This window comes from Pongo pygmaeus, chromosome 4 (assembly GCF_028885625.2).
Source record: "Pongo pygmaeus isolate AG05252 chromosome 4, NHGRI_mPonPyg2-v2.0_pri, whole genome shotgun sequence".
NCBI lineage: Eukaryota > Metazoa > Chordata > Mammalia > Primates > Hominidae > Pongo > Pongo pygmaeus.
Window position 1 is genome coordinate 67,625,031 of NC_072377.2, and position 122,471 is coordinate 67,747,501.

Genomic DNA, 122,471 nt, shown 5'->3' on the forward strand with positions numbered 1-122,471 from the left:
GAAGGCTGTCAGGGACATCCCACAGCTTTCTTTCCCTTTAGCTGCAGAGAGCCACCTTGCTCAAGGTCATACTCATTCCCAGGTGGCTTATAGCTAATGCCAAATCAATGCTGGGATATAAAGTCCTGGCCATTTTGGCCTAACTCAAGACAACTCTGAGAGGCCTTTACAGCTCCTGCGTCCCATGGAGTTGGCCATGGCGATCATAGGCCTGCATCATAGCTTGACTCTCTTCTGCCTGCCCCAGCTATTCCTCAAACCAGCCAGACAGCCTTAGTGTGCCTGCAGTTTCAGGTTGCAGTGCTCATTGTCCAGATAGTCAGGCAGACTGACTTCCTCACAACACTCTTGACGTCTTCATCCTCTTCTGTTGTTTTTTTTCCCCATAAACCTGCCATCCTCTAACATGCTGTATAATATAGTTAGTTGTTTATTGTGTTTTGATTTACTTTCTTTCTCCCCCATGTAAGGCCCATGAGGAGAGGAATCTTTGTTTTGTGCCCTGATATACCCCACACACCTATAGTGATGCCTGGCATAGAGCAGGCATTCAATAAGTATTTGTTTATATGGTTTTTTTGTTTGTTTTTTTGTGTGGTTTCGTTTTGTTTTGTTTTTCACGAAGCCTTGCTCTGTTCCCCAGACTGGAGTGCAGTAGCATGATCTTGGCTCACTGCAACTTCTACCTCGTGGGTTCAACCGATTCTTCTGCCTCAGCCTCCCAAGTAGCTGAGATTACAGGTGCGTGCCACCACACCCGGCTAATTTTTGTATTTTTTAGTAGAGACAGGGTTTCACCATGTTGGCCAGACTATTCTCGAACTGCTGACATCAGGTGATCCACCCGCCTAGGCCTCCCAAAGTGCTGGGATCACAGGCGTGAGCCACGACATCGGCCTCAATAAGTATTCATTGAATGAATGAATAAGTGAATAATTCTCTGATGATAATTTTGCAAATATCCACTTATTAGGGCCCTCGATTCCAAAAAGTTGGAAAGAAATTTTTGGCAGCAGATTCACTGAGTATATACATGCTATATCATCCAATAACAAAAGATTGATCATGTACTTTTATGGAGTGCTGTAAATCTTTCCTTTTATAACCTAGGCTTATTAACATTTTCATATATATACCTCTAGATATTAGAGGTACCTTATTTCACATGAGATGTCTACTGAAAAGATTGACTTTCCCTAAAATATTAACAGGAAATTTAGAAAAAGCAACCCTGAAATTCTCAAGTGTGGTGATCCAGGACAGCTTGCTGGCTTACATTATGGGGTACAGTTTACTTCTAACAGGAACTGTCTGTTCTCAAGTACAATTCATTGCAATTGAGTTGTTGGAAACTTTGTTTTGCTTCATATTACCTGCTTCTGAAAGAAGTCAGTATTTGTGAGGTTTCAGGAAGATTCATTTGAAGTCAGCATTCCAATAAAAACATGAACTAGATCAACTGAGCACCCATTGAATTGGACTGATGATTTATTTTTGTGGCTCTGAATTCTCAGGGGGCTTTCCTCTCCCGGGCAAGTTCTTTTTTCACAATTTGTCTTAAGAGTTAGTAAAGGTTACATAAATGTCATTATGTCCTTCCAATTCAAGTGAATTAGAAAGGCAGTCATGATATGATTGAGTGTGATTAAAACCAAACTTTTTATATAAAACAAAGAAAATAGGCTGGGCACGGTGGCTCACGCCTGTAATCCCAGCACTTTGGGAGGCTGAGGCAGGCGGACCATGAGGTCAGGAGACCGAGACCATCCTGGCTAACACAGTAAAACCCCGTCTCTACTAAAAATACAAAAAAATTAGCTGGACGTGGTGGCGGGCGCCTGTAGTCCCAGCTACTTGGGAGGCTGAGGCAGGAGAATGGCGTGAACCCAGGAGGCAGAGCTTGCAGTGAGCCAAGATTGCGCCACTGCATCTCCAGCCTGGGCAACAGAATGAGACTCTGTCTCAAAAAAACAACAACAACAAAAAAAGAAAATGATTCCAAAATATTTATGAGTAAAATAGATCATTGGAAATTTATAGCACTAAATGCCCACAAGAGAAAGCAGGAAAGATCCAAAATTGACACCCTAACATCACAATTAAAAGAACTAGAGAAGCAAGAGCAAACACATTCAAAAGCTAGCAGAAGGCAAGAAATAACTCAGATCAGAGGAGAACTGAAGGAGATAGAGACACAAAAAACCCTTCAAAAAATCAATGAATCTAGGAGCGGGTTTTTTGAAAAGATCAACAAAATTAATAGACCACTAGCAAGACTAACAAAGAAGAAAAGGGAGAAGAATCAAATAGATGCAATAAAAAATTATAAAGGGGGATATCACCACCAATCCCATAGAAATACAATCTACCATCAGAGAATATTATAAACACCTCTACGCAAATAAACTAGAAAATCTAGAAGAAATGGATAAATTCCTTGACACATACACCCTCCCAAGACTAAACCAGGAAGAAGTTGAATCTCTGAATAGACCAATAACAGGCTCTGAAATTGAGGCAATAATTAATAGCTTACCAACCAAAAAAAAGTCCAGGACCAGATGGATTCACAGCCGAATTCTACCAGAGGTACAAGGAGGAGCTGGTACCATTCCGTCTGAAACTATTCCAATCAACAGAAAAAGAGGGAATCCTCCCTAACTCATTTTATGAGGCCAGCATCATCCTGATACCAAAGCCTGGCAGAGACACAACAAAAAAGGAGAATTTTAGACCAATATCCCTGATGAACATCAATGCAAAAATCCTCAATAAAATACTGGCAAACTGAATCCAGCAGCACATCAAAAAGCTTATCCACCATGATCAAGTGGGCTTCATCCCTGGGATGCAAGGCTGGTTCAACATACACAAATCAATAAACGTAATCCAGCATCTAAACAGAATCAATGACAAAAACCACATGATTATCTCATTAGATGCAGAAAAGGCCTTTGACAAAATTCAACAGCCTTCATGCTAAAAACTCTCAATAAATTAGGTATTGATTGGACGTATCTCAAAATAATAAGAGCTATCTATGACAAACCCACAGACAATATCATACTGAATGGGCAAAAACTGGAAGCATTCCCTTTGAAAACTGGCACAAGACAGGGATGCCCTTTCTCACCACTCCTATTCAAAATAGTGTTGTTGGAACTTCTGGCCAGGGCAACCAGGCAGGAGAAGGAAATAAAGAGCATTCAATTAGGAAAAGAGGAAGTCAAATTGTCCCTGTTTACAGATGACATGATTGTATATCTAGAAAACCCCATTGTCTCAGCTCAAAATCTCCTTAAGATCATAAGCAACTTCAGCAAAGTCTCAGGATACAAAATCAACGTGCAAAAATCACAAGCATTCTTATACACCAATAACAGACAAACAGAGAGCCAAATCAGGAGTGAACTCCCATTCACAATTCCTTCAAAGAGAATAAAATACCTAGGAATCCAACTTACAAGGGATGTGAAGGACATCTTCAAGGAGAACTACAAACCACTGCTCAATGAAATAAAAGAGGATACAAACAAATGGAAGAACATTCCATGCTCATGGGTAGGAAGAGTCAATATCGTGAAAATGGCCATACTGCCCAAGGTAATTTATAGATTCAATGCCATCCCCATCAAGCTACCAATGACTTTCTTCACAGAATTGGAAAAAACTACTTTAAAGTTCATATGGAACCAAAAAAGGGCCTGCATTGCCAAGTCAATCCTAAGCCAAAAGAACAAAGCTGGAGGCATCACGCTACCTGACTTCAAACTATACTACAAGGCTACAGTAACCAAAACAGCATAGTGCTGGTACCAAAACAGAGATATAGACCAATGGAACAGAACAGAGCCCTCAGAAATAATGCCACATATCTACAGCTATCTGATCTTTGACAAACCTGACAAAAACAAGAAGTGGGGAAAGGATTCCCTATTTAATAAATGGTGCTGGGAAAACTGGCTAGCCATATGTAGAAAGCTGAAACTGGATTCCTTCCTTACACCTTATACAAAAATTAATTCAAGATGGATTAAAGACTTAAATGTTAGACCTAAAACCATAAAAACCCTAGAAGAAAACCTAGGCAATACCATTCAGGACATAGGCATGGGCAAGGACTTCATGTCTAAAACACCAAAAGCAATGGCAACAAAAGCCAAAATTGACAAATGGGATCTAATTAAACTAAAGAGCTTCTGCACAGCAAAAGAAACTACCATCCGAGTGAACAGGCAACCTACAGAATGGGAAAAAATTTTTGCAATCTACTCATCTGACAAACGGCTAATATCCAGAATCTACAATGAACTCAAACAAATTTACAAGAAAAAAACAACCCCATCAACAAGTGGGCGAAGGATATAAACAGACACTTCTCAGAAGAAGACATTTATGCAGCCAAAAGACACACGAAAAAATGCTCCTCATCACTGGCCATCAGAGAAATGCAAATTGAAACCACAATGAGATACCATCTCACACCAGTTAGAATAACAATCATTAAAAAGTCAGGAAACAACAGGTGCTGAAGAGGATGTGGAGAAATAGGAACACTTTTACACTGTTGGTGGGACTGTAAACTAGTTCAACCACTGTGGAAGTCAGTGTGGCGATTCCTCAGGGATCTAGAACTAGAAATACCATTTGACCCAGCCATCCCATTACTGGGTATGTACCCAAAGGATTATAAATCATGCTGCTACAAAGTCACATGGACACGTATGTTTATTGCGGCACTATTCACAATAGCAAAGACTTGGAATCAAGCCAAATGTCCAACAATGATAGACTGGATTAAGAAAATGTGGCACATATACACCATGGAATACTATGCAGCCATAAAAAGGGATGAGTTCATGTCCTTTGTAGGCACATGGATGAAGCTGGAAACCATCATTCTCAGCAAACTATCGCAAGGACAAAAAAACAAAACACCGCATGTTCTCACTCATAGGTGGGAATTGAACAATGAGAACACATGGACACAGGAAGGGGAACATCACACACTGGGGCCTGTTGTGGGGTGGGAGGAGTGGGGAGGGGTAGCATTAGGAGATATACCTAATGTTAAATGACAGTTAATGGGTGCAGCACACCAACATGCACACGTATACATATGTAACAAACCTGCATGTTGTGCACATGCACCCTAAAACTTAAAGTATAAAATAAAATAAAATAAAATGTATTAATAAGAATCAGGTTTTAAAAACCTTAGGGAACCCATTTTTATCATGGAGCTTTTTATTGACATCCAACTGATTTTCAACAAAACTTGATTATTATCATTAGATGGATAATCAGAATGTCACTGAAAGGTAACACTTGGAAATCGTATTTTATTTCATGCAATTATCTTTAGCCAGATCTCTCCCACAGTTAAAACCTCAGGAAAGATTCTCTTGCTTCTTCCATCTACCATATGCTGGTGTCTTGATAGTAACTATTTTCTCAGACTCCTTGGCATGCTATACAGACTTCGCTTATTCCTTGGCCTCAGTAGTCAATCTTCTTTCCTGAACAATAAATAGCTCTTTGGCCTATTCACCAAAAGCATATCACCGCTCACAAATCAGCTTTTAGAATATTCCTGAAGTGGATGTGTGTTGCACCGCCCAGATCTACTTTTAAGACCAAGGCACTCATTTCCCTAATTGTAGGAGTGTTGGTTACTGGGGACTCACAGCTGCGCTCCCCTTCAGGAATTTCCCACCTCATGCAAGATCCACTTCCCTCTCCCAGGGCTAGTCATATCCAAAAAGTCACTCATGTGCAGGTGTACAATTTCACACTCATACTAACTTAAAACAACTTGGAAAGAACATCTTAGCTTTAAAGCTATGCATGGAATAGACAGAGGCCTTTGCTATCACTGAGTCACAGTACAACTTCTTCTGTGCAGTCCTGCTGCTTTCACTGTTCCACAGTCGTTGATTCCAAAGCGACTTCCCAGTAATTTTCCTACATGCTGATCTCCACTTTAGAGTCTGCTTCCTGGGAAACCTGACCTGCGAGAATTCTTTTGGTCATAATCAAACCATCACCTTCAGTTATCATTGAAAAACCTAACATTTTGATGGTGACTTGTGAACCAGCCATGACAGACTAGCTTCTGTACTAAATATTCCCAAGATGTTAGTGGCTTAACCCAATACAAATTTGCTTTCTTGTAATCCCAGCAGTTTGCGAGGCTGAGGCAGGCAGATCACTTGAGGCCAGGCGTTTGAGACCCGCCTGGCCAACATGGCGAAACCCCGTCTCAACTAAAAATACAAAAATTAGCCAAGGATGGAGGTCCACGTCTGTAATCTCCACTACTTGGAAGGCTGAGGCACGAGAATTGCTTGAACCAGGGAGGCAGAGTTTGCAGTGAGCCGAGATCACAGCATTGCACTCCAGCCTGGGCGACAGAGTGTGACTCTGCTTCAAAAAAAAAATTAGTTTTTTTTTGAGAGGGAGTCTTGCTCTGTTGCCCAGGCGGTAGTGCAGTGGTGTGATCTTGGCTCACTGCAAGCTCCCCCTACCGGGTTCACACCATTCTCCTCCCTCAGCCTCCCAAGTAGCTGGGACTACAGGTGCCCGCCACCACACCCGGCTAATTTTTTTTGTATTTTTCGTAGAGACGGGGTTTCACCGTGTTAGCCAGGATGGTCTCGATCTCCTGACCTCGTGATCTGCCTGCCTCGGCCTCCCAAAGTGCTGGAATTACAGGAAAAATTTATTATTTTTTTTGCTTCTTACTCATCCCATAGTTTACTGCAATTCAATGGGGAGAGGAGCAGTATGGTGGAGGCCTTGGCTCCACACAGTCATTCAGGAATCCAGATTCTTTCCAGCTTTTGGCTCTACCCTTTTCTAGGAGTCTTGTCCTTCAGCTGATAGATGAAGAAAGAAAAGGAGAAAAGTGCACAGGAGGTTAGATAGCTTAAAAGGCCAGACATCAATCCTTCATTGGCCAGAACTCAGTCATCTGGCCACAGTAAATCAAGCTGATAAGCACTAGCAGTCTCTGCAACACATTTATAAAGCATTTGTGATTTTCAAATTTTCCATTATCCATGACCTGTGACACTCTAGTACCATTCTTCAATTTGTAACAACTAAAAAATCATCTTTATTAAAGATTCAAAAAGAGTCGTGGTCGCTCCACTTCAATAATAGTTTCTGTAGGGTTTGGGGTTTTTGTTTTGTTTTACTTGTTGTTATTGTTGTTTTGTTTTGATTCAGTTTTATGTCTTTAAAAAATAAGGGCTTTAGGCTTGGCGTGGTGCTCACACCTGTAATCCCAGCACATTTGGAGGCTGAGGCCAGTGAGTCACCTGAGGTCAGGAGTTTGAGACCAGCCTGACCAACATGGCGAAACCCCGTCTCTACTAAAAATACAAAAAATTAGCCGGGTGTGGTGGTGCATGCCTGTAATTCCAGCTACTTAGGAGACTGAGGCATGAGAATCACTTGAGCCCGGGAGGCAGAAGTTGCAGTGAGCTGAAATTGTGCCATTGTACTCCAGCCTAGGCAACAAGAGCAAAACTCCATCTCGAAAACAAAAGAGGGTGGGGGGGCTTTAACAAAAAACAGAATGCCAGGTGCAGTGGCACATGCCTGTAATCCCAGCCACTAGGGAGGCTGAGGTGGGAAGATCATTTGAACCCAGGAGTTCAAGACCAGTCTGGGCAACATAGTGAGACCCCATCTCAAAAACAAGAAAAAAAATTAATCAGTTAAAAAAGAAAACAGAACCACAATATCAGTATCATACATAATAAAACTAATTCCTTAATATATCTAATACTCCGTATGTGTACAAATTTCCCTGATTGTTCTTCAAAAGTATTTTCATTTAGTAGTTCTTTTATTTTCCAGACATTTTATTGATAGCTATGTCATACATAGTTCCAGCAACTGGCCATGCCACTGCTCCATCTTCCCAAAACCTCTGCAGGATCCATTTACTTCTTTTTGAACTGATCTGACTGAATTTGTCATAACTACAGCCCTACAACTTCAAAACCATAAACTAAACCTTCATGGGTTTGCTGAGATCAGCTTGTGGTTTTTCTGTGTTTTCTTTTCTTTTCTACACATAGTCTTCATCCATTGTCTAAGCTACTACTCTTAACCATAGCACTGGCTAGCACTTCAAAGGCAACTCCCACAAATGCCTCAAGGCTTGGGGCTACTCCTGCAACATTCTCTTCAGGTAATATGATTTAAAGGTAAATGCTTCTACACCCTCAGAAAAATGACTCCTTCAAGAATTCTGAATCCTTATGTTCAATAATAAGGACATATATTTATTCAATGACGTATGTTTCAAACAGCATCTCATCTTCAGATTGTTGTTGGGATGTTAGAGAAAACAATGTGTTTATTGCAAAGTAAAAATTTAAATACCAAAATTTTTATGTCTTTAAATGTAGCAGAAATACTTCTCATTAAGAGGTTAGAAAATAAACTGAAATCATTTCCCTAAGCTGCTTTATATCTTTAGCACCATCTCTCTTAGTACTCGCTTAAACAGTAAAATGAAGCTTCATAGGAGATTTCAGAAAATAGTCCTAGAAGCTGACTTGTAATATATCTGCTAACAAGACAATCTTAAATTCTTCTAAGGATTCTACTGCCCTACAGAAATTTGCACCTCAGTGATTTCAGCTTCTGCCATAAACTTTGCCAAAGCACAGACAAATTAAAATCCCAACCTAGGATCCATTTATTGTCCATAACACATGACATTGGCAATATCCTGCAGAGCTCAAGGCAGTACTGACACCCATAAATGACTTGGCACTTGTATGAGTTGAGATTTTTAGTGGCAGGCAGCAGAAAATCTAGCTTAAACTAGCTGAAACATTGAAGGGAATGTATGGATTACGCTGCAGAAAAACTAAAAGATGTATCTGATTCCAAATAAGCTTTCATTCAGCCCAGGAGCTCAAGAATTAGGACAGGTATGCAGTTTCTTTTGGCTCCACTCCTCCAGGGTCGACTCCCTTTCACCAGGCCCTCTTCTTGTGGTCACACGATGGCTGCCAACAACTTTGGAGCTACTTTCTTCCAGAGAAGTGGGAGTTTGCTTCCCCAACTCAAATCAACCTGAGAATTGAGACTCTTTGCACCTTATTGGTCTGGAGTGGGGAATGTTTTCGTCCATGAACCAATCATTGGCGGGAAGGATGGGGGAGAATGACCTGCACTGATTGCCTAATCAGACTACACATGGAGGAAGAATCAGTCCTATCCAAACCATATGGTTAAGAAATTCATAGCACTGCTAGGAAGAGGGAAGGGGTTATGGAGAAGGTAACGACAAATGTTCACTGTAATACTAAATCCAAAGTGGGCTGACTTGGGCTTTCTATCAGGAAAAAATACAAAGCAAAATACAGCTTCAAATAATTTGGTTTTTGCTTTGTATTCTATGAATTTGAACCCTGAAAGAGGCTTTAGGTAAACATAGTTTATTTAACTTTTGTTACTGGTAGGTAATTTCTTCTTACAAGTATTCAATGTGATTGTAAAATTTTCATGTTACCACCAGTTGGTATTAATAAACCAGAATAATAATTTCTAACAAAATCTTGTCACCTGAAGTTGTATCTTTAATATATTTCCCTAAATTATCAGTTACCTATATACTCTTTGACTCCCATCTTGCTTGATTCTTGCTTCTCAAACTACATTTCATAGTGATGCCAATATACACTACTTCCTATAAAATAAAATAACAATGTTCTCAATTTTTGAGTATCAGAGGACTACATATGTTATTCTCCTTTATCCTCTATGTTTCATATGTAATCAATTTCCATTTTTGACATCTCATGTGTGTTGGCCCTTACTCTTGTTCCCTGCCATCCCACTAATTTAAACTTGAATAATTTCATGCCTGGATTTCTCATGAGTCTTCTCGCTGACCATCCTGATGCAAAACTCTCCTTCCTCCAATCTATTTGGCAAAATACTTCTATACTAATATTCCTTAAATAATTATAGCAACTGGTTATCAAGGGCTTACGTTGTGCCAAGTGTTTTATAGCTCTTACCTCATTTTATTTAATTGTTACAAAAATTCTATGACATAAGGTATTATCCCCATTTTATAGATGAGGAAATTAGAAAAGTCAGGAATTTGCCCAAGGCTACACACATCATAAGCAGCAAAACTGGTACTGGAAACCAGGTCAGTCACACGTCAAGGCCTGTGCTGCTTCCATCACATCACACTGCTGCTCTATGACTTCAAGTCATGTCTGTTCTCAAAGAGGTTCCCTACTGCTGCCCCTCCCAAGGGTAAACATCTCAGCATGGCTTTCAAGGCCTGCTGTAATTGTATCCCACCTAAAGATTTTTCTAGTTACTTTCAATGTGTACATCTTTCGGCAGATATGTCTCTTCCATCTCCCTCCTGTAAACTGGCCCACATTCTTTATCCTACACTTAGAAGAAAAAATCTCAATAATAATAATACATACTAACTTAAAGGTTAAGCAATAAAAGTAACTAAAGTAGAAAATGAAGTCCACTATATTTGGAGTGAACATGGAATGGGATGGAATAGAGATCATAAATGTCTGGTTGCATACGTTACTCCAGTTTAAAAAGACATGGTAATGTTTACGTTTTAACTAGCTAGCATCAAAATGGCCACATCAAAGTGGCCACATAAAAATATTCTGTTTCTGGTTTTTCTTGCCGTGTTTGCTTTCTTTTCTGCTGTCTGCCTGTTTAAGTCTCAGTCATCTTTCAGGACCTACCTGAAGTCACACCTCTTGAACCCTACTCCCTGGTCCCCTTTGTTTTCCCCCAAAACCTTAGCACCCACCAGAGGATACTCCCTTTTTAAACTGAACTTCTTCACTGCTCATAAATAAAACACAAAAACAAGGGAAGCATAAAAATTTAGCATCAGGAAATCTTTCCTGACTGCTCTAGTTCTCATTGACTTTCTACTGTCTACTTAGAGCCTGTACCACAAAACTAGCATTTAATTACATATTATTTGTATGGTTTGTTCCATATGTGTTAGAGTAGGTAACAAGCTTGTGGGTGGAATTAGATTATGGGGAACCAGGCTAGGGAATGGATTTACAGGGTTGATGAGTACTCTACAAGGCAGGCATGGAAACAGCTAGCCCTGCAAAATTACACAAAGTTGAGTTGTGAATTTATAGCAGGGGTCTGGAGCAAGTCCTGAGCCAGGGCTTGTACACAAGTTTGAAGTCAGAACATGTCAGTATGTCCAAGATGAGAATTTGGCTTAAAATCTAGAAATCTACAGAAATGAGTAAGGGTATGGCAGGCCACGGATTCATAATAAAAAATGATGATATAGTATCCTTAGTTCAAATACTGTGTAAAATATAATTGATATGTAACATCAAAAACATTAAAATAACATCAGAACCACATTTTTAAAAATCCCTCAATTTCACCAAAATTATACACATTTATCTTTTGGCTCAGCAATTCCACTTCTAGGAAATTATCCTAAAGAAATATTCATGCAACTGTACATGTTTACATTTAACATTGTTGATAAAAGCAAAAGATAAAATGGAAACAACCCAAATATCCATCTAAGTGTTTGTTTGCTTACATATTCCCCTATTATCCACACATACAGTGGAATAATAGGAAGATATTAAAACACAGATAGATTTATAAACACTGGCATGAAAAGAGGTCCTAAATATATTTTAGGCTGGGTGCAGTGGCTCCCACCTGTAATCCCAACACTTTAGGAGGCTGAAGCAGGAGGTCACTTGAGACCAGGAGTTTGAAACTAGCCTGGGCAATATGGCGAAACCACATCTCTACAAAAAAATACAAAAATTAGCCAGGTGTGGTGGCACATACCTATAGTCCTAGCTACTTGGGAGGCTGAGAGGAAGGAGGATTGCTTGAGCCCCAGAGGTGGAGGCTGCAGTGACACATGATTGAGCCACTGCATTCCAGTCCAGGTGACAGAGTGAGATCCTGTCTCAAAAAAATATGTGTGTATGTATATATATATGTATATATATATATATACTTCTTCAAAAAAGAATATATATGTATTCTTTTTAAAGAATACATATATACATATACATATATGAAACAGTATATGTATATACTGTTTCAGAACAGTATATACAGCATGATTTCTTTAAAATATCAATCACACAGGTAAAATCATATATGTAATAAAATTTATTTCATTTTATTTTATTTTATTTTTAGAGATAGGGTCTCGCTCTGTCAGGCTGGAGTGCAGTGGTGCAATCATAGCTAACTGTAGCCGTGAATTCCTGGGTTCGAGCCATCTTCCTGCCTCAGCCTCCAGAGCAGCTGGAACTAGAGGCACGCACCACCTCGCCCAGCTAATTTTTTATTTTTTTGTAGAAACAAGGTTTTTACTATGTTGCCTAGGCTTAAAATTTTTTGTAAAATATATTTTTCAAAGCATCATCACCTGATCTGCAGTGAAAATCACCTTGAGTGAATGTTAAAAAAGTGCATATTCCTACACTTCAAACTAGATCTACTGAATCACAATCTCTGATGATAGGACCCAAGAGTCTGCATAACAATCATCTCATATGACTTTTATGCCCAATAAAGATTGAGAATTATTGGATTAATATGATACTTAACAGTGGCCACTTCCAGAAAATGGGACTTGGAGGGCAACAAGGGCTTTCCCTTTCATTTTACTTTATACACTTTTTGTTTTAAAACTTTTTTATTTTTTATCTTTTGAGACAGGACTTCACTCTATCACCCAGGATGTAGTGTAATGGTGGGATCACAGCTCACTGCAGCCTCAAACTCCTGGGTTCAAAAAACTCTCCCGCCTCAGCCTCCAAAGGACTACGATTACAGGCACGAGCCACCGTGCCAGCCTAAAATTTTTATAAACATTTATTACATATACACTAATCTATATCTACTAGAGATTTTTGAGGTTCAAAAGACTGAAACATTAAATATTGATTGTCTGGGTCATATTAATGAGAAAATCTATTACCAATTGAGCTTATTCAGAAAGAAAAAAGATGAGCCAGGCGCAGTGGTTCACGCCTCTAATCACAGCACTTTGGGAGGCTGAAGTGGGCGGATCACTTGAGGTCAGGATTTCAAGACCAGCTTGGCCAACATGGTAAAACCCCGTCCTCTACTAAAAATACAAAACTTAGCCGGGTGTGGTGGCACATGCCTGTAATCCCAGCTACTCGGGTGGCTGAGGCGTGAGAATCTCTTGATTCTTGTGAATTGCTTAAACCTAGAAGGCAGAGGTTGCAGTGAGCCGAGATCATGCCACCGCACTCCAGCCTGAGCGACAGTGAGGCTCCATCTCAAAAAAAGAAAAAAAAAAAAAAAGAGAGAAAAGACTACCTAAGGCTATAAATTTGGCAACATATAACAAATTATCAAAATTTCCTTCATTCATTCAACAAATATTTACTGAGCAGCTGTGTTCCAGGTACCCTTCTATGTGCCAAAGATAGAGTGAAGAATTTTAGGCAAGATTTCTACCCTTGAGGAGGTTACTTTAGAGTTGGGAAGGAGAGACAGATTGAGAAAAGTGGGGGTAAGGTGAGGGACAAGGCTTTTTCCAGGAGTGATTTTTGACTGAGACCTGGAAGATGAATCATTCACATGAAAAGTTGAGCAAGAACAGCCATCCTGATCAGAGATCTTGACTGATTTAAGGGACAGAAAGGAGTTCTGTGAAAATGGAGCAGAGTGAGAGGAGAGCAGCACCAGATGAAGCTGGCGAGGAAGCCAGAGCTAGATCACGTAGAGTTTTGTAAAGAATTTAGATTTTATTCTGGGAAGCCAGCGATAGGTTTTAAGAAAAAAATGATATATCTCTTTCTCATTATCTAAGTGATCAATAGCCTTACACCTGGTATTTTCACTTAGCAGAATGTGACTACAAATGTTTGGTTTGAAACTCCTGAGCTCAACGGATCTTCCTGTCTAGGCCTCCCAAAGTGCTGGGATTACAGGCATGAGCCACTGCACCTGGCCTGGGTTATATTTTATAGGATGGTTTACTTTTATAAAACAAATTATAGGCCAGGTGCGGTGGCTCATGCCTGTAATCCCAGCGCTCTGGGGGGCTGAGGCGGGTGGATCATCTGGGGTCGGGAGTTCGAGACCAGCTTGACCAACATGGTGAAACCCCATCTCTACTAAAAATACAGAAATTAGCCGGGTGTAGTAGTGGGTGCCTGTAATCCCAGCTACTCAGGAGGCTGAGGCAGGAGAATTGCTTGAACCCGGGAGGCAGAGGTTGCAGTGAGCCAAGATTGCGCCATTGCACTCCAGCCTGGGCGACAGAGTGAGATTCCATCTCAAAAAACAAAAAAATTATAAATATCAAGGCACTATCACATTTTATTTCATTTGTCCTCACAAAAACTTTCTGTGATTGAGAGAATGTAAGTTATTATTCCAGGTTGATCAAAGAAGTAACTGAGATACTGAGCAGTTAACTCATTGAACAAATGTCTGAGCGCAGACTATATAATTCCAATAAAAACAGTAGTTCTTAGTAGGGTATATATCTTAGTGATTAATTAGTAGTTACTAGTTCAGGATCTTAGTAGTAGTAGTTCTAGTTAGGATTATATATCTTGTTAAATTAGTCTCAGCCAGAGTTAGAATCTTTGATCCAGGATGTTGATGGAAACATAGCCACACTGCATGTATTTATGGCTGCTCTTTAGGAAGCCACTAGCATACAAAGCCCATAATGAAAGTCTTGGTAAATACATATGTTGATGTGTACCAAAAAAAGTAAGCCTTTTGGGTATGTCTTATAAAGGAAAGGTTTTGTGTTTGTTAAGTGTTATGTCATACATTTTTATGGAGCAAAACAATGTACATATTTAAAAAATACCTTTTATATGGATTAAAGGTTAAGACTAACCATATAAACCACAGAGTGTAAGGTATGTGTCAGCAACCACGATACAAAATAATATTTTATGAGCTGGGCGTGGTGGCTCACGTAATGTCAACACTTTGGGAGGCCAAGGCGGGCAGATCATGAGGTCAGGAGATCGAGACCATCCTGGCTAACACGGTGAAATCTCGTCTCTATTTTAAAAATACAAAAAATTAGCTGGGCGTAGTGGCACGTGCCTGTAGTCCCAACTACTTGGGAGGCTGAGGCAGGAGAATAACTTGAACCTGGGAGGTGGAGGTGGCAGTGAGCTGAGATCATGCCACTGCACTCCAGCCTGGGCACGACAGAGTGAGACTTTGTCTCTAATAATAATAATAATATTTTATGAAACAATGTTAACTTTGAGCTGTATAGCTTGATTTCTTTGCATTCTTTATAAAGTATAAATAAAATATAAATAGATGTTTTATACTTCAGTTGCAGAGACATCAGAAAATGAATTCTAGACAGGAGCTCAAAGAGTTCAGATAAAACTCCCAAAATTATAGAAAAAATAAAAACTAAACCCTGATTTGGTCAAATTTCACTTGAAATAGGAGTCCTCAAGTGTGGTGTCATTTCTGGAATGTAAAAGAAGTTATTTTCCACATTGTCTATCCAGTGTGGGTTTTTTTTCATAGAAATTATACGCACTTTAGAATGGATTCAATCGAATTGTTCTTTTGACAGGTATACCTTCAATATGTTCAAGCTACAGATGAAGCCAGTCTTTTAACAGTTTGTTAAGGACCTACATGATTACTCACATTACATAGAAAACTCTAGGCACACACATATACCCACATAAGCATTGATGTATATATCCAGTTTCCAATTTTAAAATTTTAAATTGTATATTTATAGTTATTGTTACAGGGAGATTATCAATGACTAGGGAAGGCCGGGCGCGGTGGCTCATGCCTGTAATCCCAGCACTCTGGGTGGTGGAGGCGGGTGGATCACTTGAGGTCAGGAGTTTGAGACCAGCCTGGCCAACATGGTGAAACCCTGTCTCTACTAAAAATACAAAAATTAGCCAGGCGTGGTGGCGCGGGCCTGTAACCCCACTTACTCGGAAGGCTGAGGCATGAGAATCGCTTGAACACAGGAGGCAGAGATTGCAGTGAGCGGAGATCGCGCCACTGCACTGTAGCCTGAGCGACAGAGCAAGACTCCCTCTCAAAAACAAACAAAACAAAACAACAACAACAAAAAACAATGACTAGGGAAAGTAGGCCATGAAAAGTGTTGTTTCCAACATATCAATTGCCAGTACTACAAGCAGGAGTTAGACGTTTGGAGGTTTTTACACTGTACTATAAACACAGTTTCCAGGGCCCCGGTCCACGTGGCCTTCCTGCTCTGCCAGGATGGAGAGTCTTGCTTTCCACATTGCTGATGTGGTCAGACTAATTAAATGATTGCAAAAAGACACATTCCCTAGTCAACCTTATGTGTCTGCCTTCTTCCCTTGAGTCACAGTTGTTGGCTTTACAGGCCAAGGCAAGTAAGTCTTGAACCCTCAGCAGAAACAGGGCACCAGCATCTGATGCCTCATAACCTGAACAGTTAAGGACGCTCCACCACAGAGCTTCTTTTTGAGTGTGATGAACTATAAGGCAAGACTGTAAAGGGGTGGATCTTCATTTCGATTTAGTGTAGGTGACACCTCAAGGGTGTTTCTTCCCTTCCAGCGTAACGGGATGGGAAACCTACACCAAGTGTGCTTGGGAGGGCTGCTTGGCTCAGCTACCTGTAGGTGGAAATAGGGGGTGCCACCTTCCGATGAAAACACCGAGCCCGTACTGTCAACGGAGGGCCCTTGAATTCACATCCCTCAGCCCGCTGGAAAGCCCTGAAACCACGTGGCCTTTAACCCATTCCCGCAACAGCGCCAATTCCCGGAAGCGAGAGGGTAAGAAAGCTCGGCGCGACGCTTCCCGCGTCTTCTAGGCCGCGCGCTGAAATCAAACGCGACGCCGGCTAGCTGGGGGACGGGCCGAGTGCGCAACGCTCCAGCGGCCGGGTAAGCCGTGGCCACCGCCCACCCCGCTGCAGAGCTGGGCGGGGCCGCCTGGAGGCAGCGGGGAGAGGCAAGCCGAAGAGGAAGAAGAGACGCCGGAGGCGCGCTCTGCGCAGGCGCGCGGCGCCCCGCCTCCCCAGCGTCGGCTCCCGGGCGGGCGGTGCGGGCCCTCCCACTCTACCCCGCGCCGTCTCACGGCCCCGGCCCTAGCTTCACACCGACTACCCGGCGTGCGCGTCCTCCTGCCGGCCTGCAGGCCCGGGGCCTCCGCCTGCTTCCCCACAGCTGCTCCTTGCGGCGCCGCTCGCGTTCACGCTGTCGCCCGGGCCGGCGCGGCCGCGGGCAACCGCTCCCCCTCCCACACCTACCCCGCCCCCTCCCCGCCTTTTCCGCCCTCCGGTCCCCCTCCCTCGGCCCGCTGCTGCTGCTCCAGATGAGGTGATGGCAACGGCCAACTTCGGCAAGATCCAGATCGGGATTTACGTGGAGATCAAGCGCAGCGATGGTGAGCCGCGCTGCCAGCCCCGCTGGCCCGCTTGGCCCCGTGTTCGGGTGTGCACGGAGGGGACGCGGGCGCCGGCCGCCTCATTGATTGCTTCGCCGGGCTGTGGGGGCGGGAAGGCGGCGGCCGCGGCGCTTTTGTGTGTGGCGTGTGTGCCAGTGAGGCCGGCGTGGGGTCCGCCCGGGCGCTGCTGCAGTTCTCTGGGCCGGGCCGCGGGGGAGGGAAGCCGAGTGGGGAAAGGGCCCGGGTGTCGAGGGTCGCGTCTCCGGGGGTCTCTGGACGAGGGCCGCTCGCTCCTCACCCCGCAATCTCCAGCCCCATCGGGGACACCAGCCCGGGAGGGAGCGGGCTTCGTTAGGGATGACCCTGCCTCGCGCTTCCCCTCGGTCTTTGCATTTTACCGGCCTGGCCTCTGATGGGGATGGGGGTGGGGGAGCGGGAAGACCAGCGATTTCACGTTTAGAGAACCGACTGCTGGTCGGAGGCCGAGATGGGGGGAAAGAGCCAGTCCCGTCGCCTTAAACTGCCGTCTGGTTGTCAGGCCTCCCCGGTTTCGTCGTCGACCATGCTGCTTTCTGTTTTGCCACTTCCTTGGGAGAAAGATGTGGAGAAAATCGCGCTGAGCCATGAATAAGGGTGGGGGAGCAATGGGAAGAAATATTCGATGGGCTTCTCCAAGGTGATGAGACTGTAAAGGGAAGGATAGGGGATGGGCAGAGTCAATGCGAGGCACTGCTGAGAGAGTGGGGGTGGGCGACCGGATGTTGATATTTTCACACCCTCGGGAGAGGTAACTGAGAAAAGTGTGAGGCGAGGTGAAGACACATGCTTCATTTTTTCTTTAAGAGCCTTAGGCTTATGTATCTTTCTGTAGGTTTCTCTTGGGGAAAATGTTTTATGTCACTAGCTTGGGGTGTGGAGTGACATACGCCAGCCAGACTGGAAATAATTCATATTGTAAAGGAATAAATGCACGGAGGGAGATAAGTAAAATTATTTTCTTTCGGTACCAATATTGAAAGAACGAGAGATATGTGATAATCTCGAGTTGAGCAGTGTTCCTGACTCCATCTCTCATACCGGTTCCTTTTTTTTTTTTTTTTTTTTTTTTGAGACGGATTCTTCACCCAGGCTGGAGTGCAGTGGTGCGATCTCGGCCCACTGCAACCTCCGCCTCCCATGTTTAAGCTATTCTTGTGCCTCAGCCTCCCGAGTAGCTGGGATTACAGGCGCCGTCACCACGCCCAGCTAATTTTTTGTATTTTTAGTAGAGACGGGGTTTCACCATGTTGACAAGGCTGGTCTCGAACTCCTGACCTCAGGTGATCCACCCACCTCGGCCTCCCAACGTGCTGGGATTACAGGCGTGAGCCACCGCGCCTGGCCTCGATTCCTTTTATGAGTGGCTTATTAACCTTTAGCCTAGCCTGGTCAGTAGTAACTTGGCTCTTACGTCCACGCCCCCCTAGGATTCTGCCAGGTTTGACCAAGTTATGTGAAGCTAGATTGATTTTCATGTTGTGTGTATGATATATTGGAAGACCCTATATAACTAATGATTTTTTTCCTCCATTATATTTGAGGTAATTTGTGGTAACAACTGAAACCATCATTATCCTGTATATGAAAAGATAAATTATACTGCTTAGAGCTTTAGAAGTTACCAATAACACTAATGGGAAAGAGATACCTTCTTTACTTGGGTTGAGGTTTCTTTTATATTTTCTCTTCAGATTACTTTCTTGAAAGAGTGCTGTTAATGTCATTTTTTTAGGTAAATACTTCACAGTATACCAGCAAAAGTAGGATTTACATATTATTTTGAAGATTCTGGGTGCACAGCAACTCCTGTCCTGGGTATATACCCAAGGGAGAGGAAATCACCACCTTGTGAAGATATCTGCACTCTCGCGTTCATTGCAGCATTATTCACAGTAGCCAAGATAGGGAAACAACCTAAATGTCCATCTATGGGTGACGAATGGCTAAAGAAATTGTTATGTGTGTGTGTATATGTTTATGTGTGTGTATAGACAATGTACAATGGAACATTATTCAGCCTTAAAAAAGGAGATCCTACTGTTTACCACAACGTAGATGGACCTGAAGGACGTTATGTTAAATGAGATAAGCCAGACACTAAGGAAAATATTGCATAATCTCACTCATATGTAGAATATTTTTTTAAGGAGCTAAAATACACAGAATGAAACAGTGGTTACTACTGCTGGTGGGGGGGAAGGAGAGGAAATGGGGAGATGTAGGTCAAGGATACAAAATAGCAGATATGTAGGATGAACAAGTTTACAGATACAGGGGGACCAATGTTAGTAAAATTGTATTAGAGATTTTTGTTAAATAAGTAGATTTTAGCAGCGTTTGTTAAAGTAATTATGTGAAATGATAGCTATATTAATCTGCTTCACCATTTTGCTGTCTATATTCCATAGCATCATGTTGTAAACCTCAGTTATGCACAATGAAATTTATTTTTAAAAAAATTAGGGTGCAATAAAATGTGTAAATTCTTTACACTCATAAGTATGAGTATAGGTGTTAACTTTGAAATCTTATCAGAAAAAGTATACGATATTTGATTTATACATTTTAATTTTTACAGAGCATATTTTATTTAAATTTATTGAACTTGAAGCAATTTTGGTTCTTTTCAGCCTTCACCTTCAGCCTATACCAGAAGTTCCCAGACATACAAGAGCTTTGTGTTCTTACATAAGTGCTACTAACCTAAAACCACGTTTCAAAAGCAGTTTGCCTATAAGAAATTAGGGAAGTCATCACAGTGTGTTATTATCCTAACCTATGGTCATGTATCTTTTTATGTGCCTCAGATGCATGATGGAGTTGGTGGAAGGCAGAAGATTAGTAGAGAACTTCGAAAGAACAGAAGGATCATTTGCATTGGACAGTAGTGTTTCACAATAGAAATTGATGTCTGGGAGAATGCCCCTCAAGCTTTCCCTTTTTTACTTTAAAGAAGCTTGTTTGCTTCCTCTCACTTCCATAACAGATTTATATTGGATAAAACACTAGTGGTTATTATAACAAAAATAAACTGCAGTTGGAGGAACACTAATATCTGAGACAGTAGAAATGACATGAATAAAGAAGGACTGCTTCAGACCATTATTAACTGGTGACTTGATGTTTTTCTTTTGGCTTGCTGATGGTGATCCATGTCCCTATTTCAGACCATGCTTTTCCCATCAGTGATGCTCTTACACTAATAAACATATCCCAAGGGCAAACAGGTACACTAAAATGAGCTTATTCCTATCTTTCAAGACCATGATGAAAACTATCCTATTGAGTCTTCACTGATTACTAAAACCAGATGGCCAGTCAGCATCTGAATTCCTAAATCATTCTGTATTGTTCATGAGACAGCATATTTCCTTAAGTATTAATGTTGGGGTCTGTAACTTTTTTTTTTCCACTCCTCTCAGCTCATACCTATGGGTACATATTCTTAATATTATGTTTTTAAACAGCATGGGGTAATGGGACTTACTAATAACTAATAATTCTTTTTTTTTTTTTTTTTTTTTTTTTGAGAAGGAGTCTCGCTCTGTCAGTGGTGTGATCTCTGCTCACTGCAACCTCTGCCTCCCGGGTTCAAGTGATTCTCATGCCTCAGCCTCCCAAGTAGCTGGGACTACAGGTGTGTGCCACCATGCCTGGCTAATTTTTGTATTTTTAGTAGTGACAGGTTTTTGCCACGTTGGCCAGGCTGGTCTCGAACTCCTGGCCTCAAGTGATCCACCCACCTCAGCCTCCCAAAGTACTGGGATTATAGGTGTGAGCCACTGTGCTCAGCCTCTAATGACTCTTAAATTCCCTGAATGCATCTATGTCACTACCCCCATTCCCACCCCCACCACTGGGATGCCTAGCAAAATTCCTTGCACATCGTTTTTGAATAAATCATACATTATTGGATTTTTTGTTTTCAAACATTTTAATTAATCATTAGAATGACATCTTAGCTGGAAGTGAAACCTTCCATCTATGCTCCTCTGTACTGCTACCTCCCTACTCTGGCCCTCTACTTCCCACTGTAGTCAGGATCTACAGCGTTAATTGAAATTGAGTGATCTGCTAAGGTTAATCTGACTTTTCTGGTTTTCTAAGGTTATCAGTGACAGGGGTTAGGCTTGGACTCCTAAGATTGTTCTCTGCCACAGGAGATAACCTGGTATGAAATTGGACTGGTGTATTTTCTTACATCTGTCTTCCTATTTTTCTAATTCAATTCCTTTCCCTTTTTAAAACCCACTGACTCTTAAAAAAACCTACAATCTTTCTGTCATGTAGCTAGGTTTTTTTTTTTTTTTTTTTTTTTTTAGCTGCACTGTTAACAGTTCTATAGTAGCTGTGACTACCCTTAAGGGACTGGGGAAGAAATGAGAAATGTTGAACATTTGGAAGCTGCAGCTAATATGGGATAGTTCTTTGTGGGGGTCTCTTAGTCACAGTACTGTGACTGTATTGATACATGTGATCTGAAGAGAATCTTAGAATATTTCCACCAGAAAGGTTTTTGGAGATAAACTAGTTCTCATTTTTATAAATGTGGAAACTTGAGTCCCAGATCACCATAAGTGACTTATCTAGATTCATACAACTTGTCAGTGGCAGCCAGGAACCTGACATGCTTAGCATAGAAATCAGACTATCAAGAACTATGACAGTAAAGGAGGAATTCTCTGTTATTTTGGAACCGTATACCGCTTTTTACAGCCCAGTCAAGATGCAGGAAATTGCTTCTTACTTCGGAGAAAGGCATCAGCGAGCAGTGTTACAGAGCTTGATTAGAATGATCCCTGGTAAGAAGTGCTATGTTACTACAAGTTCACAAAACCTAAAATTGTGGGAGGAAAATATTCTTGTTTCTTAGTTAAGTGTTGGTGTAAAGAGTTCCTTTTAACATCTGAAATCAAGAGGCAATTGATTTCAAAGGACCCATCAGGAATTTTGGAGTTCAGGGCAGGCAAAGAAAATCTTTAGAAAAGATTTTAAATGGCCTAATTCTTTATATGCTTTGCCACATTTTTCTTCTGCTAGTTCATCTTTACATGTCATTATATAGGCTTCTGGAGAATAGCATGTGTAAATTTAAGTAATAAAGATGAACTATGTGGCAATACAGTTGTTCTTTAGGTACAATTATGTGATTGATTATGGGGGTGGGATGGAATAGGGGAATTTGTGACCTAATAGTTCCCTTTTCCCTGAGGACTAGGACGATAATGTTTCTGTATATGGATTTGTTAGGGCTTAATAGTTTTCCAAGTGCTTCAAGACATGTTAGCTAATTGGATCTTCACAGGAAATCTATGAGGTAAGCAGGGTAGGAAGGTGGCAGATTATTGGTTTATAGGTGAAGAATCTGAGGTTGGATTATTTGCCAAGATCACATGGTTAATAAGGAGCATAGCCTGGGCCAAAGCCTAAATCCCTTCACTCCCAGCTCTCTAAGTGCTGCTGACAGATGTTTGCTGATTATGGTGTGAATTTGTATACTTTAGTATTTCTTTTTGAGACGTACAAACCCCTGTAGTAAAATTCTTTCCACTACTACCAAAGAAGCTCAAAAAACTTAAAATAGTCACTTATTGCTTCCAAAAGTACCACAGAAAGCCAGGAATCTGTATTCATTGCCTAGCCACTTGATTCTTATGACAAAGATTTTGAAACTCTGGGGAAAGGCTATGTGTCAACTTGTTTTATGTGTCATGATTGTTAAAATGCTAGAGAAAATAGCAAAGAGCCAGTTAAATCTGTGTCTGCTCAAATAAGACAAGGGGCAAGAGTGTGGAAAATCCAGAACAAGATTCCTTAAGAGATCATCTAGACCCCGTTCTTTCTAGTCACAAGTATAGTTGTGATTAATATGACATTAATCTTTTGCAAAGTTTAATTCTTGGATTCAGCCATCTGCTTTAATTTTAACACCTCTGTTTTGTAACCTAAAATAATTTTAAGGTGTTTGTTTGTTTGTTTTAAGATTATGATTCTTAGCTTAAGAATAGATACAAGTTTTAAACCTTGGATAAAACTAATTTTTATTCTTCTGGTTCAGTTGTAGAACAAATACAGGTTAAGTTGTCTTCCAGCTCTTTTAGGTAAAGTAATATTCATGGTTTTATAGTGCTAAGTGAAAATAGACATTAGAATTTCACCATATTAAACTATCTCCCAAGAGTAATATGAGTGAGGGAAGTGTTCCTTTTAAAAGTCATGCTTCTAGGCTGAGCATGGTAGTTCATGCCTGTAATCCCAGCACTTTGGAGGCCAAAGCAGGAGAATTGCTTGAGCCCATGAGTTTGAGGTTATAGTGCACTATGATCTCATTACCCACTACAATAAAACATAAAGTTCAGATGGTCATTCACTAGGGTGTGTGATATTTTGGAGTATAGACCTTAAGTGATTATGGCATATCAAAATAATGTGGTCTTAAATTTCTTTTTTTTTTAAATTGCAGATTTCATTGAATATACTTCAATTAACAGCCTGCTATATATCAGGCATTCTGATAGGTGTTGGAGATACAAAAAATGAATAAAGCAAAAATAGTTCCTGCCCTCACAGACAAGTAAATAAGTGATTCATCTATAGTGTGATTAGTACTGATAGACGTATGCCATTTTGTGTGTACATTATTACTACCTTCCTTTTGAAGATTAGGCTTTTTAGTTAGACTCTTGAAGTTATGGACCTTTTAGGTGGAAAATCCATGTCATATATGCCATGTCTTCTCCTCTGTGACCAATATCCATGATCCCTCATAGCATTCCTGATGAATTTAGCCTCAGAGTTTTTTTTGAGAGGAAGTCTCGCTCTTGTTGCCCAGGCTGGAGTGCAGTGGCGTGATCTCGGCTCACTGCAACCTCTGCCTCCTGCGTTCAAGCGATTCTCCTGCCTCAGCCTCCTAAGTAGCTGGGGTTATAGGCATGCGTCAACATGCCCGGCTAATTTTTTTGTATTTTTAATAGAGATGGGGTTTCACCATGTTGGCCAGGCTGGTCTTGAACTCCTGACCTCATGGTCCACCCACCTCAGCCTCCCAAAGTGCTGGGATTACAGGCTTGAGCCACTGTGCCCGGCCAGCCTCAGAGTTCTTAATACCGCATTATCAGCCCTGATAGCCCTAGTCAGCCAATTGAAATTGGCATTGTCATTATTAGCCTATTTCCTATACTCTAGTACCTATTTGAGTTATAAATTTATAACTTTTAAATTGTTTTGGTATCAAAAGGAATTTTTTTTTAGGGTTTGCTCTGTCACCCAGGCTGGAGTGCAGTGGCATGATCATAGCTCACTGCAGCCTCCAAGTTCTGGACTCAAAGCAGTCCTCTCACCTTAACTTCCCAAGTAGCTAGGACTACAGGTATGCACAACCATGCCCAGCTAATTTTTGTATTGTTTGTAGAGATGGGGTCTTGCTATGTTGACTAGGCTGGTCTTGAACTCCTGGCCTCAAGCAATTCTCCCTCCTTGGCCTCCCGAAGTACTGGGATTACAGGTGCGAGCCACCATACCTGGTCAGATTTATTCAATTTAAAGTTTTTGGCAGACCAGCACCTGACAGTAGGTTTCTCTCTAGATATCCTGGGTTTGGGTACTTGTAAATAGAGACTGGCTCAGCGTGGTGTCTCGTGCCTGTAATCCCAGCACTTTGGGAGGCCTAGGCAGGAGGATTGCTTGAAGCCAGGAGTTGAATACCAGCCTGGGCAACATGATGAGGCTCTATTTCTACAAAAAATAAAATTAGCCAGGCCTGGTAGCATGTGACTGTAGCCCCAGCTACTCAGGAGGATGAAGTGGGAGGATTGGTTGAGCCCAGGAGTTGGAGGCCGCAGTGAGCTATGATCATGCCACTGCACTCCAGCCTGGGTGACAGAACAAATCACCGTCTCAAAACAAACAAACAAACAGAGACCAAGGAAGCAGAGCATGGGAAACAGCAGTAGATGCAGCTACCGGTGGTTATGTGTAATTTGGATATAAACTCCTTATACATTATGCCCAGGGAACTGTAAGAGTCAGATTCCTCCCTGGGCTATGTTTTATTTACTTTTGAAGACTTTTTCTCCAGGTTTTTGTAGGTTTTGGCATTAATTTTGACCACATTTTACCTAAAGGAAAGACAAGATCAGTAGGGCACAAACTTGTGGTAAAATTTGCTGAGTGTCTATACTGTGCCAAGAATGAACTTTTTTTTTTTTTTTTTTTTTAAGATGGAGTCTCACTCTGTCATCCAGGCTGTAGTGCAGTGGCACGATCTCGGCTCACTGCAACCTCCGCCTCCTGGGTTCAAGTGATTCTCCTGCCTCAGCCTCCCGAGTAGCTGAGATTATAGGCACGTGCCACCATCCCCAGCTAATTTTTGTATTTTTAGTAGAGACAGGGTTTCACCATGTTGGCCAGGCTGGTCTCAAACTCCTGACCTCAAGTGATCTGCCTGCCTCGGCCTCCCAAAGTGTTGGGATTATAGGTGTGAGCCACTACACCCGGCCTTATTCCTGCATTTTGACCGCAACCCATCACAAGGTCGTGTGTGGAATTTTCCACTGTGGTGTCATGTTGGTGCTCAAAAAGTTTCAGATTTTGGAGCATTTTGGATTAAAGAATGCTCAGCCTGTGGTGGTTCATAACTCTGGCTGCTCAATAGATCACCTGTGGGGCTGTGGAAAAAACAGACCAAAAAAAAAAAAAGCAACCCGCCACAGCCAATATCTGGTTCCTTTGCCTAGAGAGTCTGTCTGGTATGTAGTCTAGGTATCAGTATTTTACTTTAAGGCACTTCACATACTGGTGAAGCTTAACTTGTCACACATTAGTGATTCCAGGGTATAGCCAGGGTTGTGATCCATTATTTTAGTAAAAGTAGTATCTCCTAACAGAGTATCTGACAAGACTTCTTGGAGAGTGAAGTTTAAATGGTGAGAGGAAGATGACCAGTAGGTTGCCCTGAGGGGAAGGAGGCATTCTAGCCATGTGGGCAGCATGGAAGAAGTCCCTGACTGGAAACAAAGCTGTCCGGTGAAGGGCATTTAAAACAGGCAGAGGGAGGATGATGAAGAAGATAAGGAAGGAGGGGTAATCTGGGGCACCTTATTAAAGACCTGGAAACAGAGGTAAGGTAAGGATCTTGGAATTAATTTCTAGGACACTTGGAAACTACTATAGGACTTAATCTCCTAAGAGCAGTAATAGGAGTTAATGATTAGTGATAGATTAGAGGGAGCATAGTACTGAAAATGAGAGGTAGCATGGATAAGATTGCATCAGTCTAGGAGGGTGAGCAATGATTAAGGAACAGATGATATGCAGAACACACTGCAAGAAGAATTGATGTTATATTGCAATATATCCCTTGTGCTGAATAAAGGGCAGATGAGTTGAAAGGAAAGGACTTAACATTTGCAAAGTCTGAGTATAGGTTTTAAATCTCTTCAGTTTTATTTAATCAGGCTAACCCTATTCAAGAATACAGTGTAGAGGACTGTAGAGGCTATCAAGGTAATATCAAAGAGACCATCCAACTCAGGCTGCATATAGTTTTTGCCATTAATAGCCTAAAAGTAAGTGAGTTTAAGGTATAAATCACTTCCATTACATGTTTACCTGCAATGGGAATTTGCTTAAGCTATAACTAAGTACGTTGCCTTCTTAGTACTGAACTGTAGTGTGTTAGCCAGGACCTCCTCAGAATTCTTGGAACGGAATGAGAAAGAAAAGCAGTACACAAAGAATATGGCATCAGCTCTTTAAGGGATGAAGTGTTTTATTTCTTGAAATGCAGCTGCTCTTTTTTACTTTTTCTTTGCTCTTACTTTTGGCCTATTTTTTCTGTCCTGGCATTTGCCTTCTCTTTTTCATCCTTGGGATTCTAAGTGCCATTTCAGTATTCAGAATCTCTTAACTACAGTTTGCAATTTAGGACTTAAAAAGAGGTAAGCAAGGGATAAATAGGCACAGCACAGAGGCAGTGAAATTATTCTGTATGATACTATAAAGGTGGATACATGTCACGATGCATATGCCAAATTCATAGAAGGTACAATACCAAGAGTCAACCCTAATGTAAACTAGGGACTTTGGGTGATAATGGTGTGTCAAGATAGGTTCATCAGTTGTAACAAATGTACCTGGTGCAGGGCATTGATAGTGAGGAGGCTGTGTGGAGTTAAGGATTGTACGGGAAATCTCTGTACCTTCCACTCAATTTTCTGTGAACCTAAAAAAGGTTGGGGAGGAGAGGATGCAAACTTTAGGTGTTAAAAGTTAAAACCACTCTTGAAATAGTGGACCAATTAATGACAAAAAAATTATAATTTATGAATGAGGATTAGTCATATAGGTGTACAATTAAGATAAAATTTTGCCATTCATTTTTGTCATGCATAATGTATTGGCCAATGTAAGAAGAAAAATTTTTCAATGAGGATATAGTATAGTAAAAAGGATTCACATATGTATGGCAACTTTAGTGCCCCCCCCCCTTTTTTTTTTTTAAATCGAAGTTTCACTCTTGTTGCCCAGGCTGGAGTGCAGTGGTGCAATCTCGGCTCACTGCAACCTCTGCCTCCCGAGTTCAAGCAATACTCTTGCCTCAGCCTCCCGAGTAGCTGGGATTACAGGCATGCGCCACCGCGCCCAGCTAATTTTGTATTTTTAGTAGAGGTGGGATTTCTCCATGTTGGTCAGGCTGGTTTCGAACTCCCGACCTCAGGTCATCTGCCTGTCTTGGCCTCCCAAAGTGCTGGGATTACAGGCGTGAGCCACAGTGCCCAGCCACCTATAAGATTTTTAAGAAATGAGAACAAATTAGGGGCCCTAATTAGTGAGGTACATCTTAGAATTTAACCACAGAAAGCTTTTTGATGAAATACTGCTGTTGGTCAAAACTTGCCTATATTGTTATAATGAGGAAGTTGACTTGTCCAAGGTCATACATAAAATAAGTAGCAAATCTGAGATTAGAACATAGTTTGTCTGCCCCCAGAATCCTCTGCATACTAATTCATTGTAGACTGTGATTCATTTTTGTGCCCTATTAATGTTCCAGGCATTGGAAGTCAAATAATTAATTTCATAATGCTTTTCTTTTCCTTTCTAGGGTACACTTTTTATTAATCAGGTGTTTTTATTAATCCAACCGGTATTTGCTGTATGGCCATCATGTGTCTCTTCATCTGATTTCTTTGAAGAATTAGTTGAAGGACTTTTGCCTAGAAGAAGTTAGTTTGCCAGTTACAACAAAATAATAAGTAGCTTTTGCACTCAATACAAATGCTCTGTGGCTCTGTAATTTGACAAAGACATTCTAGTTTTCTCCAGTCTCTTTTGCTATTGCCTGTGTTTAAACTCTCTTGCTCATAAGACTTTAGACAATTTAAATAGGAACAAATGCTATCATAAGGATGCTTCATATTAGATGAGCAACAATATTGTCAGGAAAATGGTAACAATTAGATTATAGCAACTTGCTAAAGTGCTGACATAACAGATTGATTTGGGGGCCTGTCCAAATTTAGTGGACTTTTTTTTTTTTTGGAGACAGAGTCTTGGTCTGTCGCCAGGCTGGAGTGCAGTGGCACAATCTCAGCTCACTGCAACCTCCAACTCCCTGGTTCAAGCGATTCTCCTGCCTCAGCCTCCTCAGTAGCTGGGATTACAGGCACGTGCCACCATGCCCAGCTAATTTTTGTATTTTTAGTAGAGATGGGGTTTCACTATGTTGAGCAGGATGGTCTCGATCTGCTGACCTCGTGATCCGCCTGCCTTAGCCTCCCAAAGTGCTGGGATTACAGGTGTCAGCCACTGCGCCCAGCCATAAATTTATTTTTATAAGCCCATTGTTTGAAATTGTTTTGGGATTATATATGGGTTGTGTGTTTATTTTTTAAATTATAGCTGATACTGAGAGTTGCCTATAACTTGGCTCTAAGTATATGGTAAGCGCTTTCTTTATATGCTCTTTGGTTGCAGTTTTATTAAGAGTAATAACATTGCTTTTAACTGTACATGCTGTTTTGTGTTTCTATTAAGAACAATTTCTTAATAAAAAATAAATAGAGCTTCTTTTCCTTCTATTCCTCAGATTTTTCCTTTTTGATCTTTACAGGTGCTTCTTTCCCCATTCTCTTTAAGTATTGATGTTCTTCAGGGCTTGATCCTACCCCTGCAGTACTTCTCACATAGTATTCTCTTTCTGGGTAAACTAAATGCTTCTCTTTAGCCCACGCTGGCTACAGACATGTACTGTTTGTATATGTCATGGATTACTGCATATCCCCATTTGGATGTCTCATAAACACTCAAATTCAGCATGTCCAAAATTGAACCCATCACCCCTTCCTCAAGTTTACTTCAGTATTTCTCATTCACTCTATTGCTCCAGTCAGAAACTTGGTTGTCTTCCTTGACTCCTTATTCTTTCTTGACCTTATAGCCTATTATCATGGTCTCTTAATTAAATGACTCAAGTAACTCTTCATGCACTTTTTCTGTACCTACCACTATAACTTTTGGTCATGCTAGCATTATGTCTTGCCTGTGCTGTTGCAACAAATTCCTAATAGGCCTCTCTACCTAGGAGAGTAATTTGTTTAATAACAACAACAACAACAACAAAACCCAAAACAATAATTTGATTAATTACTGTTTCAGAGTAACCTTTCAGGCATGTAGGTTTGACCCTCTGATCACATGCTTAGAACTTTGAAAGCGTTCTCTACTTCTGTTGCCCTTTTTATGACGCCCAAGTCTAACATGGCTTATGGTGGACCCTGAACAAACTAACCTGCCTCTTCAGTCTCATTCTTGCTACTTATTTGAGGCACACTGTACTCCAGACACGCTGAACTTTCTTGGAACACTCCACTTCTAACTAACCTAGCTAACTGCTGTATCTCCTTTTGATTCCTAGCCTAAGATGGGTCCCCTGCTTTATGAGTGGCGAGTCCCCTTTGTTTACTTTGTCAAAAAACTCATTGTATTGTATTAAATGTTTGTGTCTGGTCAGACTCAAGTTCCTTTATATTCCCCACTGCCTAGCACAGGCACTTTGCACACTTTATAAATTGTCTGTTTGCTGAACCAGTGACTAAATGAACTTCCAGTTGCTCTTTCACTGCTCTGTCTATTCAAGTTTTGACATTTCTAAAAAATTGACTTGTGTTGTTCATCCTCCAGGCATCAAAAATATGACATGACAAGGTGTGTGTGTCACTGTTTTTAATGTATACTTGTAATTTTCTCTTTAAGTTTAATTACCTGTTTTGAATAGCAATATAGTCCCATGACTAATTAAGTTCCAAAAGGATATATATTTATATATGTATGTGTATATCTATTAGTCTCCATCCTACCCCTACCCCACAGCTAGCTATCCAGTTCTTCTCTAAGAGACAAAAATATTACTAGCTTCTTATATTTGTAGAGAATTACTTCTTTTTCGTTTTTCAGGAAAATCTCTGCTTACATATCTCTATCTACATGTAGTATAAATATGTATAAATATATACCTTTTTCCTACAGATGTTATATTGTATATACTGGAGTGTAATTTACTTAATAATAATGATATCTTGGAAGACCTTTGAGTAGATAAATAATAGTCTCATTCTTTCTTGTACTGCATTTCATTAGTGAGTAAATATACCACAATTTATTTAACCAGTCTTTTACTGATGACATTTACATTTGTGCCTAATCCGTAGCTGCTGCATAGCCAAAACTGTAGTATTTAATAGCCTTCAACTCTTGACATTTTATACATACATGAATATATCTGTGGGGGAAAAATCCTAGAAGTAGAAGCACTGGGTCAGATAATTGTGTATGTGTAATTTTGATAGATCTTGCTGACTTGCCTTCCATAGATATGAATTTACCTTACTATCTGCAAAAATGCCTGTTTCCTCATACTCTTATCCACACAGTGTACATTACACTTTTGAAGTTTGCTAGCTTGGATTGTGAAGTTCAGGCTGTGCCTATAGAATTTTTTTTTAAGTGGCCCTGTAAGGGATGACATGCTTAATTTATGAAGTGTTTATGAGGTCCAAACATATAATAGAAAACACCTAAGTTCTGGTGTTTATCTGTCATAGCCAATATAGAAAAATAAAGTGTATATCATATATTATGTCTGATTATGAGAAGAAAGTAATTTTTTAGTTAAAATTTTTTGAGAAATAAATATTATAGTTTTAACCTAATAAACCTAAAGAGCCCTTTAAGGTGCACAATTCAGTGATTTTTTTTTTTTTAGTATATTCATGAAGTTGTACGATTATTACCACTGTCCAATTTCAGAACATTTTTATGACAAACCCTAAAAGAAACCCATACCCAATAGCAGTCACTGTGCATTCCCCTCTCATTCCAGCCTTTAGTATCTGCCACTAATCAACTTTTTATCTTTGTAGATTTGTCTGTTTTGGACATTGAGTATAAACGAAACTGTACAATACATAGCCTTTAGTGTATAGCATCTTTCACTTAGCATAATCCGTACTCAAGTTTATCAGTATAGTAACGTATTTCAGTACTTTTTTTATGGTTGAATAATATTCCATTTCATTTCATTTATCCATCCATTAATCGATAGACATTTGGGTTTCTCATTTTTTGGCCATTATGAGTACCATTCATATACAAGTTTTTGTGTGGACATAAAAGAACTGAAAATTGTTTTCAGTTTTTGTGGGTTATACCTAGAAGTGGAATTGCTGGTTTATATGGTAACTCTATACTTAACTTTTTGAGGAACTGCCATATTATTTTCCAAAGTGTCTATATTATTTTGCATTCCCACTAGTAATATTTGAGGGTTCCAATTTTCCACATCTTGGCCCAAACTTGTTATTTTCCATCTTTTTTATTATAGCTGTCCTGGTGGGTATGAAGTGGCATTTATTGTGATTTTGATTTGCATTTCCCTAGTGACTAATGATGTTGAACATCTTTCCATGTGTTCATTTACCATGTGTTTTGTTTGTTTGTTTGTTTTTAAAGGATAGAGTCTTATTCTGTCTCCCAGACTGGAGTGCAATGGTGTGATGTCAGTTCACTGCAACCTCTGCCTCCTGGGCTCAACTGATCCTCTCACCTCAGCCTCCCAAGTAGCTGGGACTACAGATGCACACCACATCCGGCTGATTTTTATATTTTTTGTAGAGACATGTTTCGCCACGTTTCCTAGTCTGGTCTCATACTTGTGGGCTCAAGTGATCCGCCCACCTTGGCCTCCCAAAGTTCTGGGATTACAGACTTGAGCCACCATGCCCAGCCATTTGTATGTCTTTTCTGGAGAAAGATCTGTTCAAATCCTTTGTTCACTTTATAATTTGGTATGTTTTCTCTTTTTTTTTTTTTTGAGACAGCGTCTCACTCTGTCACCCAGGCTGGAATGCAGTGGCATGATCATAGCTCATTGCAGCCTTACCTCCCAGGCCCAAGTGCTTCTCCCACTTCAGCTTCCTGAGTAGCTAGGACCACAGGCACAAGCCACCTTGCCTGGCTAAATTTTTTTAGAGGGGATTGGGGTGGGGGAGAGACAAGGTCTCACTATGTTACCCAGGCTGGTCAGACTCCTGGGTTCAAGTGATTCTCCTGTCTCAGCCTCTCAAAAGTGCTGGGATGACAGGTATGATCCACCGTGCCCAGTCAATATTTATCTTTTTATTGTTGAGGTATAAAACTTCTGGATACTACTGCCTTATCTGATACATGCTTTACAGATATTTTTTCTCATTCTGAGGGTTGTCTTTTCCCTTTCTTGATAGTATCCTTTGAAGCACAAAAATTTTTAATTTTTATTAAGTCCAGTTATCTATTTTTTCTTTTGTTGCTTTTGCTTTTGTTATATCTAAGAAACCATTGTCTAATCCAAGATGAGACCTACCTTTATGTCCTACTACTTATGTAGGCCTTTCCATGGACTATATGACCTAAAATGTTTATGTTCTTCCTTGATCTTAACACTTGTTCTTGACCTTTTAACATAGAAAACAAATTAAGCATTTGACAGCAAATATGTTGCAAGTCTTTGGTAAAGGATGAATAAGGCCTTGAAATACCTTGCAACTCTAGTCTCAAAGTCATCTCTTTGTTACCGGAGTTGAAGGGTGGGAAACAGTTGCCTTTTATCTGTGTACCTACACACATATGTGCATATATGGTATAATGTATCAGTATTTACAGAGACCATAGTAAACACAGCACAAAACCAGGCATTAAGAGATGCATGGGAGATAGAGTTTAAATGGTAAATATGGTAAAGATTGTTTTATGGTTTTTGGGTTTTTTTTTTCATGATCATATTTTTAATGTTACTTTAAAATAGATGAGTGGAATGTGATTCAATTTAGTAAAAAAAAAAAAAAAAAAAAAAAGAAAAATCAGCTTTATTAAAACATCTGAGAAAGCTGGGCGCAGTGACTCATGCTTGTAATCCCAGCACTTTGGGAGGCCGAGGCAGACGGATCACATGAGGTCGGGAGTTCAAGACCAGCCTGACCAACATGGAGAAACCTCATCTCTACTAAAAATTCAAAATTAGCCAGGTGTGGTGGCGCATGTCTGTAATCCCAGCTACTCAGCAGGCCGAGGCAGGATAATCGCTTGAACCCGTGAGGCAGAGGTTGCGGTGAGCCAAGATCATGCCATTGCACTCCAGCCTGGGCAACGAGCGAAACTCCGTCTCAAAAAAAAAAAAAAAGTCTGAGAAAGATGGAAAAATAAATGTATTAGAAAAGGTTTTTGAAAAGGTTTTTAAAAAGGAGAATGTTAATCGAGACCACGGTGAAACCCTGTCTCTTCTAAAAAAATACAAAAAATCAGCCGGGCGCAGTGGTGGGCACCTGTAGTCCTGGCTACTTGGGAGGCTGAGGCAGGAGAATGGCGTGAACCCGGGAGGTGGAGCTTGCAATGAGCCGAGATCACACCACTGCACTCCAGCCTGGGCGACAGAGCTAGACTCTGTCTCAAAGAAAAAAAAAAAAGAAGAATGTTAAAAACACATAAAATTATAGCTTTATACATTCTGAAGCAAATATTGATGAGTTGATAGGATAGCTAGAAATTTGTTTCAAAATAACCCAGTTGTGATAGAAGTGGCAGTAGGATTGGCCATATGTTGAAAATTAGTGAAGCTGAATGTAAGGGGTTATCATCTATTGTGTAAGTTTGCAGTTTTTCATAATACTTTAAATTTTTTTTGCTGGGTACAGTGGCTCATGCCTGTAATGCTGTCACTTTGGGAGGTCGAGGTGGGTGGATCTCCTGAGCCCAGAAGTTTGAGATCAGCCTGGGCAACATGGCAAAAACCTCATCTCTACAAAAAATACCTTGCAAAAATTAGCCGAGCATGGTGGTGTGTACCTGTGGTCCCAGCCACTCTGGTGGCTGAGGTGGGAGGATCCCTTGAGTCCCAGAGGTTGAGGCTGCAGTGAGCTGTGTTCATGCAACTGCGCTCCAGCCTGGGTAACAGAGGGAAACCCTGTCTCAAAAATAAATAAATAAATAAATAAATAATTTTTAATGAAAATTCTTCAAAATGCCTCTGCACAGAATCTCATTTACAGTAGCCACATAAAGAATAAAATACCTAGGAATACAGCTAACCAAGGAAGCGAAAGAGCTCTACAGTGAGAATTACAAAACATTGCTGAAATAAATCTGAGATGATACAAACAGAAAAACATTCCATGATCATGGATAAGAAGAATCAGTGTTGTTAAAATGGCCGTACTGCCCAAAGCAGTTTACAGATTCAATGCTATTTCTATCAAACTACCAATGATATTCTTCACAGAATTAGGAAAATCTATTCTAAAATTCATATGAACCAAAAAAGAACCTAATAGCCAAAGCAATCCTAAGCAAAAATAACAAAGCCAGAGGTATCATACTACCCCATTTCAAGCTGTACTGCAAAGCTGCAGTAACCAAAACAGCACGGTACTGATATAAAAACAGACACATAGACCAGTGGAACAAGATTGAGAACCCAGAAATAAAGCCACACACCTACAACCATCTGATCTTCAGCAAAGTCGATAATAACAAGCAATGGGGAAACGACTCCTTATTCAGTAAATGGTGCTGGGGAAACTGGGTAGCCACATGTAGAAGATTGAAACTGGACCCCTTCCTTTCACCATAAACAAAAATTAACTCAAAATGGATTAAAGACTTAAATGTAAGACCTCAAACTATAAAACAACTGGAAGAAAACCTAGCAAGTACCATTCTGGGCATCGGCCTTATCAAAGAATGTATGACCAAGTCCCCAAAACAGTTACAACAAAAAGAAAAAAAATGACAAATAGGAGCTAATTAAAGAGCTTCTGCACAGCAAAAGAAACAGAGTTAGACAACCTACAGAATGGGAGAAAATATTCACAAACTGTGCATATGACAAAGGTCTCATTTCCAGAATCTATAAGAAACAATTCAAGCAAAAAGCAAACAGTCCCATTAAAAAATGGGCAAAGGGACACACTTGCTTTCTTAAGTCACCTGCTTGTTCCTCTTCCAAGTTGTACTTTCTTTTCTTTCCTTTTCTTACTGTTGTAAAGCTTTTCTTTTCTTTTCTTTTCTTTTTTTTTTTTTTGAGACAGAGTCTCGCTCTGTCACCCAGGCTCGAGTGCAGTGGTGTGATCTCGGCTCACTGCAACCTCCACCTCCCGGGTTCAAGTGGTTCTCCTGCCTCAGCCTCCCGAGTAGCTGGGATTATAGGTGCCCGCTGCTATGCCCGGCTAATTTTTGTATTTATAGTAGAGATGGGGTTTCGCCATGTTGGCCAGGCTGGTCTCGAACTGCTGACCTCAGGTGATCCGCCTGCCTCAGCCTCCGAAAGTGCTGGAGTTACAGGCATGAGCCACCATGCCCAACTGTAAAGCTTTTCAATAAACTTTCATTCCTGCTCTGAAAGAAAAAAAAAATGGGTAAAGGACGTGAACAGCTACTTCTCAAAAGAAGACATACATGTGGCCAACAGGTATATGAAAAAATGCTCAACATCACTAATCATTTGAGAAATGTAAGTCAAAACTGCAACGAGACACCATCTCACACCAGTCACGATGGCTATTATTAAAAAGTCAAAAAAAACCAGATGTTGGCCAGGTTGCAGAGAAAAGGGAACACTCACACACTGTTGGTGGAAATGTAAATTAGTTCAGCCACTGTGGAAAGCAGTGTGGAGATTTCTCAAATAACTTAAAACTATTCAACCCAACAGTCCCACTACAATATATATTGTGGGTATATACACAATGGAAAATAAATTATTCTACAGAAAATAGACCTGTACTCATATGTTCATTGCAGTACAGTTTATAATAGCAAAGACATGTAATCAATCTGGATGTCCATCAGTGGTGAACTGGTTAAGCTGGAGCTAAACATTGGGTAAATACTGGACACAAAGATGGCAACAATAGATCCTGGGATTACTAGAGGAAGGAGGGTGGGAAGGTTGAAAAACTAGCTGTTGGCTACTCTGCTCACTACCTGGGTGATGGGATCATTTGTATATCAGACCTCAGTGACATGCAATTTACCCATGTAACAAACCTGCATGTGAACCCCAAACCTTAAATAAAAGTTAAAAAAAAAAATGCCTCTGCAGACCAAATATTTCTCTTGGTTTCTGATCTACCTTTTAGGTACTATCCCATGTATTTCCTGCCAGTATCTTAAACTTATCAAAAACAGAATCCATTGCCTTTATCCCCATATTTCTGTATTTGTATTCTGTCTGTCGGTTAGTGGAGACTCCATATATCTGGTTTCTCAAATAGAAATCTTATTGATATTGCCAGCTTCCCTTATTCCTTGAGGATGTTTGCTCCTGACTCACCCACACTCTCAGCAAAATGACCTTGCTTGTCATTTCACCACCAAGAAATATAAACAACCAGTAAAGAACTACAAGTCAGCCACATCTACCCAACTACTAGCATCTGTGCCTATGACTGCCTTCCTTATTTTGCTGTGGACACATTTTTTCTGTTCCTGTTTTATGCCCCTTTCCTCCACTCGTATGCTGGATCTTGTCTCCTTTCACCTGCCCAGTCACAACTTCAGTGGTCTCTCTGTGCTGCATCAACAGTTATTTTCTTTACTGAGTCATTTCCATCAATATGGAAATGCTGTTATTTCTCCCATCCGAAAAAAAAAAAAAAAAAATCCTCTTAGGCTAGGTGTGGTGGCTCACACCTATAATCCCAGCACTTTGGGAGGCTGAGGCTGGCGGATCGCTTGAGCCCAGGTGTTTGAGACCAGCCTGGGCAACATGGCGAAACTCCCTCTCTACAAAAAATACCAAAGGTTAGCAGGGCATGGTAGCACATGCCTGTGGTCCTGCCTACTCAGGAGGCTGAGGTAGGAGGATTGCTTGAGCTGGGGAGGTGGAGATTGCAGTGAGCCGAGATCCAGCCACTGCCTCAAAGAAAAAACAAAAACCTCTTGACTACTCTCACTTTTAGGCATTGCTCCTGTTTTACTTGATCTGTTAGCAGCATTTGACACAATTAATTCACTCCCTTTTGTTTGAAATACCTTCACTTAGCTTCTGTGACTACTCTTCTGATTTTTCTTCTTTTTCTCTGGTAACTTCTTGATCTCCTTTGCTGGTATCTCATTTCCCTGACCTCTATACAGAACTTTAAAGATCAGGACTTCTACCCTCATTCTCTTAGTGGTCACATCCACTTTGATTGTCTTAAAAAATACTCTCTATATTGGTGTTTTGCAAACCTTTTTTTCATTATTGCTCTGCCTGAAAAGTCTTTTGACTACTTTATTGCCTAATCATCCCATCGCAGTGAAATTTCTCTCCATCTATTTATGGGTTGTAGCCCTTTGGAGGGCCACAAACCATTGTAATATCTAAGATCTGCCCTTCCAAAGAGCCAGTTTTTACCACCTTGGGGATATCACCCCTGCTGAGAATGCATGATTTGAATTGGCAATTCCCAAGCTTTTTTCTTTAGCTTTGACCAACTCTAGTCTATTAGAGAGCCTACTTCATATCTCCACTGGACAGATATCTTAAACTTCATATGTACAAAACCAAACTCATAATCTTACTTTAGCCTCTCTTGCCACACGGAGCTTCAGTGATCTCATTCTTCTTTATGTACCTTTTGTTCTGGCAGCACTGAATTTGAAATATACATTTTACCCTAGTGTTAAAAGGGCTTAGAAGAGTGATCATTTATTTTCCTAACCGAAATTGGCCAGGCTTTGAAAGTAGAAATTTCCATGACTCAGGGCCACTATCATCATAATCTTCCCATACGTAGAGTGGAGCAGGAGTTGGGATGACAGAGTCCTGGGGGGAATAATAACATTGCACTAACTGTTGAGAAACATTCCACAAGATCCCTGTCTCGTTAGGATGTATGCATAAGAGAAGATGATATGTACATGTAGCTGTGAAAAGTTCACAGAATAGCACAGCTGTATTGGTATGGAATTCCCTTTTGGGTAAATAAAAATTTAAGCCAGGGAACAATTAGATAGCATTGTTCAGTGTATTCAGGAGAACACCTGGGAAAGACAGTTCTTCAGAATTTTGAACTATTGGCAACATGTTGCTTTAACAACACCACTGTAAAAGTCTTTGGTATTCTAAATAGGAAATCTTGTATTTAACACGTAAGTAAAGATACATTTGGTATATTCTGTTATCCAAAGGAATGTAGATATGAAGAATAGCCTTTTAATTAAGGCTCATAGGCTTTGAGATTTATTTAGTTAACTTATTTAGTAAACTTCATGAAGTGTTATTTCTAGTACTGTGTGGTTTTTTTTTTTTTTACATTGTTACTATTTCAGCTAGAATCATAATCATATTACATCGTGATTTTAGAATTTTGGTTTTTATGTTCTCTTTACAAGTGGTTTTGGACTTTTTAACCTTCCTTTTCCCCAGCACCAAATATGCTGAATAACATCAGGAAACTACAGTGATTTAATCCTTTTTTTTTTTAAACGGAGTTTTGCTCTTGTTGCCCAGGCTGGAGTGCAGTGGTGTGATCTTGGCTCACTGCAACCTCTGCCTCTGGGGTTCAGGCGATTCTCCTGCCTCAGCCTCCCGAGTAGCTGGGATTACAGGCATGTGCCACCACGCCTGTCTAATTTTGTATTTTAAGTAGAGACGGGGTTTCTCCATTTTGGGTCAGGGTGGTCTCAAACTCCCGACCTCAGGTGATCCACCCGTCTCAGCCTCCCAAAGTGCTGTAATTACAGGCATGAGACACCGTGCCTGGTCTGATTTAATACTTTTTAATGCTATCATAGCTCCTTTATGACATTTTTCTTATTACTGTTATGCAGATTCTGAATGAAACTTTTCTGAAAAGCTGCACAATGGGCCCTTCTAAATAATAATGCTACCTTAATTGTTAGTGTGCAGCTCAACAGATCCAAAGTTTCCCTGTCACCCCGTAGAAACTGAGCACTATTTTTTACATCCCTTTTCAAAACAATAGATGAGGTAAGAATTTGAAAATTCATAGTTTTCAATATGAATAAAATTTGTCCCATTTTTAAGTTGTATTTTCTTAATGAAAATCTTAGTTATATCATTTTCTTTTTTCTCTCCTTGTTCCAAACTTTCAGGTTTGTGTTTAATGTCTAAGAAAGGGAATACTAGAACTTTCAATTTAGTTAAAAAACAGTAACATCTTAAGTGTGATAAACCAAACAGAAAGGTCTCTATGTTTGGCAAAGTCACATTCCCCAGAGATTTACTAAACAGCAACAGCACTGTTACCAGTGTCAGCTGAGACATTATTTATGTCCTTCTCTAATAGCTTCTTGTTCCACTAAAGCTATTGAAGAAGGTGTAATGCTACATAGTCGTCATGAAGGACTGTTTTCCTCACTGCTTAGATTAGCTAACACAACCTGAATATCAGAATTTGAGACTTTGACTTCTGCTGCTGATCTGCTGTATGACCTCCAACAAATCAAATTTCTTTCTGTCGTCAGTTACTGGTCAGTGGCACCTAGGAATAAATTGACATTTACTGTTAGATTATAAATAATAACTGCTTTGAGGTAGTTGGCAAAACCAAGATAGCTATAATGTGTGACTATTAGTGTAGTTAACATTACTGTGAATATTACTGTGTAGTTAACTTCCATTTTCTAAATAATGCTTTTTTGTAGCATCCTTGTCCTTTTAGTCTATTTTAAAGCAGCATTTGACAATCTTTGTTTTCCCAACTTTTCTCCATTTTGCGGTTATGATAAGATTATAATATTATAGATGTGTTAAAGAGGGGAATTATTTTCATGTTCTTGAAGGAGCATCCTTTTAGAATTCTTTTAATAAGCTGAAGAAAGGAATTGTATCTGTTTTAAAAGACCAATCTTAAACCTCTTTAGACAATGAAAGCTTATTAACATGTTTTTCTATGACTTAACTTGGAAAGATGGCAGTAAAATTTTTGAATTTGCATTCTACAGTGGTAATTGGTTTAATAACTAAATATACAATTGATGGAACCACTATTTTATGTATCTAATTATTATGTAAGAAAAATGGGGCCGGGCACAGTGGCTCATGCCTGTACACCCAGCACTTTGGGAGGCTGAGGTGAGCAGATCACTTGAGCCCAGGAGTTTGAGACCAGCCTGGGCAACATGGCAAAAACCTGTCTGTACAAAAAATACAAAAAATAGCCAGGTGTGGTGGCAGGCACCTCTGGTTCCAGCTACTTGGAAGGCTGAAGTGGGAGGATCACTTGAGCTCAGGAGGCAGAGGTTTCAGTGAACTAAGATTGCACCATTCAACTCCAGCCTGGGCGAGAGTGAGAGAAAGAAAGAAAAAAAGAAAGAATAATGGAAAACCTGTTATTTAAGACAGGTTTTGATCAATCACCTGATATGAAGTGGCAAAGGTTTTACCGTCAATGTGTTCTAAGATAATTTATCTGGTGTGCAATGACTTGGAAGAAAGTATTTCCTTCAGGTATCTGTTTACCAACCATTTTGAGTAAACTTATGTATTTTACTCATCTTCTGGAAACAACATTGTTCTGCCAGACACTTGGTCTGAATGTATGATTTTACAATTCAGAGTAATACTTCTTTGTTCTTCTGAGAATGGATATTTATGCATGTTTTCCTCTTAGTCTCTGCTTGAGAGGTACAGGAGATAACTAGATTTTATTAGCATATTTTTAAAAGTCTATTAAAAATGCTTTTAAATTATTTGGTGGTATTCTGATTGAAAATAGAAGGGGTTGCTAGAGGTTTTATCAAGAATAGACACACTATATATTTTAATTTATTGGCAGGTAAGCTAGATTTTCCTATTAGTTTTCATTACATGGCTGTATACATATGAATCACTGGTGACTACTTTTTAAAAATATGTGTACAAATTTTTAAATTATATTTTTTGTAATATTTTATAAAGCATTGATTTGTTATATTTTTAAATTTATCATACTTTAAACAAAACAGATTTAAACAACTTCAAAGGGTTTGGAAATAGCCATTATAAACAATCTTATAACTGAAGTTTTATTTTTACTAATGATTTAAGTTGTGTTGTTCTTATACATATTTAGGTTTTGAAATTTTTATAAAGGTCTAGGCTGGGCACAGTGGCTCATGCCTGTAATCCCAGCACTTTGGGAGGCCAAGGCAGGCGGATCACCTGAGGTTGGGAGTTCGAGACCAGCCTGACCAACATGGAGAAACCACATCTCTACTAAAAATACAAAATTAGCCAGGCGTGGTGGTGCATGCCTGTAATCCCAGCTCCTCGGGAGAGTGAGGCAGGAGAATCGTTTGAACCGGGGAGGCAGAGGCTGCAGTGAGCCGAGATCGTGCCATTGTACTCCAGCCTGGGCAACAAGAGCGAGACTCTGTCTAAAAAAAAAAAAATTCTGTTTTCTGGAATTGCAGGCACGGTGGCATATGCCTGTAATCCTAGCTCTTTGGGAGGCTGAGGCAGGATAATTGCTTGTTGAACTTGGGAGGCAGCGGTTGTGGTGAGTTGAGATCGTCCACTGTACTCCAGCCTGGGTGACAGAGAGAGACTCCGTCTCAAGAAAAAAACCAAAATTATAAAGGTCTTAATGTCTTAAAAGTATGAAGAGAAATTTTTATAGAAACGTCTAAAGGGGAACTGATAAAAATAATGTTCACTTTGGGGGAAGACTTGCCATATGTATGGTCATATACCACAATCCTATGATTAGGGTAGTTAGAAATAGAAACGAAAAAAAAGAAAAAACATAGAGTTTGTAATCCTAGGTATGTCAGAAACAGCTGCAACCTTTTAAAAAACTGCTTGGATCTTAAAAGAATTGATTGTTGCTTTTTTGTATTTTTCCTAACGTTCTACTACTATATTTTCTTAATAAAATACATATTTTTGTTAGATTTTTAATATTCTAACTTTTAAATACTTGTAATGAAATTTTATTAGTATTCTTGGCTGACTTATTTTGGCTCTTGTCTCCTCCATTTGCAACCAAATTATACTTTATATGCTAGACAAGGTTTATGCCAGCCTAATTGGTTGCTGGCATTTCTTAGCCTCACAGCTGCTGTGAACTCAGCTGTGAACTAGAAAACATATAATAGGATCCTGTTTTCAGAGACCAAAAGGCAATTGTCAACATGTAAAACTTGTTTTTGACAGCTCAATGAATATGTGAGCTTTTATGACAAATAGCACTAATACCAGATCTTAAGTAACTATCTTAAAGATTAGAAAGTCTTGAAATATGAATTCCATGTATTTATTTTTGTTCACTGAAGCAAAGATGGCTTAAATTTGCCTGTATGTTCTGTTCAGTCATTTGTGGCTTTTTTCTTTTTAAAAATCATGTATCTTCATATTTACCAACAGATATTAAAAGTTGAGATCTGAACTGTTTTCCCCTTAATTTCGCCCTAACAAAAAGTTGAGACTTAAGTGGGGTAAAAATGTTTCTTAAAATGAGCTAAACATGAAATGGCTTTGATTAAAGATTATATTTCAAAATATTTCTTATATTTATATTTGATTTAGCAGATTTTATTTTCATAAATTTTTGACATCTAAGTTTGGGGTGAACATTACTTTTATATTAAGTTGAACCATATGAAATTGTCATTTTTTTAGGTCAGATGATTGAATGTAGACTAAATGGGAAAAAATGGCAGTGTATCAACATGAACTCCCTAACCAAATTCAGAAATGTAACTAACCATTGTGAATTACCTTTGTATAAGTAAAATATCATCATGTGTGATCAGTAAACAATGAGATTAACAAATCAGATTTATATATAGTAAAATCTTTTCTTCCAATATAATTGCTTTTTGCCCATTCCCACTGTTTTCTTCAACATTTTCTTAAATGTTTAGGGACTCTCAGCAGTAAGCAAAACAAAGGCTAAACAAATATATGAGAGGCTGTAGAAATACATTGAGGACAAGCAAACTGTGTTAGTAAATGGCTCATACTGAATATGATAAAAGCATCATCCTATACCTACATTTTGTATCACTTTGATACTTGGCATGATTTTTTATGTCTACTGTGATTCTAACAGTCTATCGATTATATTTGGAATGTGGCTCCAAACTTCTTGCACACTCTTTTATTTAAAATGCGAATTGAGTTTTGTCACATACAAATATAAATCTTTCCTTATATAAATATTTGCCAGAAAAATCTTGCATTGTGAGAAAAGTACATTTTAGGAGGTTTTGGTATTAAAAACCAAGAGGTGTTCTATTGGGAAAATGATGACTGGGGGACTATTCTGCAGGGTTTGCCTGTACTTTCCAAAACTGTTCGTGAGGCTGAGGCGGCAGTCGCTATGGCTGGAATAGGATGCTGGGAGGTGTTGAGGGAGGAACAGTGGCTTGTACTGGGAGGGTGTCAGGAAGGAACGGGAGGAAGATGGCGACATCGGGGACGGGCAAATGAGCCTTGTTCGGCCACAGCCTTGGCTTTCAATCTGTGCAAGTTTAGTGAGATCACGCTGCAGAAGCAGTGTCAAGCTGAGGACACAGTGGCCCTTGAGGAAATGATAATGGACATCAGCTCCACCCAGTTACACACCCAAAAACTGCAACTGCCATACACAAGGAGCTCCCGTTATGGTGGTTCTCTGCCAACACCCTACCACACTGACAGCTCTCCCTATAGTCCTGCCTACTTATCTCCTCCCCAAGTGTCCAGCTGGTGAAGGACTATCTTCTGGGACAATTTCCCTGCAGAGAAGGGGTACCTGTTTTGCCCAGCATCTGCATTTAACAGGACAAATTCTGACTCTGCCCTTCACACAAGTGTGATGAACCCCAGTCCCCAGGATACTTATTCAGGCCCCACACCTCCCAGCATCCTGCCCAGCCAACATTTCAGAGTGGTAAAATGGACTCCTAAGTACCTGCTATTGAGGAGAAGTTCTCCTAGGTGACAAGCATTTGCTGAAGCCATGGGATACTTAGAAGCTGTCGTCACCCTCCTCCTGACCCTGGTCCTAATGAAGTCCCTGGAATTAATATCTTTCCATCTCGTGGCCAGCTTGCCAATGTTCCTGTCCTCCCACCTGCCATGAAGACTGGATGTGGGAGGAGGTCCCTACCTGACCTCACCAATTTGTACTTTGTGCCAGCACTGCCCACCCCCCTGGACCCTGAGGAGACAGCCTACCCTAGCCTGAATAGGGGCAACAGTACCTCCCATTTGACTCACATCGTGACTCACCTGGGCATTAGTGAGGGCCTAAGCCTGGACTTGGGCCCGGGTCATGATGCACCAGGACTTTGTTCACCTCTCAGCCACCCATCCCTGCAGTTCTCCCTAAGCAATCCCGATCTCCAGGCTTCCCTGAGCAGTCCTCAGCTCCATCTTCAGGGCTTCCACAGCCTCCCCTCACTATTGCCCTTTTCCTTGGCCCACCATGCCCTGCCTACTACCTTCCTGGGCCAGCCCTCACTAAGTACCCTGCCCGCTCCTTCTCCTCCTCCTCCCCCTCTTCCTCCCCCTCTTCCTCTTCCTTCTCCTCCTCCTCCTACTCCTCCTCTCGTCCTCCACTTTATTCTTCATCTGCCCCTACCTTACTCAACCTCTACTCCTGGGGCCTCCCCCCACCACTGCCTTGTACTCCTCAGCCCCCTAAGTTTGCCCACAGGTCCAGCCGATGCCAGAAGGTCCCAACAGCAGCTACCCAAACAGTTTTTGCCAATGTCACCCGCCCTGTCTTCCATCATTCAGGGTGTCCCCCTGGAGACCAGTAATCTGCACACCTAGTCACACACCCCAAAGTCTCTACAGCAGCCAGAGCTGCCCTTTCAGGCCTGCTCAGCACAGCCCTCAGGTGGGTAGCCCCTGAGCAGGCAATTGGATTATGGAATACTACCCACCTCGGCCCACTGGGCTTGGGCAAGTCTTCACTGGCCAATGAGTGACTTCAGCCTGGGGAACTGGAGCAGTTCAGCATGGAGAGCCCATAAATCAGCCTGATGATGGATCCCCCTGGCTTTTCTGAAGGGCCTGGATTTTTAGAAGGTGAGGGGCTAGTGGCTGGCCCTCAGGATCCCCATACCCTCAACCACCAGAACTTGACCCACCACTGCTCCTGCTGTGGCTCAAGGCCTAACATCATCCTCATAGGAGACTCCTCCCCAGATTTCTCTAAGGAGATTACAGCAACCCTGGCTGGAGTGCCTGGCTTTGAGGTGTCAGTAGCAGGGTTGGAGTTGGGGCTAGGGCTAGAAGATGAGCTGTGCATGGAGCTACTGGGCCTGGGAGGGCTATACATGCTGAGAGACCCAGTGCCTTGCTACCTGATCCTGCTCTGGAGTATTCATCACCATCCCTCTTCTTGGCCGTGTCCCCCATTACTGTCCATTTCCTCCCTTACCCCACCTAGTAGAGACTCCACTCTGTCCCCCAGATCCTCTTTGTAGCATGAACGAAGCATCCCAAGAATGAGAAAAAGCAAGGAGTTTGCCCAGGTGGCCCTTGAATTCTGTACAGGGGTGGGCCTGGAGGAGCTCAAGGGAGGGTCACAAGCACTTGTAACTTTGAACCAACTGCCTGGAGGTCAGAGCCTGTTGGAAAGTTGGGGATATAAATGGGAACCTGGGAGGCAGGGCTTGTCCGGATTCCTAGAGATGGGCATTGCCAGCTCCTCCTCACCACCCTTTCGCCTCTCAGTGGGTATTATTTTTAATTAAATATATTTTAATAAAAAATTGAAAAAACTCTTTGCAAGTGGTTTTTGTTGTTTTTTTACCTTACCCCTAACAGATGACATTTTCTATACTAATTTATCTTTACAACTAGATTGAAACAAAATGGAAAACTTTTAAATATGTCTCTGGATTTTAAGTTTTAAAAAGCCATAGAGTTTTTGAAACTGTAAGTTATCTTTTATATGGTAGTATTGATTTTATATAACAATGTAAACTTAGAATTTTCAAATCTGACCTCATTTTCTATGAATATGACTTATGACTTAAAGATGGATTGAGGCTTCTGGTTCAAAATAATATAATAAAGTTCATGTATTGGCATCCTTCTGTCCCAAACACATAAGAGGAAACCAAAAAGGCATAGCTGAGCTCAAAAACAAGATCATGGATTAGTAATGGAACAGGAATTCTAACAGATGGGTGAGGCTGAAGCAGGCATGGATGTCAAAAGTTTGATTCCTGTAGGATGATGCGGGAGAAAGAGACTTTAAAGGAGAATCAGAGTCAGGTCCACTGTTTGAAGACAAAGACTTGTGTGGCTCCTCTTAAAAATGCTGGTTTTTAAATGCTGCTGATTTGCTCCTGGAGCTAGATTTATAAGAAATTTTCCATCAAGGAAGGCAGCCCATTACAGTTATGGTAGAAATACAGGAGTATTCAGCCACTGTGCACTGGGAAAGTCATACCAATTATTGTGGCTGTGTCTGTTCTGATTGGTCAGTTATCTCACCTTTAGAAATCATTAACAGGATACCTAAAAAACCCCCATGTCTCGAATTTGAGAAACATTTCTAAATAACTCATGAGACAAAGAATCATGAAAATTAGAAAAATAGGTGGAACTGACAACAAAAAAACTACATGTAAAAACTTGTAAGATGCTGCTAAAACAGTTCTGGGAAAGAAATGTATAGCGTTAGCGGCTTAGAAAGAAAATAGAAAGAATAAGGATGGTGAATGACTTAAGCATTCATCTTAAGAATTTAAGGGGAAAAAACAGTAAAATATGCCCAAAGTAAGTTGAAAGAAGTAATAATAGCAGAAATTAAGTACATAATAACACCTAATAAAAAAGACTCAACGAAGTCAGGTTTATTCTTGGAAAAGACGAATGAACAAATCCCGGGTGAGATTAAGAGAAAAAAGTTTACCAAAATACTAGGAATGAAAATGTGGACATCATATCAGATGCCAGAGGCATTAAACAGATACGAACTTGATGCCAAAAATATGGAAACTTTATCTAAAACTCCTAGAAAAATATAATTATGAAAACAATAAAAAACTAATAATTCTGTAATTATTAAGGAAATTGGATCTTATAATGCAAAGCAAGATGGTTTAACAAGTGCCTACCAAATACTCAAGAATTGAATAATCTAATTTCACACCAACTATTCTAGAGTACGGAAAGGGAAAACTCTGCCATAGAAAATCATTTTATGAGATTAGTATAACCAGCCGGGCGCGGTGGCTCATGGCCGCAATCCCAGCACATTGGGAGGCCGAGGTGGGCTGATCACCTGAGGTCAGGAGTTCCAGACCAGCCTGGCCAGCGTCGTGAAACCCCCTCTCTACGAAAAATACAAAAATTAGCAAGGTGTGGTGGCACGTGCCTGTAATCCCAGCTATTCAGGAGGCTGAGGCAGGAGAATCACTTGAACCAGGGAGGCAGAGGTTGCAGTGAGCCGAGATCACATCATCGCACTCCAGCCTGGGCAACAGAACGAGACTGTCTCAAAAAAAAAAAAAACATGAGTATAACTATGATACCAAAATCTAATAAGATTGTTATGAGAGGCTAGGAGCAGTGGCTCACACCTGTAATCCCAGCACTTCGGGAGGCTGATGCAGGGGGATTGCTTGAGACCAGAAGTTAAAAGACCAGCCTGGTCAACACAGCGAGACCCTGTCTCTACAAAAAATTCGCCAGGCATGGTAGTGCATGCCTGTAATCCTTGCTACTCGGCAGGCTGAAGCAGGAGGATCAGATGAGGCTGTAGTGAGCCATGATCACACCACCATACTTCAGCCTGGGCACAGAGACAGACCCCCGAACTCTTAAAAAAAAAAAAAAAAAGTAGCTTTGAGAAAGGAAAATTGCTGGCCAGTATCAGTCTTAATTAATGATATAAAAATCCAGAACAAAACAGACAATGCAATTCCAATCAGAATCCCATCAGGTAGTGTTTTGTGATTATTGGTTTATATGATTTTTGGAACTTCACAAGCTGATTCTAAAGTTTATACAGACATGCAAAAGGCCAAGAAGATCGAAAAGACTCTTAAAGAACAATAAGACAAGAGGGCTTATTCTATGTGGCAAGACTTAATAATAAGCAAAGCTATAATACTAAATGTAATTTTAGTTCAGGGATAAAGAAATAAACTCATGCATGTATGCTTGAACTATGACATAGGTGGTATTGCTGATAAGTAGAGGGGATAGGGGATTTTCAGGAAATGGTCCTGGAAAGGAAATTGTGTTATCATACAAAAATATCAAAATGCCAACGAATTAAGGTCCCAAATATGAAAGGTTTTGTAAAATTTTATTTATTTGAGTCGGAGTCTTGCTCTGTCACCCAGACTCCAGTGCAGAGGCACGATCTTGGCTCACTTCAGCCTCTGCCTCCCGGGCTCAAGCAATTCTCCTGTCTCAGCCTCCCAAGTATCTGGGATTACAGACACCCGCCACCACACCTGGATAATTTTTTGTATTTTTAGTAGAGTCAGAGTTTCACCATGTTGGCCAGGCTGGTCTCAAACTCCTGATCTCAAGTGATCTGCCCACCTCAGCCTCCCACAGTGCTGGGATTACAGGCCTGAGCCACCACATCCGGCTTATAAAACTTTAAAAGAAAATGTAAGAGACTGTTTTAGGGATCTCAATCTTAGGAAGAATTTCATAGCATACCAAAAAACAACAAAAAAAATCCATAATGGAAAAACACATATTTGCCTACATTCGAATTAAGAATTTAAATGCATCAAAAGCACCATAAAGAACATGAAAAGATAAGCCACAACTTTGCAGAAAATATTTGCTATACATACAACAAAAGATTAATACCAAGAATATATATAGAATTCCAATAGAGAAGTAGCCAAAAAAAAAGAGGCTCCAACACTCAAGTCAGTACTCAAAAGGCCTGAATGGCTAACAAGCACAAAAACAGGCAAAACCTCATTAAATCAGAGAAATTAGAACCATAATATGATACATTAAATCTGACTAATACTGTTTTCATGAATGTGGAGTAATTGCTAGGGCGATTACAAATCATTATAGATACTGTGTGTTAGGCCCATCTTTGATTGCTATAAATACTTGAGACTGGGTAATTTATAAAGAAAAGAGGTTTAATTGGCTTGCAGGTCTGCAGGCTTTGCAGGAAGCATGATGCTGGCATCTGCTCAGCTTCTGGGAAGGCCTCATGAAGGCTAAGGGGGAGCAGGAGCAAGAGAGAGGGAGATGCCACACACTTAAACAGCCAAAGAACAGAACTCACTGTCGTGAGGACAGCACTCATCACCAAGGGGATGGTGCTAAACCCTTCATAAGAAATCCACCCCAGTGATCTAGTCACCTCCACTGGGCCCCACCTCCAATATAGGGATTACAATTCCACATGAGATTTAGGCAGGGACGAATATACAAACTATCACACAGCTACTATAGATAGGAAGCATCATGGCACTGAAAAGAAAAGTTTTATATATGTGGACTCAATTATTCTATATTCTCTTATTATGTATCTTAGAGAAATTATTGCACATTTGTACCAGTACACATATGTAAGAATGTGCATTAGCATCATCGTTCCTAATAGCAGAAACATAAAAACAACTCAAATGTCTGATAGTAGAATAGATAAAATGTGGTATATTCGTGCAATGAAACACTATATTGTAGTGAAAATGAGTCATATACATTTTATATATACAACATAAATGAATAGCAAAAAATAGTATCGAGCAAAAAAAACCCCACAATTCTTAAAATAGTGTTAATCCATGCATATGCAATTTAAAGAGAAGTAAACTGTTTAGATTTCTGTGTGTGTGTGTTACATTTAAAGGTGATAAAACTATAAAGAAAAGCCAAAGTATGATTATCTCAAATGTCTGGGTAGTTACTTTTAGTACTTTTTTTTTTTTTTTTTTGAGACGGAGTTTTGCTCTTATTGTCCAGGCTGGAGTGCAATGGCGTGATCTTGGCTCACTGCAACCTCTGCCTCCTGGGTTCAAGCAATTCTGTGTCAGCCTCCTGAGTAGCTGGGATTACAGGCACGCACCATCATGCCCAGCTAATTTTTTGTACTTTTAGTAGAGAGGGGGTTTCACCATGTTGGCCAGGCTGGTCTCAAACTCCTGATCTCTGGTGATCCACCCGCCTCAGCCTCCCAAAGTGCTGGGATTGCAGGCGTGAGCCACAGCGCCTGGCAGTTGTTATCTTTGGGAGGGGAATGTATGGGGTTTCAAAAGTGTTTTTTAACCTAGCTGGTGGTAGTTACACAGGCGTTTGCTCTATTATTATTTTTCTTTAATGTAGAAGTATATGTGATATAATTCACAGTAAAGTAAATGGTTAATCAAAGAGAGTCAAAGGGCAATGAGTTAGTGAAGATGAAGTACAGAAGTTTTCTCAGGTGGATCAGAGAAATGGGATGGTATTGGAAGGCCACATGGAAAGATTGTTGCATTTTCTAGGGAAAGATATTTCTAGTCCTGATTAGTCTTATTAACATCTATGCATGATCCCTATTAATAACTGAGACTTCAGCATCTCTCATTGTTCTCCCCCTAGTGCCATCATTCTCCCAGTCATCCAGGCTTGAAACCTTGTTATGCCTATATGTTGTCACCATATCATGATTTTTCCCTTTGAAAAATTTTTCATGTATCTTATTATTGTTTCTCTTATTACTTAACACCTTTGTTAACAGGTGTTTACTATATGACTTTTGAAATAAATCATTGGATGTCTTTGTTAAAAGAAAGAAAAAAATAAAAATTTAAAAAGAAAAATTATAAATTTGTATTACAATTTAAAAAGAGGTATTTGAGTAGCTCAATGAAAAGCCATATATAAGACAATTAAAAAATATTTAAAGTCATATTGGGCAAAGTTGGTTTTTAAAAAGAAAATAACATTTTTTAGAGACACCTTTTGGTGCAAGTAAAAGCCCCATGCTGCATTGGTATTGTAGGTAGTGTAGATGGTTCTAGTTATCTGATTAATTGGCAAAAAGCAAATGCTTAAGACTTTGTTTATTCATTTTTTATTGCTGGAATTTCATTTTCACTTCTTGTTGGATGAGTAAACTGGATTATGGTAGAGATAAGGCGACATAATTCTCAGTCCTGCCCTGCTCAACCTCTAGAGTTTAGTCTTACATCAGATGCTTTTGACTCTGCAAAGTTGTGATTTAAGGCTTTCTGGATGTGTACGCTGGTGGTTGAGGTCATAGAGGTTCCAATATTGAGGAGACTGCTGATACTGGATATTGTCTCCTTGATTTTTTTTTTCCTTTTTTTTTTTTTTTTTTGGAGACAGGCTCTCACTATTGCCCAAGCTGGAGTGCAGTGGCACAATCACGGCTCACTGCAGCCTTGACCTCCTAGGCTCAAGCAATCCTCCTACCTCAGCCTCCCAAGTTGCTGGGGCTGTAGGTGGACACCACCATGCCCTGTTGATTTTTAAATTTTTTTTATAGAGTTGAGGTCTCGCTATGTTGCCAACCTGGTCCCAAACTCCTGGGCTCAAGCCATCCTCCGACTTCTGCCTCCCAAAGTGCTGGGATTACAGGTGTGAGCCACTGTGCCCGGCCTCCTTGATTTGCTTTATCCTCTCATTGCCAATCTCTCTAGCCTGTCTTTGGAGATTAAGGTCTCTGTGAATTTGTGACCTGTAGTCCTGGTACGTATTTTGCTCCACTGGCCCACCTTTTTTATGCACATCTAGTTATGGTACATTAAGTCACTCCTTGCCCAGAAGGGTGGGAATACCATGGTAGATGCCCAACAATAAGAATGGTTGTGTTGGTCTTGCCTTTTGGAATATGCACATATTTTTCCCCATTGTCATTATTGTGGTAATTCTACTGGTAATTGCATGGAGATCCACCTTGGTAACTCATTTCTTTTTTCTTTTTTTTGCAACTAGATTTGATAGCTAGGTGTCTCATTTCTTTAACCTCAACCACAGCCTCTTCATTTCCTGCTGAGGGTTATTCTTCACAGTAGTCTGATTCAAATGCATCTTCCTTAGGCTGAAATATTTCCTTCCTTTCTGTTGATAAAACCATATCAATGTTTTATTAAACTCTTTTACTTTCTCCAAAACCTTTGTTGCTATAATCTTCTTGTCCCCACTAGTGGGTATTAGTATATTGTGGGGCTGCCACAGGCAGTTGGGGAAAGGATGGCTGCCAGGTCTTAGCCTCACTACTCATGTTGTAGAGATGGTGATTGATGTGGGGCTTGATGCAGCAGTGGTAGGCTCCTCCCAGATTGTGATGGTGACTGGGCTGCTTATGGCTCTCTGGGGTCCACTCTTCATTTCCACTACCAGTTAAACTCATCCTCTTTTTCATATGCTGTGGCAACCATGCAGGTGCACTGCTTAGATGTCTCTCTAAGAAAGAATTTCAGTTTCAGGGAGTGCAGTTAGCTGACAACCTCCAGTTATTAGTACCTTCAGGGCCTTTAGATTTGGGGTTGAGAACTTGAATTTCCTGGGAAATCCACAGCCAGTGATAGAGCATGGCATGGGTAATAGGACATATCCATTTTGGCTCAGTGCAGGACTCTTCTAATGGGCAGTCTTGCTCTGAAGCACCCTACTGGGTTGACCAAGACTTTGTTAGATCTGCATCAAGGTCTGAGGCTTTCTCTGCTCAGTCCTGCTTCACAGCCACTTCCTTCATAGGTTTCAAATCTGCATCATGGTCTGGAAGTTTTCATTGTTTTTTATTTTTTATTTTAATCTTAATTTTTTTTTTTTTTTTTTTTTGAAGTGGAGTCTCGCTCTGTCACCCAGGCTGGAGTGCAGTGGAGCGATCTTGATTCACTGCAACCTCCACCTCCCGGGTTTAAGTGATTCTCCTGCGTCAGCCTCCTGAGTAGCTGGGATTACAGGCGCCCACCACCACACCCAGATAATTTTGTATTTTTAGTAGAGACTGGGTTTCACCATGTTGGCCAGGCTGGTCTTGAACCCCTGACCTCAAGTGATCTGCCCGCCTCAGCCTCCCAAAGTGCTGGGATTACAGGCGTGAGCCACCGCACCCAGCCTGGTCTGAAAGTTTTCTGTGCTCAGTCCTCTTTCCTCCCCCTTTTATCTTTAGCAGTAAACCTCTTGTACTCCCAACTCTCTCATCTGCTTCTCAGAGGACTCCAAATGACACATATCACTTCCACTGGTTATTTACCTAATTTGTCTCTAAAATTGAAGTAAGGATTATCTAATTTCCCTTTTTTAACTCCCTTTTGACTCCTCCCAGTATTTTTTTAGGTCATCAATTTCACCCACCCCCAGCACCTGCATCTCCTCTAATGCCCATCTGTATTAGTAAAAGGCACCACTATTTACTCAGTTGCTTTTACATTTTTCACATTTAAGTTTGTGACCCATCTTTTGGGGAAGTAGGGGGAGTGGAGGTGGTATTGTGTGAGATAGGAATCAGACAATTAAAAAGGAGTGACTTTAGTAAGGCATGAATGACGCTACAGGTAATGCGGGTCAGATCATGTAGGGCTTTGTTGTAAGTCATTAATAGGTCATTGAAAGGACTTTAGCTTCTACTCTGTGTGAGATGGGGGAGTCATTGGAAGGTTTTGAGCAAAGGAGTAATATCTGACTTACTTTTTACCAGGAACATTTTGGCTGCTTTGGAGAATAGGCAGAGGGCAGATAAGTTGGAAGCAGGAAGACTAGTTGGGAGAGTATCACAGTAATCTAAGTACAAGGTATTGGTAGCTTGCACCAAGATGATAGCAGTGAAGTTGTTAAGAATTGGCTCATTATCTGGCGGCAAGACTCAAGCAATGTCATTTTATTTTGTGAAAGCTCTCTAGGAGTTTCTGGTACACATGAGGGTTGAGAATTTGTGTTACCGTTTATACATTTTTATAGGAGTGCCTGTACTTAAGATATATAGACATCTTCATCAGCTTAATTGAAGTGAGTAGAGAAGCATAGTGATTAATAGCAAGTACTTTTACATCTGGCCAAGGTTTAGATCCATGCTACTTATTCACTGTGTAACTTTGAGCTTTATTTTTCTCATCTTTAAATGCAGTTACCGGCTGGGCGCGGTGGCTCACGCCTGTAATCCCAGCACTTTGGGAGGCCAAGGCGGGCGGATCACGAGGTCAAGAGATGGAGACCATCCTGGCCAACATGGTGAAACCCTGTCTCTACTAAAAATACAAAAAATTAGCTGGGCGTGGTGGCGCGCGCCTGTAGTCCAGCTACTCAGGAGGCTGAGGCAGGAAAATCGCTTGAACCTGGGAGGTGGAGGTTGCAGTGAGCCGAGCGAGATCGCACCACTGCACTCCAACCTGGTGACAGAGCAAGACTCCATCTCAAAAAAAAAAAAATGCAGATACCTACTTTGTAGGTATATTTCCTACTTTGTAGGTATATTTGTTATGATTAAATGAACCAATGTGAATTAAATGAGCTAGTATCTGACATACTTAAAAAGTAGTAGCTTAAGGAAATCTGACACATGAGATGATAAAAATGTTAGGATTGATAATGCTCAGTGTTGTTGAGGGTGTGGAGGAATAGGTCCTACTGTTGGTGAGAATGAATACAAAGGGCAGTTTAGGAATACCTATCTATCAAAATTTTTTTTTTTTTTTTTTTTTTGAGATGGAGTCTCGCTCTGTTGCCTAGGCTAGAGTGCAGTGGTGCGATCTTGGCTCACTGCAACCTCCGCCTCCCAGGTTCAAGGACTTCTCCTGCCTCAGCCTCCCGAGTAGCTGGGACTACAGGCGCCTGCCACCACACCCAGCTAATTTTTTATTTTTAGTAGAGATGGGGTTTCACCATCTTGGGCAGGCTGGTCTCGAACTCCTGACCTTGTGATCCACCCGCCTCGGCCTCCCAAAGTGCTGGGATTACAGGCGTGAGCCACAGCACCCGGCCATCTATCAAAATTTCAATTTTCGTGACCCACTAATTCTTCTAGAAATTTTATTTGTGGAAGCATTCACACCTATGTTCAGATATTCCGTGCAGCACCTTTTAATGGCAAACAGTTGGAAATAATACTCCTAATAAAGGAATAAATTGTGATATATTCATTTATGGAACGCTTTGTGGTTATGAAAAATACTAGGTAGGTCTATACATATTGTCATGGAAAGATCACTAGTATGTACTTTAGTTTTTTTTTTTTTTAAAAGCAACACCAGTATATCATTTGAGAGTACTTAACATCCTCACTATTTGAAATCTATAAGATTATGTTCATTTATTACTTATGTGGATTTTTATATGAGCTCATATAAAAGGTAGGCCACAAGGCCGGGCGTAGTGGCTCACACCTATAGTCCCAGCACTTGTGGAGGCCAAGGTGGGCAGATCGCTTGAGGCCAGGAGTTTGACATCAGCCTGGCCAACATGGAGAAACCCTGTCCTCTACTAAAAATACAAAATTTAGCCGGGGCCGGGCGTGGTGGCTCATGCCTGTAATCCCAGAACATTGGGAGGCCGAGGAGGGCAGACCACTTGAGGTCAGGAGTTCGAGACTAGCCTGGCCAACATGGTAAAACCCCGTCTCTACTAAAAATACAAAAATTAGCCCAGTGTGGTGGCACGTGCCTGTAATCCCAGCTACTTGTGAGGCTGAGGCAGGAGAATTGCTTGAACCCCAGATGCAGAGGTTGCGGTGAGCTGAGATTGCTCCACTGCACTCCAGCATGGGTGACAGAGCAAGACTCTGTCTCAAAAAAAAAAAGAGCCGGGCATGGTGGTGCACGCCTGTAATCCCAGCTGCTACTTGGGAGGCTGAGGCATGAGAATCGCTTGAAACTCTGTCTCAAAAAAAAGAAAAGAAAAAATAAAAGGTAGGTTGGGCACAGTGGCTCACACCTGTAATCCCAACACTTCAGCAGGCCAAGGCAGGTGGATTCCCGGAGCCCAGGAGTTTGAGACCAGCCTTGGCAACATAGTGAGACTCTGTCTCTGTTGAAAATAAAATAAAATAAAAGGCAGTGATAGTAATTTCATAAACAATAATACTTATCAAATTATTATAGTGCCCATGTTTTAACAGTATTGAATGCCTCATTATAATAACATTGTTTTCTGTACTATATATCTGTTTTTAGATATTTAAAGAGCTATAAATTATCTTAAGGTAAATTATAGTTGCCCCAAGGATTTCTATTAGGAAATATTGAAGATGCAGATATATTGCATAGTTTCTGTCTCTACTTGACTAACAACCAGATGGATCGGTAAGATGAAAACAGATGAAATAAATTTTTTTAAAAGTATTTTATATATATATATATTCTGTTGGTGTGCTTCTAGGAATCTGTCTTAGGCAAATAATCTAGCAAGTACATAATGACAAATGTACAATAGTATTCACTGCAGTGTTTATAATAATAATAATAAATTGCACATAACCTAAGTGCAATCAATAGGTATTAAATAATTTATGATAAACATAATGAAATTATGTAATAATTAAAAATAATTATTTAGCTCTATAGTTATTAACAGATAAAACCTACAGTCTACTAAGAAGGGAAAATAAGTTTACTACATTATATATAATATCTTCTCTCTACAGATTGTAAGACTGGAGTAGTTAGGGAAAGTAAGGAATAGAATAGATTTGGATAGACAACATATAGAAGAGGACATTTTAAATGAGCATTTCCCAACCTTTTTGGAATCACATTTCTTAATTCTAAAATTTTATCAGTTTGCATCGTATATGGTAAAAAGTGGTTTTTAAGTAAAAAGTATTTTATATCAGTATAATACTTAAAACTGCTTTCTGAACCAGGCACAGTAGCTCATGCCTGTAATCCCATCACTTTGGGAGCCCGAGGTGGGTGGATCACTTGAGGCCAGGATTTCGATACCAGCCTGCGCGATATGGTGAAACCCTGTCCCTACTAAAAATACAAAAATTAGCTGGGCATGGTGATGCATGGCTGTAATCTCAGCTACTTAGGAGGCTGAGGCACAAGAATCACTCAAACCCAGGAGGCAGAGGTTGCAGTGAGCCAAGATCGCTTCACTGCTCTATAGCTTGGGTAACAGAGCGAGACTGTCTCAGGAAAAAAAATTTTGCTTTATAAATTTTTGTTCTTTGTTCTACAGAATCATTTTTGGCTCATAGTAAGGACACTTTCTAATGATTAGAACTGTTTAACAGTTTAAGATTTCAGGCATTGTATGTCACTGTGTGACCATTTATCATATATGCTGAAAATAAACTTTAGGTCTTACCTAATTTACTGATTTACTGGACTTGACAAGTAGCAAATTGATTTATGGCCCTGTGGACAAAGTTCATTCCCTGTGCCTGAGGGTCTGTGGAAATCTCTTGTAAGGAAAAGTAGTGTCATTTTTTTTTTTAATTTTCTAGTTATAAAATTGTATTTCACAATGTTTAGGAATGCCATAATTTGTGGCATTTTTAATGTGTATACTTTATTCCCACATAGGCCGAATACATCAAGCAATGGTAACATCTTTAAATGAAGATAATGAAAGTGTAACTGTTGAATGGATAGAAAATGGAGATACAAAAGGCAAAGAGGTAAGATCACTGAGTTAAATTTTATTCCTAGTCCTGCAATCAAGATTCTGAATGTAAAACAAAACAGAAAAGTACATAATGTTATTTTATTTAGTGCATATATTTGTATTATTCCTTGAAAACTTTCAAATGATTAAAAATTTTCACTTAAAGGTAGATTCCTCCTACATCTCATGTGATTGCACATATCAATCTTAATTATTTGATAAAATATACTATTCTTTAAGTCTAGCTCACACAGTTTGAAAATGTGCTATAATATTTAATTATGTGGTTCTATTGGTCACTGTGTTGTTAGCAATTCATAGAGTCAAGACTATAAAATGATATTTTAAGAGAGATTCTTTAAATTTGTGGATTATAATTCTAAATCTCATTTGTAAGCCTAAGGCACTGTATTCTTTTTTTTTGTTTTTGAGACAGGGTCTCACTTTGTCACCCAGGCTGGAGTGCAGTGGCATGATCACGGCTTACTGCAGCCTTGACCTCCTGGGCTCAAGTGACCCTCCCACCTGTCTCTAGAGTAGTTGCGACTACAGGTGTGCACCACCACACCTGGCTAATTTTTGTATTTTTTGTAGAGATGGGGTTTTGCTATGTTGCCCAGGCTGGTCTCAGACTCCTGGGCTCAAATGATCCGCCCACCTTGACCTCCCAAAGTGCTAAGATTACAGGCATGCGCCACTGCACCCAGCCAAGGTACTGTATTCATTAGGCTAAAGTATTTTAAGAGTTATTTACTTTGTCAATTTACTTGAAAAATAAAAGGTTAATTGTCAAAATATACTCTCAAAAGACTGTGTATGTGTTGTGAACAGATTGACTTGGAGAGCATCTTTTCACTTAACCCTGACCTTGTTCCTGATGAAGAAATTGAACCCAGTCCAGAAACACCTCCACCTCCAGCATCCTCAGCCAAAGTAAACAAAATTGTAAAGGTTAGTGATGAAAATTCAGAGTGCAGGACACTGGGAGAGAGCGGGGTGTGTAGATGTGTGTGTGTTCTAGTTTGAAATTGGTAGGCTTTGAAGAGTTTAAGAATTGATTAATTTGCTTTTTCTGCCACCCCTATTCATGTATATATATACATATTTTCAAGGATTGAGGTTGTCTAATTCACAATTATGACAATCATTGGATAAGGTCTTAGAAATTTCTCACCTAATTAGGATTTTTCCTGAGACTAAGTTTCTCAGGAGATATAGATCAAAACCATTTGCTTGGTGTTTGTTGAATGAAGACATATGACTTTGACAAAGGCATAATAGCTGTTTCTTAGGAATAATAACTACCAACTCTGATAGTCTTTTGAAATTATAATTCTGCTATTTGTTTCTTAAAGAAAGATGGGAAATGATAGTGTAGTTCACTTCTATATTGACTGTCATGATATACCTTAAAACTGTGCTAAATCCTCCCTAGCAGTTTTATCTTTATAAAAATTAAAAGCACATTATTCTTATGGCTTTTAAAGATAATTCTCCTTCCTTTCTCTCAAGACCTTTCAGTATTAAATTTTTGTTTCAAAATACAACTCTTTTTAAAACAGATTGTATTGCAAAGTTGTTGAATCTGCAGTTCTTTGTGTTCATTTCAACAAGCATTTGTGGTTTTGTTGTTGTTGTTGTTGTTTTGTTTTTTTACATTGTGCCAAATACTATGCTGGGCAAAATACAAAGATGAATGATGACATGGCTTTCAGCCTGTAGGAACTTGATATCTTTCAGGGAGGACATAGATAAGCATTTAAATATAGTATAATAGAAGCAACAAAACTTTGTGTTATAAACTATGCAGTTGAACATAAGGCATATTTTCAACTCATGAGTTTAATCATATTGAGAGTCACCACTTAGAGGTTATTAGTTACTACTTATAAATTGATTATTTTTTATATTCATCTTCAAAATGAGGGATCTTCTTGGAGGATTTTTGTAGTTTATTCTTCCTGGTATATCATTAGCAACCTTTACTCTACATTAGAAATAAATAAATATTTATTTTTAAAATAAGTATTTATTTTAATTATAAATAAGTATTTTTAAAAGTATTAAAAAATATTTTAAAAGTATTAAAATAAATCAGTATTTTTTAAAATACTGATTTATGGGCCCCACTCCCAGAGATTCAGTTTTATTTTACCTAAAGGGAGGCCCTGGCATCAGTTTCCTTTTAATAGTACTCATCTGATTTGAATGTGCAGCCAAGGTTAAGACAACTATGTTATTTGATATCTTTTTTTGAGGTGAATAAAAGGAAGTCTTCATGAATGAATTAGAGGACCAAAAGTTTGCTGCCTTAATCTGTACAGTGTCCAAGTCTTAGAAACTCTTATGAAACCTTTTTAGGATAACTGACAATGTACATTTTGTAGTATTCTGATATTTCAGTTTAACAAGGGGTTCTAAGCTGTCTAGAACTAATATTTTACAAATTACCCCCATTATTCAGAAATGACAGTTATTACATAGTTTTAGCAGCATAGTATGATGATTAAAACACATATTATTGTGAAGCTACTTAACCTCTCTTTGTTTCAGTTTCCTCATCGATGAAATGGGAATAGCAGTAGTAATGACCTCATAGATTGTTGTGAAGAAAGTCCTTAGATCAGTGCCTGGCTCATATTAATTTCTGAATATTTTTGGAGGGTAGGGGAAAATATATAAAGGAACTTGAAGATCGATAGCATTAATAGTAATTCATTAAGATTATAGTTTTTCTTCATTTTGTTTTATATTCTTACATGTCTGCCTACTTTTGTTTAATTGAAAGAAGCTCAGATCATGATACATATGAGGAGTAAAGACAGAAAACATAATGAACATTTTTTCCTTTCATAGAATCGACGGACTGTGGCTTCTATTAAGAATGACCCTCCTCCAAGAGATAATAGAGGTAAAGTAAAAATTTATCTCTTAATTTTGGCTGTTGACTTCTTAGTATGTTCCTGACAAGGTAAATCAAAAGTAAACATTACCCTTGATGTTGGTATTTATTTAAATTTTACCTGGCTAATTTTAAGAGGTGCTTTTTTTGTTTTGTTTTGCTTTTTTTTTTTTGAGACAGGGTCTTGCTCTATCAGCCAGTCTAGAGTACAGTGGCATGAACACAGCTCACTACAGCCTTGACCTCCCTGGGTCAGATGATCCTCCTGCCTCAGCCTCACATGTAGCTGGGACCACAGGCATGAGCCACCATGCCCAGCTAATTTTTTGATTTTTTTGTAGAGAGTCTTTCCATGTTGCCCGGGCTGGTCTTGAACTCCTGGGCTCAAGTGATCCTCCTGGCTTGGCCTCCCAAAGTGTTGGGATTACAGGCATGAGCCACTGTGCCCAGCCTAGTGTCTTCTTGATTTCCTAATACAATATGCCAATAATACTGAAAAATGATTTTGTCCAGGTGCGGTGGCTCAGGCCCGTAAACTCCACACTTTGGGAGGCTGAGGCGGGTGGATCACCTGAGGTCAGTAGTTTAAGACCCCGCTGGTCAACATGGTCAAACTCCGTCTCTACTAAAAATACAAAAAATTAGCCAGGCGTGGTGGCGGTGCCTGTAATCCCAGCTACTTGGGAGGCTGAGGCAGGAGAATTGCTTGAACCCAGGAGGCAGAGGTTGCAGTAAGCCAAGATCACACGACTGCACTCCAGCCTGGACGAAAGAGCGAGACTCCATCTCCAAAAAAAAAAAAAAAGTTTTTTAAAACGTATGGCATGATGGCTGGGAACGGTGGCTCACCCCTGAAATCCCAGCACTTTGAGAGGCTGAGGCGGGCGGATAACCTGAGGTCAGAAGCTCAAGACCAGCCTGGCCAACATGATGAAACTCCATGTCTACTAAAAATACACAAACTAGCCAAGTGCAGTGACACATACCTGTAGTCTCAGCTACTCGGGAGGCTGAGGCAGGAGGATTGCTTGAACCCAGGAAGTGGAGGTTCAGTGAGCCGAGATTGCGCCACTGCATTCCAGCCTGGGCAATAGAGTGAGACCTTGTCTCAAAAAAAAAATAAATAAATAAATAAATAAATAAATAAATAAAATAAAATGGATGGGATGAATATGAAATTATGAAATGCAATTTTTAATTCATCTTATTTACTAAATAATTTTGCAAATTCGAGAAGAATATTATGAGAAAGAAAGGAATGGGGAAAGAGTCAATTAGTTGGCTGATTTCACTAGCTAAAGAAGTTGAACAGACATAAAAATTGTGTAGTTAACTGAAGTCTCCCGTATATTTTCAGCCAGGACATGAAAAGCATAATGAATTTATTTTCTACTGTTTAGTAGTTCAGAATTGTCTTTTCTGGCAGTATTGTTTCCCTGTGTGTGTGGATGGTAGAACAGGATGGACAGAAGTATTAAATGAGAGATTGGAAGTGGAGGGACAGTCCTTCAGTTTAAACACTATCTTTTGAGTCTTATGTAAATTTATATTTCTTTTAAAATTTGATATTTATATTTAATTTTATATTCTTTTTTCCACTTGTATAATATCCACATTGGGAAATTCTCTGCTGAAGATTTGCATATTTGAGGAGCAAAGAGTGGGATTTGGAATATAGGGAGGGTTGAAGCTAAGTTTTTACTCTCTGTATATATTTGATTAGTGTACATTTTTAAAAATGAGAATGCATGTAAAATTTATATTTTGCCGGGTGTGGTGGCTCACGCCTTTAATCCCAGCACATTGGGAGGCCGAGGTGGGTGGATCACCTGAGGTGAAGAGTTTGAGGCCAGCCTGACCAATGGTGAAACCTCGTCTCTACTAAAATTACAAAAATGAGCTGGGTGTAGTGGCGTGCGCCTGTAGTCTCAGCTACTCGGGAGGCTGAGGCAGGAGATCACTTGAACTCGGGAGGCTGAGGCAGGAGATCACTTGAACCCGGGAGGCGGAGGTTGCAGTGAACCGAGATTGCACCACTGCACTACAACCTGGGCGACAGAGCGAGACTCCATCTCAAAAAAAAAAAAAAAAATTATATTTTACACACATATTTTAGGAGGATTTCTTTGCAGTTTGAAGTTTTAAGACATGGAGCGGTTTATATATACATATATATTTTGTTTTCTTCACATATATATTTTAAAGGATTATTAAAAATCAAGCTTGGCTTTGGTTTTTATGTAAATTATTTAGATTGAATTTTGTAGCTAAAATTACATTGGTGAAAGCTAAGTCTGCACATATTACTTTGAAAGCCTTTTTTAGCTTATGTCAGTTTATTGAACAGAATTATTATAAACTATATTATATTTTACATACATAAATAGAAAACCTGGCAACTTACTAATGTAACTTTTAAGTATCAGGTTTTGGGGGCTATCTCTTCCTTTTACTGAGGTTAGCTTTTACTAATTTTCTATCCTGAATTTAATTTTTTTTTTTTTTTACTTACAGTGGTTGGTTCAGCACGTGCACGGCCCAGTCAGTTTCCTGAACAGTCTTCTTCTGCACAACAGAATGGTAGTGTTTCAGATATATCTCCAGTTCAAGCTGCAAAAAAGGAATTTGGACCCCCTTGTATGTAAATTATGTATCAAGGATTTAGTCATTTTAGGCATACATGTATTCTCTCTTGGTCATCCTTTTAAGTCCTCAAAGAGTAAACACTCTAAATACAAGCTTGATTGTAGATTTCATTTTACCACTGTGGAAAATTTAACTTCTTTTTATTAGTTTAGTCTGTTAATTGGGTTTTTTTAAAGTATATTTTGGAGCAAAAATTTTTTTGTGAAATTATAGCAATGTTTCAGTTTGAGTTTAAAAATCTGGGTAGATGATAATTTGTCAGATGTTACAGAAGAAAGTGTTGTGCTCCTTGATTCTTTGAATTAAAAATCTGTGTTTCTAAACCAAGAGATGACATGTATCAATATGTTTGAGTCATTTTTCTGGACTCTCATCTGTACATTGTCCTATTTTAGTTTTGGTAAAGCAGCTCATTAAGTAAAGCTCACATAGTTGTTATAGGCATGCTTTGTCACTGTGTACCTTTTATGTGTGTGTGGTGAAGTTATACATAAAAAAAATTTAATATTAGTACTCCAAAAAAGAAAACTATACTTCTACAGCTCATCTTTTCTTTTCAGCACGTAGAAAATCTAATTGTGTGAAAGAAGTAGAAAAACTGCAAGAAAAACGAGAGAAAAGGAGATTGCAACAGCAAGAACTTAGAGAAAAAAGAGCCCAGGTTCGTAACATAAACATATATTTTGTTTATGTACCAATCAGAGATTAGATTATATCAGTGAAGGTGATTGATGTAAAAAAAATAATTAAGGCATTTTTTTGGAGAATTTTAAGAATTCCTTAAATTGATATTGAGGAATAATATAAACTCTTGTGAAAATAAGTTACCGTAACACATTTTTACTGCGTTGTTCTTTTCATGTTGTATGGGTATGTGTTAACGCTAAAATTTGTTCCATTAAGAAAAAGCCATTGTGTTTCAGAATTCTAATGTGTATGGTATAACATTTAAGAATTTTTATTTTAAAAAGACCTAAAAATACATTGGGAAAAATATCCAGTTAAAGTGCATGATTAAACTATAAATTTTATTATTGTTTTTCTATAAGTAAGTTCACATGTCTTAGTGAAAAGGGGGAAATTCTTTGGGTTTTCATTTATGCCACATATGAAGAGTGGATCTCTATTGTGTCCCCCTCAGGGTCCCTTCAGATGGTAGCAAGACTGTTTAATAGCAGTCTTGCTATTAAATTGCATAGAAAACTGGTCTTTTACCCTTCTACAGGTCTTTACATATTAGACATTTTGTTATTATACATAACTGCACCATTGTGCTTGTATTGCATCTATTACATTTTCAGAACTACTTTTCTCTAATAAAACATCAAGATTATTTATTTAATAGTATGTTCAAATGCCCTTAATCATGTTAAACTACCAGTTCAGATGTTGTGTTGTGGAATTGTGGACCTAGTATTATATCCAACCTGAATGAATCAGCTTTTATCTGAAAGTGACCTGAGAATGACCAGTTGGGTTTTGAAATGAATAATAAAACATATTATCTACTAATACTTAGCATAGATGCCACCTGGTGTTTCCTGTGGGTACTTCATAATACTTACACATCTCTCTGTGATCTCTTAATTCTCACTTCACAGTCTACTTCTCAGTTGACATAGGTGGTATTATTTCCTAGAAGAAGGTTAATTGAAAGTAAGTTTCAATAGCAGTTTGTAATTTAGTTGCATTCAAAACAAATCTGAATATGATGTATAAAAAAATGTGACTTCTTAGAATGATTAATAATTTATTGTTCAAGGCTAGGAAAGGCTGTTGACTATTGCTATTTGTATCTTAATCTGAATTTCTGTTTTGAAGCCAAATAAATTGTAGTTGGCATTCAAAAATTTGAATTTTAAAGTTTTTTTAAAATGATCTTGGCTTCTGATTCCTTTAAGTTCTGTTCTGTTGATTTGGGGCAGTTTTGTCATTACTTAGTATTTTTTAGAGGGTCAGCAAAAATAGAAAATGAAGACAAATGAATCTATATTTATACTTTGCTGAAACACTGGATTAAATTAGAAGATGAATCTGATTAAATGAATTTTCCTAGAATTTCAGCTTTTCTAGAGTTATTTGCCAGTGGTTAACATGAGCATTATTTCTCTGTTGCTGCATTTTGTAGGATAATTAAGATATATGTATAACAGATGGATTTTTGAAATAGGTAAAGGGTAACTTCAATGAAGAGTCTTTAATTTGGAGTTAACAGAATGCATACAGACTAAGAGAATTGTGTTTGTAAAACACAATTTTACAAACACAAAGTGGTTCAGAGCTTATTATGAAACCACAACTATGAAACTATATAATATCGTCAGTTTGCGTTTAGGCTTGGTTATGACAAATGGCACAATTTAATTTTAATTTTCAAACCAAATATAAATGCAACAAATACATTATTATATTTATAATGGTGAATTCTCTCTGTCTTCTAATAGGATGTTGATGCTACAAACCCAAATTATGAAATTATGTGTATGATCAGAGACTTTAGAGGAAGTTTGGATTATAGACCATTAACAACAGCAGATCCTGTAAGATTCTTTGTAAACCATTATTCTGGAACTTTTTATGCTTCAAATAAAAACGTGTGTTTGACACTTGCTAAATTCATATTGTGTTCAGCTATGTAGTTTTTCCTTTCCTTATGGGTGCTCATTCCCCATATTTTAAGAAGAAAATCAAGAAATTATCCACACTAACGCTTATTTTCCATAATTTGGTATATGAGATATGCTCCCTGTAGAGATGTCCTTCTCAAAGCAAAACCTCCCTGTCTTTGGAAGGGCAAAGCAACACTTAAAGGAGTGATAGCGGAAGACTCACTTTCCTTTCTCACTGTGAGTTATACTTTGATCTCAGTTCCAAGCTTATCTTTGCCTTGGGCTGTAGATCCCACCATCATTTCTAATTTACTATTGGTAATTTGTTAGTTTTAAATATTACTCTGGCTTTTAACAATAAGTGATGGTTGTTGAGGGCTGCAGTGGACCAGAAATCTAGAACTGGAAAAAATCCTCTGCTCTTATTACTCAACTCCTTTGCTGTTGACGAATGAGAATTCATTGGACAGGGAGTGCCTTTTTTTTTTTTTTTTTTTTGAGACGGAGTCTTGCTCCATCGCCCAGGCTGGAGTGCAATGGTGTGATCTCCGCCTCCCAGTTCAAGTGATTCTCCTGTCTCAGCCTCCCAAGTAGCTGGGACTATAGGCGCCTGCCACCACGCCTGGCCAATTTTTGTATTTTTAGTAGAAATGGGGTTTCACCTTTTTGGTCAGGCTGGTCTCGAACTCCTGAACTCAGGTGATCCACCCGCTTCAGCCTCCCAAAGTGGGAGGCCTGTAATCACTCCTGGGATTATAGGCGTGAGCCACCGCGCCCCGCCGGGAATGCTTTTATAACTAATTTGTACTTATAAAAATAATCCATCTGACGTAGCATATACAGAATGTGTTAGTTACAAAAAAGACATTTGTGTTAGATAGATGTATTATATAGAATTGAGTAGAATTGTTGATAATACTTGTACCCCACATATTTTAGGCCTTGCTCTTCCTTCATGTGTTTCACTTACTGCATTGGAGCTCACCCTTTAGGACAGGAATTGGCAAACATTTTCTGCAAGGAGATATATGGTCTTTGTCACAACTACTGAACTCTGTCATTGTATTGTAAAAGCAGCCATAGACAATACATAAATGATGGGTATGACATTTGTTTCAATCAATGTGTGTCAGTAAAATTTTGCAGAAGCAGGTAGTAGCTAAATTAGGCCCACAGGCCATACTGTGCTAATCCTTGCTTTATGTTAATTATTATTAAAATGAGGCATGTATTGGGAACAAAATTTTTATAAAAAATACTTATGCATAAGAATTGGCATATTTATACAATAGTTCAAATTATTTGGCTCAGTAATCGTCTGAGAATCCTGTTTCTTGCCAGTAGTTATCTTTGCTAGCAACTTTCCCTATGATCAACCTATGAAAATATGTCACTTAGTAGAATAGAAATGTTTACTTTTGTTGTGTATAGCACATCTTGAAGTGGATAATACAGCTTTTTTTTTTTTTTTTTTTTGAGACAGAGTCTTCTCTGTTGCCTGGGCTGTTGCCCAGGCTGAAGTGGAGTGGCAGGATCTCGGCTCACTGCAACCTCCACCTCTGGGGTTCAGGCAATTCTCGTGCCTCAGCCACCTGAGTAGCTGGAATTACAGACATGCACCACCATGCCCAGCTAGTTTTTATATTTTTAGTAGAGACGGAGTTTTACCATGTTGGCCAGGCTGGTCTTGAACTCCTGACCTCAAGTGATCCACCCACCTTAGCCTCCCAAAGTGCTAGGATTACCCACCGTGCCTGGCATCACAGCTTCTTTTTTTTTTTTTTTTTTTTGTCCAGAGATGGAGTCTCACTGTTACCCAGGCTGGTGGGCAGTGGCATAATCTCGGCCCACTGCAACCTCTGCCTCCCAGGTTCAAGTGATTCTCCCACATCAGCCTCCCGAGTAGCTGGGACTACAGGCATGCACCACCACTCCCGGCTAATTTTTGTATTTTTAGTAGAGGTGGGGTTTCTCCATGTTGGCCAGGCTAGTCTCAAACTCCTGACCTCAGGTGATCTGCCCACCTTAGCCTCCCAAAGTGCTGGGATTATAGGAATGAGCCACCATGCCCGGCCTCCTCACAGCTTCTTAATGTGAACTTAATGCTACTAACAATAGTAGTACCCTCTACAGAATTATTTCCTAAGGTGATGGTTTTCCAAATAACAAAATAAGCAAGTTTCCATTACACTCAGAATTTTAGAAGTAATTGTATCTGACAACCATTAAAATTTGTGCAAAGCTAATTTGTTTTTTAAGCTTACCTATCATTTATGCTATATATAAATTTCTAAAACCCCTGGAGGAAATATTATGTAATTTATGTTTTAGTGTTTTACATGACACTGATAATCACTGAAATAAAATACTTTTTATTTCTAGATTGATGAACATAGGATATGTGTGTGTGTAAGAAAACGACCACTCAATAAAAAAGGTATGGCACTTAATGAGCTCTAATAAAAGATTGATTTTATCTTATTTGTAATGTATTTTTATAATAGCAAATCAAATTGGTTTGGAAAAATGTAAATCATTTCCTTTGATTTGTATGTAACCATTATGCAGATTTCTATGTCTAAACTTGTCACTTTGTTATTGCTCTGAATCATTGCCATTCCGAGTCTTGCTTCACAGAAATCTTGATTTTGTTTTTACTTTGCTGTTGAAATATTTTGTCTTAGTGAGTTGCATATTTATGGGATATTATCTTTATATGTACAGAACTTACTACTTGTATCTTAGTTCTTACTACTTAAAATAATTTTGTACATGAACTCAAATGCTGTGAAAATTATTGGGCATTGATTTTCATTTATTCTTTTAGAAACTCAAATGAAAGATCTTGATGTAATCACAATTCCTAGTAAAGATGTTGTGATGGTACATGAACCAAAACAAAAAGTAGATTTAACAAGGTACCTAGAAAACCAAACATTTCGTTTTGATTATGCCTTTGATGACTCAGCTCCTAATGAAATGGTTTACAGGTAGGTAAATTCATTTTAAATCAGAATTTTGTTCTTATGCCATGTGGTTATCAGCACCTTGAAATTTACATTGATTGTGGGATATTTCTTAAGAGGTGCAATATGCTGTTTTATTCTGAGTTTAAACAAAGAGAATGTAATAAATGCTGTAATGAATATTAACACTTGTTCTCTGTAATGCTCCCCAAAATCATAGTTTCCATTGCTGTTTGCTAATTAGCTTATTACACATATATATACATATATATGTATATCACACAAACCATGTATATGGATAAGAAATTTCTGGAAAATGTTAACGTAACCTCTAGGAATAGAATATGATGAGAAGAGGACTTTTAATTTTTACCTTTAATCTCTGTACTAATAAAGAAACTTGAAATGTTTGTTTGAGGCATGGTCTTGCTCTGTTGCCCAGGCTGGAGTGCAGTGGCACAATCACAGCTCACTGCAGCCTCGACCTCCCAGGCTCAGGTGATCCTCCCATCTCAGCCTCCTGAGTAGCTGGGACCACAGGCATGCACCACCACACCCAGCTAATTTTTGTACTTTTTGTAGAGTTGAGGTTTCGCCATGTTGCCCAGGCTAACCTCAGACTCCTGAGCTCAAGTGATCTGCCCGCCTTGGCCTCCCAAAGTGCTGGGATTACAGGCATGAGCCACTGTTATGCCTGGCAAAAACACCTGTTATCAGTAAATTATTAATTTGTCTAAATCTGTATTTAGTATGTATTGTCACTTAAGGCGAAAAAGTTCCGTACTTGTATTTAAATTTGTCATCTTTAAGCTTGGAGATAGTTTTAGTACATGAGATTCTTGTATGTTTTCTGTATTCAACTTATAAATAATTCAAATTTATCTGTGTTATACATTGGTATCTCAAATTTTTATGCCAGATTTAGATTTTCATACGTAAGTTTGCAAACATTCATTTCTAATAATTATAACATCAGTTTTAGCAGTATTGTTATTTTGGTTTATCTAGGAATATTACTGTCTTTGTAATTGCTTGAATGCTATAGCTGATTGCCCTTTTTCATAAAAATGCCTAGAAAGGAGAAAATTAGAGTTAATGAGACTAAGAATTGAAGGTGTTACAAAGGAAATACTTTTGAGACCAACTCCTTTTGTCTTCACCAAGTGTACTGGGTAGTCAGTTGTAAAGAAAAAAAAGGATCAAATTAAAGAACATATGAATACTAGATAGAGATATTTGTGAAGAATATGTTTAAAGGGGAATCATAATTGTTAATTGTAGAATTTTTTTTTAGCTTTCTGAAGAGTCCACCCTTCCTTTTCATTCCTCTTTCTACTCCTGCCTCATAAAATATAAGTTTGACTTTTATAATAGTTTTTAAGAAATTATTACAAATACAGGCATGTTTCTGTGTGTATGATTTAGTAAACATTGTGTTTTTACCCTGTATTTATGTTTCTTAACTTTATCATTATTTATCCTTCTCCTCTGTCTCTTATACTTAACGATTATGGATTGAGAAGTTACATGTTTTTTTGTGGGTAGGGTTGGGAGGTGGGGGTTTGATCTAACTACTTAGCAGGCTCATTCCTAGTTCTGTTTGACCAGAACTTTTTCCTGCTCCTTTTGTTCTGTACTTTCTTCAGTTTTGCCTTTTACAAAACAAAACAAAGACAGCAGTTATATAAAATGTTCTACTTGTAGATCTGTTTTGCATCTTTTTTTTTTTCTTTTTTTGAGGCTGAGTTTTGCTCTTGTCGCCCAGGCTGGAGTGCAATGGCGTGATCTCGGCTCACTGCAACCTCCGCCTCCCAGTTCAAGCGATTCTCCTGCCTCAGCCTCTTGAGTAGCTGGAATTACAGGCGTGTGCCACCACGCTGAGCTAATTTTATATTTTTTAGTAGAGACGGGGTTTCACCATGTTGGTCAGGCCGGTCTCGAACTCCTGACCTCAAGTGATCCACCCATCTCAGCCTCGCAAAGTGTTGGGATTACAGGCATGAGCCACCACGCCTGGCCTCCATCATACTTTTTAGTTTACTGCTCAGGGGAAGAGTGCTTCTTATACCTTCCCACCTTTTTATTTTAACTCTAGCAGTGGGTTATACCAATACATTTGAAATATAATTCAAGGCCGGGTGTGGTGGTTCATGCCTGTAATCCCAGCACTTTGGGAGGCTAAGGTGGGCAGATCACCTGAGGTCAGGAGTCTGAGACCAGCCTGACCAACGTGGTGAAACCACGTCTCTACTAAAAATACAGAAATTAGCCGGGCATGGTGGTAGGTGCCTGTAATCCCAGCTACTCAGGAGGCTGAGGCAGGAGAATCACTTGAACCCGGGAGGCGGAGGTTGCAGTGACCTGAGATCGCGCCATTTGCACTCCAGCCTGGGGGACAAGAGCAAGGCTTCGTCTCAATAAAAAAAAAAAGAAATATAATTCAAACCATAATATTTAGGTATCCTTTTCCTAAATTGAGACTGTCAACTTATTAATAGAATTCATTGTCCTACAAGCACAATTTATATTCTTTTTGCTTAAGTATAAATTACTTGTCTAAATTCAAGGTAATCATCATTTTTCTATTTATTTAGATGGTCTAAAGATAATATTTTTGCAGATTTTTTCCTCTATTAACTTTTTAAAATTGAGATTACCACTCTTGTTTATTCTGTTTCTGTTGAAATTATAATACTTTTTGTTTGTTTTTATTGTATATGCCTTATTGTGACCATTATTTATTATGGAAATATTGCTTGAAATTATGCTTTAAGTAGCTTTAAGTAATTTTAGCATATGATATTTAAAATTCTTAAATCAGTTCTTCGATATTGTTATTTAAAATTTTTAACAAAGATTTGTTTAGAATCTTGCTATTAAGTTTTATTTATTAATAAAATACTTTGTATTACTCAGCATTACTATTATTCATCAAAATATTGGTGACACATTCTGACTGATGCATTTTATTTTTAAGGTTTACTGCTAGACCACTAGTGGAAACTATATTTGAAAGGGGAATGGCTACATGCTTTGCTTATGGGCAGACTGGAAGTGGAAAAACTCATGTAAGTAATTTATTAAAGTTACATTCTGGTATGAAGCTACAGTTTCTTTTCCTTATAGCTCAATTCTGTGACCTAAATTCTTAAGAGTTATTCCTGAGTAATGTCTGTTCTTTATTTTCTTTTTAAAATACAGACTATGGGTGGTGACTTTTCAGGAAAGAACCAAGATTGTTCTAAAGGAATTTATGCATTAGCAGGTAACTGTCCTTTTTCCATATAATTTGGAATATTCTTCTGTGGTATTATTCAGGTAACTTTGAAATAAGGCTTTAAAATATTGTTCAGCAACTATAATGCTATATTAACTGTCTATTTTGTCAATTGTAGGTTATTAGATTGCTTGAAAAGAACTATAAGATTATATATTCACAAGAATTTTTTTTTTTTTTTTTTTAAGAAGACAAGAACTGTAGGCTGGGCGTGGTGGTTCACGCCTGTAATCCCTGCATTTTGGGAGGCCAAGGTGGGTGGATCACTTGAGGTCAGGAGCTCGAGACCAGCCTGGCCAACATGGTGAAACCCCATCTCTACTAAAAATACAAAAAAAAAAACTTAGCCAGGCATGGTGGCAGGCACCTGTAATCCCAGCTACTCGGGAGGCTGAGGCAGAAGAATCGTTTGAACCCAGGAAGCAGAGGTTGCAGTGAGCCAAGATCATGCCACTACACTTCAGCCTGGGCAACAGACCAAGACCCCATCTCAAAAAAAAAAAAAAAAAAAAAAAAAAAGAACTGTAAGATCGATTTTGAGGGGGCAGAAATCTTGATTATGTTTGTCAGTGTATTCTAGCACATTGTTGGAGATTAGTCTCAATTGTTGAATTTCTGAACTGTAAAAAGCTACTAGCTATGGTATGAGAATAACCTCATTATGACCACCTGTAATTTTATGCTATTTATAAATATAAATATTAATATATATAAATAAAAGTAGCACCCTTTTATGGAATGTGAAAGAGAAGAGCTTCTATTAATACTAGTTTTTGTAAAATTAATATTCACTTTATTTCTCATTTTTATTATTGATACTGTTATCCTAGGTAAAGATTAACTGATTCCTCTAGAAATAGAACATTTGAGTTGCTTTTTAAAAATATTTGTTGGATCTCAATTTTCTGTATATGAAATTTTTGACAGCTCGAGATGTCTTTTTAATGCTAAAGAAGCCAAACTATAAGAAGCTAGAACTTCAAGTATATGCAACCTTCTTTGAAATTTATAGTGGAAAGGTAAGTGGGAACTTTTTTAATTTTAATTTTTAAAAATATATATATAACATAACATTTGCCATTTTAACCATTTTTACGTTCAGTGGCATTAAATACATTCACATTGTTGTGCAGCGTTTACCACCATAATTTATGTGTATTTAGAACTTTTATATTAGAATTTATGTTATGAGATTTTTTTTAAAAGTCCTTTGAAACTTTTCTACTTCAATGTTGAGAATTCTTATTCTAATTATTATTTTAATCTCTGAAATAATTCTTAAACTCTGGGTGACTCATTTTTATAGAACTGATATTTTAATTGCCACAGGATCTCGCTCTGTCACCCATGCTGGAGTGCAGTGGCATGATCACAGCTAACTGTAGCTTCAATCTCCTGAGCTCAAGTGAGCTTCCTGCCTCAGCTTTCCTAGTTGCTGCGACTATAGGCATGCACCACCATGCCCAGCTAATTTTTTTTATTTTTAGCAGAGACAAGGTCTCACTATGTTGCCCAGGCTAGTTTTGAACTCCTGAGCTCAAGCCATCCTCCTGCCTCAGCCTCCCAAAGTGCTGGGATTACAGGCGTGAGCCATTGCGCCTAGCCTGTTTTTTACTTTAAAGCTAGTTTTCTAATTTGAATATGGTTTTTCATAGGTGTTTGACTTGCTAAACAGGAAAACAAAATTAAGAGTTCTAGAAGATGGAAAACAGCAGGTTCAAGTGGTGGGATTACAGGAACGGGAGGTCAAATGTGTTGAAGATGTACTGAAACTCATTGACATAGGCAACAGTTGCAGGTAAATCTCATTTTGATTAAGAAAGGAAACTTCAGTTTTAGCAACTTTGGGTATAGCATAACAAAACAAGGATGTTATCTATCAATACATCTTGGAAGTAAAAATCATTGTTCATAAAAACTTGCGTTACATGTAAATGTGAGTGACAATTATTATATTGATACTACATTAAAATCATTGTTCATAAAAACTTGTGTTACATGTAAATGTGAGTGACAATTATTATATTGATACTACATTACAAATATATTAGAAATATGCCGGATTAAATTGTATGAATCTGGTTCTATTTAAGTGTTATAACTCAGTGTCTCATCTGTATTTAAAAGATGAAAACTAGCTAAATCGGTGTTTGTTGCTGCTGTTGTTTTTAATGAAAATAATGTGGTTTGATCATGTAAATTGAAGTTTTTAATGTATCAAGATGTCCTTAATCACATTGTAGAACATCCGGTCAAACATCTGCAAATGCACATTCATCTCGGAGCCATGCAGTGTTTCAGATTATTCTTAGAAGGAAAGGAAAACTACATGGCAAATTTTCTCTCATTGATTTGGCTGGAAATGAAAGAGGAGCTGATACTTCCAGTGCGGACAGGCAAACTAGGCTTGAAGGTGCTGAAATTAATAAAAGCCTTTTAGCACTCAAGGTAAATAAAATGTATTTTATCATGAAAGGTCTTTTACTTTTGACTTTAATTTTCTTTACTCAGTTGCAAAATAATAGTACTTGTTTTACCTAATAAAAAGAGGTTTTCAAAATTCAGATGCTTATAATTTATAGTGTGATTTTATTATACCCAGATTTTTTCCTTGCACACATTCTTTATTCTTTTTAGATGGGATAAAGGATATGTGAGTTAGTAGGTCAGTTCTGGGGCTACATAGGTAAACTCCAGAGGGGTTTTTTTTTTTTTTTTTTTTTGAGACTGAGTCTTGTTCTGTCGCCCAGGCTGGAGTGTAGTGGCACAATCTCAGCTCACTGCAACCTCCACCTCCTGGATTCAAGCCATTCTCCTGCCTCAGCCGCTCCAGGAGCTGGGATTACAGGCACGCACCACCACACCCAGCTAATTTTTGTATTTTTAGTAGATACGGGGTTTCACCACGTTGGCTAGGCTGGTCTCGAACTTCTGACCTCGTGATCTACCCACCTCAGCCTTCCAAAGTGCTGGGATTACAGGCGTGAGCCACCGCGCCTGGCCCAGAGGGTCTTAATTAGTCATATTCCCTAGGAGGAGGGCAACGAACCACTGAATTGAGCTAAGAAACAGTTTCTCAGAAAAACGTGGAATGGCTTTCAAAATGTTAGGCCAGGTTATTACATCTTTTCCTGGAGTAGAAAAGCAAAGGTTGGAAAGAGTAAAATAAGGCATTCTGTGTTTTTTTCTTTCGGAGTGCCATGTTAAGAAATTAACTTTTTACAGTTATCCTACTGCCTGTCACTTTCAAACACTAGTCATAGTTTCCAGAAATATCTCTTGGAAGAATAAAGTAGGTTTTTTTGCTGTCATTTTTTATTTTCTTGAATTAGCATTTATGGGAACATCTACACTATGCTTTAAAACTGTTGGCCAGGCGCGGTGGCTCACGTCTGTAATTGCAGCACTTTGGGAGGCCGAGGCGGGTGGATCCCCTGAGGTCAGGAGTTCGATACCAGCCTGGCAAACATGGTGAAACCCCATCTCTACTAAAAATAAAAAACAGCCAGTCATGGTAGCAGGCACCTGTAATCCCAGCTACTTGGGAGGCTGGGGTAGGAGAATCACCTGAAGCCTGGAGACAAAGGTTGTAGTGAGCCAAGATTGCACCACCACACTCCAGCCTGGGTAACAGAGTGAGACTTTGTCTCAAAAAAAAAAAATAAAACTGTTAGTAGAATTTTCACAACTGATCAGACCTTAAATGTTAAAGTTGTAGTAAGAGACCTTTTAAAATATGTTAATTAAGATTATCCTTTATAAGAAAGACTAATCTGTGAGACTTGTTTTCTTAATTTTCAGGAGTGCATCAGAGCCTTAGGTAGAAATAAACCTCATACTCCTTTCCGTGCAAGTAAACTCACTCAGGTGTTAAGAGATTCTTTCATAGGTGAAAACTCTCGTACCTGCATGGTAAGTTTATGTTTATTTTTTGTTTTATTTTAATCCTGAAGGAATAACTACACAATATTTATGGAAAATGTATTTGTTAGTGACAATTATTTGAATCCTTCTATTTTGAGTGATATGGTGATATTTAAGATGTGGTCCCTGCCACTCTGATAGAGAGGATTATATTGCAGTTATATAATTCCAGCATCTAGGTGTTCTTGAGGGCTGGTCTTTCTTGATTTTCTTTTTCTTTTTTATTTTCTTTTTCTTTTTCTCTTTCTCTTTCTTTCTTTCTTTCTTTTTGAGTATAGGTCACGCTTTTCTTTGTGGTCATATGTCTGGTAATTTGCGGTTATATCATGTGCGTTATGAATGAACATAGAGACTGGATATTGTTATGTTCTTCTGAAGGTTATTGGTTTTTTGTATAGCAGAAATTTAACTAAACTTACTCCAAACTCTTATCTCCCCTGGGCAACAACTGGAATTGAAAGCTTTGTTTAGTCCTTTCAGATTTAGCTATGTTGCTTATAGTTTGTCTTGTATATGTCTAGGTCTGGAATCAGCTAGGGATTTGGGCAGTTTATATATAAAAGTTTGTCCCAGAAGGGAGAGTACCACACTCTCTGTAGCACTTTCCCTTCTGGGACAAACTTCACTTTTCCAGCTGCTATGAGGTCCACTCCTTTCATTTCTTAACCAGAGAGACTTTTCAGTCAAGTTTTAGTTGCCCTGTGTGACAGCAGCAGAGCTTGCCCTCTGTAAAAAGCTGTTTAAAAAAAAAAAAAAATCAGGTGGAGTGGGGTCAGTCAGTACTATTCCCTTCCAGGTATTAACCTCCTCCTTCCAGGTATTAACCTCCTCCATTTCGGCTGGAGTTTGATTGTTTTCTGGTGCCTTCAGAGTTTGTATTTTAACTAGACTTTATCTGATTATAGATATGATAACAAATAATCTTGGAGTTGAGATATCATTAATAAGTCTTTATTTTTAAATAACCATGGTAAGATTAGACCTAAATGAGCTGTATGTCGGTATTATTGTCTTGATCATTTATAACATTTTCTTTACCTTTGCATTTTTTTTTTCCTGTAGATTGCCACAATCTCTCCAGGAATGGCATCCTGTGAAAATACTCTTAATACATTAAGATATGCAAATAGGTATGAGAGATAGTTCTCCATTTTGAAATTTGACGGGAGTACAGCAGTACATAGTATAATTTAATATCTGCCTGGTGCGGTGGCTCACGCCTGTAATCCCAGAACTTTGGGAGACCCTGATCACAAGGTCAGGAGATCGAGACCATCCTGGCTAACATGGTGAAACCCCCTCTCTACTAAAAATACAAAAAATTAGCCAGGCATGGTGGCGAGTGCCTGTAGTCCCAGCTACTCGGGAGGCTGAGGCAGGAGAATTGCCTGAACCCGGGAGGCGGAGCTTGCAGTGAGCCAAGATCACGCCACTGCACTCCAGCGTGGGCAACAGAGTGAGAGTCCGTCTCAAAAAAAAAAAAAAAAAAATTAATATCTGATAGGGTAAATCTTACAACATTGTTCTTTAAATTTTCGAGAAAAAAATGTTTTGCATATTATTCCTTAAGATGATAATATAGAATCATTTTGTCAAATTCTAAAAATAAGTGGAAATGGGTAATTTGGGAAGGGATTGATAACTTTAGTAAAGTTGGTCTTTTTATCCTAGAACAAGGTTTCCATTTAACTGTTCTATTTCCTAATACTTCACTGCATTTAAATCATGCACATTCTTCTTATTACATTAAGACTCTGAAGTAAATGAATGTCAGGAGCCAGTTTGTATTTCTTGAATTGTTTTGGTATATGTTGCAGATTATTCCTGATAATATTAAATGCTATATATGGGGAATCTAGGATTTGAGTAAGAAGTGATAGCACAGTTCTTTCTGGTATTTTTTTTTGTTTTTGTTTTTGGTGTTTTTTTTTGAGACAGAGTCTTGTTCTGTCACTCAGGCTGGAGTGCAGTGGTGTGATCTCAGCTCACTGCAACCTCCACTTCCTGGGTTCAAGCGATTTTCCTGCCTCAGCCCCCTGGGTAGCTGGGACCATAGGTGTGTGCCACCATACCCGGCTAATTTTTGTATTTTTAGTAGAGGCAGGGTTTCACTATGTTGGCTAGGCTGGTCTCAAACTCCTGACCTCAGGTGATCCACCCACCTTGGCCTCCCAAAGTGCTAGGATTACAGGCGTGAGCCACCCCGCCTGGCCCTTTCTGGTGTTCTATATGGGTTACATTTTGTTATTCATATTAATAGTCATATAAACATTATAAACATTATAACTGGATTATTACAGATAGAAGGACAGAATGCATTATAGACTGCTAAAGCAGTTTACTCTGTATAGTCATGAAATGCCTTTGGAACTTTGAATTATAATGGGCATATTTATATTTGATCCATAGATTTTTTTTTTCCCACTGCTCTTGAGTGACTTTATTTACCACTGCTCTTACTTTGAATGACTGTTTAGTGTTAAATTTCTCTTCTCAAATGTTAAATTTGTGATTTTAACCTAGAGACAAAATTCCTCTTTGTAATCTATTTCTAGTATAGCAGTTCTCTTAATTCAAGTATAGCAGTTCTCTTAATTTTGCTGGATAAAAGTATCTGTCCTATTTCTTTGTTTTAATCACTATGGAAATGTTATTTTTTAATCTTTTATTAAAATGTAAAATACTTATGCATATAGAAAAGTACCTAAAGTATAAGTGATTAATTAAATGGATAATGGATACTTATAAAGTGAAAACTCCTGTCATTGGTTTGGGAAATAGAGCATTATTGGCCCCCCAAAAGGTTCCCCATGTGCTCCTTCCTGTTCACAAATCCTGAACAACATGGCTTATTCATTTATCTCTACCCCGATGTAATCCATGGATTAACTTCTGTGGAATACTTTTCTTGTTTTTTTTTTCCTCTTTTTAAAAATACTTTTACTATGAATCTATTTCTGAGTAACATAGGTAGCTGTATTTGAACATTACACAATGGTATTATAACCCCCCGGGTTTTTTTGCATCTTGTTTCTAAAGAAATTTTCTTAATGGTAGTAAACACTGTTGGACAATATCAACCTATTGAGCTTTTGCAAAAAGGTATTAAAATATAATCACTTCTTTAAAAATGTAATAGGGCCAGGCGCGGTGGCTTACACCTTTAATCCCAGTGCTTTTGGTGGCCCAGGCGGGTGGATTGCTTGAGCCCAGAAATTTGAGACCAGCCTGGGCAACATAGCAAAACCCCGTCTCTATAAAAAAAACAAAAATTAGCTTGGCGTGGTGGCATGCATCTGTAGTCCCAGCCACTTGGGGGGCTGAGGTGAGAGGATTGCTTGAACCTGGAATGTTGAGTCTACAGTGAGTTGTAATTGCACCACTGCACTCTCGCCTGGGCAACACAGCAAGACCTTGTCTTAAAAAAAGAAGAAGTAATAGAACTACATTTCTAAGTATGAACTATTATATTTTGTAAATTTAATCCCTTTTAAAGTTTGAATTATGAGCTGGTAGCTGCAAATCCTTATTGTGTTAGTTTTAATTGATCTTGGTATTAACATTTTTGATATGTGGGATTTTTATCATTAATTTAAAATGTTTCTTATTTTGGAATAATTCTTGAGAAAGATGAGGAACAACCTAGTGTAGTAGATTCTTGCCATGTTGTACAATTAAAACAAACAAAACCCCTCTGTTTCTTAAGATTTGAGACTACAAAGATTCCTTCCTAATATTGTGAAAATGCTATATCTTGCTGTTCTCTAGTTCACTTAGGTCAAAGTAAAATGTTTTAACCTACTGTTATATCATGTAACTCACTTGCAACATGACTAACCATCTGGGACACCGTATTAACACGTTCTCACACTGCTGCAAAGGAATACCCGAGACTGGGTAATTTATGAAGGTTTAATTGACTCACAGTTTAGCATGGCCACAGAGGCCTCAGGAAACTTACAGTCATGGTGGAAGGTGAAGGGGAAGCAAGGCACCTTCACAAGGCAGCAGGAAGGAGAAGTGCCAAGCAAACTGGGGAAGAGCCTCCTATAAAACCATTAGATCTTGTGAGAACTCACTATCACGAGAACAGCCTGGAGGAAGTTGCCCCCATGATGCAGTTACCTCCACCTGGGTCTCTCCCTTGACACTTGGAGATTATGGAAATTATAATTTAAGATGAGATTTGAGTGGGGACAGAAAGCCCAACCATATCAGACACATAATTGTTTCAATTTTATTTCCAAGTCTCTAGGAATAAAGATTTTCAACCTTCCTTGATACTCATACCAATGTTTTATGAACTTAAGAGTCAATAATTTTTTTTTTTAACAGCCAAAAATAATTCATTCCTCCTTTATACTAAATCTGCCTTATTTTATTTAGGCCAGTACTTTGAGGTGGTGGGTAGGTAGCATTACATTAAAATTTCCATATTTTTAGGAAACTATTTCTGTCTTAAGTGTTTAAACTTTTTTTGTATTTAAGACATAGCTTAGTGATTGAAGTATTATTTCTCAGGACAAAATAGGTTTAATAACTTCCTTACTACTTAATGGTATCAAAGCCTCGGGAAAGTTACTTAACCTCTCTCTGTCTTTATTTCCTCATCTTTAGAATAGACAGTTAATGACCATGTCCATCTTAAAGGATTGTTTTTGAGGACTAAAAGAAGTGATCTGTGTAAAATGTTTAGCACAGTACCTGGGATATATTAATAGGAATAGTTATCCCTATTGCTACTTTAGTGAGCAGTTCTGTCTAAAAAATTCAGTTAGATGTGAAAGCAATGTTTTTTCATATCCTTATATGAGAGTCATATACTTTGAAAGTTTTATGTGGGAATTGTGGGATAGTTTGTAACAGTACACATTGCTGCTAAGTGATTAAGTTGACAAGTCTAGTTCATCAGATGACAATTAGAGATACTTTATTTATTTATTTATTTATTTAAGATGGAGTCTTGCTATGTCACCTAGGCTGGAGTGCAGTGGCACAATCTCAGCTCACTGCAGCCTCTGACTCCTGAGTTCAAGCAATTCCCCTGCCTCAGCCTCCCAAGTAGCTGGGATTACAGGCGCCCGTCACCACACCCATCTAATTTTTTTGTATTTTTTAGTAGAGATGGAGTTTCACCATGTTGGCCAGGCTGGTCTCGAACTCCTGACCTTAAGTGATCTGCCCTCCTCAGCCTCCGAAAGTGCTGGGATTACAGCATAAGCCACTGCACCCAGCCAGACAATTAGAGATATTTTAGAGGAGAGTACAGGGGAAAACTTCCAGAGTGGAAGGAATGGTTGTCCCAAGGAAAAAAAACTTATAGGATATATGAGAAACAGACAGTGGCCTCTATCCTGAAGCAGAGATACTTAATCTTTGGGTAATGGAAGAGGTTAGAGTGATTGGGTCTTGGGTAGAAGAGTGATTAGAGTGATTAGGAGTTTTTAGTAACATATTTGAAGAATATGATTCTTGTACGTAGTATAGTCTGGCTTGGGCAAGAGGGCTTTGGATAGAGGAAAAAATGTGTGGATGAAGCTAATAGGGTGTCTAAATTAAAAGATTTAGATAAGAAATGGGGTGGGAATGAAAATAGTTGTTTGTATTAGAAATTTAGATTTTTCAGGCCAGACGCTATAGCTTATGCTTGTAATCCTAGTACTTTGGGAGGCCAAGGCAGGAGGATCACTTGAGTCCAGGAGTTTGAGACCAGCCTGAGCAACCTAACGGACCTCATCTCTACAAAAAAATAAAAAATTAGCCGGGGGTGGTGGCACGCCAGTGGTAGTCCCAGCTGAAGTGGGAGGATCACTTGAGCAGGAGGTCAAGGCTGCAGTGAGCCATGATTGAGCCACTGCAGTATAGCCTGGGTGATATGGTGAGACCTTATCTCAAAAAGGAAAAAAATATATTTAGATTTTTCAGCATGTGTGGTAAATAAACTTTAAAGGATAAAGGGCAGATGAATCCAATATTGAACCTTTGACAGTAGATATTACCAATAGGTCAAAGAAAGACTGTTAGTAGAGGAAATATATTAGTTTGATTTATATGAAGATATTGATACTTGTTTTTGACTTATAAAGAGGGGAATTTCATTTAGTTCAACCTAAGAGAAATGACAAGAAAATCAGAGAATACGGTTATTATATTGAAGTGTTTAAATAACATAGGCTTTGTACTCAGGGCTAGGTTTTAACCTTAGTTATGCCACATTCTCAGTGAATGACCTTAGAGAAGATACTTTATTTCTGAGTCATTTTTCTCATCTATAAAATCAAAGATGGTTGAAGGACTAAATAATATAATGCCTAAAAATGACTAATCCGAATACCTGACATATAGGAGGTACTTAATAAATATTTTATATTGGTATGAAATAGGGTTGGCCCAAAAGAGACATAAGGAATTACATAGATGGGGTGAGAAAAGTCATAATTTGGTTAAATATAACTATTGAAGATGTTAGCAAAAGCAATTTAAATTTCATTGCTAAAGGCTATTCTCAACCAGAGTTCTTCATCTGAATCACCAACCACTGAAAATAGAGCGAATCTTTTCTCAGTTATACCAAGGACATTTCACAGCTACTACCATTCTGGATGCATAGGAAAGAAGTTAATTCATTACAAACAATGGATGCCTTAAGGCATTAGGACTTAATTCCTTTGTGTCCTGTTTGAAAAAAACTGCAAAAATGTTGAAGACTCGTGAATGCTAATAAGCAGTCATGGTACTGATTACATGAGGAAATTAGATTGAGTGGTCATGTAGTTAGGGGGGCATTTCAGATTTAAGTGATTTAGTTAAACTTCTAGGAAGGATTATGAGAAAAGAGGAAGATACACCAGAAAGGAAAGACTTAGGACTATATAAAGCAGGGGATCAATAGAACAAAGATGTTCAAAAACCTCTTAAAATTTGTTATTTGTAAAATAATATTCTAAATACATTGTCACAACAATATCAATATCCTTTTCTAAACAAAAGTGAATACTAAATGAAAATGTGCAATGTGCATTGCTGTCTTTCAAGAGCATTTTCTTTTAATTTGTTGCTGTTTTGGTGCTGCAGAGTAAAGGAGTTTGGAATTAGTCCATCAGACATTCCCTTCTCACAGGGTAGTGGCAGTCGCCCTGATCTCTCTCCTTCTTATGAATATGACGACTTTTCTCCTTCAGTTACCAGGTCTACTTCATTCTATACATAAGATGTTTATTTGTATAGTTTCTTTTGAATTGTGCTTTGTATAAACATTTCATTTGCTATTTTTGTCCTGAGCCATTTTAGTTTTTGTTTTCATTTCATTTGGCAGGTGGTGGTTGTACTGCATGATCTGCATTCTTATGTCTTTCATTAATTTGTTTGCTTTAAAATGTTGATTTAGAATTCAGGCTTCCTATTTCCCCCTCATATTTTTAAGGATGATGTCACTTTTGCATACTTACCATTAAAATCACCATACTTACCACTGAATTGTTAAAAGATAAATTATCTTGCTTAAAATGAAGAGATTGCCTTTATGCTGTATGATCTTATAAGTTTCTTTGTCTGCAAGGAGCCTCTTGACATAGAAAGTTTACCCTCTTTTGGCCGGGCGTGGTGGCTCACACCTGTAATCCCAGCACTTTGGGAGGCGGAGGCTGTTGGATCACCTGAGGTTGAGAATTCTAGACCAACCTGGCCAAGTGGTAAAAAAAAAAAAAAAAATTTTTTTTAAAGTAAGGAAAGTTTACCCTCTCCCAATGTGTAAGTTTAAATATAATGAGTAAGCACTTTTCAAATGATAAAATCTTATAATCTTTATATATTATAAATAAAATTATTTTACATGTAGCTATTTTAATTGAGCATGATAACTACCAAAAATCTGCAGGGTTTTTTTGTTTTGTTTCAGCAGTGATTCATTTATTGGCCTAATTGTTATTGTTTACATTTTTCTGTTTATATAATTTAATTGCAATAACATCAACTTTGATGAGCTAGTAGTAAACAAAATTGAAAATTTAAAAAATTTTTTAAATCGTAACAAGTTTTTTTCTTTGAATACTGAATCTACATACTGTTAATTCTCATTTAATTTGCACAATAATTATATTTGATATAATTAATATAATATGAATTATATAAAGTTACCTAAGCAGATTTCCTAAAACTAAAGAACCACTTAAGTGTTTGTACATATTTCAGATAAATTTTACCTATAAAGGTGACATCATCAATCTTAGTATGTTAACTGAATTGCGTGTATATTGAATAGGCTGGTATTTTCTCGTTCCTCTGCATGAGCGTTTTTAACTTTAGATACCTCTTATGTATTTATAGGGTCAAAGAGTTGACTGTAGATCCAACTGCTGCTGGTGATGTTCGTCCAATAATGCACCATCCACCAAACCAGATTGATGACTTAGAGACACAGTGGGGTGTGGGAAGTTCCCCTCAGAGAGATGATCTAAAACTTCTTTGTGAACAAAATGTGAGTGCCTTACTATGGTTGTAAATGTTATAATCTTAGTTAATTTCATCAGTAGCAGAACTTAACTGAAAACTATGATTTAAATGAGGGATCAGGCTGTGGGTGTGGTGGCTCAAGCTTGTACTCTCACCAATTTGGGAGGCTGAGTGAGAGGACTGCTTGAGGCCAGGAGTTCAAGACCAGCCTAGACAATTTAATGAGACCCTTTCTCTACAAAAAATTTAAAAATCATCCAGATGTGGTGGTATACACCTGTAGGTCTAGCTACTAGGCAGGCTGAGGCGGGAGGATTGCTTGAGCACAGGAATTCTGGGCTGTAGTAGACTGTCATAGCATCACTGCACTGTAGCCTAGGTGACAGAGCGAGACCTTGTCTCTTAAAATAAATGAATAAATAAGTCAGGGGTCAGCAAACTACAGCCTGTGGGCCAGCCGCCTATTTTTACAAATAAAAGTTTTATTGGAACATATCCATGTTTCTCTCTTAAGGGTTGTCTGGCTGCTTTCTTACCTACCATAACAGCAGTAACAGAGACTGTGTGGCTCATAAACCCAAAACATGTATTATCTGGCCCTTTAAGGAAGTTTCCGGCTGGGCGCGGTGGCTCACGCCTGTAATCCCAGTACTTTGAGAGGCCGAGGCGGGCGGATCACGAGGTCAGGAGATTGAGACCATCCTGGCTAACACGGTGAAACCCCGTCTCTACTAAAAATACAAAAAATTAGCCGGGCGAGGTGGCGGTCGGCTGTAGTCCCAGCCCAGCTACTCGGGAGGCTGAGGCAAGAGAATGGCGTGAACCCCAGGGGGCAGAGCCTGCAGTGAGCCGAGATCACGCCACTGCACTCCAGCCTAGGGGACAGCGAGACTCCATCTCAAAAAAAAAAAAGGAAGTTTCCAACTCCCAATCTAAACTATTCATTTTTTTCCCTCAGATTTTTGTCTGATATTAAAATTTGGGAAAAATTTAAAGTAATATAGGGAAAAACAACTTTAAAAATTACACGTATAATAAATATCATAAAACTTAAAAACAAGCCAGGTGCGGTGTCTTACGCCTGTAATCCGAGGCCGAGGTGGGCGGATCACTTAAGGTCAGGAGTTCAAGACCAGCCTGGCCAACATGTTAAAACCTGTGTCTACTAACTACAAAAATTAGCCGAGCATGGTGGCACACGCCTGTAGTCCCAGCTACTCAGGAGGCTGAGGGATGAGAATCGCTTGAAACTGGGAGGTGGAGGTTGCAGTGAGCTGAGATCCCACCACTGCACTCCAGTCTGGGCATCAGAGTGAGACTCCATCTCAAAAAAAAATTTTTTAAAGCTTAGAAACAAAAGAACTGTGGACATATGCATTTATATTGAAAGGATGTATGCACTATATTAAAATCAAACAGCAAAATACTAACATTTGTTAAATCTGATTGCTTTTCTATATGATTAAAATTTTTAATGATACTTTATAATTTAAATTTTTGATTTCCCAATTATAAAAAAAAATACATGCCCATTGAATAAGGATAGAAAGAGATAAAGAAAAAGGTATATATAATACACTTTCACATAATTGCTTTTAATGTATTGAGAGGATTCTTTTCTGTGTGTGAGATATAAAGGTGTGTTTTTAAAATGCATATTCTGCATAGTTTGATGTCATTCTATTCCCACTAAGTCTTATCATGGCATTTTCTCATTATGTTAAGTTAGCATTGATTAGTTGCTTACTACATGACATACATTGCTAAGTATTTTATTTATTATCTGATCTCATTATCACAACTCATTGTAGTAAGTACTATAATTATCCCTACTTTATAACTGATACTCTGAGGTTTAAATAATTTGACCAAGATTTTACAAGTAGTAAGTACTGAAGCCAGGATTGAAATTTAGATCTTATTCCAGCGCCAAACCTTGTATCAGTTAAACTCATTGCTTCCTGCAATTCAGTATTCTTTGAAAACATTAGTTAGTTCTAATACTTTGTAGCAGATACTTAGCCCAAAATATTCTAGAGTAACAAATACACGTACTACTTTTTGTTACCATGTTCCAAATCACTATTACTAAAGCAGGGCTTAAAGCAGTGGTTCTTAACTGGGAGCAGTTTGGCCCCCAAAGCAAAATGTATCGATATTTTGCTTGTCACAACTGAGGTGATGCTGCCAGCATATAGTGGGTAGAGCCAGGAATGCTGCTGAACATCATACAGTGCACAAGAGTGTCCCCCTCACCTTGTCCCCATACAATGTCAGTAGTTCCAAGACTGGAAAAGCCTGGTTCAAATTAAGAGTTCTAAACTTTGAACCATAGAAACTAAAAATGAGATTCTGGACTCAGTCCGTCACTTATGTCCAGAATTTTTAAGAGAGACTGTAGTTGCTTTTAGACTCTTTAAAGCAAACCCTGCATTGCATCTAGATATGTTACCTCCCAAAGCTGTGGAAAACCAGAGCAAGATAAGTACTCCCTTTACATATCTTTCCATTTTATTATTGCATCTATCCTCTGTAGAGCCTTAATTTGGAGAGGTTAGGTGACCAGAACTAATCCAGGAGAGTATGACATCATGAGTTTTTACAGCTTCCATGTTTGAAAGAGTGTGCATTTCTGTCACCTTTGCCACACCCAGGGAATTATCTGGCGATGACTCAGCACTAGCCTTTAGTTAAGTATTGGTGTGTGTGTACATATTGTTATTGCTGTATTGTCTTAACAAAGTAGATTAAAATGGAACAGCATCTAAGAGACACACTCTAGAGATCGGAGAAGTTTTTTTGTTTGTTTGTTTGTTTTTTTTGAGATGGAATCTTGCTCTGTCACCCAGGCTGGAGTTCAATGGCCCGATCTCAGCTTACTGCAACCTCCGCCTCCTGGGTTAAAGTGATTCTCCTGCCTCAGCCTCCCGAGTAGCTGGGATTACAGGCGCACACCACCATGCCCAGCTAATTTTTTATTTTTAGTAGAGACGGGGTTTCACCATGATGGCCAAGCTGGTTTCCAACTCCTGACCTCAAGAGATCCGCCCGCCTCAGCCTCCCAGAGTGCTAGGATTACAGGAGTGAGCCACCACGCCCAGCCGAAGTGTTTTTTTGTTTTTTGTTTTGTTTTTTAATCATCATCTGAACATGGCCTGGGATCAGAGAAGCTCTGACTTACTGTAGGACGAAAATACGAATATATTGTATATAGTTGTCCCTCAGTTATACGTGGAGGATTGGTTCCAGGACTGCCTGAATATACCCACATTGCGCATACTCAAGTCCCACAGCTGGCCCCGTGGAACTTGCAAATACGAAAAGTTGGGCCTCTGAATATGAAGGTTTCACATCTCTCAAATACTGTATTTTCAGTCTGCATTGGTTGAAAACCAGATATAAGTGGACAAGCACTGTTCAAACATGTATTGTTCTAGAGTCAACTATGTTTTTTGTTGTTGATGAAGTAAAATTGTGAATTGTCCATTGAAATTTCTATAAAAACTGGTATAAATATATTCTGTAGTATATTTAAGAAATTAATGTTAGTTAAGAGTTAAGTCCTTTACAACACTAATTTGATAGTCATGAAAGACATTTTCTTGACATCATCTAAAGACACTATCTTCATATCTTTTTTAAGAAAAGAAACTTAAACATGTAAATTAAATTGTTAGTGTAAACTAGACAATACTGAGGAAATTTTTCATACATTTACAGCCTGCAATAATTGTATTTTTGAAAAGTTGGGCTGTTACAAAAGAGTACTCTTTCAGCGTAGTTCGGCAATAAAGCTTGGGCTAAGTGAAAAATATTCCCTACTCATCTAAGTTTTAGTTGTCTTATTGAGAGTTGCATAAATATTTTTACCCAAAGAAAGAAATCGTGGCTTTGCCTTTTATATAGATTTTACTAGCCTTTACCATCCAAGCCTCTTCAATTTCTAAATGATATTTTTATAAATTAAAAAAAAACTACTTTTATAACATTTAAAATATACACTGTATCATAATTTCTTAACTATTTTTATTTTAAGGAAGAAGAAGTCTCTCCACAGTTGTTTACTTTCCACGAAGCTGTTTCACAAATGGTAGAAATGGAAGAACAAGTTGTAGAAGATCACAGGGCAGTGTTCCAGGTAAAGTAAGACAGGACTTTCCTTCAAAACATTTCTTGAGATAAATTAAGAATTTTTCATAATTCCTTAAATATCACACTATTCTTTAAAAAATACTTGTTTGTATATATGTATATGTGTATTTGTAGGGCATGTGACACGGCAAATTTTTAATACAATGAACGATGGCTACAAATAACATTTCTTTGCACCATGGTGAAACGTTCTACTTTACCTCCCGTCCCCCTTACTGGTTTTTGTCATTTGTCCATTTTTAGGGAAGAGTGTCACTTCTGCCCACCAGTACTTCCTTCTAAATGTTAGGCCAGTGTATTTGATAGCAGTTAAGAAAAACTCTTTTAAAGGGTTTTGGAGCAGTTGAGGAAGTATCAGTTGTTGCAGAAAAGATAGACTACTTCAGAAGATGGAGAGTTACTGCTCTGAGCTGTCAGTGGCAAGTTGAGGGAAGGGTGTTATGTCATCACCTGTAGCAGTAACTCCTTAGGCATTCATCCCATTATGCATTCAACCTGTTAAAAGTATTTACTATATGATATTCTACTCCCCTTTTTTTAAACAAAATGTCCTATCATGGTGATATTTGAGGGAGTGAAGATATCATTTGGACATCTTTATGAAGACTATACAATTGACTTGCAGCCGCCCCCACCCTCCTGTAATACTATGAACACTTCTTGAGAAAAAAACAATAAGTGCCTCCCTTGTTGACCTGTATTCCTTCTTTGATGTTGAAGGAATCTTTGTCATTAAACAAAGGAACTTCAGCTCTAGGCCATTCAAGAACCTGGATAAAGGGCTCAAAAATGACAGAGAACACTTTATGTCAGATTAGGATACACGTTCATTAAAACTAATAGAGTTTGGCCAGGCGCAGTGGCTCATGCCTATAATACCAGCACTGTGGGAGGCCGAGGAGGGTGGATCACTTGAGCCCAGGAATTCAAGACTAGCCTGGCAACATGGTGAAACCCTGTCTCTACAAAAATTAGCTGGGTGAGGTATAGTGTTCCTGTAGTCCCAGGTACTCGGGAGGCTGAGGTAGGATTCCTTGAGCCTGGGAGGTGGAAGTTGCAGTGAGCTGAGATCACACCACTGCACTCCAGCCTGGGCAACAGAGTGAGAAAAAAACAAAAACTCTAGAGTTTTAGTCAAACTGTTATTATGAGACTCTCTTTAGAAGCCCAGGTGTTTAAGTAGAGAACGGATGCTAATAATTTAAGAAAATTACATACCTGTAATCCTAGCACTTTGGGAGGCCAGGGTGGGTGGATTGCTTGAGCCCAGGAGTTAGAGACCAGCCTAGGCAACATGGCAAAACCCCATCTCTATTTAAAAACAAAAAGAAAAGTGTCATCTGTGCCCTTTTGGAACAAGGTATCATATAAAGACCATCATTTCCCACTCTGCCATTTTTTAGATAAAGTCTCACAGCTGTTTATTGGTAAAATTAGGTGTTCTGACTTTCAACCCAGTATTCTTTTTACAATTCTCTATATCATTCCTCTGTATTATGATCTGCCATTTCGCAAAATAAGGTTTTGTTAAACCAAAATTAAGTGTACAGCTGAAGGAAAAGGAAAGAAAAATTGGAGTGTATGACCAGACGCGGTGGCTCACACCTGTAATCCCGGCACTTTGGGAGGCCGAGGCGGGTGGATCACCTGAGTTTGCAAGTTCAAGACCAGCCTGACCAACATGGAGAAACCCCGTCTCTACTAAAAATATAGAATTAGCTGGGCATGGTAGCAGCGCATGCCTGTAATCCCAGCTACTCGGGAGGCTGAGGCAGGAGAACTGCTTGAACCCAGGAGGCGGAGGTTGCAGTGAGCCAAGATTGTGCCATTGCACACCAGCCTGAGCAACAAGAATGAAACTCAGAAAAAAAAAAAAAAAAAGGAAAATTGGAGTATTTTTGTGTTTTCTAATTAATATGTTTCCTAATCCAGACACATACCTAGGTTAACCAGTTCTGTCTGGTGCTATATAGTCTAATTATAATTAGTCATTAAAGTCAATTGATGTTTGGAAAATTGAGATTGTATGCATCCTAAAAGCAAATCCACATATAAGACCTTTTATGTCCAAATAGCTCTTTAATTCAGAAAGATCTGGTCTTGTTTTATTTTTTGTTTTGAGACAGTCTCACTCTGTCGCCCAGGCTAGAGTGCAATGGCGCTGTCTCAGCTCACTGTAACCTCTGCCTCTTGGGTTCAAGCTATTTTCCTGCCTCAGCCTCCCAAGTAACTGGGACTGCAGGCGTGTGCCATCACACCTGGCTAATTTTTTGTATTTTTAGAAGAGACAGGGTTTCACCATGTTGGCCCAGCTGATCTTGAACTCCTGACCTCAAAGTGATCCACCTGCCTCAGCCTTCTGAAGTGCTGGGATTCCAAGTGTGAGCCACCATGCCCAGCTGGAATTTATTATTACCTCTTGGCCCAACCACTGTGAGTCCCTAATTGGATATGTTAATTTGTCAGGTTCTAGGCTACCATAGCCCCCATCAGAGCGCTCAGTAGCTTTATTATGCACATTCTTCCTCTGTTTTAGGGATGGATATTGAGGTTTTGAGACTTACTCTCCTCTTTAATATTAATGTATTTGATGCATTCCCTCCCCAAAATTCCCATTCAAAGTAGAGGAAAAGTAGAGAAATGAAATGATCTTGCTCAGCCCATCTTTCATGTGTTTGTGTTAGATTTTGAGGACATACAGTTGACCCTTGAAAACTGCAGGGAGTTAAGGACACTGACCCCCAGCACAGTTGGAAAGATATATAACTTTTGAGCCCCCCTAAAACTTAACTAGACTATTGACCAGAAGCCTTACCAATAACATAAAAGTCTATGAGTACCTATTTTGTATGTTACATATGTAATATAAGGTATTCTTGCCACAGAGTAAGCTAGAGAAAAGAAAATGGTATTAAGAAAATCATAAGGAGAATTATATTTACTATTAAGTAGAAGTGCGTCATCATAAAGGTCTTCATCCTCATCATCTTCACATTGAGTAGGCTGAGGAGGAAGAGGCAGGCTGGACCTGGTGTCTCAGGGCTGGCAGAAGTGGAGGAGGTGGAAGGGATGGCAGGAGAGGCAGGCACACTCAGCGTAACTTACATTGAAAAAAATCCACATAAGTGGACCCAAACAGTTTAAACCCGTGTTGTTCCAGAGTCAACTGTATTTCTGAATTATACTGTCTTGTGCATAAAGATGTTTTATGTCTATTGACATTTTAGAGAATACTGTCTTAAGTATGTTTGATTATATTTAACAGAATTGTAATTTGGTTTCTGTTTTACGAAGAGGCTTATTGGATTATCGAATTTTTGTCCTTGTAGGAATCTATTCGGTGGTTAGAAGATGAAAAGGCTCTCTTAGAGATGACTGAAGAAGTAGACTATGATGTCGATTCATATGCTACCCAACTTGAAGCTATTCTTGAGCAAAAAATAGACATTTTAACTGAACTGCGGGGTAATTCTTTTTCCATTTTAATGTTTGAAATCTGATTGGTATTGGCATGTATATTATATTAGTGAGAGGGCTTCTTCATATTGCAAGAGGACATACGAAGTGAAAATTAGGGGCACTGTTTAGCACCTATTTTCCAGAGGTATAAAGACAACTAACCATTGTGGTTTTTCTAAAAGTCATGGCATAGCATTTCAAGTTTTCTCTCATATTTTAAGAAGACAGTCATCTTAAAGAGAGAAAATGTGTTTTTCACAAATTTATAAATTTTATGTACCTATTCAGATCTTTAGTTTGGTAGGCTGATGCCTATGAGAATTATCTTCTTTCTGTGCCTTTTTTCGGGTCTCATTCTGTTGCCCAGGCGTTCAGGTCTCATTCTGTTGCACAGGGGCGTGATCATGGCTTACTGCATCCTCAACCTGTGCTCAAGCAGTCCTCCCACCTCAGTCTCCTGAGTAGCTGGGACTACAGGCGCAAGCACCACACCCAGCTAATTTTTAATTTTTTAAATAGAGATGGGGTCTTGCTATGTTGCTCAGGCTGGTCCAAACTCCTGGGCTCAAGCAGTCCTCCTGCCTTGACCTCCCAACATGCTGGGATTACAGGCATGAGCCACCACACTTGGCCTCTGCCACTTTTTTTTAAATGAAGGAGGTGTCAAGATGACTACCCTCTGTACCTTACTCATGAAGGGAAGCATATGCCTTACTTACTAAGGCGTGTCTTTTTGGTTTTTAAGTTAGCTTATCTGTGTAGCTTCAGCTATGTATTTCTTTATGTGTTAATTTCTTAGGCATTTGTACACTGTTGGCTCTGTTTATGTGTGAGTGACCATCTGGATGTGTGTGTACACGCAATCCAACATAAACCAGAATGAAATTCCTAATTTGGGGCAGTAAATAAGCTGCTTAATTTTTTTACGGAGGCCCTCTGTGATGTTGATTAGTGTTTTGAAGGGTTATTTTTCTTTTAAATTTATTCATTTATTTAAATTGACATCCCAGCCTGGGCAACATAGAGATCCCATCTCTAAAAAATAATTTAAAAATGTAAAAATTAGCCAGGTATGGTGGCGCCTGCCTGTAGTCCCAGCTATTGGGAGGCTGAAGTGGGAGGATCACTTGATCCCAGGAGTTTGAGGCTGCAGTGAGCTAGGATCATGCCACTGCACTCTGGTTTGGGCAACACAGTGAGATCCTGTTTCAAAAAATTAAGAGTTGACAGATTAAAATGTATGTAATAGGTACAACATGATGTTTTGAAGTATATACAGGTTGAGTATCCCTTATGGGAAAAGCTTGGAACAAGAAGTGTTTTGGATTTCAGATTTTTTCAGATTTTTGAATATTTGCATTATACCAAAAGTTTGGGATTTTTGGAACACTTCAGGTTTCAGGTTTTTTTTTTTTTTTTTGACATGGAGTTTTGCTCTTATTGTCCAGGCTGGGGTACAATGGCACGATCTCAGCTCACTGCAACCTCCGCCTCCCAGGTTCAAGCAATTCTCCTGCCTCAGCCTCCTGAGTAGCTGGGATTACAGGCACGCGCCACAATGCCCAGCTAACTTCTGTATCTAGACGGGGTTTCACCATGTTGGCCAGGCTGGTCTCGAACTCCTCACCTCAGATGCCACAACGCCCAGCTAACTTCTGTATCTAGACGATCTAGACGGGGTTTTACCATGTTGGCCAAGCTGGTCTTGAACTCCTCACCTCAGGTGATCCACCTGCCTCGGCCTCCCAAAGTGCTGGGATTACAGATGTGAGGCACCGAGCCTGGCTTTTTTTTTTTTTTTTGTGAGATAGGGTGTTGCTTTATTGCCCAGGCTGGAGTGCAGTGGCAGTCTCAGCTCACTGCGACCTCTGCCTCCCAGGTTCAAGCAATTCTTCTGCCTCAGGCTTCTGAGTAGCTGAGATTACAGACGTGTGCCACTGTACCCAGCTACTTTTTGTATTTTTAGTAGAGACCGGGTTTCATCATATTGGCCAGGCTGGTATCGAACTCCTGACCTCACGTGATGCACCCACCTCAACCTCTCAAAGTGCTGAGATTACAGGCATGAGCCACCATGCCTGGCCAGATTTTTTTTTTTTTGAGACGGAGTCTCACTCTGTCACCCAGGCTGGAGTGCAGTGGAGCAGTCTCGGCTCACTGCAAGCTCCGCCTCCCAGGTTCATGCCATTCTCCTGCTTCAGCCTCTTGAGTAGCTGGGACTACAGGCGCCCACCACCACACCTGGCTAATTTTTTTTGTATTTTTAGTAGAGACGGGGTTTCACCATGTTAGTCAGGATGGTCTTGATCTTCTGACCTTGTGATCAGCCCATCTCGGCCTCCCAAAGTGCTGGGATTACAGGCGTGAGCCACCACACCCGGCCTGCCTGGCCAGATTTTTGGATGAGATGTTCAACACATATATGTTGCTGACAACTTATGAAGTTGGTTATTTGAAATCATATTTTGTAAAGTCAGTAGTGACTGTTGAACTAAAATTTTCATTTGTTTCTCATATTGTTCATATTCAACCCTTTATTTAAATTGTTTTGATCACTTTTCTAATCTGCAATAATTCACAATCAGCGTCTGTATCCATTTTATTCAGAAGACAGATCATAATGCACTCTGGTATTTTTTCTTTGTAGCATTCAACTTAATTGACTTCCTTTCCTTTTCTCAAATTTCATGTATATCAAGCATATCCATAACTTTTAAGAAATTACTATCTAGATATATTGCATTATTCCGTCCTTAGAATTTTTTCAACCACCCAGAGATAAATTTGGGATTTATAAGAAAAATTTGGGCCAGGCACCTGTAATCCCAGCACTTTGGGAGGCTGAGGCAGGTAGATCACCCGAGGTCAGGAGTTCAAGGCCAGCCTGGTCAACATGGTGAAATCCCGTCTCTACTAAAAATACAAAAATTAGCCAGGCATGGTGGCACATGCCTGTAGTCCCAGCTACTCAGGAGGCTGAGACAGGAGAATCACTTGAACCCGGGGGGGCGGAGGTTGCAGTGAGCCAAGATCACGCCACTGCACTCCAACCTGGGTGATAGAGTGGCACTCCAACCTGGGTGACAGAGTGAGACTCCATCTCAAAAAAAACAGAACAGTAACAGTTCGAGAGCACCAAATCTAGAAGTTCTTAAATTCATTTCAGAATTTCAAAAAAGTTAACTTTTTAAACATCACTGTACTTTCAAAAAGGGGAGGAAAATTGAGATTCCAACTTTATTCTGAAGTCTACAGAGTAGGGTTTCATGACCTTGACACTGTTAACATTTGGGGCTAGGCATTTCTTTGTTGAGGAGTGTTATCCTGTGCCTTGTACAATATTTACCAGCATCGTTGGTCTCTGTCCACTACATGACAGTAGCACCACACCAGTTGGGATAACCAAAAATGTCTCTAGACATTACCAAATGCCCACTGGGGGCCAAAAATCACATCCAGTTGAGAGCCACTGTTATTGAAAGATATCTTATCTTCACAGCTACATGTAATTTGTCTGACAATTTACTAACCTATTTCTAGTTTTTACATGACTCTAGATCAGTACATGACCAGAAAATGCGTAAAATCAAGAAATACATCATTTAGTCATCCCCCCTTCACAATCCCCCTTCCTCACAATGAGGACAAAATGTAAATTTCTAAAAATTCAAATATATTTTAAATGTTCATAGCTTAAAAAAGGTAAAATAGGGGGGCCGAGCATGGTGACTCATGCCTATAATCCCAGCACTTTGGGAGGCCGAGGCTGGCGATCACCTGAGGTTGGGAGTTCGAGACCAGCCTGGCCAACACGGTAAAACCCCGTATCTACTAAAAATACAAAAACTGGCTGGGCGGGTGGTGCATGCCTGTAATCCCAGCTACTCGGGAAGCTAAGGTGGAAGAATTGCTTGAACCCATGAGGCGGAGGTTGCAGTGAGCCTAGATCGTACCATTGCACTCAAGCCTGGGTGACAGAGTGAGACTCCATCTCAAAAAAAAAAGGCAGACTATGTATTTTACAATGTAAAACCTGCCTATATACTCCAGGATGAATTCCAATAAATTAAAACAGAGAACTGTAAATGTGCCAAACAGAACAGAAAGCTATTGAAAGATATAGAAAAATAAGTATTTCTGGAAATCTGTAACAAAAAACTTTCGCAATAGTTGAGCATTCTACTTAGTTCCGAGTTTCTAGACAACAAAGAACAAAAGGAAAAATACGGAGTTACTGTTAGGAAATAACACAGCTGACTTGATCGAACCCATAAAATTGTAAACTCTTATTGCGTGTAATACAATACTTAACTCCCTCTTTCTTTTCTTTTTCCAAGATAAAGTGAAATCTTTCCGTGCAGCTCTACAAGAGGAGGAACAAGCCAGTAAGCAAATCAACCCGAAGAGACCCCGTGCCCTTTAAACCGGCATTTGCTGCTAAAGGATCCCCAGAACCCTCACTACTGTAACATACAACGGTTCAGCTGTAAGGGCCATTTGAAAGTTTGGAATTTTAAGTGTCTGTGGAAATGTTTTGTCCTTCACCTGAATTACATTTCAATTTTGTGAAACACTCTTTTGTCTACAAAATGCTTCTAGTCCAGGAGGCACAACCAAGAACTGGGATTAATGAAGCATTTTGTTTCATTTACACAAATAGTGATTTACTTTTGGAGATCCTTGTCAGTTTTATTTTCTATTTGATGAAGTAAGACTGTGGACTCAATCCAGAGCCAGATAGTAGGGGGAAGCCACAGCATTTCCTTTTAACTCAGTTCAATTTTTGTAGTGAGATTGAGCAGTTTTAAATCCTTTGCGTGCATGCATACCTCATCAGTGATTGTACATACCTTGCCCACTCCTAGAGATAGCTGTGCTCACCTTTTCCTGCTTTGTGCCTTGATTAAGGCTACTGACCCTAAATTTCTGAAGCACAGCCAAGAAAAATTACATTCCTTGTCATTGTAAATTACCTTTGTGTGTACATTTTTACTGTATTTGAGACATTTTTTGTGTGTGACTAGTTAATTTTGCAGGATGTGCCATATCATTGAACGGAACTAAAGTCTGTGACAGTGGATATAGCTGCTGGACCATTCCATCTTATATGTAAAGAAATCTGGAATTATGATTTTAAAACCATATAACATGTGATTATAATTTTTCTTAGCATTTTCTTTGTAAAGAACTAAAATATAAACTAGTTGGTGTATAATAAAAAGTAATGAAATTCTGAGAAGAGTTTTATCTTAGGAAAATACATATATATGCAGTGTGTGTGCCAGTGTGGTATTAACAAGACTAATAGTGCAATTTGATCCTTACCAATATCATTACTTAATTTGAAGTGTTTATTAGCACCCCAAAATATACCTTTTCTATGTACTGTTAAAAGAAATTGGCTTCTGATGCATGAACATTTACATGTACATTGAAAGTAGTCCATGATAGAAGTTAGTTTAAGCCAAGTGTAGACAGTACATTACTCCCTTGAAAAAGAATTAAGCTGAAAGAGTTGACTTTGCCTTAAAAGGCAGATCTAACCCAAGCTCCATCCAGTACCAAATGTGAAACTTCATTGTTGTTTGGTGAGAATTGCCAAATTCTCACTAATACATTGGTGTAGGGCATGCTACTTTTTAAACAGCAGCACTTATTTTTACAGATTGCTACTCCAAGGAAGAAAACTGGCCACTTTTCATGTAAATATTTTGTTCAAAGATTTGTATATCTCTCTAGGAGTTTTCCCTCAGTTCCCAGGATGGGGTCCAGGAGTAGATTAACAGCTAAAAATCTCCCAAGGATATCTTGTTTTGATTTATTTACTCCAGGGAACTATCAGCTCCTTCACAGGAGCCAAAGGGGAGCTATGAATAGAGAGTCACATGAGCCAGATTCTTTACTTTACTGTTCATAAAACCCAGAGAGTAGTTGTGAAAGATCCTAATACAATTGTGAAAAGCTCTGTAAACATGAAATCTAAAACAAATGTAGATTTTCACAATATGCTTATTAATAAATGAAGTCTATGGAATAAGTTTTAGAGATAATTTACTTCAGTCACCTTTGTTTTGGAAAGGACTCAGGTTTTCTTGCAGCTGTAAGATATATTCTATTTGTGTTTATTTCAAAGGGAAGAGGAAGGATGGAGAACTGTTACAAATTGACCTTGCAGAGGATATTTAAAAAAAGGTAGTTTTTGAGATTAACCAACTTTCAAAGGGCAATAAAGACATGTGAATTTGCTCATTTTAAAGCACAACAGATTAGCTTCAAATTTATTATTTGCATTGGATGGGTACTGTCTTTGGAAAGTCTCCTTATAGACAAATATGCTGCCTTACACTATGATGGCTTCATTCTGATCAGGTATTTTAAAAATTAGTACCAGAAAAGATATTGGAGGTAGTATAATACAGTCCTTCAGCTTTACAGATAGTGAAAACTGAAGGCCAGAAAAGAAACTAAAACTCAGCAGTTCATAGGGGTAGAGGGAAATAACCTGAGAAAGCCGAGTTAAATCTTAAAATTTTTACTATAAGGATAGAGATGATACAAGTGAACTTTGCAAAATAGTTTTGTGAAATTAAACAAAAAAATCTACTCTTATGTATATTTCATATTTGTTTAACAAAAGCAGCTTGATGCTTTTGTTCTGGATTATACATTAAGAACAAGCATTATTTTAATTATGTAGTAAGATTTACTATATGACTTTGAAGCCAGATTTCAAAATCTGGCTTTGTTAAATTAATTGGAAACACTCCTTCTATTAAGTTAGGTATTAAAAAAAGCCAAATATCAATAAAGATATTTTTATTAATTTTTTATAGAAACAAAATAGCTACTATAACTCTATTATAGTATATTAACAGCACTTAGTATTATATTGATTTAAACATAGTAGCTAATAAAACTTGTTTATGACATCTATTGAAATTCTCAATCTGACAGTTTTAAAATAGCTTAAAACTAAGCACCAGGTATATGAAAAAAGTACTGGAAATTTTAATTGTCCAGAAATCATAGGAATACTGGGAACCTGTAGTTATGGGAAATGGCTGTTTTTCTGAGGTTGAAACCACTTTCAATTACAAAACCCTTTGAAATTTTGCTAAGCCTATAGTTATCTCCCTAAGAACCATAAAAAAAGATAATTTTATTGGTAATTTCATTCCAGTTTAGCTTCCTCATTTTACATGTAGGGAGTCATGCCCTTTAATATGCCTGGCACTGCATGGTGGCAGTAGCAGACTTGGGCTTACCCAAAACCCTAAGTCTCTGATGCTATAGGATAGCGAAAGAGGTAGGCAATCATAACAGACACTGTATAGGATAAATAAGGGAAGAGAATGAGAGAACCAAAATAAAAATAATTTAAGAAACAATTGTTTTACTGTACTTGTGAATAACAAGAAATGGTACAGGGAATGTGAATAACATGAAATGGTATGGGGAATGTGTGACTAGTGAAGCATATTTTAACTTTTTTATTACTGGAGGAACAGAGCTAAAGGCCTAAAGAAGGCCTTACAGTATATAACAGTAAATAGAAGAGTAACATCTTTATACAATAAACTGTTAGAAATGATAAGTTTAAGTGTAAAGTTGTGCGTCTCTGCGGCTCCTGAACTTGAAGATTATTATGAATAGATTGGACCAGCATTATATATTAAAAACTTTGATACTTAGAACTTTCCAACTTTAAAATTCAGAATCATAAATGGTGACAGTAGTAGTACTGAACCAAAAATAGTCAAGTAAATAATGTCTCAGTAAAGCAAAAGCATTATCTTCTCAAATACACAAAATACAAAATTCATTTATTTTCTTGACCTTGAAAATTTCTGTTTTCCAAATATCTAGGAAAAATGAATACCTTCTGCGTTGAATCCATGTAGCAATCTGAAAAAAGAAATCAAAATGGAATGGTACTGAAAAGCTAATTTGTAGCACATAATGGTATATAGTTCTATACCATTAATACTAAAACATGAATACAGCATGCTTACAGAGCCCACCCACTCCTAATACTAGTTATTAAAGAAACGTTACTGGCTGGGCGCGGTGGCTCACGCCTGTTATCCCAGCACTTTGGGAGGCTGAGGCAGGTGGATTACCTGAGGTCAGGAGTTCGAGAACAGTCTGGCCAACATGGTGAAACCCCGTCTCTACTGAAAATACAAAAATTAGCCTGGCATGGTGGCACATGCCTGTAATCCCAGCTACTCGGGCGACTGAGGCAGGAGATTTGCCTGAACCCGGGAGGCAGAGGTTGCAGTGAGCTGAGATTGTGCCACTGCACTCCAGCCTGGGTGACAGAGCAAGACTCTGTCTCAAAAAAAAAAAAAAAAAAAAAGAAATGTTACTGTCTGACTAAATTTATAAGATATGTATTGGTTAAAACCATGCCATGTTGGTGCCTCTTTCATTATAGCCTTTATATGTCGTAATGAATTTGACTAAAATTATCTTAGACTTCCATTATCCCACGCCTAAGAACTCACTGGCATTTGTTTCAATGTAACTGAACAAGAAGCCGTTTGGAATTGGCAGAAGTCAGATGAATAACCAGTCTTACATGCCCCTTCTTCCTCTCTTGAGCTGTTGTTTATATTCAAATTAAATACACATTGTTTCTCTCTATAGATACCTATGTACTTAATAGATTCTAGCTAGTAAACTGTACATGCCCGATAACTTTGAGGAAATTTAGTGAAAATGAAGAAAAAGAGAAAATATTTCTCTTTAGACCTGAGGTTATGTTTAGGCTGGCCCATAGAAGCAGGTCCAGATAAATTTCTAAAAAAGCAAAGTAGATATTTATGAATAGTATTCAATGCCTAGGATTAACATCTAAAAAGACTCAGTAGTACTGCTAGCCAGCCAATAAAATATAAACTCCATTTGTCTTAGTTATATAGAACTGTGTTTCCAGCTTAGAAGAGTCAAACCAATGACTTTTAGAACAATCTACTCTCATTTTTTATTCAGCCTCTAGAACATGGAAGCTTTAAAAGTGAATTGGCTAAATAGGCAAGACCTTCTGAAAGTTAACGTCTTAATGATTAAAAACAGTAAGTACAGGTTAGTAATTACCTGGGTAATTAATTGAAGCCTTATTCTGTTTTCATAAGACTTACTTGCTTAATTCAAGCAAAACAAATTTTGATCTAAATTACCTAGATAATTATGACAGCTTTTTACTTGAGAAATGTAGAACTTGCCTCAGGCTACAAAACTAACTATATTATTACTAAATGGATAACCAGGTAGGATTCTAACTGGCAATATTGTATGCTTAAGATTGATTTAACAACAGCTATTCCCAGTAAGGAAATTTTAAAAATCAGATCCAGTTACATGTTATTATGATTTTTCTACCTTATGGACTATTTTGGAGGGATAAGCTATTAAGACTAAGAATGACAGTTGGGGAGGGAGCAGGAAGGGAGGAACCTGCACACCACATTAACACAAAGGCAATCTTCTGGCTTGGACTGTTCTTTACTACTATTCTTAAAGAAAATGTTCATTCTGCTGCAGCTAACTAGCCTCCATCTTCTACACCAAATACTATTCCATGCCATGGAAGTGCTATGCAATAACTCTCCCAGGTAGCACCTTATACCGCTTAAAAGCCTTTAAAATCTCTAATCTGAAGGTGTCACAGTAAAGAAATGTAAACACTTAGGAAAACAAAAATGTAATTACCTGATGAAGTCATCTATGTCCATGGAACGGGCCCGTTTGTCACTAAAACCTGTGCTGGTTAGGATATGCTGTATTTTATCTGCTATGCTGAAATCTTCTGGTATTATCTATCAATATAAGATTCAGAATAAATGAACAACATATCTTTAATGAGGTCACCTTGACTCTTTTTTTTAGTTCAGTAAGTCATAAAATAGTCACCTTTAATATATCTGTTAATGAGACTTTGGAAAGCCTGATTTTTACATAAGACTTGGATCTCTAATTAAAAGTGGCTGATCTTTATTAACAAAAACTTGGAATACCTTGAATTAGTAATCCTGTCTATATTAGCCATTTTCTTCTTTAAAATTCTGAAATAGTTATTAGTTTCAGACTTCACAAATAATGAAAACTGTATATTAAATTTTAAAGCAACTGTTAATCCTTTCAAAATAATGCATTTTCTTTCTACAGATTTGACCTTAACCACCTCATTTTTCTCAAAGAGGTGACCTGCCCAAGCCTTGGGAATATTAAGGATTTTACACTTAATTCACATGTTTTATCCAAATATTTTTCTTAATCTAGCTTAATATTTTTCTATTATACTTAGGCAGATTATCTAATGACTTTTTGCCCATAAAAGAGAAAATGGAGATAGTATTGTGATACATTAAACCATATAGGTTATGAGTCATAAAAAATAAAAAGAAAATTGGCCTTTATCTCTCTCTGTTCTAATTAAACTGGAAGCTAAAAAGTAAGCAAACATCACATTGCACACACTGTTACAAAAATGATAAGCATGAGGCTCACAACCAGAAATCTGCTATTGAGCCATATGAACTTTATTCTATTTCAATTTCTGGGTATTAAACTTACAAAGAAAGTAATAACTATATTTGTAACTGCTATGTGAGCAAGAAACAAGACATGGTCACAATTCAGAGGACAGTAAACTATACACAATTATTTTAAGTTGTGCAAGCTACATATATCTACAGCTTTGAGGAACCTGTAACTGCTGAATCTGATTCTTGTTATGGCTAAAAACAACTGTCAGTAGTTAGAGGACAGGGTGGAGTAATCAAAGTTGCTCATATCTGTTTCACAGGATACACAGCAGCACTGACCTGTCAGAATTCAAGTCAAAATTGTGCTACTTATACATTATATATTGTCTTTTAAGGATCCTATGGAATGTACAAAATAATCTCATGCTAGATCAACAAGAATAAACATGGACATTTTAAAAGAAAACAAATCAATGAAACTGCAGGAACATTTTCTAACTTACAATATTATGGACTGAACAGTGAATTCTGTAGTTTTTTTCCAAGAGTTGTTGCACTGCACTTGATCTATAGCATAAAGAAGTGATGCCACTGTTATTATTCCAAAGTCAGAGTAATTTCTTACTTTTCTAAACTTTTTTTAACTAATATATAAGCCATTTAAGCAATAATTTCATTTTAGATGTAATTAAATCTATATTCTGTATGGTGAAATTAAGGAATTTTAAGAGTTGTTGAATATTTAAACTTATGAAGCAAATACTAAATATATTTAAAGTGCAAAATCCTGATAAATACCTCTTAAATTCTTAGAGAAGTTCTAGACCCTCCACAAAAAATCCCCTAAAAAAAAATCTCCAAGCCCTGTAAAACTGTGTCTCACCTCTCTTTTACCCTTGAACCCCAAATTGATGAGTTGCATTTTCCCAGGTTAATAAGATGACACATATCCTTCACAAGTGTGGAAGGGGTCCATCATCACCTCATTTTTCCAACAAAAACTAGAGCAGATGTATGGTCAGAGTTTGGGAGTGTTTTCCTGTTTTGCCAAAAAACGTGATCTGACTCTCAACTCCAGCAAACTTTCTTCATTAAGTTATCCTGCCTCCCAAGCTCTAAAGATAGTTAAAAAGGTGAAGTTTGTCTGGACCCATAATCTTTATGCCTCAGGGTATGCTCAGGAAAAGGACCAAATTCTAGCATAGTATCTGGAGCACTGGTCCTTTATACATTAAAAATTAGTGTAATACTTACTTAAATGCAGCAGAGAGTGTCTTGTTTTTCCTAACAAAGGTTATCCTTACTAGACCATCCCATTCCTGAAATAGAAGATAGACATTTTCTTCAAATTACAAACTTCTTGTTCTTGTCTATGCCCACTAGGTATCATTTTCTTTTAATATATATAATTGAAGGAAACTTTCTAAAGTGAAGAAAATGTTCTGTAATCTTGATCTGGCTGGCACACACATGCAAAAGTAAGACATACATTTGATTTTTGCACTTGGCGCATTTCACTGAATGTGTCTTTTCCTCAGAATTTTTTTTTGACAATGGTCAAAGCATGACAATTTTTTTTTTTTAATTTGAAAAAATAAAGCCAGGCACAGTGCTGCATGCCTGTGGTACCAGCTACTCAGAAGGCTGAGGTGGGAGGATCACTTGAGACCAAAAGTTCAAGTCCAGCCTAGGCAACATAGTGAAACCCCATCTTAAAAAAAGAAAGGGAAGGAAAAACAAAATGGTCCCACATCTGAACAAAGAACAAGGCATTTATTTAAATCTAAGTATCATTTTCAAAAATAAGATTCAAAACAGACATGACTTCAGATACTGCCTGTGTAACACACCTAAACCTCCTTGAAGGAGTTACTGACAAACCACTCCATTTACCACCAGTTGACCACACACACAATCACGTTTTTCTCTAATGTGGCTGTAGTAAGGTTTTATATCAAGTGGTCTTCTTTCTTGTTTTTAAATCTCAAAAACAATTACAATTAAAAGATGTTACCCATACTTTAAAACAACTATTTTCATTTTACCTTGTTTTCCAAGTTTTATTCAATTTTTTTTTTTTGAGACTGGGTCTCACTTCATAACTACCTTGCATCAAATTATTCCATCTACTTCAGCACAGGGATGTGTCCTAATTAACATTTTCCTACGTTTGAATATTTAGGTTGATTCAATATTTTTCTGCTGCTATAGATACACATCTTCCTGCCTGGACTTTTTTTTCCTTTATTGAGTGAGCTAGTATTTTAACCTCACCTGAAAATTGATGGGTGGTGGTGGATTCTTAGGTTCTATCCTTACAACACTGGATTCCACCTTGGGCGGTGGTCTGAAGTTATTCTTTCCAACCTGTTAATGAAAAAGTATTTAAGTAATACTCTCAAAGGCAACTTTTATTTAGTAACCAAAGATGCTATCCTCACAGAAGGCACAACTAGATGCTCAAGGATGAGTTAAGCTAGATTATTTCAATAATAAAAATCACTGGCTGGGCGCTTTGGCTCACACCTGTAATCCCCCAACACTTTGGGAGGCCAAGACAGATGGATCATTGAGCCCAGGAGTTCAAGACCAACCTGGGCAACATAGCAAAACTCTGTGTCTATAAAAAATACCAAAAAATTAATCAGACGTGGTGACGCACACCTCTAGTCCCAGCTACTTGGGACTCGAGAGGATTGCTTGAGTATGGGAGGCAGAGATTGCAGTGAGCCACTGCACTGCAGCCTGGGTGACAGAGTGAGATTCTATCTCAGAAAAAAGAGAAAGAAAACAAAATTCACTTACTTTCATTAGATGGTCCACACGTGCCAACAGCTGTGTATTAATTGAGAGTCTGCAGTATAACTTATCTCCAGGTTTTGCAACCAGTCGGAGGGCAAATTCTCTTTGAAACATAAGTATAGCACACCTGAAAAGAAAGCAGAAAGGAATAAGGAAAATGGTCATTGTCAACTATAAATGAATTTTAATTGCAGTGAATTTTCTTGGGAGAGAAATAGCAAAGCATTGGCAGCTGATTATAAGGTAGGAGAACACTTTCAGTCTTTTTTTTATTGCCACAGAATGAGAGAGCTGGCTTTGTTTTTATAATTGCTGTACTCCTCATGGCAAGATAGCTTGCAAATACAAGCCTTTAATGACTGGATGAGAAGATGTTTCAAATCAGCACTAGTCCATCACCTCTTCTATGAAAACAAAGTGAAATAAAATTGTTTCAGTAGCAGAAATATATTTATGGGGTAGCAAACACCTTTAAGGAAGAGGTGAGACTGAAGAGGCAGATTGTGATGTTCAATGTTTCCTTGATTTGACAGGTTAAAAGATGTAGACTTTCTTTTTTTTTGAGATGGAGTTTCGCTCGTCGCCCAGGCTGGAGTGCAATGGCACAATCTCGGCTCACTACAACCTCTGTCTCCCAGGTTCAAGTGATCCTCGTGCCTCAGCCTCCCGAGTAGCTGGGATTACAGGCACACACCACCACCCCTGGCCAATTTTTCTATTTTTAGTAGAGACAGTGTTTCACCATGTTGGCCAGGCTGGTCTGGAACTCCTGACCTCAGGTGATCCGCCCACCTCGGCCTCCCAAAGTGCTGGGATTACAGGCATGAGTCACCATGCCCAGCCAAAAGATGTAGACTTTTTATTCAGCAGGCAATGGGGAAGACTTTGTAGGGGTTAACGAACAGAGGAGCATCTTCAAAGCTACCCTTTGACATTCAAACTTTTGACGAGTCACACTAAAAATACATTTGGCATTGCAAGCCAAGCCACAAATGTCTGTATGTATATGTGTTTATATTGCATTTCAAAACAAAAGTTTCATGAAACCATAATCACCTGGACTACATGCAATGCCCTGTGATATATTCTATTCCATGTGATTACAAAAAAAAGGATGGTCATGACTCATTAATTTTATAACCACTAGTTTTTGACTTGCAGTTTGAAAGCCACTAGTATATAATGTAGAAAGTGACTTCAAAGTTCATGAAAATATTGAGTTAAAAGATAAAAATAAGGCTGGTGTGGTGGCACACACCTATAATCACAGCACTTTAGGGGGCCAAGGCGGACAGATCGCTTGAGCTCAGGAGTTCAAGACCAGCCTAGGCTGAACATGGTGAGACCCCTTCTCTAAAAAAAATACAAAAATTAGCTAGGCATGCTGGTACACCCCTATAGTCCCAGCTACTCAAGAGGCTGAGGTAGGAGAATCGTCTGAGCCCAGCCCAGGGAGGCTGAGGTTGCGGTGACCTCAGATGTCACCACTGTACTCCAGCCTGTCTCAGAAAAACAAAAAAAAGAAAAAACATAAACTTTATTATTCAACATAAGCTCCATCAAGTTCAAGACACTTTTTGTAAGTGATGATACCAGCATTTTAGTCTATATCAAAAAAACTGAGGCTCTGGGGAACTTAGCCATGTCACTGCAGTCTTTTTTTTTTTTTTTTTTTTACATTATTAACTGAAGAAAAGAGTGCCCTTTCAAGATTTTTTAAGACTAGGAAACAAAAATAAATCAGAACGGCCGGGCACCGTGGTTCATGCCTGTAATAATCCCAGCATTTGGGGAGGCTGAGGTGGGCAGATCACTTGAGCTCAGGAGTGGGAGACCAGCCTGGGCAACATGGCAAGACCCATCTCTAAAAAAAATACAAAAATTAGCTGGGTGTGGTGGCACATGCCCGTAATCTCAGCTACTTGGGAGGCTGAGGTGGGAGGAATGCTTAAACCCAGGAAGTAGAGGCTGCAGTGAGTGCAGATCACACCACTGCTCTCCAGCCTGGGCACCAGAGCAAGACTGTCTCATAAAATAAAAAGAAAATGAGTCAGAAGGGGCCCAATCAGGACTGTAAGGTGGATACCTAACCATTTCCCATTGAAACTCTTGAAAAATTGCCCTCGTCTGATGAGAGGAAAGAGTAGAAGTATTATGGTGGAGGAATCTCTGGGGAAGCTTTCCCAGGAGTTATTCTGCTACATCTTAGCTAACTTTCTCAAAACTCTCTTGTAATAAGATGTTTCATTCTTTGGTCCTAAAGAAAGTCAGCAAGCAAAATGCCCTGAGCATTCAAAAAAGAACTGTTGCTATGACCTTTGCTCTTGACTGGTCTGCTTTTGCTTTGACTGGAGCCACTCCGTTTCTTGGTAGGCATCACTTTCACTCTGCTTTGTCTTTAGGATCACACTGGTAAAGCCATATTTCATCTCCATTACAATTCTTTGTAATTCTTTGAAGAAATGTTTCAGAATCTTGTTTTCTTTTTTGACAATCTCGCTCTGTTGCCCAGGCTGGAGTGTGGAGTGCAGTGGCACAATCTTGGCTCACTACAACCTCCGCCTCCTGAGTTCAAGCGATTCCCCTGCCTCAGCCTCCCGAGTAGCTGGGATTATAGGCGCCCACCAAAATGCCCAGCTAATTTTTGTATTTTTAGTAAAGATGGGGTTTCACCATGTTAGCCAGGCTGGTCTCCTGACCTCAAGTGATCTGCCCGCCTCGGCCTCCCAGGGTGTTAGGATTATAGGTGTGAGCCACTCCACCCAGCCATGTTTCAGGATCTTGATCCCAGTTATGTAAAATTTCCACTGGAAGCTTTGCTTTTATCTGCAGCTGATTTGAGTACAATGTTTTTTGTTTTTTTTTTTATAAAATCTTTCAGAAAAGAGGGTATGACAGTTTTGGCATCTATCAAGTAGAAAGTTTGTTTAACTTTGATTTTGCAGTCAGAATTGTGTAAGCTAAACCAACTGTGATGTCTATGGTGTTGGCTATTGTTTGTGCTGTTAAATGTTGTTCCTCGTCACTTAGGGAACAAACAAGATGAATGTTTTCCCACAAATTGATGTGGCCAGTCTGCCACTGTAGGCTTCAACTTCAACATTGTCTCAGCCCTTCTTAAAACAAGTTATCCATTAGTAAACTGCTGATTTCTTTGGGATATTGTCCCCATAAACTTTTTTTTTTTTGAGACAGAGTCTCGCTCAGTCGCCGAGGCTGAAGTGCAGTGGCGCGATCTCGGCTCACTGCAAGCTCCGCCTCCCGCGTTCACGCCATTCTCCTGCCTCAGCCTCCCGAGTGGCTGGCACTACAGGCGCCTGCCACTACGCCCAGCTAGTTTTTTTGTATTTTTAGTAGATGCGGGGTTTCACCGTGTTAGCCAGGATGGTCTCGATATCCTGACCTCATGATCCGCCTGCCTCGGCCTCCCGAGGTGATGGGATTACAGGCGTGACTCCATAAGCTTTTTGTAAAGCATCAATGATTTCACCATTCTTCCAACCAGGCTTCACCATAAATTGGATGTTTGTTCTTACTTCAATTTTAGCAGAGTTCATGTTGCTCTGATAGGGGCTCTTTTCAAACTGATGTCTTATCCTTCTCAGTGCCTCACACTAGATCCTGTTCAGTTAGTACAGAGTTTATTTTGGTGCAAAAAAATTTTGAAATCCATGCATAGTTTTTTCTTTTTTTTTTAATTATTATTATTATACTTTAAGTTTTAGGGTACATGTGCACAATGTGCAGGTTAGTTACATATGTATACATGTGCCATGCTGGTGTGCTGCACCCATTAACTCGCCATTTAGCATTAGGTATATCTCCTAATGCTATCCCTGCCCCCTCCCCCTGCATAGTTTTTTTCATAATACACATTTTCCATGAACTTTTTGAAGACCTCTTATACTACAGACCAGTTAGGAAACCACCGCAATTGTCTAGACATAAGGTAATAAAAATTCTAACCTAGGCTTAACGGCAGGAAGATTCAAAAATAGGGAAAGGCTGTCTGGTCTCAGAAGCAGGACTTCCAGCACACTACCCCCAAATAACCTCTCAATTAAAAAGAGAGAAAGACCTCCACACAAATCAACATTTTCTACAAAAATTCTTCAGTAGTTTTTCAACCGACCTGACTCATTTTTGGCTATGTTCACCACCTGAATTGTAAGTCTTTCAAAATTTGGCAGTAACTCTAGTCTTTTGTCACAAACCTGAAAAAAGGTCGATGTAGCAACAGCTTGAAGACAAAAGGCGAAGAGATCTGTAAGAGAATTAACTAGTTATTTCTGGGAAAGACACATCAGAGGAACACTTAGTATGATGTTCCTGAAAATGTGAGGACATACCTGATAAGGCAAATTTGCCACACAAGTATCAAAGAATGGCAGATCTGTTTTCAACACATCACCCACCAGTACTTGAAGTTTGCTGGCCACAGGCCTGATGAGAAAAGAAGAAATGTAAAAAGAATGTTGTTTCATGAGATTGAAATGCACTTTAATTCTATTATGTATACTCACGTGCCCTGAACTCTTTTGTGAAGTTCAGCTACTAGCCTTGGGTCAAGTTCACAAGCAACAACCTAATAAAAAAAAATAAAAATTATTCAGGTTAATTATGGAATATAAATCTTTTATTGTTATCCCAACAGGAACTCTTACATGATTTATGTGACACACTTCTTTTCCCATTTCTACCATCAATATTCCTTCAATTGTACTCGCATACTTCAAATAACAAACAAAAACAGGCCGGGTGCAGTGGCTCACGCCTGTAATCCCAGCATTTTGGGAGGCTGGGGTGGGCGAATCACGAGGTCAGGAGTCAAAGACCAGCCTGGCCAACATGGTGAAACCCCATCTCTACTAAAAATACAAAATATTAGGCCAGGTGCAGTGGCTCATGCCTGTAATCCCAACACTTTGGGAGGCTGAGACAGGCAGATCACCTGAGGTCAGGAGTTCGAAACCAGCCTGGCCAACATGGCAAAACCCCGTCTCTACTAAAAATACAAATTTAGCTGGGTACAGTGATGGGCGCCTGTAATCCCAGCTACTCGGGAGGCCGAGGCAGGAGAATTGCTTGAACCTGGGAGGCAGAGGTTGCAGTAAGTCGAGATCGTGCCATTGCACTCCAGCTTGGGCGAGAGACAGTGACTCTGTCTCAAAACAAAAACAGAAACAACACAAAATATTAGCTGGGTCTAGTGGTGGGCGCCTGTAATCCCAGCTACTCAGGAGGCTGAGGCAGGAGAATTGCTTGAACCCTGGAGGCGGAGGTTGCCATGAGCCAAGACTGTGCCACTGCATTCCAGCCTGGGCGACAGAGTGAGACTCCATCTCAAAAAAAAAAAGCAGGTGTGAGGCCGAGGTGGGTGGATGATGAGTTCAGGAGATTGAGACCAGCCTGGCCAACATGGTAAAACTCTGTCTCTACTAAAAAATTCAAAAATTATCTGGGCGTGGTGGCATGTGCCTGTAATCCCAGCTACTCAGGAGGCTGAGGCAGGAGAATTGCTTGAACCAGGGAGTCAGAGGTTGCAGTGAGCCGAGATCGCGCCACAGCACTCCAGCCTGGCAACAGAGTGAGACTCCATCTCAAAAACAAACAAACACCACTACCCAGAAAAGTAGACAACCAGATTATGTGAGAGTTCTACCCATATAATCAATAGAATCATGTTTCATCTGTCTCCATGCTTTGTAATTCAACAGATGATGAAAAAAAATACACCACATGTCTGTGCTGTCAGTGTTGTTAGAGAAGAACGTACAATGCAATTGCTCTTACTGTTAGTATGTCACATCTACTGAGATACACAATACATGGCATAGATAACTTCTCAAGTAAATGAAAATGGATGTCAAATAAGGCCAAAATTGAAATTTTATTGTAATTTCAGCTGAGGTTTCACTGACTTCTTTTATTTTTATTAAAAAAAAAATTTTTTTAAGAGATGGGGTCTCACTCTGTTGCCCAGGCTGGAGTGAAGTGGCGCTATCATAGCTCACTGCTGCCTCGAAGTCTTGGGCTCATGGGATCCTCCCACCTCACCTTCCTGTGGAGCTGGGACCACAGGTGTGTACCACCACATCAGGCTAATTTCCTTTCTTTATTTTTTATAGAGACAGGTCTCTCTATGTTGCCCGGGCTGGTCTCAAAACTCCTGGGCTCAAACAATCCTCCCACCTTGGCCTCCCAAAGTGCTGGGATTATAGGCGGGAGCCACCATGCCCAGCATCTTTTTATTTTTTATAGAGATTGGGTCTTGTTTTGTTGCCCAGGCTGGTCTCAAGCTCATAGCTTTAAGCAATCTTCCTGCCCCAGCCTCCCAAAGTGCTGGGATTACAGATGTGGGCCACAGCTCCTGGCCCTACTTCTATATAGACCCTGTTTACATGGTAAACAATGTGCTCTTTACTCTGTTTGGCTCCCAGATCTATCTTTAGTTTTATTTTTATTTTTTGAGACAGGGTCTCACTCTGTCACTCAGGCTGCAGTGAAGTGGCAAGATTACGGCTCACTGGAGCCTCAACTTCCCAGGCTCTGGTAATCCTCCCACCTCAGCCTCCCTGCTAGCTGGGGCTTCAGTCATGCACCACCATGCCCAGCCAATTTTTTGTAGAAATGGGGTTTCACCATGTTGCCCAGGCTGGTCTCGAACTCCTAGGCTCAAGCCATCCACCCGCCTTAGCCTCCCAAAGTGCTGGGATTACAGATGTGAGCCACCATGGAAGGCCCTCCCAGATCTATTATCTGCTTTTCTCTGTGTCCTATAGATAATGCAGTCCAGCTCCCTTACCTTTCAACTTCTGGTTGGAATTGGCCAGTGAAAGGCACCAGCATTATAGGGTACAAAGGGGAGGTGTTGGGTATTTCCTTCCTAATTAAACTCCCTGTTGAGGCTGGGCATGGTGGTTCATGCCTGTAATCCCAGCACTTTGGGAGGCCGAAGTGGGCGGATCACCTGAGGTCAGGAGTTTAAGACCAGTCTGGCCAACATGGTGAAACTCCATCTCTACTAAAAATACAAAAATTAGCCGGCGTGGGGGCAGGTGCCTATAATCTCAGCTACTCGGGAGGCTGAGGCAGGAGAATCTCTTGAACCCGGGAGGCAGAGGTTGCCGTGAGCCAGGACTGCATCTCTGCACTCCAGCCTAGGGAACAGAGTGAAATTCCCTCTCCCAAAAAAAAAAAAAAAAAAATTCCCTGTTGAAATACCTAATGTGGTTTCTGTTTTCCTCACTGAAATATCTCACATTTTCTTTTCTTTTTTTTTTTTTTGAGACAGAGTCTCACTCTTTCACCAGGCTGGAGTGCAGTGGTGCAATCCTGGCTCACTGCAACCTCTGTCTCCTGGGTTCAAGTGATTCTCCTGCCCCAGCCTCCCAAGTAGCTGGGACTACAGGCGCCCGCCACCACACTCGGCTAATTTTTGTATTTTTAGTAGAGATGGGGTTTCACCATGTTGCCCAGGATGGTCTCAATCTCTTGACCTTGTGATCCACCCGCCTCAGCCTCCCAAAGTGCTGGGATTACAGGCGTGAGCCACCGTGCCTGGCCGAAATATCTCATATTTTCTAAGACAAAATTTCCAACAAGGGATCAGGAGTTACTACTAAAATAATAGCAATTAGTTAAAACATATTTAGATTGTAAACCAACTGAGCTTGCTAACATAGTCATTTGTGATACCAAACATTAAATCCCCTTTTTACCTTTTTTGCCTTTTCTAACAACTTTACAGTCATGTTGCCAGTTCCAGGTCCAACTTCCAGCACTACATCAGTTGGTCTTAAGGCAGCCTAAAAGCAAGCACAAACACTTTAGCTCTTCTGGCAACATCAGAACACAGAAGTTAATTTACACCTGAACATCTTTACTCATATGTGCTCCGATAAGAGCTCTTAATCTGACTCCATTTTTAGATATCTTCATGATCTACGTGGTTAACAAAATTACCACAATAACATTTGGTTCAAATGAAAATCTAAGACCTCTCCTAACTTGGAGGAATACCGCTCAACTTTAGGAGTCAGAAAAGCAGGAACAGCATTTCTGGGATTGGCATTCTGCTTTCTATCTGGAAATATTCCAATAGCCTTTTGTTACCTTCTCTGTTCATATCAACAAGTTCAAACGGGAAAGGACTGTACATGTTGGACGAAGATTTTTCAATTCTCAACCCATGTATGGTTTCAAGGATGCAGAAGAGCAGAAACTGTATACAAAATTGAATGTCTGCACACCGCTGTAATATTCTACGGCCACAGCTTTCATCAGATGCTCAAAGGAAACTATGAGCTAAAAAGGTTAAAATAGTACATGACCCTTCTTTTTTTTTTTTTTCTCAGTTTTCAAATGACACGAAGCCTGACAAGATCCTTTAACTATGTAATACTCTTTCTACAGCTCCAGGAGGCTTTCCTTGCTTTTAACCATAAGTGTAATCTGCACCGTGTGTATTTCACTTCCTAACACCCAATCATCCATAACCATAAGAGAACATCAATAACTCAGATAGGAGTAATAATCCAAGCAATTTATATGTGGTACTGGCATACACCAAATAATTTATATGTAGTATTATATGTTTTTCTGGGAAACAAACTTTCTAATGTGTGGTTTAGACATAAACAGGTGGAGTACATAAAAACTAAGTGATCAAAAAGGTGATTAGAAATAGAAGAATAATTATCTTGAACAAATACAAAGGTCCAGCTATAAAGTAGATAATCCACAAAAAGACACAGAATTGGGAACCAGGAGAAACTCAGACCCACAAAATGACGCTTATCATTCAGAAGACAGCCCGTGAATCCTAGACAATTATTTGATTCATTCAACAAATATTTACAGAGCATCTAATTTACGGCAGGCACACTTTCTACCCTTATGTATTCATAGGAATAAAATTAATAAAGCAACAACTCTCTCCCTTTCCTCTTCCACACCCACCTTATCGATAATGCTGTTAATAATGAGAGGATTTTTCAAAATGTGCTGCCCAATCCCCGTGTTGAACATGAGTCCTGTAAGAAAACACGAAACAGCCTTAATTTTCCTACTGAGATTAAGTATTAGGCAGTCCCAGAGAAGAAAGCTGCATGGGTAGGGGGAAGATTTCTGCGCCAACCAGGGCCACGAGACGTCACGCCAGGACTGACAAACTCATAAGTTCACCCTCCAGCTGGAAAGGAAATCAGCGGCGACGCGCTGGGCCTGCGGCCGACTCGGGGACCTACCCCTGCCTTCCGCGCTCACGGGAGTGGGTCCTGACCGGCCTCCGCCGATCAGGTCTCGGTCCGCACCCCAGGCTAGGTCCTGCCGGAAGACCTGACCCGACCGACCCCAGCTTCCTCGCGGGGATCCGCACCTCCAGCGCTCTTCAGCTCCCGGCGCTGCTCCTGCCGCCCGCGGCGGCGGCCGATGGCCCCCGACTTGACCTTCGGCATCTCGGCAAGAAGCGGGCCCACAGGCTCGGGACGTCAAGGAGGACCAAAGAGGGCTAGCGTGAGAAAGCCACCACGTGAGGAACTCCGCCACGCGCCGCCCGCACCACTCTGGCCCAAGCGCTGGAGGGGCAAGGGTCCGCCCCCTCCCGTACGCTCTGAGCGCCTCCTCCAGAAAGAGGGCGGACCTTGGAGCCCACTGACTGCCGGGAATTGGAGTCACCGAGGGAGGAAGGCCGAACCGCGAGAGCCTACAGATCCCAGGAGACATCGCGCTACCGAGGACTGCAGTCTGGAGTTGGAGCCCTTGTCCAGCCCGGGCTGGATAAGGAGGTGTTGGTGTGGTTCTCTCGGTTTTGCGAAGGCTGTTTAAGTTATATGTTGAGGTTAAGCCTATGGATGTTTTAGAAGACCAGGTTCTGGGATCGCTGAGGTCCGAAGAAGTATTCACGTGCCTTGCTCCTGTTTTCCTGCAGCTTGTGGGGGTGGGAAACCCGGGATTTGGGGATGAGCTTGCTCTTCTGTGGGAATGCATTTTTTGCTGCTTGCCCTGGGGAAAAGAACTGCGAGAGTGGAATTAACGTCTGGTTTCGCTAGGGCTACTGGTTGCTTCTATTAGGAATAGAAGAACCGGGCGCCGAGGCGCCAGCACTCTGGAAGGCAGAGGCGGGCGGATCACAAGGTCAGGAGATGGAGACCATCCTGGCTAACACGGTGAAACCCCGTCTCTACTAAAAATATAAAAAATTAGCCGGGCGTGGTGGTGGGCGCCTGTAGTCGCAGCTACTTGAGAGACTGAGGCAGGAGAGTGGCGTGAACCCAGGAGGCGGAGGTTGCAGTGAGCCGAGATCGCGCCACTGCACTCCAGCCTGGGCGACAGAGCGAGATTCCGTCTCAAAAAAAAAAAAAAGGAATAGAATAATAATTATCTTGAACAAATGCAAAGCTCCAGCTATAAAGTAGATAATCCACAAAAAGACACAGAATTGAGAACCCGGAGAAACTCAGATCCATAGAATGAAGCTTATCGTGCAGAAGACAGCCCGTGAATCCTGGAAAATTATTTGATTCATTTAACAAATAATTCAACAAATTCCTTTTGTGCCTCATCATTCACTCCGTAAACATTTACTGAGCTCCAACTGTGTATGAAACACTGCTAGGGATTCTAAGTAAGAAACTTACCTCAAAGTGTATTCTATTGACAGAGATGGACAGAAACTCCAAAACGCTGTAAATACGATAACGTATTGGTCATTGTGATAGGACAGTGTACCTGACTATAAACTCTGTGAGTACCAGGGCCATAATATCCACATCTGTTTTGCCAGCCAGTGTAATGGCTCTCTTAAACTTTTCTGTGTGTACTCTGTTTCGTTGAAGAAATAGCTACTTCCTGTCGTTACTAAAGCTAACTCTCTTTTGAGCAATTCATTGTGTACATTCCCAAACCTTGGTCTTAGGCCCTTCTTTCTTTGATGTAGTTCTAAGTCAGAAAAAAAATCTCGTATACCCTAGTAGCATCTTCAACTATATGTTTCATTTCATTAATCATTGTTATTCCACAATTCTAAAGAGTCTACACTGTGCTAGGCACTTCCAAATGTTAATAGGATGGACATGACCTGGAGAGGTGGCGCATGCCTGTAATCCCAGCATTTTGAGAGGCCAAGGCGGGCGGATCACTTGAGCTGAGAAGTTTGAGATCAACCTGGCCAACAAAGTGAGACTCAGTCTCTACAAAAAATACAAAAATTAGCCAGGCATGGTGGTGCAGGCCTGTAGTCTCAGCTACTCGGGAAGCCGAGGTGGGAGCCTCACATGAGCCCGAGAATTTGTAGTGAGCCAAGATTGCACCAACCTGGGCGACAGCATGATACCCTGTCTAAAAAAAAAAAAAAAAAAAAAAAACGAACATGGCACAAAACCCTGTGTGTGATTTGTTATTGTTGTTGTTGTTGGGTTTTTTGGTTTTGTTTTTTTGAGACGGTCTCACTCTGTCACCCAGGCTGGAGTGCAGCGGCATGATCTCAGCTCACTGCAACCTCCGCCTGCCGGGCTCAAGCGATGCTCCCACCTCAGCCTCCCGAGTAGCTGAGACGACAGGCATGAACCATCTTGTCCAGCTAATTTTTGTAATTTTTGTAGAGGCAGGGTCTCACTTTGTTCCCCAGGCTGATCTCAAACTTCTCAGTTCAAGTGATCTGCCTGCCTTGGCCTCCAGGTTGCGTTTCTTCTGTGAAATAAAAGGCAAGTTTTTCTGTAGAGAAGGAGCTGTGGAGGTGGGAGGACAAGGGGCATGAGTGCGGAGGTTTGAAGATACTTTATGCGCAATGGGAGAGGAAGATTAGAGGGAACTCAAGAAGACCTGGCATGTCTTCCAGCTAAATGTGGAGCCCAGTATCTCCAATGTGTACTGCTGTGTAACCACAGCCTGGAGACAAGAGCAGAGAAGGCAAAATTGTTCTTTTGATTCATCAATGAATGACCACTATTGCTCCCTAGAATAACATTGTAGGCCTTTCAAATTAAGTTCCTTTTTACCTTACTTATTTACTTCCCAATGTTATCAAGTTCCTTTTTCTTCCTCAAACATCTTTATACCTCGGCTTTGTGAGTGCTGTTCCCTTTGCATTCTCAACCTTCCCCTGGCTAACTTTGGTTTGCCGTTAAAGACACAACTCGTATATATAATATAAATATAAACATATATATAAAATAAATATATATATATATATATATATTTTAAGATAGAGCCTTGCTCTGTCACCCAGGCTGCAGTGCAGTGCCATGATCTTGGCTCACTGCAACCTCAGCCTCCCAGATTCAAGCTATTCTCATGCCTCAACCTCTCAAATAGCTGGGATTACAGGCGTGCACCACCATGCTGGCTAATTTTTTTTTTTGTTTGTATTTTTAGTAGAGATGGGTTTTCACCATGTTGCCCAGGCTGGTCTTGAACTGGCCTCAAGTGGTCCTCCCGCCTTGCCCTCCCAAAGTGCAGGGATTACAGGCATGAGTTACCGTGCCGGGGTTCAAATATTATATTTTTACAATAGTGGCCCAGGCTGGGTTGCAGTGAGGCAGAGGTTGCAGTGAGTCGAGTTTCCTCCACTGCACTCCAGCCTAGGTGACAGAACAAGACTCCGTCTCACAGAAAGAAAGTAAGAAAGGAGGGAGGGAGGGAGGGAAGAAAGGAAGGAAGGAAGGAATCCTGAATACTATAAACAAGATTCTTCTATAAATGTATTCTTTAGAATGATCTAAATATGTGGCCGGGCATGGTGACTCACGCCTATAATCCCAGCGCTTTGGGAGGCCAAGGCGGGTGGATCATTTGAGGTCAGGAGTTCGAAACCAGGCTGGCCAACATGGTGAAACGCTGTCTCTACTAAAAATGCAAACATTAGCTGGGTATGGTGGTGTGCACCTGTAATCCCAGCTACTCTGGAGGCTGAGGCAGGAGGCAGAGGTTGCGGTGAGCTGAGATTGTGCCACTGCACTCCAGTCTGGGCAACAGAGTGAGACCCTGTCTCAAAAACAAAAACAAACAAACAAAGAAGAATGATCTAAATATTTTTAGATCATCATAAAGACTATGTTAGATTAATACAATTAATTAAAGAAGATGATTATGGTCTCTGTTTAATACCAGCATAGGTGTAAACCTTGTCAGTGACTATTACATAATTGATACCTCTCAAAAACATTTGTCAGATAAATGTTTCCTCATCATTACCATTGTTAAAAGAGAAACTAAGGCACAGTAAAATCTTAAAATGTTTATTTGAGCAGACAGTGATTCATGAATCAGTTTGGGACTCTGCTAAAGGGGCACCAAAGAAAGGCTTTTATAGGGTGAATGTGGAAGCGTGGCAAATAAAATACACTGAGTTGGGTTTTGGTTTGCTTCTGTAGGAACCCAGGGTGCTGGAGCAGCCTCAGTCTAATGGCCTTTCTATTAATTATTTTAACATCATAAAATAATGTATATCATGTTGCAAAATAAAGCTTTTAGGTTTCCAAATACAATAAAAACCAAATTATTAGGGTACATAGAATTCTATTTGTGGGTTAGAGTCTATTTTTATTTTTACTATTTATTTATTTTTGAGATAGGGTCCTGCTCTGTCACCTAGGCTGGAGTGCAGTGGCACAGTCACGGCTCACTGCAACCTCCCTGTCCAGGGCTCAAGCGATCCTCCCACCTCAGCCTCCAGAGTAGCTGAGACCGCAGGTTCGTGCTACCATGCCCGGCTTATCTTAGTATTTTTTGTAGAGATGGCATTTTGCCTAGGTTGATCTTGAACTCTTGAGCTTAAGTGATCCTCCCACCTCAGCCTACGAAAGTGCTGAGATCAGAGGTGTGAGCCACCACACCTGGCTAGAGTCTATTTTTATATTGTATATTTATATTTATGTATTTTTAATTTTAAACAATATTTTATAGCATAAATAAATAAAAATATTTTATTTTATAAAGTGGTGCATGCTTGTAATCCCAGCTTCATTAAGTAGACTGAGATGGGAGGAACACTCGAGACCAGGAGTTTGAGACCAGCCAGAGCAACATAGCCAGAGACCCTGTCTCTAAAAGCAAAAAAGAAAAAAAAAAGCCCTTTTCCAAGTTATTACACACTCTTAATAATTAATATTGAAAACTGTTGGCCGGGCGCGGTGGCTCACGCCTGTAATCCCAGCACTTTGGGAGCCTGAGGCGGGCGGATTACGAGATTAGGAGAACGGCGTGAACCCGGGAGGCGGAGCTTGCAGTGAGCTGAGATCGGGCCACTGCACTCCTGCCTGGGCGACAGAGCGAGACTCCGTCTCAAAAAAAAAAAAAAAAAAGAAAACTGCTACAGAAACTTTCACCTTGTGAATGCATAAGGGTTTACTAAATCATGCCTATTCCATTGTTCTTATAAAAATAGAGCCATACACATTTTAGTTTATACCTGAAAAATATTTTCAATACTTTGAATTGGTTCTCTAGTATAGATTTCCAGGCATGGAATTATTTACTCAAACTGCGTGAACATTTTAGTCTTTGAATATAAATTGACAAATTATTTTCTTTTTTATTTTTTGAGACGGAGTCTTGCTCTATTGCCCAGGCTGGAGTGCAGTGGCACAATCTCTGCTCACTGCAACCTCTGCCTCCCAGGACTGATTTACATCATCAGTCTTTATGGAAATAATAAACTTGTTTCAAGTTTATTATAAACAAAAATGAATCTAGGAATTCTGTTAATTTATAAGCATCTAATGAGCTGTATTATAATGTAGAGTTATCCAAGACTCAATTTTATGCAAGTTAAAATAGTAAATGAAGGGTAGCAAATTAGAGAGCCTATAACTTTTGAGCATGTATTCTATTGCTGCTTCGGCGAAGTACCACAAACCTAATTAGTGGCTTCAAACAAGATACATTTATTAATTTAGAGTTCTGGAGGTTAGAAGTCTAAAATTGTTTTCACGTCTGAGTTTCTTCTGGAGGCTGTAGAAGAGAATCAGTTTCCATGACTTTTCCAGCTTCTATAGGCTTTCTGCATTTTTTGGCTCATGGCCCTGGCATCCCTCTGACATCTATTATACTGGCATATTTTCTTTGTCTTGGACACTCCAGCCTCCCTCTTATAAAGACCCCTCTGATTACACTGGACCTAGAGGATAATCCAGCATAATCTTCCCATAGTAAGATTATCCTGGATAATTTAATCACATTGGCAAAATCCCTTTTGCTCTGTAAAGTAACATATTCACAGGTTTTGGGGATTAGGACATGGACATCTTTTATTCTACCTACCACAAAACATAGATCTAAATTTGTTTAGAAATGAGAACCTGGAGCCTCACCTCAGACCAAATGAATCATGATCTGTATTTTAACAAGATCCCTATGTGATTCTATGCACACTTAAAATTTGAGAAGTACTATCTTTCTTTTTTATTTTTATTTTTTGAGACAGAGTTTTGCTCTGTTGCCTGCAGGCTGGAGTGCAATGGTACAATCTTGGCTCACTGCAACCTCTGCCTCCCAGGTTCAAATGATTCTCCTGCCTCAGCCTTCAGAGCAGCTGGGATTACAGGCATGTGCCACCACACCCAGCTAATTTTTGTGTTTTGGGTAGAGACGGGGTTTCTCCATGTTGATCAGGCTAGCCTCGAACTCCCGACCTCAGGTGATCTGCCTGCCTCAGCCTCCAAAGTGCTGGGATTACAGGTGTGAGCCACCTCTCCAGGCCTGAGAAGTACTATCTTTCAATAAAATCAGAAGATACAGTTAAGCAGAAAGAAAATAAAGCATGGTCACAATACCCATCCAACTAGTGATAAATCCTCTTAGCATTTTGGCATGCATTTATCTCCAAAAGTGGGACATTCTGAACATAATGTTTTGCAACCCTCTTTTTTCACAATGCATTGTGCATGTGTAAACATGTCAACAAATACACTTCAAGATAATTTTATTTTGCTTAATTCAATAATTAATTAATATATATTTTTTTGAGACAGAGTCTCCCTCTGCCGCCCAGGCTGGAGTGCAGTGGCACGATCTCAGCTCACTGCAACCTCTGCCTCCTGGGTTCCAGCAATTCTCCTGCCTCAGCCTCCCGAGTAGCTGGGATTACAAGCGCCCGCCACAAAGCCCAGCTAAATTTCTGTATTTTTAGTAGAGACAGGGTTTTACCATGTTGGCCAGGCTGGTCTCGATCTCTTGACTTCCAGCAATCCACACGCCCCGGCCTCCCAAAGTGCTGGAATTACAGGCATGAGACACTGCGCCTGGCCTATTTACTGTTTCTTGAGATGGAGTCT

General features: G+C 39.4%; 2 protein-coding genes and 1 pseudogene across 8 annotated transcripts; 2 read left to right on the plus strand and 1 right to left on the minus strand.

The window, feature by feature from the left end:
• Nucleotides 1–16,935: 16,935 nt before the first annotated feature.
• KIF2A (kinesin family member 2A) lies at nt 16,936–102,769 on the plus strand. Of its 4 annotated transcripts, none has more exons than XM_054487821.2 (21): nt 16,936–17,469; nt 58,438–58,532; nt 59,351–59,470; nt 61,376–61,430; nt 63,936–64,058; nt 64,628–64,728; nt 66,512–66,607; nt 69,059–69,113; nt 69,504–69,666; nt 72,620–72,710; nt 72,844–72,907; nt 73,847–73,938; nt 74,575–74,717; nt 75,163–75,367; nt 76,721–76,831; nt 77,906–77,973; nt 83,918–84,031; nt 85,169–85,319; nt 89,331–89,432; nt 92,776–92,911; nt 97,243–102,769. In XM_054487821.2, the coding sequence occupies exons 1-21, from the start codon at nt 17,406–17,408 to the stop codon at nt 97,326–97,328; spliced, it is 2,235 nt and encodes a 744-aa protein (XP_054343796.1). In that variant the 5' UTR covers nt 16,936–17,405; the 3' UTR covers nt 97,329–102,769. The 4 variants fall into 4 exon arrangements, with proteins under 4 accessions (XP_054343796.1, XP_054343798.1, XP_054343797.1 ...); XM_054487822.2 differs by having other exon boundaries at nt 17,056–17,469; nt 63,936–64,001; XM_054487823.2 differs by lacking the exon at nt 83,918–84,031.
• On the plus strand, nt 44,349–47,670 carry LOC129037079 (CREB-regulated transcription coactivator 2-like; annotated as a pseudogene).
• On the minus strand, nt 100,282–115,850 carry DIMT1 (DIM1 rRNA methyltransferase and ribosome maturation factor). 4 transcript variants are annotated; one of them, XM_054487826.2, is made up of 13 exons: nt 115,577–115,828; nt 115,159–115,232; nt 113,919–114,005; nt 110,721–110,782; nt 110,547–110,640; nt 110,412–110,461; nt 106,201–106,324; nt 105,670–105,762; nt 104,650–104,714; nt 103,899–103,962; nt 102,620–102,726; nt 101,660–101,707; nt 100,282–100,810 (listed from the first exon to the last, which is right to left on the minus strand). In XM_054487826.2, exons 1-13 carry the CDS (start codon nt 115,653–115,655, stop codon nt 100,768–100,770), a joined length of 990 nt encoding a protein of 329 aa, XP_054343801.1. In that variant the 5' UTR covers nt 115,656–115,828; the 3' UTR covers nt 100,282–100,767. The 4 variants fall into 4 exon arrangements, with proteins under 4 accessions (XP_054343801.1, XP_063520910.1, XP_054343802.1 ...); XM_063664840.1 differs by having other exon boundaries at nt 115,446–115,816; XM_054487827.2 differs by lacking the exon at nt 101,660–101,707 and having other exon boundaries at nt 115,577–115,850.
• Nucleotides 115,851–122,471: the final 6,621 nt, after the last annotated feature.

Coding starts and splice junctions, on each gene's coding strand:
- KIF2A (XM_054487821.2), top strand. CDS start 17,406: ATGGCAACGGCCAACTTCGGCAAGATCCAGATCGGGATTTACGTGGAG. Junction 58,533..59,350: donor GAGATACAAAAGGCAAAGAG/GTAAGATCACTG, acceptor TGTTGTGAACAG/ATTGACTTGGAGAGCATCTT. Junction 76,832..77,905: donor AAAACTCTCGTACCTGCATG/GTAAGTTTATGT, acceptor TTTTTCCTGTAG/ATTGCCACAATCTCTCCAGG.
- DIMT1 (XM_054487826.2), bottom strand. CDS start 115,655: ATGCCGAAGGTCAAGTCGGGGGCCATCGGCCGCCGCCGCGGGCGGCAG. Junction 105,763..106,200: donor GTGTGGACCATCTAATGAAA/GTAAGTGAATTT, acceptor TTTCATTAACAG/GTTGGAAAGAATAACTTCAG. Junction 101,708..102,619: donor GACATAGATGACTTCATCAG/GTAATTACATTT, acceptor TTGCTTTTTTAG/AAATTTATCTGGACCTGCTT.